This window comes from Homarus americanus, unplaced genomic scaffold, assembly GCF_018991925.1.
Source record: "Homarus americanus isolate GMGI-L3 unplaced genomic scaffold, GMGI_Hamer_2.0 scaffold32583, whole genome shotgun sequence".
In the NCBI taxonomy this organism is placed as follows: Eukaryota; Metazoa; Arthropoda; class Malacostraca; order Decapoda; family Nephropidae; genus Homarus; species Homarus americanus.
In genome coordinates this window covers 12,455,950-12,600,128 of record NW_024713129.1, presented here as the reverse complement: position 1 = coordinate 12,600,128, position 144,179 = coordinate 12,455,950, and the positions used below count along the sequence as shown (strand labels likewise).

The window sequence follows — 144,179 nt, the reverse complement described above, 5'->3', positions numbered from 1 at the left end:
TTAGGAGGGGAGAGTAAGAGAGAGGAAACAGGAGGCGTACGAGTTGACAGGATTGCATCGAGGGTTCAGGGAGGAAATGGATCCATTGATCACCTGGACACAGTTGGTGGACTTTACCGCTCTTCCGTCTGACACACAACACCCATCACGTTTAGAACTTTCTCAAGGTCATCTCTTGGGGTCAGGACATTTATCTAAATGTTGGCTGCTCATAAGTAGCCATTTACGTCCTCAAATTGTACCTCTTCTATGAACGCTTTAAGCTTTACGTCTTAAGCTGGTTCTCCCTCCTTGGGCACCTTAAGCTTTACGTCTTAAGCTGGTTCTCCCTCCTTGGTCACCTTAAGCGTTACGTCTTAAGCTAGTTCTCCCTCCTTGGGCACCTTAAGCTTTACGTTTTAAGCTGGTTCTCCCTCGGGCACCTTAAGCGTTACATCTTAAGCTGGTTCTCCCTCCTTGGGCACCTTAAGCTTTACGTCTTAAGCTGGTTCTCTCTCCTTGGGCACCTTAAGCTTTACGTTTTAAGCTGGTTCTCCCTCGGGCACCTTAAGCGTTACATCTTAAGCTGGTTCTCCCTCCTTGGGCACCTTAAGCTTTACGTCTTAGGCTGGTTCTCTCTCCTTGGGCACCTTAAGCCTTACGTCTTAAGCTGGTTCTCCCTCCTCGGCCTCGTCCAACTCCTTCTTGATTGCATTTCCTTGATACGCTCCTTAAGAGTCCAATTTAGTCGATGTTTTGCCACACTTTTCCTCCCTCGAGCTTGTGATGGTTTTCCTGCCAGGAAATTCCTTCATGTGATCATTGGTCGTCGTGGGCCTCGCCTGCAGCCCAAGCTACACTTCCTCACCGCTTCATCTTCACCTCGTCATCTTCTGTATGATTCATCCACCAAAACTACTCTGCTCACTCAGTTGTTGGAAGAAGAACAACTTTGTTTATAACTTTGTCTCTGGTGAGTCGCTGCTCCCTCTAACAACATTACCCCACGTGTCTTTCGTCTGTGTTTACCTGAGTCTATATATGTCTTGGTCAGGATGTTTGTGTCCAACTAGAGTGAAGGATAGAGTCCCCCTCCCTGTTAACTTGTTCTTGTTCACTCTGCAATTCATGAACAAAGAAGAACAGTTTGTGGTACTCTTGCCTTTCATTGGACCAACATCCTATTTACTAAGAAGGAGAGGTAACCCATTAACTCTACACAAGTAGGAAAACACATGTACAGTACACCAGACTTGACACGCTTCTATAGCTTATACATGATAACACAATATAGCAGTTGGGAAAAGGAAATGACTTTTCTTATATCTTATAAAGTAATCTACAATAATTTCCTTTTATCCTCTTAAAATATATAACGTTTCAATATTCAGGTAGATTATTTTTCACCCATGGCATTACTATTAAGAAAGAAAAAAGTTTATTGTAAATTGCAAGAATATTTTTCTGGGTCCCTCAAAAAAAGCGATTGACGTCAGAGTAGCTTTGTGGGTGTAAACAACTGAACACACACACACACACACCAAACACACACACACACACACACACACACACACACACACACACACACACACACACACACACACACACACACACACACACACAACACACACACACACACCATTTTAATCAGTATGGAGTGGATGAAAGGACACAGCTGGTGAGAGGAGAAGGAGGGAAGAGGAGGGAAGAGGGACTAAGGGTTAAGAATACTAGTAGAGGAAGGGAAGGAAGTTGAGGGGTGTGGGGAATATATATACACAAGCACCCGAGAGGCCACCAGCACCTCCACACCTGAGCAGGGCTAGCAGGACCTCCACACCCTGAGAGAAGGCCCAGGACCTCCACAGCTGAGAGAGGCCACCAGGACCTCCACACCTGAGAGGCCACCAGCACCTCCACACCTGAGCGAGGCTAGCAGGACCTCCACACCTGAGAGAGGCCACCAGGACCTCCACACCTGAGAGGAGCCACCAGGACCTCCACAGCTGAGAGAGGCCACCACGTCTCTTGTGTAATTATCATTCATATGCTAAAGTAAAATCCTTAACTACTGAGGTTCTTTTTTATTCACAGAAGTTGATGTCAGTCATGGACTTATTGATGTGGTTTTAAATCTCCTGAAGTTATATGACAGGTTCTGAGGCGTGGAGAAAAAGACAGACAGACAGACAGACAGACTGACACAATCACATATCTGAGTACAGAACGAATATAAGGCATTACTCTTATCACTCTTATTATACTGTTATCAATTGTACATTTATAATTTATATCTGTAATTTATAAACCTGTACGTGTCATACAATTGTTAAAACTGTGTTTGAGTCCTGTATTACCATTGCTGCCTGTACAACTTAAAGGGGAACACTGATATTAATATTTGGGAGCGCAATAACAGTAATAAATATAATATATGAATCACCCACAAAGCCACAGTTAATTAGTAAGAGTTAGGGAGGTAATGACTCATTCAACTAAGGGATAAACACGAGGACACTTGATGCTCTATATTTCAATCTGGTCCTCAGCTTCCACAATTATCCTGAAATTGACCGAAAATAAGTTTCAGGGAACGAATAAAAATAATTCTCTTTCGTTATTTTCTTGTTTTGAGTTTTTTTTTCATTAAAGAGGAGAAAAAGAACGAACTTGACTAGTAAGAAAAATGACCCAGCTCATTACACTTTGGATGGAGGTCATTAAGTAAGATAAATTACTAATTCTCTTCGTTCAATTGACTCACAGCAGCGTTCTCACTAATGTTTCTATTTCATTAACTTGTGGCTGAGGTGAGCCCCCGTCTCTCTCTCTCTCTCTCTCTCTCTCTCTCTCTCTCACGCATTTCGTAATTACTGGTAATAAATTGCCTCAGGTTGCTGGGTGTGTTGTCTACAGAAAATATTACCTCGGTTGTTGACGTAAACATAGACTTAGACAAGCACTTGAATGCATATTACAGGTGCGCAGTAGAATCATACGTTCAGAAAAAAAACGAGCCAATATACAAAGAAAAATATAATAATTTATCATTTTATCTGTTGGAGTCTATCAGTTTATCGTAATGTTGTTTGGTTGTCTGTCTGACACACAACCAAACATCGGTTGCCAACTTGGAAAAAGTTTAGAATAGATAAATGAAGACTTCTTATGACGGTCTAAGTCCACTGTCAGACAAAGTTCTAGATTGCTGCGTCCACATGAGGTGAAGGGCGAGACACTCCTGCTGCTCACAAAATGTTGTCTGACTCAGGTCCATCCTAATAAAGGTTGCCTGATCCTCCAACACCTGGCTGACTCACCTGTTCCTCCAACACCTGGCTGACTCACCTGCTCCTCCAACACCTGCTCCTCCACCTCACAGCCTTAGGACTCATCTCTTGGGGAGGGGATTACAGGTCTTACCTACACAAAGTTCCGGGGATTTTCTTTACCAACCAGCTTAGTCTTGTTCAACTGTTGTTTTAACAATAAAAGTTTTGCTCTAACAGCTAGTTCCTGTGTGCACACATCTCAGCGTCTATTACTTAATCTCCGTTTGCTTCCTGAATCATATTTTGAGAAATTGTTGAAAAGGTTTGACATAAGCTGATGGAGTTTGTCTGACCACCAGTTGTGTGACTACCATGACCACCAGTTGTGTGTCTACCATGACCACCAGTTGTGTGTCTCGACCACCAGTTGTGTGTCTACCATGACCACCAGTTGTGTGTCTACCATGACCACCAGTTGTGCGTCTACCATGACCACCAGTTGTTGTCTACCATGACACCAGTTGTGTTCTACATGACCACCAGTTGTGTGTCTACCATGACCACCAGTTGTGTCTACCGTGACCACCAGTTGTGTGTCTACCATGACCACCAGTTGTGTGTCTACCACGACCACCAGTTGTGTGTCTACCATGACCACCAGTTGTGCGTCTACCGCGACCACCAGTGTGTGTCTACATGACCATCAGTTGTGTCTACCATGACCAGGTTGTGTGACTACCATGACCACCAGTTGTGTGTCTACCATGACCACCAGTTGTGTGTCTACCATGACCACCAGTTGTGTGCAGCCTGCAGTTGTGCGTCTACCATGACCACCAGTTGTGTGTCTACCATGACCATCAGTTGTGTGTCTACCATGACCACCAGTTGTGTCTCTACCATGACCACGTTGTGCGTCTACCTGACCATCGTTGTGTCTACCATGACCACCAGTTGTGTGTCTATCATGACCACCAGTTGTGTCTCTACCATGACCACCAGTTGTCTCTACCATGACCACCAGTTGTGCGTTACCACTGACCACCAGTTGTGTCTCTGCATGACCACAGTTGTGCGTCTACCATGACCACCAGTTGTGTGTCTACCATGACCACCAGTTGTGTGTCTACCATGACCACCAGTTGTGTGTCTACCATGACCACCAGTTGTGCGTCTACCATGACCACCAGTTGTCTCTACCATGACCACCAGTTGTGCTACCATGACCATCAGTTGTGTGTCTACCATGACCACCAGTTGTGTCTCTATCATGAACAGTTGTGTCTCTACCATGACCACCAGTTGTGTGTCTACCATGACCACCAGTTGTGTGACTACCATGACCACCAGTTGTGTGTCTACCATGACACCAGTTGTGTCTCTACCACGACCACCAGTTGTGTCTACCGCGACCACCAGTTGTGTGTCTACCATGACCACCAGTTATGTGTCTACCATGACCACCAGTTGTGTGACTACCATGACCACCAGTTTGTGTCTACCATGACCACCAGTTGTGTGTCTACCATGACCACCAGTTGTGTGTGTCTACCATGACCACCAGTTGTGTCTCTACCATGACCACCAGTTGTGTCTACCATGACCACCAGTTGTGTGTCTACCATGACCACCAGTTGTGTGTCTACCATGACCACCAGTTGTGTGTCTACATGACCACCAGTTGTGTGTCTATCATGACCACCAGTTGTGTGTCTACCATGACCATCAGTTGTGTGCTACCAGCCACCAGTTGTGTGACTATGACCACCAGTTGTGTGTCTACCATGACCACCAGTTGTGTGTCTACCATGACCACCAGTTGTGTGTCTACCATGACCAACAGTTGTGTCTCTACCATGACCACCAGTTGTGTGTCTACCATGACCACCAGTTGTGTGTCTACCATGACCACCAGTTGTGTGTCTACCATGACCACCAGTTGTGTGTCTACCATGACCACCAGTTGTGTGTCTGCTGACCACCAGTTGTGTGTCTACCATGACCACCAGTTGTGTCTCTACCATGACCACCAGTTGTGTGTCTACCATGACCACCAGTTGTGTGTCTACCATGACCACCAGTTGTGTGTCTACCATGACCACTAGTTGTGTGACTACCATGACCACCAGTTGTGTCTCTACCATGACCACCAGTTGTATGTCACCATGACCATCAGTTGTGTGTCTACCATGACCACCAGTTGTGTGTCTACCATGACCACCAGTTGTGAGCTACCACTGACCACAGTTGTGTCTACCATGACCACCAGTTGTGTGTCTACCATGACCACCAGTTGTGTCTCTACCATGACCACCAGTTGTGTGTCTACCATGACCACCAGTTGTGTGTCTACCATGACCACCAGTTGTGTGTCCCATGACCACCAGTTGTGTGTCTACCATGACCACCAGTTGTGTGTCTACCATGACCACCAGTTGTTGTGTCTACCATGACCACCTAGTTGTGTGACTACCATGACCACCAGTTGTGTGTCTACCATGACCACCAGTTATGTGTCTACCATGACCACCAGTTGTGTCTCTACCATGACCACCAGTTGTGTGTCTACCATGACCACCAGTTGTGTGTCTACCATGACCACCAGTTGTGTGTCTACCACGACCACTAGTTGTGTGACTACCATGACCACCAGTTGTGTCTCTACCATGACCACCAGTTGTGTGTCTACCATGACCACCAGTTGTTGTCTACCATGACCACCAGTTGTGTGTCTACCATGACCACTAGTTGTGTGACTACCATGACCACCAGTTGTGTCTACCATGACACCAGTTGTGTGTCTACCATGACCACCAGTTGTGTGTCTACCATGACCACCAGTTATGTGTCTACCATGACCACCAGTTGTGTCTCTACCATGACCACCAGTTGTGTGTCTACCATGGCCACCAGTTGTGTGTCTACCATGACCACCAGTTGTGTGTCTACCATGACCACCAGTTGTGTGTCTACCATGACCACCAGTTGTGTGTCTACCATGACCACCAGTTGTGTGTCTACCATGACCACCAGTTGTGTGTCTACCATGACCACTAGTGTGTGACTACCATGACCACCAGTTGTGTGTCTACCATGACCACCAGTTATGTGTCTACCATGACCACCAGTTGTGTCTCTACCATGACCACCAGTTGTGTGTCTACCATGACCACCAGTTGTGTGTCTACGACCACCAGTTGTGTGTCTACCATGACCACTAGTTGTGACTACCATGACCACCAGTTGTGTCTCTACCATGACACCAGTTGTGTGTCTACCATGACCACCAGTTGTGTCTACCATGACCACCAGTTGTGTCTCTACCATGACCACCAGTTGTGTGTCTACCATGACCACCAGTTGTGTGTCTACCATGACCACCAGTTGTGTGTCTACCATGACCACCAGTTGTGTGTCTACCATGACCACTAGTTGTGTGACTACCATGACCACCAGTTGTGTTCTCTACCATGACCACCAGTTGTGTGTCTACCATGACCACCAGTTGTGACTACCATGACCACCAGTTGTGTCTCTACCATGACCACCAGTTGTGTGTCTACCATGACCACCAGTTGTGTGACTACCATGACCACCAACACTCACCACTCAACAGATCATATCCAATAAACTAAAACAGAGAAAAAAATATAAATGGTGTTGAAAAATAATTCAAGCTGGACAATGTTGCCAACTAATACGAATTTATCTTTTCTTCTGAATAAATTTGAATAATATTGGACAGAACACAAATACAATGTGTTTAAATTCAAGGGATAAAACTCCGCTACTATGAGAATAAGGTTAAAAAATTTTACTCTCAAGGAAACTTATATAGCACGTGGGTTCATTAGGCCGAGGGGATGTGATTTTAGGAGATCTAAATACTCCTACTATGATATTATATAGGATCTAAACTTTATTAATGGATTCTAATTAAGATTATCTGGTTATTTAATTCAAGAGTTTCCTCAAGTTGATTACTGAGAGACGTGCAACGGTTTGGAGGAAGGAAGGAGGGAGGGAGGAAGGTGGGAGGGAGGGGGAGGAGGACCGTGTGGGGAGAGAAGAGAGAGAGATTGCTGCTCTTCTAAGGTTTTATTCGATATCTTGTGAGTATGATTTTCACCTTCCATATCCGTGTGGGTGTTTGGTGGTGGGTGGGTGGTGGGTGGGTGGTTGGATCAATGGGTGGGGTGTTGTGGGTGGGTAGGTGGGGTGGTTGGAGGACTTAGGCGGGGTAGGTGGAGTAGGTGGGGTGGGTAGAGTGGGTGGGGTGGAGTGGGTGGGGTAGGTGGAGTGGATGGGGTGGGTGGAGTGGGTGGGGTAGGTGAGTGGATGGGGTGGGTGGGTGGGTGGGGTGGTGGAGTGGATGGGTGTGGGTGGAGTGGGTGGGTGGGTGGAGTGGATGGGGTGGGTGGGTGGGTGGGGTAGGTGGAGTGGGTGGGGTGGGTGGAGTGGGTGGGGTGGGTGGAGTGGGTGGGGTGGGTAATGGCTACAGCGCCGTCAAGGTAAGATAAGTGTGATAAGAAACTAAATTACAGAAAATTATCAAACAAAATATTTACTGAGACTAGACCGACTTATAAATCAACTGAGGAAGTTAAGTTTAATTTTAGAATTCTAACTAGAGCTTACCTCCATTCTTACTACTGTACACATTGATCTTTATTCAATTTTAAACTGAGAATAAAGGATTTGTTTTTTTACGTTTGTCGTGTAATAATTGTTCTCGTGAGGTTATTTTCCTACTAAACCTTCATCTTAGTTGGATGTTTACTTGATATAATAATAACAACAACAACAATAAACATCAGTGAAAACAATAACACCTGTGGGACTTGGGGCAGCCATTGTGGGCCTGGTAGTCTCTCCAGTCCGTCCTTCCCTCCGCCTGAAAGTGACCAACATTCTGTGAGTTGTTTATCTGAGTGTTCTCGTTAATGTTTTTGTTTGTATTTTGTATTTTTATTAGTAGGCCTATTCAATTTGCATTTGTATTTCTTAATTTTTTTATGACAGGTTGAATGATATATATTACGACGAACAATGATAAAAATAAAGATTCATTTATTAGCTCTCCGGGAAACAGGAGTTGTCACTCATATGATCCTTCCAAGCCAGTCAGGGACGTGTGATCCTGGAGCTGCTGATGGTGGCGCTTGTGTTATAACTTTCCTGGTCGACCGGGAACTTATCTGACGACGTCATAAACAGCGGGAGAAGATCAAAGCCTCATTACCATTCCTTCAGACCCGAGAAACTATTCCTATGGCAATTTTGTGGCAGCGTCAGGTAGGTCCTCTCATCACGCGAACTGTCGTGGTTCTTACTTTACGAACATGAAATTAAGTAAAAAATGCCCAAAATAAAGGAATTTTAGCGCGGATTTTTAGTTCTGACATCAAAATAAAAGTTAGTGATTTAATAAGTTATAAAGTAGAGATGTTACACAAGGTTGTGCCATATTACAAAAATTACAACAAAACCTTATTTTATTATATTTAGTGAAAAGATTTAGTGACCAAGTGAATAATTAATATTATAATTATTACTATTTTTTAGAAATAATCATATTACCTAAAAGATAACAGCTCATCTTAACACACTTCACGTAAAACTACATTTTTTTGGTATGCTAAACTATTCTTCCATGATATATGAAAATTTAACTAAATTTCCAAACTGAATTATCATCTTAATAGTTTATACATTCTTTAAATAACTGTATAATTATAGGATAAAGGATAAATTATTTTAATAAATCATGAGAGTGTAAGATGTCTAGGAATAAGTTACAGTGCGGACTCTGCCATGTTTATGTGATAGGTGACGTTGTACTGTACACTTCCCCAACCAACATTGTTCTTTTGAGTGTGATGGTTGACGTCACCTTCAAGAGTGTATATAATGTTCACCACAATGCTGTTTCTCAACACATAACTCTGCACCAATGACATAAGAACCTTGTTTACATTAGCCCCACAAAACGAGTGGCTGCCAGCACAAGTCGGACATGATTGGTTGGTGGTCGGGCTAGCTAGCATGCGAGCCTTACCGCACCACCTTTTTGGTCGACACATAATAGAGAACACTTCTGCTCATACCACCGTCCATTATTTACATACTTAGTTAAATTTATCACTGTAATTTCTCTGTGAATCCCGTGAACTTTTAACATATTTCAAGGTGAAGTTATGGCGTGGATATGACTCGGTTAAAAAATGTATTTATGAGTAAATAAAAGATTCCTGAGTTGAGTATAATAACACATCTAACTGGCATCATCCTTGTATACTTATGGTTCATGTTAGTTAACGCTTGTTATCAGTTATTATTAGAAGATATATATTCATGATATTCTGTACAGTCACTGAAAAAATTATCCATACAAAATTGTGTTGAAAAAATATGACACAAGGGACTAAAGATTTTGACAACCTTACCGAGACAACAGGAGTCACCATGTTCATTCTGAAATTCATGGATCACCCCAAGTGCAGATAGTTTTTTGGGATTGACTGTACTTGAGTGTTCATGGTATAACTAACTGCTGTTGTGTCGTGTTCATAAGGTTAACGATATAAAGAGTTTCACATTACCATCAGAAAGTCTAAGAAACTGGTGTATGTATTAAGTCATGTGTAGTATACATCACATACTTACGCCACAATAATACAGTTATTACTCTTGTGGGAGAATTGCTTGAACGAGTCTTATTACCAAGAAGTTGTAGGCTAATAAATGTTGGTTCTTTTGGATCCAAGAGTGATTAGTGGCTTTTAGTGTTTAATGGAGACAATATGTATATGCATGATGAAAGCTTTGACATAAACCTGTTAAAGTTACAATGCAGATTTCACCCCTACCTAGATAATGAACTTAGAGGGAAAGGGAGACACCGGGTGTAAATTCTCTACATCTCTCAATGAAATAATCAATATTTTAAGCTTCAGTTCCGACACTGCCAAAGTGCTCCTAATAGAACACAATAAAAGCCATTTAAAACTTCCGCCTGAACCATTAGGACGTGTTTATGGTGTGACGCTGGTGAAGTGACATTGTGGGGAGCGTCTCTGTGACACCCTTCCTTTTCCCACACTCCCGCTAATGTCATTCCCCACACCAATTTTAGGCTAAGTTGTCTTGCTCTTGTCCTTAGCGTCAAGAAACATGTACAGTACTTCACTAACACCTGTCTGTAAGCAAGTACTTGTCCGTACCCCTATTCCCCAAGATACCGGAGAGGGTATTAAAATCATATATAAGTCCATCAGTGAGGTCGTCCATCAGTGAGGTCGTCCATCAGTGGGGTCGTCCATCAGTGAGGTCGTCCATCAGTGAGGTCGTCCATCAGTGGGGTCGTCCATCAGTGGGGTCGTCCACAGTGGGGTCGTCCACAGTGAGGTCGTCCATCAGTGGGGTCGTCCATCAGTGGGGTCGTCCACAGTGGGGTCGTCCACAGTGAGGTCGTCCATCAGTGGGGTCGTCCATCAGTGTTACGACTACACCAGGCGTTGTTTGGCTCTTGTTTACTCGCTCAGGTTCCATGATGCTGATCCGAGACCTAGACAAGTTGTGGGATACTTAGGTAAGGGTCTAAGGTAAGGGTTAAGGGAAGGGTCTAAGGTAAGGGGGTCTAAAGGTAAGAAGGGGTCTAAGGTAAGGGTCTAAGGTAAGGGTCTAAGGTAAGGTCTCAGGAAGGGGGTCTAGGTAAGGTGTCTAAGGTAAGGGTCTCAGGTAAGGTAAAGGTCTCAGGTAAGGGTCTACTACTAAGGTAAGTGGAAGGTCTAAGGTAAGGGTCTAAGGTAAGGGTTAAGGAAGGTCTAAGGTAGGTCTAAGGTAAGGGTTAAGGAAGGGTCTAAGGTAAGGGTCTCAGGTAAGGCTAAGGTAAGGGTCTAAGGTAAGGGTAAGGTAAGGGTCTAAGGGTCTAAGGTAAGGGTCTAAGGGTCTCAAGTAAGGTAAGGTCTAGGTAGGGTCTGGTATCTAGGCTCAGGTAAGGGTCTCAGGTAGGGTCTCAGGTAAGGGTCTCAGGTAAGGGTCTCCTGGTCTAAAGGGTCTAGGTAAGGTCTAAGGTCTAAGGTCTAAGGTAAGGGTCTAAGGTCTAAAGGGTCTAAGGTAAGGGTCTAAGGTAAGGTCTAGGTAAGGGTAAGGGTAAGGGTAAGGGTCTAAGGTAAGGGGTCTAAGGTAAGGGTCTAAGGTAAGGGTCTCAGGTAAGGGTCTCAGGTAAGGGTCTCAGGTAAGGGTCTCAGGTAAGGGTCTAAGGTAAGGGTCTCAGGTATGGGTCCATGTAAGGGTCTAAGGATGGGTCAGGTAAGGCCCAAGGTAAGGGTCTCAGGTAAGGCCTAAGGTAAGGGTCTAAGGTAAGGCCCAAGGTAAGGGTTCTAAGGTAAGGGTCTAAGGTAAGGGCTCAAAAGTGGTCTCAAGTAAGGGTCTCAGGTAAGGGTCTAAGGTAAGGGTCTAAGGTAAGGGTCTCAGGTAAGGGTCTCAGGTAAGGGTCTCAGGTAAGGGTCTCAGGTAAGGGTCTAAGGTAAGGGTCTCAGGTAAGGTCAGTTTTCTACCAGTCTTTTCTTCAGTGTTACTGTATTGTATATTCTGACTTATTTGAGAGGGTCTTAGAAGATGGTGACTGACCCAGTTCTGGTGTGTGTGTGTGTGTGTGTGTGTGTGTGTGTGTGTGTGTGTGTGTGTGTGTGTGTGTGTGTGTGTGTGTGTGATAAATGCCTGCAGCATCCAATGGAGGTTCTTGAAACAAAAAAATAGTCCCGCTCGGCATCCGTGAACTCTGAGGTGAAGAGGGTGAGGGAGAATGAGGGAGAGGTAGGAGGTAAGGGAGGATGAACAATGACGAAGGAGAGTGAGGGAGGGTGAAGGAGGAAGGAAGTGCAGGTTGATGGAGAGGCTGGAAAGAGAATAAGGGAGATGGGAATGGAGAATGGAGGAGAAGGTAGAGGGAGGGTGGAATGACGGTGATGTAGAGAGTGAGAGAAGGTGAGGGAGAGTGAGGGAGGGTGAAGAGGAGGGTGGAGCGAGGGTGAGGGAGGGTGAGGGAGAGTGAAAGAGGGTGGAGGGAGGGTGAGGGAGAGTGAGGGAGGGTGAGGGAGAGGGTGGAGGCAGTGTTGTTGTCAGAGGAGGTCAAGGTGGAGTGAGTCTTTTGTTGGCACCTCGGGGTTGGTCTCCAGGGGAAATCTTTTCTAAGAAGGTGATTACGTCCTGGTGTGTGTGTGTGTGTGTGTGTGTGTGTGTGTGTGTGTGTGTGTGTGTGTGTGTGTGTGTGTGTCTGGTGGCAATGGCGACTAGGACACCCTCTCATCCTGTCATTATACAACACTGAAATATAGATGACCCTTAAAAGGTGACTGTGTGAGGGGAGCTGCAACATTGATTCCCTGTAGGACGGAGCACGACGCCACCAGGGGCGAGGTACTGCACTGTGCCCTCATCTGACACACCTTAGTTGTGGGCTCTTGAGGCAGTAAGCTGATTAATGTTTTAGTAATCTCTCTCTCTCAGTACTAAGCTTCGAGATTAGTATTTTCATTACCATGGCGAAACTATTTTTACTTCTGATGATTCGTCAAAGAAAGCGACGAGAGAATTAATAAAATCGAGAGTGAATTTCCGGTTATATCAGACATCAAAATGATAATTAAGAGCACTGGAAATAGAGTAGTGGATGAATAGAACAAGTTACCAAACATCATCATTAACTCTAACACGCTGGATAGCTTCAAACATAGGATGGATGGATATATGTGCGATAGGGGTTGGGTGTAAACGGGACTGTCCAGTATGGGCCAATAGACCCGTTACAGTTTCCTCCATTCTTATGATTTACGTTCTTATGTTGACTGGTAGGGGGCGGATTCAGTGCCTCCTGGGGTGTTGGGAGAGAGGAGGAGGCTAGCCTGGATCACTATCAGTATTCTGTACCCTCTACTCTGAGTCATGACCTGATAATCCCATTCGCCACCAATACTTATCTAGAGTTATGTGTTAAAAATGATCACTGATATGAATCCCGTTCACTGAGGCGTGTCTACACCATCAGCTGCTAGACTACTTGTTAGCCCAGTTGGAGGCCAGACGATATTTGATCAGCTAGAAGGCAGACCAGTTATTGATCAGCTTTACCCAGATCAGATAAGTGATCAGCTGGAGTCTAGACCAGATAAACCATGTTATAAAACTTGCATCTCCAGCAGTTAAGTGTTTAAACCGACCAATATACTGATAGAAAATAGCCTGGAATTCTCTGCTACTGATAAGAGAGATAAGGCAGATAATGAGGTCCACCCATCATGATAAGAGAAACTCCTTAAACACAAGACGCTAGTTCTCCTCTCATAAGGAAGAACACACCTTCTCACACTCTTCTCCCACACTCTTCTCCCACACTCTTCTCACACACATACTCACTTTTCTCCCACACTCTTCCCACACACTCTTCTCCCACACTCGTCTTTTACTCCTCTCTCTCTCTCTCTCTCTCTCTCTCTCTCTCTCTCTCTCTCTCTCTCCACCCTTCATAAATCTTCCTCGTAATATTTCACTGTTAATTTCCTCTCACTTTCTTACCGAGGCGTCTCATCTCCCCTTTCTTTAGCCTCAATGAAGAATTATCGAATAACTCTTGTAACTCGTATATCTCTTCTTGTGTTTCTTTATCTCTTTGTCTGTTTACCTCAACAGTAGTCTGTTTGGGTGTCTGTCTCTGTCTGCCCGTCTGTCTATATATCTATCTGTCTCTCTTTCGGTCTCAATGTGCCCATTATTCCACCCGTCTCTATCTCTCTGGTGACAAAATGCCACGAACCTGATAAGACTTCAACAAATTTCTATGTGAAAATAAAATTCTTAGGAATACTTATGACTTTTCTTCCAAGCAAATTTTGTTACTACTACTACTACTACTACTACTACTACTACTACTACTACTACTACATTGTTGTGCCAATCAGAACAGCCTTTATACCTTATCTTAGTGTTTCCTGTACCACCTGTTGTGTTGCTGGTATACTGTGTGGGGTGAAGGGAGGGGTGAGGGTGTAGGGTGAGGCGGGGTGATGATGGGAGGAGCAAAGGTGAGGGTGTAGGGTGAGGCGGGGTGATGATGGGAGGAGCAAAGGTGAGGGTGTAGGGTGAGGCGGGGTGATGATGGGAGGAGCAAAGGTGAGGGGTGTAGGGGTGAGGCGGGGTGATGATGGAGAGCAAAGTGTAGGGTGAGGCGGGTGATGATGGAGGAGCAAAGGTGAGGGTGTAGGTGAGGCGGGGTGATGATGGGAGGAGCAAAGGTGAGGGGTGTAGGGTGAGGCGGGGTGATGATGGGAGGAGCAAAGGTGAGGGTGTAGGGTGAGGCGGGGTGATGATGGGAGGAGCAAAGGTGAGGGTGTAGGGTGAGAGAACAGTCAATGAATCCCAAACGGACAAGAGAGAGAGAGAGAGAGAGAGAGAGAGAGAGAGAGAGAGAGAGAGAGAGAGCATTCATATGTGAGCTAAAACTCAGGCCTGTCAAACAAACCAAAACCTGAGACTTTAATATTATCTTGAGTTAGTAGTAAGGTGAGGTGGTATAAACACTACAGCTGGGCTCCAACATCAACGAGCACATTAAGAGTCAGTGGCAGGAGCCGCTGGCCCGGGTGTAACAATGGCAACATTTAGGTGCGGGCGGCGGGTGCCAGGGCGCGGGTTAAGGACTCTGGTCGTCTCATTTCTCCTGATAAACCAACACCATTTAACGTAATGTTAGCCGAGGGCAACATTGTGGCCATCAACATGCAGTGGACCACTTGTGGGCCGCTCCACCCTAGGTCTGGTCGACGCCTTTTGTATGTATGTTTTGTCCTGCTTCTTGTACTCTACTTTGTGTTCTGTGTGTGGCGAAAATTGTGCTTTTGAAACTTGCCTAGTTACTTGGATACAGATTATGGATTTAAGGGAAAAGATTCAGCAGCTGATAATAGTGTGTAAAATGTATCCAGTGTTTGTTTGGTACAATGGCGGTCGTCTAGCAGGAGAAACAACCACCAGAGGTCCCTCACCAGCAGGAGTATATCGCTCTGTTACTCTCATACCAACCTTAAATCTTCGTCCACAAACAAACGCTTGAGTTACTGCGATGAATCAATCCTCCAGATTAACACATCAGGTCACAGTAATCCCGTTTAACACTTACGATAACCTAAGTCTGCCTTATGTTACGTGTATCTAATGTCGTTATGTTAATTCTCCGTCATCTACACCGTCAGTTGTGTTGTTGAACGTCCAAGACCTTGACAGAGAGGAGCGCTACTAGGTGCAGGTAGAATAGGTCACGTTCAGGGAGTGAGAAGGAAGGTCAAAGGTTGGGTCAGTCTTGGACCTGCTCAGTGACATAAAATGGTCATCATGTTTGGAACTTGAAATAAAGAGGTCATGATATAACAACTCAGACTCACAGTTGACCCTGTGGGAATAATTAACATCTCAAGTCACGAATTTCACAGAGAAAATAACCTTTACAGTGTTGAAGGGAGGCGTCATATGGCTGAAGGTGTTACCTGATTTAGTCTCTGTTTTTAGTGTTAATAGTTTAGTCTGTTCTCTGTTTATTGCTCTGAACACACACACACACACACACACACACACACACACACACACACACACAGACACACAGACACACACACACACACACACACACACACACACACACACACACACACACACACACACACGCACACCGAGCACGCGTGTGTAAGTAATTCCAACAAAGGAATATTTGTGCATGGGAACTGCTTTCATGCATAACACAGCCATTTAATATTTTCGTGCACAGGTTAGATCAAAGTGAAGCTAAACTAATTTCAGATAAAATTGAAAATTACTTATAAAAAAAGACGCCTAAACCCGTTAATTACATTACCTCGCATATTACGCTTTTTGTGATTTATTGTGTGTGTGTGTGTGTGTGTGTGTGTGTGTGTGTGTGTGTGTGTGTGTGTTCATGCTTATAAGTTTAGTCTGTGAATTAAATACCAATGGTTGGAAATATCTTACAGGGAGGTTTTAATGTATTGAGATGATTGAGTTTAGGTTAGGTTAGGTTAGGTTAGGTTAGGTTAGGTTAGGTTAGATTAGGTTAGTATATAAAACTTAACAAAATATTCTGCTAATTATACACTAGTTCCTACTGGGGGTACTGTGGCTGAGTGGCTATAAAACTCGACTCCTTTCCTAAGAGTTTGCTGGTTTGATCCCCCGGGTACACCCAATCCATTGTGCTGTAATGGGATACATAAATTTACAGCTGAGGAAGGAAAAGCAGTCGAGTGTAGTTCTGGTCACGCTGCCTTCTTGAGTACCAAGAGTTGAGTATAGACTCTGTTATGTCTACCCTATCTCATAGTCTCGAGCATGCTTATGGAACACCAGTCTAGCCAGGACAGTTTAACCTAACCTAACCTAACCTAATCTAACCTAACCTAGCCAGGACAGTTTAACCTAACCTAACCTCACCACCACACTACCACACCACCACACTGCCACACCACCACACTACCTGACCACCACACTACCTCACCACCACACTACCACACCACACCACCACCACACTACCACACCACCACCACACTACCTCACCACCACACTACCTCACCACCACACTACCTCACCACCACACTACCACACCACCACACTACCACACCACCACACTACCACACCACCACACTACCACACTACCTGGGCGAAAAGAAGTTTGGATGGGTAGATAGATGAGGGAAATGCGGATATGGGTAAAGGTATGGGTAGGTGTGGGTAAAGGTATGGGTAGGTGTGGGTAAAATCAAGTATATACATTTATATTCCTTACATCAATATAATAACCACTCATGTTTTTCCTATAATCCTTTACAATATATTACACTACAACACAATCCTATATCTTGCTATATTTCCCATGTCCAACTATCTCGTGAAGACATCCCATGATAGGAAAAAAAAATATAAAATAATAATAATAATGTAATGGTGTCGGTTGAGGTGAGTCACATCAATCTTGGGGTAAAAAAGTTAAGTAGACTTTAAGTTTAAGACCTGACTCTATAATCGACCTGAGTTTGGATTTTGGGAGAGAGAGAGAGAGAGAGAGAGAGAGAGAGAGAGAGGAAATAGTTGTTGACGTGAGAACTATGTTGACCATTAAACTATTCATCAACTTGTATCATAAATCACATCCATAAATTAAGCAGAAAAAGGAGATAAATGTCCACGATACTTCATGTTGTGTCCGGCGCTCTGTTACACTCCCGAGACAAGGTGGTCACTGCTCTCTCTCTCTCTCTCTCTCTCTCTCTCTCTCTCTCTCTCTCTCTCTGGTAATGTTAACTAAGACATATATAAACACATTAGTCACCTACAAAAGGAAACTAACATTTGTCATGTCCTAACATCTAAGAGTCGTCTCTCGCTGATGCTTCATAAATAAACATCTTTTATACGAACTTCTTTTCTTCTTTTTCTTTGTGTAGTGAAGAAATACAACAGCAACAACAACAGAAACAGCATTTTTATCACTTGAAAATCTTGACCACGGAATTATTTTTGTTGTGTGTGTGTGTGTGTGTGTGTGTGTGTGTGTGTGTGTGTGTGTGTGTGTGTGTGTGTGTGTGTGTGTGTGTGTGTGTGTGTGTGTGTGTGTGTGTGTGTGTGTGTGTGTGTGTGTGTGTGTGTGTGTGTGTGTGTGTGTGCATTGTTCCAGGCAGTGATCTTTAAAACACTATTTCTTCGCTTCTGTCAACCCGGAATCTCAATAATAATATAATGAACATGCCAAGCTGCGTGCCAGAGCATATCTGATAAAATGCTACGAACATTTTTCCATTTACTAACCGACAACAATATCATATGTAGAAACTTTCCGGCGAGTGATGTTCCAGGAAATAAGTGTGTTTTTCAAGGCAACTTTCCAGAGACGCTTACGAGAGATATTTCAGGTATCTCTTCAAGGTGTGATACAGAACGTGTTATTAGAATACTTCACCCTCTGATGTAGCAGACTCTGGCGGAGACGATTATACAGAAGACTTCATGTAACTAATTAAAATACATCCCCGTAAAAAAAGAAAAAAAAAGAAAAAATTCTAGGCGCATTGCACACTCGAAAATATTACTTAGGATGTAGGTGGATGCTCTTAGTACTGTATATGGGAGAGTTAGGAGGGTTAACAGGAGAGTCTGGTGTTGTATCTTGCTTCCCAAAAAGTAATAATATGTCACTAAAACCTTTTCTCTTGTGTAAATGAATAAATAATCTTTAAGTTCATGAATAAGTGCATTGTGAGGATATTTATTTCAGGAATATCAGGCAAGATGATATCCCGTTTTAAGTGGGCGGTGTTGTGGTGTTTGTGTGTACTTTACAGTGTGCATAAGCTCACTATTGTAACTCCAGGCCACTTAGAAGCCACAATAGACTGGCGGCCTCGAAATTCCTAATTGGCAACTTGGCTGGGCGCATTCCACCCCTCTCCCCCACGGCTCCACCTCCTGAAACATACAAAACAAGCAATTAATCGGTGGTCAGTTAAGGTGTTAAGTCAACGCTTACCCATGAACACGTTAACATGGATAAATAACGTAAGAAATTTATTTTATTTATACTTCTAAAATCAATCCATGTTACGAATCGTCTGGTAGCTGGGCTCTACCTGTGTTTTCCTACCTTGTGGGATCCAATGTTGACGTCGTTACTACAGTGTTGGATTTCAGTGTCACTGGATCGAACCCATTTAGTAGTAGTGTGTTCATCGTGTCCACATCTCCAGTGAGAGGTGGTGAAGGTTACTGGGTCAGAGGTACGTGACTTAAGGCAGCTTGGTCTCTAGGTCGTTGGCTCTTAATTCACTGTGTTATACGTTTATTTCACATAAGCCTTCCAACTGTGAACTTACTGATGGATGTTTTAACCAGCATGAGGGATATTTTGAAAAAAAAGTGTGACGTAATTCACTCAGTCATCAATTTTGATCCACTTTTGCTCGGGTTTGAAGATGGAAACAACAAAACGCACCTCTCATGAATTAAGTTTAAAGTAATTGACTTTATTTAGTCAGTAATCTGTCTAAATTATTAAACCACACATTATACCAGACAAGTGTAGAGTCTGTTGGTAGCTCTTGTGTACTCGTGGTCCAACCGACCTGGCTGTTCGTCCTGTGACAACACACACGCAACAGAAAACGGAAATCAGCAAAGCAGACAACCGTGAAGCTCACTTGTGTTTCTGAAAATACAGCTGTTGTAGTCGCCTTTGACGGCCCAAAACGTCTTACATAGTCCATCGGGTCACAGTGCTCGGGTAGGTGTTAAGAATATTTGTGTTGGTGGACCGTCCAAGTCACCAAACTGAGAACAACATTATGCCATCAGGCCAAGTAGGTAATCCCTCCTGGTGACGTCATCCTTGACTACCTCCCCCGCACTTCTACTGCTAGTTAACAGTCTTCCAACCTTGTTCCCTGTAGTGTTACCAACGTGGAGACGGTAACGACTGGTGACAGTGGAAAAATGCAGAGTAAACCCTCACGTAAGGGTGCTGCCATGTGATCAACAAGAGTAAACAACTGCCAAGTGCACGCGGCAGTACCCTACCAAAGTCGGAACCCGGTGCCTCATTTCGTCTTGTCGATCACATGTTGGCGACAGAATGTACACGCGTGTGGCAGAACCCTTAAATGTGGTGCACGATGACAAAGTGCTGTGAAATGTCAGAGGTGTCATGAAGTGTCCTTAAGTGTTTTGAAGTGTTATAAAGTGTCCTAAAATTTCAGTGACTAAAGTGTCTTAAAGTGTCAGTAGCTACATTTTCCTAAATGTCATCGAGTGTCATAACGTGTCAGTGGACTAAAGTGCCGTAAAAATTCAAATAGTTCCATAGTGTCATAAAGTGGCATAATATGTCATAAAGTTTCGAATAACTATAAAGTGTCCAGGCAACATACAGTCGTGTCATTCGGTATCAAAAAGTGTCGTAAGGTGTTGTCAAGGCTCTCAAAGTGCCGTAAAGTGTCATTAATGTCGTAAAGTGATGCAAAGTGTTTTGAAATATCGCAAGGTGTTAAGTGTGTCATGGAGTACAGCAAGGTGTCGTCAAGTGTCATGAGGTGTCATAAAAGTGTCAAGAAGGTACCAGAACTTCTGCGATCACCAGCTCAAGGTAACTACTAATAATACGAGTGTTTTGTAGAGATGATAACGAGGTGTAAATATGATAACGGCGGTGAAGAGGAGGTGATAATGGTGGTGTAGAGGTGATATCGTAGGATGTCAGCAGCAGTGTAGACTGGCCGGTGTCGATAGGGGAAGGAAAGGGTTATGGGGCCAACAACAGGAGGGTGTTAAGATGAGTGCAGTGAGTGAGACAGGTGAGCCAGTTGCTCAATGCGAAGAAGTTTGACCCCAAGTATGGCACTGAGCCTCTGTTTGGGATTTTCTCTATGCTTTATTTCTCGCGTTTGGAGGCAACTGTAAGGGCGGGAGAGGCATGATCTATGGCAGCCCTGACAATGGCGATATACATGAGACGTAGGACCCTGACAGAGGCTCCTTTGAGGCCGTGGGTGAGGGACTGGAGGGTCCTCGTTCGTTGGCGACATTTACAGATGACGTGGGGGGCGACAGAGGTGGTGGCTCTGGTAGTGGCACGCACGGGTAGGCCAAGGTACCTGTAGGTGCTTACTTGATCGATGTCTTGTCCTTGCAGAGACAGCGGTGTCTGACGCCGGAAATGTGAGATGAACTTGGTTTTAGTGTGTGAGATGACTAGCCCGAGTGTTTGACAGGTCCGGGCGAACGTGGAGAGTATAGGTTGTTCATGTTGCACTGTTGTAATTTGGAGAAGATCGTCAGCGTAGCTTATGATGTGTCCGTCTAGGGCGCGCTCAGCAAAGATGTCGTTGAGGCGGCAGATGGAGTTCATGAGAACATTAAAGAGTGTAGGGCTGAGGACACCGCCCTGAGGCGTGCCAAGATCAGGGTCCCTGATCAAAGAGTAGTGGCCCTGAAAGCGTACCCGGGCCTGTCGATGGGAGAGGTAGTCAGCAATCCACGTAAGGAATTTGCCCTTCACACCCATGTGCGTGAAGCTCTCAAGGATCACTTCACTGTTGGCTTCATCAAATGCCCCCTTGACGTCGACGAAGAGAGAGGTTTTGGCTGAGGTGTTCGCCTTGTAGTGAGCGATGCAGTGAGCAGTACTCTTGAGAGGGCGAAGCCCACAGAGTTCGGGGTGCAGATGGGCTTCAACTTTCCAGGGGAGGCGGTGGCGTATCTTGCGTTCCATCATCTTCGAGAAGCAGGAGATGAGGGAGATTGGGCGATATTCGTCTTGTTTGTCAGGTTTAGGGAGAGGGATGGTGGTAGCAATCTTCCATGTATGGATAGGTTTTAGGAACAGAAAGGAAATAATTTTTAAAAATTTATTTATCCGCCCTAACATGTTCGGGAGTAAGCGTTGAATTTACTCCTTGGCTGACCACTAATTTTTTACCCGGTTTGTGCGTTTCGGAGGGAGGTGTAGGGATGAGCCCATTGAAGTTGCCGTTTAGGAATTTTGAGGCAGCGAGTTAGTGTGGCTTGTAAGTGGCAGGGACTGTACAGTATTTACATAAGTCCCACGACAATCTTTGAAACTGATTATTTCTGTAGGTGAAATTATCAAAGGTCAAGGTCACACACTTAAAAAATCATCTCCCAGTGTGAGTTAGTCGACGTTGGAGAGCAGTCAAACTTATGTGAAGACGTTATAATGTAAGAGAACATTAGGTCTCTTTCAAATCTGTATCAAACTGTTTAATTATAAACACATGGGTTCTAGATGGTGAATTTAGCAACCTTGTTGGAGGGAAACAAGACTTAAGACTCTTATTTTGTCTCTAAAAACATCACCGAGGTTGAAGGCAACTTAATTAAGTTGGTGGGGGACGGCAAGTTCCCAGACTGTCACTTGGTCACAATAAAATACAACACCAACATTCTTTTCCTTTACCAGATCCAATTAAAGTTCCCAGATGTGTCCAGTGACATTTACACTTACATATTTTAAGAGAGAGAGAGAGAGAGAGGCTGCATTCGTAAAAAAAAAAAATATATAGACAGTTAATTCCTACCGTCGTTCTACGGTGCTACGGGTTGACCCTTGCCACAAATTCTTGGGACTACTATGATAGGTACTGTATATCAGTAACTCAATAATAACAAAATTAGCTTGAGGGATAATCTATGTTTCCCACTTTATATTTCACTTCAATGTCTTATACAGTGTACCATCCTAGGGACAGTTTTATATGTGTTTAAGTCCTCGGCCGTAAAGAACAAACTGGCGGAGGAACTTTATGACACGCCCAAAACAGGTTAGTGTTTCCCTAATTCAGTAACAGGCAATTTCCCTGGTGTGTGGACCCAGTGTTTACTTTAGTTCTTTATTTGATGTGTTATGAGAGTAAGGGAGGTGGACTTCTACGGCTCATCACACACACACACACACACTCTCTCTCTCTCTCTCTCTCTCTCTCTCTCTCTCTCTCTCTCTCTCTCTCTCTCTCTCTCTCTCTCTCTCTCGAAGGGAGTGGACCGGAGTTACAAGAGTTTAATTTAATATAAAACTTTATGTGGAAGAATGACTTAGCCTGGATGGTGACAATACGGTGATGTTGTATAGTGGTGATGAGAGTGATGGTGTGGTGGTAATAGTGTGTGGTGGTGATGATGGTGTGATGGTGATGGTGGAGATGGTACAGCATGATGGTGATGATGGTGATATGGTGGAGGCAATAATGAAAATGATGATGATGATGATGATGAAGGTGGATAATGATCATGAAGATGTGATAATTTGATGTTCTATTGTGTAATTGAGGATAGTGCCGTGATGGTGCAATGATGGTGACGTGATATAACCCTTGCAACGATTATAGTGCATACCGTAGATCATGTTATAGTGGTGGTGGTGGTGAGGTGATTAGTGTCAGTGATTAGCTAATTGGATTATTAACATTGAATCCCTCTCTTAACAGTATTGATATAATGGCAATGGCAATAATAGTTAGGTTAGGTTAGGTTAGGCTCTTGTGGAAATTTTTCGGTCATGTGCGTCTCTTGAGAAATTAATAAACTTTCATGGCCGGCATCAGTGGATTATACTCGCCCGGACGGCTTCATTATGCTTCAGTAAATAACTAAATAAGTGAATAAATAAACTTAAAAAATGGAAAAGAAAATGAGGCCTTAATTTTTTTTCTCTTTACATTTGTTAATTAAGAATGATGGTGGACACACACACACACATACACACACACACACACACACAACATGAGGTGGCAACTCTCCATCATGAACGAACATGTCTCTGCCCGGCTAGGAACGGGAAACCTTTTACACAGGAAAACTAATTGGAAAAGTACAAAGTGTGTCAGTGAGCGTTTATGTGTGTCCGTAATGGTCTTCCTATGCACTTGGAGTCATGTTGAACTGCTCCATTTTTTTTCCAGGATAACTTTACCCTTTTGTGTTGTGTAGCGAGAATAGTGAATTAAATTGTGTAACTTTGTGTTGACTGCCACGGAGGGACTGTTCGTTAGCGGATGTTTTTTTTTTTTTACTCATTTGGTTAAGTCTTTAAGCGTTTCTCTTCTTCATCAGGTAATATATACAACACTCGTGGCTTCTTTCTGTAGGACGGTAATTTATTTTTACATTTCGTTTGTTTACTCTTTAAGTAAACAAAATCTTGCTTATTTCTTCGAGTATGTTTGTAATTATATCTTGATTTTGTGTGTGTGTGTGTGTGTGTGTGTGTGTGTGTGTGTGTGTGTGTGTGTGTGTGTGTGTGTGTGTGTGTGTGTGTGTGTGTGTGTGTGTGTGTGTGTGTGTGTGTGTGTTTGACTGTGTATATGTGATTGTGGGTGTATATGTATAGGCTTCTTCGTGTATGTATCTTGTATGTGTCTGTATATTTATGACTGTTATTCCTGTTTTATGACTCAACAGCAGGCAACACACCCACCGCCCTGACCTATTGATGGTCAAGAAAAACATAGGCGGTGGTCGAGGGGATTCAGTTCTAGTCTACAATCCTTCAAGTCGTTGGTTCGATGCCGAGGCACTCTTAGTTTACCCACCTGTAAATGGGTACCTAACTTTGCCGGTTTTGGGAAGTGAAGCCAGATTAGTGTACTGCCGGACGCGCTGCTTCCTTGTGTACCTGAAGAGAGAGAGAGAGAGAGAGAGAGAGAGAGAGAGAGAGAGAGAGTTCCAATCCGTTAATGACATAGAAACATTAGTAAGATCGCTGACGTGGAGTTACTGAATAGAGGAAATTAATAATTAATCTTCGCTGATAACCTTCATATAAAACGTAAAGGTGAGATTATTTTTCGTATCATTTTATTATCGAGTAAATTATTGTCAGGTTTTAGGGTAAGAGAATAAGAGAGAATAGATGTATATATATGTTGGACTGCCTCTCACCCCCCCGACCAACAGTTTTATATAACGTGGAAACTTGTCCCTAAATTCATGAAATGGAATAGTGAATTGAATCACGTTTTCAAATTACCTGCCGCCAGAACCTGTTTTTTTTTTTACTTCACCTTTTACGATACACCACAACTTTTTCCTGTTAACTGAGGGAGCAATTGTGATTTTTTTTACGTGTAAACAACATAATGTATTTATGTAAATAAAGATGTGTGTGTGTGTGTGTGTGTGTGTGTGTGTGTGTGTGTGTGTGTGTGTGTGTGTGTGTGTGTGTGTGTGTGTCCTGGCCCATGTTGTAAGTGTCCATACATTTATGAAACACTTGAACCTGTCTATGTGTTAATATTCACAATCATAAAATTATCTCTAAAAAAAAGAAGAGATTTTCACGTAACAGTAAATATAAAGGCTTTATTATCTTTCGTCATATAACAGAAATAAATTAATATATTGTACACTGTATTTTAGTTGAGCTAGAAAAAGGTTTTAAAGTTACAGAAATAATTTGGATTGAGTTGGTAAATGTGTTTATGATGTGAAGAATTATCCCACAGTGTTATGGGCTTTTCATTCATGAATTCATAATTTTATTCAATTTTGCAGTAAGTAAGGTAAATACCCAAGATTAACTAAGCAAATGTTAAAATGTGTGTGTGTGTGTGTGTGTGTGTGTGTGTGTGTGTGTGTGTGTGTGTGTGTGTGTGTGTGTGTGTGCGTGCGCGACATATTTCTGGTACAAATTTACATCTGACCATGAACGGACATCTGACCGGATTAAAACTCACCGGTCAGCTGAGTACAGTGATGTTAACGTTTCCAGGTCGTGTGTCAGTAACCAAGGGTCTACTGGAAGAGTTGAAGACTGAACAAGTACAGTAGGCGTGTAGAGGTAGCGTGTAGGTGAGACAAGGCTACTGACTCCTCCACACAACTCACTACAGCTAACAGTCTTACAGTAATTTCTCCTGTGAATCACAACTCACACTTAGCATATTTGTATTCCCCTAATGCTTAAGCTACCATCAAGTATCCAAACAACACAGAAAGTGTTAGTAAAGTTTAAACAGTGTTGGAGGACAATGGTGGCGGGGGGTGGGAAGGATTGACCCTAGACATCAGCGGCTGAATGGACCCATTTGGTCGGTCAGAGACACACATGGTGGACTTTACCGCCACTTCTGCCTGGCTCATAACACTCCATGGATGTTTATATATCAGAAAACAATTTTGTAAATATATGGAGACGTTAGAAATTTGGTTCTTACTATTTAATAATAAGAATGTAAAGATTTTAGCGAATAAGATAATTTTATAAGATAATTGGGAGAGCTTTGAGCAGTCTATGACTCTTTGAATCTATCAGTCGTAACGTTAGTGAGGAATTTATTCTTTGAGCTGATGGAAGCCTTCATATAACGAACTTGTCTCTCTCTATAATACATTAGGGTTTCACATCAAATGAACACCTCGATATAATAGAATTTCCTCTACACATAGTCCGTTAAATAGAACTTCCACTATAAACTATAATCGGATAAATCTGTAACACTCATCTGAGTTCCCGACCTTAAAGTCTTGGGGAAAAAATCTGGAATACAAAATCAACAGACGGGAAAATCTGACATGGAGAAAGTTTACTTACTCATTAGTCGAGTTAAAAAAAAAGAACTGTTTTTTTAAAGTTTCACTCCTGGCAAGTCGCTCGCCTACAACAAGATTAACTTCGATATATTCCTTTTACTCTCATAACTTTATTTTAATTATATATTTGTCCTAAAAGTTCATAGTGTGACTAAAGTAGTAAATAGATACATAAAATGGTAGAGTATATGTCCATTAACAGACAACTCAACTAACGGAAGGCCTATTAACAGACAGCCCCGTTAACAGACAGCCCCGTTAACAGACAACCCCGTTAACAGACAACCCCGTTAACAATATACTGTAGATACAGGGTGGACAATAACAACAACAGTGACGTGGCTGTACAGGTAATATGTGTTAATTAGTTTCAGAGCAGAATGAAGACGCGGAAAGTGGTGAATACATTACGGTAATTGTGGTGACTTGACACAGGGCAAGTTTCCGCGTGCGTCACTTTTTCCTCTGGGTTAAGTTTTAATTACCAAAGATAATTGAGTTAGGTGGAAGAAGCCGTTACCAGCGCAGCGGTAAAATAATATTTACAGTCCACAGCAAGGTTATAGTTTTCTGAAGGTTGGAGATGATTTTGTATTTCTAAAGTCTGGAATAAAACCTAACCTAACCAAACCTCACCTAACCTAACCAAACCTCACCTAACCTAACCTAACCTAACCTAACCTAACCTAACCTAACCTAACCAAACCTCACCTAACCTGGATATTGACTGATGATCTCTGACAGAAAATTGTCACCAACACTTGTTTTATCATCATCCTCTGCTGCTGCTTGAGATCGACCTTATACTGATGGAGGTCTACCATTTTCTATAGAATGTGTGGTCTTTGGCTGTGATTATCAGTGATTATGTACAGTGTGTGTGTGTGTGTGTGTGTATGTGTGTGTGTGTGTGTGACTGCATTCACCACAGAGACAAGAACAACACGAGTGGTTACCGTCATACTCCCTCTGCCTCAACTGTGAAAGATGCGAAGTGTGTGGAGGGGGTCCTGACACAGCACTGACGCGACACAGTACTGTGATGTATTGCTGTGAGAGGCTGCAACACAGCATTGAGTGAATCAGGTCATCAGCGGGACACGGGCGGAGGTGTCAGGTGTGACGTGCACCATTAAGGCTCCTGATGGCTCTCTCACACCACTATTGTGGTGCAGTCTCAGTGTGGAGTCTCAGGACGAGGGACGCACGTCAGCATCTGCCAGTGTTGCTCTTCAGTATTCCCGAGTTCAGTATAACAACACACCCGAGTCAAGTAACTTATTACCGCTCATTAATGTAGTTAAGGAGTCACCACATATAACGACGTTACATAAATACTCGTAAAATACATGACTTCAGTCATCACTTGGACACTGAGCTTCTTATTTATGCGTCGTAATGATGGAACAAGACGAAAGTATTGTATGATTCCATAATTAACCGAAGGAAATAACAACGATTATGTATTTCACGCATGATGCCATGAAGTAAATTAATGATTACCGGTACAAAAGAAAACTAATGTATGTATGTACGTATGTATTAACAGGGAGTAAATCATCATACATTATCTAAACAGTATACATGTTGGTTTGAAGAGACTCCCAGCTGCCACACATTTTCGGAGGAAGATATTTTTAATATACTTTTTTATCGTTTTTTTTTCAAACTGCTTTGTGAGAAGAGAGAGACCTAGTGTTTTCATTGAGGTTATGCTAAAACAAGAGAGAAAGTTGTGACTGTTGGATATAGATGGATGATAGACATAGTTCACTGGTTCACTGTTTCATTGGTTCACTGGTTCACTGGTTCATTGGTTTACTGATTCACTGATTATCTGGTCGACTGGTTTACTGTCTCACTGGTTCATTGGTTCACTGGTTTACTGATTAACTGGCCAATCGGTTTACTGTTTCACTGGTTCATTGGTTCACTGGTTTATTGGTTCGCTGAAAAAAAAGATCGAGTTCTCTGGTTAATTCTTAGGCGGTAAGAAAGATTCACGGTTTCCGTATAAGAGAGAACGGTGTTTCGTTTTCTCACCGAGGCAGGACAGATGTTAGAGATATTTTTCTTCACAGTACGATAGTGATAATACCCAGAAATTTGTAAATATACTGAAAATATTCATTCTCCTTTTTTATTGCATTATATGAGTTGGTTTTATTGTTTATTAGAGATTATGTTAAGATTCAGTGAAGTAATCGATACATACCATGAATCACTGCAGAGAACAGGCCAAAAATCGACCATTCACTTGGAAAAAATATGTGATTCTTTCTTGGAGTTGATGGTTTTTATTAGATAATCACTTTAGTAAACAAGAGACGATTCTCTATTTACTATGTTATAACAGGAATCAATACTTTACTGTTGGTAATAAAGGAATCTTATAAGGTACAGTCAGCCACAAATGTTCTGTCGCCTCTCCTCCTGATATCCAAGATTGAGAATCATGAATCCCAAGTATTTACGGACAGAATAATGCATCAGTGTCTATTGCCTTGGGTTCACGAGTCTGAATCTTGAGGCTTGTGGAACAGGAGGAGAAGCGACAAGACTTTTATGGGTGACTGTACATTACAAGAGACAGTGAAGTATATGATGACTCAAGAGAGCAGCAGTGTAGCCACAATAAGTAAACAGAACATCAATTAATCAATCCTAAATGACGACCAGGGAAATTTACTACAAACTCTGACAGTGCGTAACATTTATCCTCAGGGGGATGTGAGCGCATATAGAGCAGCGCATTAAACTCCACAATAACACGAGCATCAAATTTACTACCATAATAAATTCTGAGAAAACAAAGTACAGCGAATATACTTTAAGTACTAATAACCAAATCCACTAAAATGAGAGAGAGAGAGAGAGAGAGAGAGAGAGAGAGAGAGAGAGAGAGAGAGAGAGAGAGAGAGGCGAATGGTAGACGCCAGTAGAAATATTTAATGTACAAGTCACAGCCCGGGGGATATGATGTGTTAGGAGGATAATGATAGAGGAGTATAAGAATGGTGTGGCTCTTCTGGATGATAATAATGGTGTGGCTCTTCTGGATGATAATAATAGTGTAGCTCTTCTGGATGATAATAATGGTGTGGCTCTTCTGGATGATAATAATGGTGTGGCTCTTCTGGATGATAATAATGGTGTGGCTCTTCTGGATGATAATAATGGTGTGGCTCTTCTGGATGATAATAATGGTGTGGCTCTTCTGGATGATAATAATGGTGTGGCTCTTCTGGATGATAATAATGATGTCTTGTTTCGACCAACACAACACACAAACATTTCCTTTCTTTAACCCTTTGACGACTATGATTTAACCCTTTGACAACGATGATTTAACCCTTTGACGACTATGATTTAACCCTTTGTCGACGCTGTTGTAACCCTTTGACGACACCGATTTAACCCTTTGAGGACGATAATCTAATCCTTCAGGTCTCCAAGGGTTAATCACAATTTACTTTCACTGTTCCTCGCCTTCACTAGTGTTAGTTAAGGATATATTCTCGTATGAAGGCTTATCTCTTGTTGCTGTTATTTCCATTGAATATATTAGTGGGTCTTGCAAGTCCAGTCTGTCCATAACTTCCCCTATTTCTCTTCCCTCATAGAGTCTGTCAATCTCCAGCGAGTTCTTTTCATTCCAAAACCAAATTCAATTGTCTTATACCGTAACCAAATCTCTCTCTCTCTCTCTCTCTCTCTCTCTGTTACACATTTTAACTACATTCAGCAATCCTCTTTCTGTCAGTCTGTCTATCTGTCTGTCTGAACTAATAAAGAACCTGGCAATATACTGAACCCAGAAATCTAGGGACATTGTTATTACCCAGCTTGACAATATACTGTACAGGGTATATATATGGATGGAACAAAACATTAAGAGGCGTAACCATAATATAATGTTTTTTTTTATTATTTAAGATTGTTATATACTTTGTTATTGTCTCTTTAGTTATTAGAAGATTAGATCATCGTAATCCTCTGAGAAATGTCATCTTAACACCACGTCACTTGGGAGTTTTTCTCATCAGTGCGTAACCTAATTTCACAGCGGGTGTTCCTGAGAGAGCTTTAATTACCGGGATGTGGACCTGTTTCCTTCATATAATGAGAATTTTCCCCAGCTAAGATGTTTACTAAAAGGATGTTGACAGTCACCTCGCGTTACTCCTCAAGTAATTTTGGGGTTTTCTCTGTCAAAAGTCATAATAGACAGTTACTAAATATGTCTTATGTGTTGACAGTCACGCGGTTACCTTTCTAAATATTTTCTTCTTTGTCAAGATCTGAGAATTATAAGAAAGCGTTACACACGGAGTTAGTAGAGCCATGGGCGAACAACGTTATGTTATTTATCAATACAACAGAGACAAACAAAATAACACATGATAAGCAAGGACAACTTTAAGAAACTGTTAACAAAGAGATTGAAAACATTTTATGTTCTGTACTTCCATCAGTAGTTCAGGGTCGTCACCATGAACACTTAAATAAATGAAAAAAATATATATATGTTTTTGTAGACGGTAAAATTTTGTAACAATAAATGTAAGGATACGTGTGTGTGTGTGTGTGTGTGTGTGTGTGTGTGTGTGTGTGTGTGTGTGTGTGTGTGTGTGTGTGTGTGTGTGTGTGTGTGTGCGTTCTTGAGGGTCATACTTGGACACACAAAGTTTGGTCAGAATGAGTCAAAGGTCAACGATAAGGTCATGTAAGACGTGACTCTCGACCGACCAGGTCACATTATCACTGATAAGGAAGGTCTTAGTTACAGATCACAGGTCAGGTGCCCTTTACCTGTTAACTCTCACCTTAGAACACTCTGAGCAGAACCTGTATATTTATTTTTGCTTTAATTATTGTTATCTTACCCAAGTGTTGCCATAAGGAGGGCTTTCATTATTTGGCCAACTTAACACTCCCGTCACCACTCTTCACAACCTGTATATACCTGTATTATAATTCATATATAGAAATACTTGACTGAAAGATCATTGTACTTATAGCAGAAATTATGTGGCCGTGTACATCCATATACTGTTCAGTGAAACCCTCATTTAACGGACTTCGATGTAACGGACAAACCTCTCACATATAGTCCGTTAAGTAGAGGTGTCACTGTAACGTACTGTATCCCCTACTGAGGTTTTACAGACTTAGTTTTTGTAATTTAGTTTACCCAAAAAACAAACACTTCACATGTTTAGTGGTCTTCTTGAGGCTACGTTTATGAGGATAATGATCAAAGTTTTTAAGACGCAATACTTAAAAGTTTAACCTTATTAAAATGACCTGAAGTCCTGGTGTTGTTGGTGCTCTCTCTCTCTCTCTCTCCCCCTCTCTCTCTCTCTCTCCTACAATATCAAAAAGTAATTAAATTCTCACATTTTCTCCTCCATTGGTTCTGTCGGGTCAATATTAATCTTACCAGAACAACAGAAATTTAGAACATGTAATTTGAAAATATGTTATGTGGGAAGTAGGTAATATATCCCCTCTACTCCCCCTCCACCTCCTCTCACCCTCTCCTCCTCTCCAATATTGTCGCGTGTGGATCAATACACAGTTTTAACCTCCATATGCTGTATTCTCCTCCCAGAGCATCAGTCTTTATCCCTGGCTTTAACTTGTCCACGATCTATTAACACCTGGCTTGTCATCTGGGTTTTTAGACTTGAGTACTTTATATTATCTTGCCGTCTCTCTCTTTCTCTCTCTCTTTCTCTCTCTTTCTCTCTCTCTCTCTCTCTCTCTCTCTTTGCTTGCTTCGTTCCATGTTTTTATTTATCTGCTTCACCTTCCTCTCTCTTCTTCCCATATTTCCGGTTTTCCTTCTCTCTGTGCCTCCACCTTCATACCTCTCTCCTCTTTCCACACCCCTTTTCTTCTCTCTCTCTCTTTGTTTCCATCTTTTCTTCTGCTTCCTATTCTATTTTATTTATATTTTCCCTGTGTCTTGTCTTCTTTTTTATTCTTCCTGCTTCCTTCTTCATCTTTTTAATTCTCCCTGTGTCTTACCTTCTTCCTCCTCCTCCTCCTCCTCCTCCTCCCCCTGCCCCTCCTCCTCCTCCTCCCTCCCTCCTCCTCCTCCTCCTCCTCCTCCTCCTCCTCCTCCTCCTCCTCCTCTCCTCTCCTCCTCCTCTCCTCCCCTCCTCCTCCTCCTCCTCCTCCCCTCCTCCTCCCCCCTCCTCCCTCCCTCCCCTCCCTCCCCTCCCCCCCTCCTCCCCCCCCTCCTCCTCCCCTCCCTCCCTTCCCCTCCCTCCCCTCCTCCCCTCCCCTCCCTCCCCCCCTCCCCTCCTCCCTCCCCCTCCTCCTCCCTCTCCTCCCTCTCCCTCCTCCCTCCTCCCTCTCCTCCCCCTCCCTCTCCTCCTCCCCTCCCTCCCTCCCCTCCCTCCCCCCCTCCCTCCTCCCTCCCCTCCCCTCCTCCTCCCCTCCCTCCCTCCCCTCTCCCCCTCCCTCCTCCCCTTCCCTCCCTCCTCCCTGCCTCCCTCCTCCCTCCCCACTCCTCCTCCCCTCCCCCTCCTCCCCCTCCTCCTCCCCCTCCCCTCCTCCCCTCCCCCTCCCCTCCTCCCCCCTCCCTCCTCCCTCCCCCTCCCTCCTCCTCCCCCTCCTCCCCTCCCCTCCTCCTCCTCCTCCTCCTCCACATAGTGAGGATGGGTCAGGCTGCCAGAACTATTGACCAACTTGATCCCGGTAACAATTAACTGTTGACAGGAAGACTTAACTCCAGTCATGTCTTAAAGTGACTTAGGAAGATGATGAAGCGTTTAACTGTAATACAAGAGACAGTAGTAGTAGTTAAGGCCTTCCCTTGACACGTATAGGAACACAAAGCTTCAGGAACACTTGGAAATATGTAACAGCAACTAACAAACCTAACCTAACCTAACAACCTAACCTAACCTAACAACCTAACCTAACCTAGCCAAACCTAACCTAACCAAACCTAACCAAACCTAACCATCCTCCGCGGTGTATAAACCTTAAGAACAGCAATAAAGAGGGACAAACTGAAGGAGGGGAAAAAGAAGATGAAATAGAAACAAGAAAGGACCGATAAAACAAGGAGACAGAGAGAGAGAAAGAGAGAGGAAAGGAAGAAGACTGTGGCAGGAGTGGGGGAGAAAAAGAGGATTAATGTTAGGGGAAGGGAAGAGAAGAGAGAGAAATGGTTAAAGTGAATAGTGGAGAGAGAGAGAGAGAGGGGGGAGAGGGAGAGAGAGGGAGAGAGAGAGAGAGAGAGGGAGAGAGAGGTAATGAGGATCAAAAAGGTAGAGTAGTGTTATAAGATGTACTGTACACTAGAGGAGACCAGGTAGTATTACTGTAAACACTTAATGAGTTACCTGGATTACTGTACCCACCTAACCTAACCTAACAACACACAACCTAACCTAACCAAACCTAACTTCAACCTACCTAACCTAACCCAACTAATCTAACCTAACCTAACCTAACCTAACCTAACTTAAGAAAGAAGAAATAACTTTTAACGCTGTTCTTATGGTGGCAATAATGCAGGAGACTTGAGTGCTTCCTGTCACAAGAAGCTCACAACCTCAAACTTCTTGACGAGACATAAGTTGAGTATTGTCAATATAAAAATACTGATATTATGATGCTTCAGTGTAAGTCATAAGGATAGGAGTAATAATGATTGTTTTTGTAGTATTCCCGATAGAGAGAGAGTTTTATCATCCACGTGAGTAAGTTTGGTATATAAACTCTTAAAGAATATTTGTGTTGACTAATGTGTTCTAGAACCTAGTGTTATGCCCTTCTAACTCCCACTGATTGTACACATGACGCAGACCATCATTGATATGTCCTTTTTACCCGAATATATTTCAATATAGTTTTCATCATTTACAGAAAGTTTTACATCTAAGTTTTAATTAAAAGAAAACAGAAAAAAAAGATCTAACGTTATGTTCTAATGGTATAGCTTATATGACTTTATAATAGGGAGAAATCAGAAGCCAGTAAACATATTTCTGAGAACAAAAGAATGGAGGAAACTGTAACGGGGTTATTATTATTATTATTATTATTATTATTATTATTATTATTATTATTATTATTATTATTATTATTATTATTATTGTTATTATTGTTATTATTATTATTATTATTATTATTATTATTATTATTATTATTATTATTATTATTATTATTATTATTATTATTATTATTATTATTATTATTATTATTATTATTATTATTATTATTATTATTATTATTATTATTATTATTATTATTATTATTATTGTTATTATTATTATTGTTATTATCATTATTATTATTATTATTATTATTATTATTATTATTATTATTATTATTATTATTATTATTGTTATTATTGTTATTATTGTTATTATTATTATTATTATTATTATTATTATTATTATTATTATTATTATTATTATTATTATTATTATTATTATTATTATTATTGGACTAATTATTAACAATTAAGTGGAAAATCTAATGATAATATGAAACACACAAATTTAGAGTTCTTATAATGAATATTTTGTGTCGCGTTACGGTTACGTACGAGTATCCTGGTAGTCGATTAGCTTCTGGTACTGACGAAGTAACAATATTACTTTACTGTATATAATGTTAACTTAATTTGGAGGTTATTTGTCACTCACCATAACCTCTGTCCTTCACCACACTCATTCCAAGAATAATGGATGAGTGTGGTGAAGCAGCTGTCGGACGCAACCACAAGACGCAGAATCAAATATTTGTTGAGGAAATGAGAGTTGATGAAGCTGACCTTCTACACTAGTGATGTGGCCACCACCCTGCAGCCTCTCTCTGGTGATGTGGCCACCACCCTGCACCCTCTCCCTGGTGATGTGGCCCACCATCCTGCAGCCTCTCTGGTGATGTGGCCACCACCCTGCAGCCTCTCTCTGGTGATGGCCACCACCCTGCAGCCTCTCTGGTGATGTGGCCACCACCTGCAACCTCTCTCTGGTGATGTGGCCACCACCCTGCACCCCTCTCCCTGGTGATGTGGCCACCACCTGCACCCTCTCTCTGGTGATGTGGCACCACCTGCAGCCTCTCTCTGGTGATGTGGCCACCACCTGCAACCTCTCCCTGGTGATGTGGCCACCACCTGCAGCCTCTCTCTCTGGTGATGTGGCCACCACCCTGCAGCCTCTCTCTGGTGATGTGGCCACCACCCCCAGCCTCTCTCTGGTGATGTGGCCACCACCCTGCGCCTCTCTCTCTGGTGATGTGGCCACCACCCTGCACCTCTCCTGGTGATGTGGCCACCACCTGCCTCCCTCCTGATGTGGCCACCACCCTGCACCCTCTCCCTGGTGATGTGGCCACCACCCTGCACCCTCTCCCTGGTGATGGCCACCCCTGCAGCCTCTCTCTGGTGATGTGGCCACCACCCTGCAGCCTCTCTCTGGTGATGTGGCCACCACCTGCAGCCTCTCTCTGGTGATGGCGCCACCATCCTGCAGCCTCTCTGGTGATGTGGCCACCACCTGCAGCCTCTCTCTGGTGATGTGGCCACCACCCTGCAGCCTCTCTCTGGTGATGTGGCCACCACCCTGCAGCCTCTCTCTCTGGGTGATGTGGCCACCACCCCGCAGCCTCTCTCTGGTGATGTGGCCACCACCAAGCCTCTCTCTCTGGTGATGTGGCCACCACCCTGCAGCCTCTCTCTGGTGATGTGGCCCACACCCTGCAGCCTCTCTCTGGTGATGTGGCCACCACCCTGCAGCCTCTCTCTGGTGATGTGCCCACCACCTGCAGCCTCTCTCTGGTGATGTGGCCACCACCACCCTCTCTGGTGATGTGGCCACCCTGCAGCCTCTCTCTTGGTGATCACCACCAACCTCTCTCTGGTGATGTGGCACCATCCTGCAGCCTCTCTCTGGTGATGTGGACCACCCTGCAGCCTCTCTCGTGATGTGGCCACCACCTGCAGCCTCTCTCTGGTGATGTGGCCACCACCCTGCAGCCTCCTCTGGTGATGTGGCCACCACCTGCAGCCTCTCTCTGGTGATGTGGCCACCCCTGCAGCCTCTCTCTGGTGATGTGGCCACCACCCTGCAGCCTCTCTCTGGTGTGTAGCACACCCTGCAGCCTCTCTCTGGTGATGTGGCCACCACCTGCAGCCTCTCCTGGTGATGTGGCCACCACCCTGCAGCCTCTCTCTCTGGTGATGTGGCCACCACCCTGCAGCCTCTCTCTGGTGATGTGGCCACCACCCTGCAGCCTCTCTCTGGTGATGTGGCCACCACCTGCAGCCTCTCTCTGGTGATGTGGCACCACCCTGCAGCCTCTCTCTGGTGATGTGGCCACCACCCTGCAGCCTCTCTCTGGTGATGTGGCCACCACCCTCAGCTCTCTCTGTTGGCCACCACCTGCAACCTCTCTCTGGTGATGTGGCCACCCTGCAGCCTCTCTCTGGTGATGTGGCCACCACCCTGCACCCTCTCTGGTGATGTGGCCACCACCCTGCAGCCTCTCTCTGGTGATGTGGCCACCACCCTGCAGCCTCTCTCTGGTGATGTGGCCACCACCACTGTATAGTCTCTGTTTATGTCAGTATCGCCATCAGAGACACTGGCGTTTGTTACACTGCTTCTCTCACCTCAGCTGCCTTATTAACATAGCGGTTAGACTAAGCTTGACGGTAAGATAATTCCAGTTATAGTGTAAATTGTGACGAGAGGCCAAAAATGTGTCCAAATCAACCCTGCCAATATATTTCTTTTAAGTCGTTCGAGGGAGTTAAGATGTGATGTTTTTCTATCTCTTATGTTCAATGTTTTCGTAAATCCTGAAATCACTAAATTGAAGTTGGGGAAATCATGTCACAAGTCAGTTTTTTCTTAAAGGGACGACGCTTGGCTTTGATCTGCGTTCTTTCAATGTTTTATGTATTATTCAGAATGTTTTGTTGTTTGAAGACGTGATTCTGACATCTGGTTTAGAGATTGTGGGTGGAGGTTGGGTGATGGTCGGGTGGAGATCGGGTGGAGGTCGGGTGGAGGTCGGGTGGAGATAGGGTGAAGGTCGGGTGGAGGTCGGGTGACAGTCGGGTAGGGTGTTTGGGAATGGCGTCATGGTAACTCTTCGGCTGTTGGTATATTGAAAAAAAAGAAGACAAAACGCGTCCATTCTTGTCGATATTCCATCAGCTGCTGAATAGAATATATTACACGGCGATAATTCTAAGATGGCGAAGAAGGCGCTTGATAAAATGATGAACATAATAATAATTTATCCAGTATTGAACGAAAAAGACGAAGAAACTGATATAAAACACAGATAAAGAACATGTTGACACTAAAACACGAAAGATTAATATGCGAACATATCTTGTTAGTTTGCCATGTCTTACCAACATACTCCCAGACATATCTTGTTAGTTTGCCATGTCTTACCAACATACTCCCAGACATATCTTGTTAGTTTGCCATGTCTTAACAACATACTCCCAGACATATCTTGTTAGTTTGTCATGTCTTAACAACATACTCCCAGACATATCTTGTTAGTTTGCCATGTCTTACCAACATACTCCCAGACATATACAGTATATAATATATCAGTAAAGTTAAAGGCGTAAAATGTTGTATCAAGTTAATGGTTGTTGAAGATGAGAACGTGAGGGGATCTGCTGACAGCATCAGAGAAGTAAAAGTGAATGTTTTGCTCTCGGCATCGTGAAAGTGAGTGTCAGCTTTCTCCACGAAAATGTTTTAAGCTTTCCCAAGTAGCTGACACCATCTAAAACGTGAACCAAAACGAACTAAATTTTCTTATTTTTTTAAGGAACCTCATCACTATAGGACAGATTCCCAAACCTAACCTAACCATATCAATATTTTGTTGTTAGTTGATGATGTTATTAGACTATCTCCAGTTATGGATACTGTATTGTGAGAGTGTTTGACTTTATAGCACACACACACACACACACACACACACACACACACACACACACACACAGAGTAGTCCGAGTCCTTCATATTTAAAAAAAAATATTGTCAGTTTTCATTACTAAATTCTTCTTGTGATCCCGCCCTGAAAATTATGAACATATATTCATGTAATTAAATAAAAAAATAAAAGTTACTGGTAATAGAATAAAATATATTAGGGGTTTTAGAGTAAGAGAGTAAGTTAAGACGTGGATGAACTTTGGTGTACAAGAGGCGACTCACGTCTCTGTAGTTCCTGAAGAGCTTCCTCCACTTTTATTAGTTCATTTATTCAACTGTCTTGGACCATTAAAACTTTCCAACTTTTCTATTCACTTGTAAAATTACTTTAGGAAGAGAAAATGACTTGTGATGGTTTCATTGTAAAATATAAACGGTTTTAGACGGAAATGTCATACGTGTGTATTGATAAATGCATTTTATATCTTGCATAGTTTATATACAACACACATCAGTAACCTATAATGAAATATACAGTATTCGAATGATATAATGATAGAACTAAAATACATTGTACCTGTTATATAACCATGTGCTGAAAGCCATTTATAAAAGAAGTGATATAAGCGACGGGCAAGAAGGGAGGAGTCGATATGAACTCTGTTTTTACTTCAACTTTACACCCAAACAACATGAAAAACACGACAATTCTTTCGTGTCCAGCTGAGAATAAGACTAACAGAGTAGAAGGTTGCCGGGGTGTGAGGTGTGTTGCCAGTATTATTGACTCCACTACACCCGCTCGTCCTTGTCCCGTGGTTATTATTTCCAGGAACAGACACAAAAAAGAGTCAGGTTTGTGATGTAGCCACTTTGTTGTTTCCACTTTATAACCCAACCCAACCCAACCCAACCCAACCCAACCCAACCCAACCCAACCCAACCTAACCCAACCCAACCTATCCCAACCTCATAATATCATTGAATTATGAGAAGTGTTTAAGAATTATTAGATTTTTTTAATTATCTCTGTATTTACTGAACGTGTACCTGCATTGCTGTTTATTAATCAACAAGGAAGGTAAAACTCGAGAAATAATGCAGGACCAGGTGGTACACTGCTGGCCACGGTCGCTGGGGTTACTTAATGTGTCAAAACGGTGTGTAAACTAGAGCCAAGTTAAAGAAAGAGAGAGTGGCCGACAGAGGAAAGGGGGAGAATGAGAGGGACACTTAGATAGAAATGTAAACAGACAAACGAGTGAAGAAATATAAAAGAGAGGGAGAGAGAGAGAGGGAGAGAGGGAGATACAGAGAAAGACAAACACACAGAGAGGGTCGGTGTAACTCCTACTGACAAAGTTTACCAAGTTTCTATAACAAATAATTCAGCTCAGTAGGGAGTGAACAACAGCCAGGTACAGACACCAGTAGCAGGAAGATGAACTACTTACTGGCAGGTCATGATAAAACTCGGTACAAAGAGTCATTAAAACATTATGGACGAGGCTTCTCCATCCCTGTTGCTGAGACCAACATCGTCTTATGTAAAGCTGTGTTGTGGGAGAAATTATTGAACTACTAAACTAAGCGACTTCAAATTGTATATAAACACTCATTTTTATTTTGTATTTTTAACCATTAAGGTGTAAATATATGCTTATAGTTTATGATAATATCTTGCTTATATGAAAAAAGACTTGATGCGTTTGAAAAATAAAAAGAAACCCGTAAATACGACTTTCCTCTTTCATCGTCCTTACCAGAAAAGATACACAGGAAAGAGACATGCAAATAAGCTTCATCTTCAAGTGCTGTTCACTTTCTCATGAAGACAATTTTCTTCATGCCTGAACCCATGCATATTACCCTCGAGGAAGATGTATGAATAAATATTCTGACTTTTTTTGCGTATTTTTTTCATCGTACATGTTCTAATTTACAATTCTCTTTAATATGTTGACATCTTGAGCTTAACAAAACTAAATACAGTCGCCTGCATTTATACCTGGTACAGTGGCTGGTACATTTTGTCAGATGTGGCCACTCTGTGTTTATTTACATCGTATTAAAACTCCCGGAATGGCACTAAAGAACCTCGCAATAGTAAGCAGAGTAAGGATGCTAGATAAAAATTTCTGGACAGAGTGGCCACATCTCACAAAATGCGCCAGCCACTGTACCAGGTATAAATGCAGGCGACTCTACCCATTGAGGATTTAACTCAGAACTTATTTTGAGAGAGAAAGTCATTCGTTTATTATTCTCCACATATCCATGCTCGAGGCCTCATACTCACCGTATTTTGGGCTCAAATGATGTTCTCTAAAACCTGAAAACATAGCAAGAGTAATATTTAGCCATGGCTGGGAAGCGGATGGGGACCGTCACGGCTCTGATGACAGATTACTGTAATCTTCTTTATGTCTGCAGTTTTATTATTCACGACTTGATATATACACCAGGAAGGAACCAGGGAAGGACTGATAATGTGGCAAGGACAGAGAAAGAGAGTGTAGAGGGAAATAAAACAGGACACAAATTAATTGAAGAGAAAAGAGAAAAGTCAATGACAAATAACTGGAGACGGGAAAAAAATTACGATGAAAAGATAGAAGAATAAATGAAAGGAAAAGAGGAAATAAGAATGAGAAACGTGATAAATGAAGCAAAAGAAGAAATAAACATAGAGAGATACGAAATAAGAAGAGAGGGAATGTAAGCATTAAGAAGAAACAGAACAATAATAACAAAGAAATAAAAAAAGGAAATAAAATAACCAGGAAAATCTTGGTGACGAAAATATTCTTAAATATAAAACATGAAAGTGTAAGGAAGAGTCAAGCGGGAGAAAGAAATTTAAGACAGATTATTCCCAAGAAAAAGATGAAGAGGAGTTGGACAAAAATTCTCACCCGAGAATGTGAGATCAAAAATGAAACTGGAATTATTTAACTTTAATACAAAGGAACATATGTTATGACGAAGGTAAAAATGGACGTTGAAGAAACTGATGGAAGTTATACCAGGAAACTAAGACTGTGAAGCAGGAGAAAAATTACGAGAAATATGCACCTGAGGAAGTTGAGGGGAAATAGAAGAACCTGTGATGACAACAAAAAGAGAACGGGGAGAAGGTGAAGTAAATAAACAGAAGAGACAAGTGCTGGGAGTGTCGAGGAGACAATCTCTCTCTCTCTCTTTCACTCTCTCTCTCAATCTCTCTCTCTCTCTCTTTCACACACTCTCTCTCTCTCTCTCTCTCTCTCTCTCTCTCTCTTTCACTCTCTAATAGAAAGAAAAATACAGTTCAAAGACAAGAAAAATAATTGGAAAGAAAAAGCCATTATTTAGATCAGGAGGAAAGTGGACAAAACTGACAACAAGAAATTAACGATGATGGAGAAGACTTTAGCGAGAGAGAGAGAGAGAGAGAGAGAGAGAGAGAGAATGTTTCCGATAGAAAAATGGGAAAAGGAAAGAGAAAGAGTTAACCAGATGAGGAAGGAGATGGAAGAGGCAGGGAAGTGGAGGAGGAGGATGATGAATAATACAATAGACGGCAGGAGGAAAACAGCTGTATGAGAGGGTCGGACCTGACTGTTGTACCTGTGTCTGAGGGTCGGACCTGACTGTTGTACCTGTCTCTGAGGGTTGGACCTGACTGTTGTACCTGTGTCTGAGGGCTGGACCTGACTGTAGTACCTGTGTCTGAGGGCTGGACCTGACTGCTGTACCTGTGTCTGAGGGCTGAAACCGACTGTTGTACCTGTGTCTGAGGGTCGGACCTGACTGTTGTACCTGTGTCTGAGGGTTGGACCTGACTGTTGTACCTGTGTCTGAGGGTTGGATCTGACTGTTGTACCTGTGTCTGAGGGCTGGACCTGACTGTTGTACCTGTGTCTGAGGGTTGGACCTGACTGTTGTACCTGTGTCTGAGGGTTGGACCTGACTGTTATACCTGTGTCTGAGGGTTGGACCTGACTGTTGTACCTGTGTCTGAGGGTTGGATCTGACTGTTGTACCTGTGTCTGAGGGCTGGACCTGACTGTTGTACCTGTGTCTGAGGGTTGGACCTGACTGTTGTACCTGTGTCTGAGGGTTGGACCTGACTGTTATACCTCCGTTAAGCTCTCAAAAGCTCGAGCGTTGATTATCCTCCATAATAGAGATGTCTGACTGACTTACGACACATGACAACAATGGCGGAGAAAGTGGCGTCAACATAACACTAAGACTACTACAGCTGGAGGCAGTCTCTTATCCTCACTTAAGGGAAGAGATTTTGAGGCAGTTGAGTACAAGAACACCGGCCCATCGCTTCCTCCCGTACACAAAGGAAGACTCTTTCCTTAGACCACAGACAATATTAACATGGATGACTGAAGATGTGACACGTATGAATTTTTCTCCAAGTTGTAAGTAATTCTGATGCTGTTGTAAGTTGCTGCACTGATTCTTGGCATCTGTAGTTTCCTGTTATGATTCTGCTGTAAATTGCTGCACTGGTTCTCTGTGTCTCTAGTTTGCTGCACTTCTCCAACAGTTTCACTCAGTCGGTTCTGAAAATCAAACATAAAGTAAATATTAATTTTATTCAATAATATTAACATAACTCACGAGGCGTAACAACAGTAAACATTGTAATATCAACATTAATATTAACACGAATAAAAATATTTAGATTTATGTTCAGGAACAAAATAATATTTGCCAACAGATAGTATACAAAATATACACAGTTCGCCAGAGTTATACAAATACTTAATGAAGCTTTATGTATATTTATATCATGATAGAAAGAGCAAATGGCCAGATAAAAGTACACAATTAAACAGGATATAATTTTCTACCTAACACCATTTTTCACTAAAGTCAGATGATCACTCGAAGTTGATTAATAGCAAGAACTTATATTGTTAGATGTGAGTGAGTGTATCCCAAGTGTTCATCCCCCTAAAAGAAGTCATTAAATTTTCTTTAACCTTTCCTAAAATTTATTCCGTAATCATAATTATTTACACAGAAAAATATAGGATTATTCTCTCTCTCTCTCTCTCTCTCTCTCTCTCTCTCTCTCTCTCTCTCTCTCTCTCTCCCTCTCTCTCTCTCTCTCTGCGCCCCACTTTAAAATCTTTATGCACCTGCTGGCAGCGACTACTTAATTAACCAACTAATAACTTCAGGTAAAATTCTTGGTCAAAGGTGAAGGTGATCAGACGGCCACCAAGGACGACGCCTCTGTTACCTTCTCGTCCTGTAGTTGTTGCCTTTTGTCGCTCTATAGGTTGTGGTCCATCATAACACTGTATCAGCATTTACATTATGTTTACCTTTTATTATGGTTATATTCTTATCATATTCTTATTATTATATTCTGATTTGGGGAAAGGGAGATGGTGAGGGTGAGGAGGGAAAGGGAGGAAAAGAGGGATGGTATGGGGGAGAGGGAGGGTGAGTAGGAGGGGGAGGGTGAGGAGAAGGGGAGAGGGAGGGTGAGGAGGGGTAAGAGGAAGTGGATGAAAAGGAGAGAGGAGTGATAGGATTAATTCTTAAGAGGTTTGGAAATATTTCATTAATATATTAACATACTGTAGATGAACATAAAGAAATTTTTATCACGAAAGATAATGAGAATATGAGAATGTGAGAGAGTAAAAGAGAGATAATGAGATAATGTGAGAGGGTAACAAATATAAGAGTTGTTATACTGTACACAAACAATAATAAAACAATATCAGGTCTTATTGATCAAGCATCACACATCAGCCACCATACACAGTCAAATGTTAGGAGTCATCACCACACACACACACACTTGTAGTAAACATTCTCTCTCTCTCTCTCTCTCTCTCTCTCTCTCTCTCTCTCTCTCTCTCTCTAGTCTATAGTGTTTGTGGTGTTCTCTCCTAACAAGTCACCAACACACTCTAATGTCTACATACATCCTATGGTTTATATTTCTCGTACACACAACAATGATAACAAGAGCCATACGCCCTTAGTACAGTGGCTGTGTGTGTGTGTGTGTGTGTGTGTGTGTGTGTGTGTGTGTGTGTGTGTTGCTCACTCCCTCCCCCCCTCACTGTGATCACTCATCCAGTCTCTTAACAGTCACCCAGTCTCTTTTACCTGACAACACCACCAAGTATTTTCTGACAGTCTTTATAACTGTACCACAAAACTCGACTGTACACTGCCTCCCAGTCTTATATTCTCCACCAGTTATATTTTTACCCTGGTGTTCCGCTGCTGGTGAGTCAAATAACAGCAGTAAAAAATAAGAACACATTACAACTGCATGAGGAAGCCTCGCTAGGACGCCCCTCACTCGCCAGCACCACACAGGCAACATTGAGTTAAAATGGTCGACAACTGTGCAGGAAAAGGTAAAAGCTTTCAGTAGTAAAATGTTTCCTAAAACTCCACTACTTTAATTGAATGTTGTTTTATGTTTTAGGAAATAAATATTACACTTTATTTATTATAAAATATATGTTATAATACTTAAACCGGTGTTAAAGTTTGTTAAGAAGTAATGTTATTATTTCTATCATGAACATTGTACATAAATATGGTGGATATTGAAATACAGGAGTTGTGTGATGCATGACACACATCACACACCGGCGTGATGGACACACCGAGTCAGCGTCATACACACAAACGTTACCATGATTTATACTGACAACTTGACATTATCACCAGGTGTATAACATATCCCGTCCACTAGTGTAAAACATTTTGTTGTGGTGACACACATCACGTCCCACAACTAACACACAGCGTTTATCAAGTCCCCTTCATCTCTCTCTCAAGACCAGTAAGACTTCCTCATAATATTGTACTGTACCATCCACCTTTATTACTGTACCTCATAACACTCACTACCATCCACCTTTATTACTGTACCTCATAACACTCACTACCATCCACCTTTATTACTGTACCTCATAACACTCACTACCATCCACCTTTATTACTGTACCTCATAACACTCACTACCATCCACCTTTATTACTGTACCTCATAACACTCACTACCATCCACCTGTATTACTGTACCTCATAACACTCACTACCATCCACCTTTATTACTGTACCTCATAACACTCACTACCATCCACCTTTATTACTGTGCCTCATAACACTCACTGCCATCACCTTTATTACTGTGCCTCATAGCACTCACTACCATCACCTTTATTACTGTGCCTCCATAACCTCCTACCATCACCTTTATTTACTGTACCTCCATAACTTACTCACTACCCATCCACCTTTATTACTGTACCTCACCAACACTCACTACCATCCCGCCTTTATTACTGTACCTCCTGCTTACTCACTACCATCCACCTTTATTACTGCTTGCCTCCTGCTCACTACCATCACCTTTATTACTGTACCTCATAACACTCACTACCATCCACCTTTATTACTGTACCTCATAACACTCACTACCATCCACCTTTATTACTGTACCTCATAACACTCACTACCATCCACCTTTATTACTGTACCTCATAACACTCACTACCATCCATCTTTATTACTGTACATCATAACACTCACTACCATCCACCTTTATTACAGTATTTACAGGTACACATATATCAACATTACTACTGATAAAAGTTCTCACATATTCACGTAACTTGAGCGTAAAACATTTGCAGGTTTTCACTCCCCAAGTGCCCAGAGATGGCGCGAAAAATATAGCCAAATTGGCGTGAAATAATAGCAAGATGAGGAAATAACGCCAGTCAGCGATAACTTCCCGTCAGTTTACTTAGAATATAAGAGAGAAACATATGTCTGGTAACAGAAGTATTTTATTGCTCCAACTTGTAATTAATTGCTTTTCGAATGGTAAAAAATACCCCTTTCGCTTTGTTTTATGTTCACAAATTTTATACAGTAATTTTCAATATATTATATATTTATGTTTCTTTTTCACACTATTATAATTCCAATGAAATTTATTGAGTAATATATCTACTAGAGAAATATTCTTCACCAATTATCACTTCAGGGATAATATTGTGTAAGAGTATTCCTCCCAACATCATCTTTCTAGGACTACACGACCCAGTGAACATAGTGAGGAGGATAACAATAACTGTCCCGAGGTTTATGTGATGAAATTGTATCTATTAATTCCAGCAGTAGAATAATATTAAAGGGGAAGTGTATTGAGCGAGCAGTGTAGGGTGGACGAGGGTGTGTGTTAAGACCTGAGTGTTCTACTGTGTACACTATACTACTACTACTACTACTACCACACACACACACCCACACCCACACACACACACACACACACACACACACACACGCACACACACCCACACACACAAGGCTTCTGGCAGTATAAACGTTTTTCCTTATCTTTTTTCTCTCCAGGTGTTTGTTCAAGACCTTTTATGAGTCGTGTGTTTAGAAGAGATACCTCGAGGGGCCCAGAGACTCGGGTACGAAAGAGAGAGAGAAAGAGAGAAAAGCGATGAGGAGAGATAGAGAAGGAGAAGAAGGAATAGGGTGATAAAAAGAGAATAATTGGCCATATTTTAACACCTCGAGGCCATATTAGAACACCTCGAGGCCATATTAGAACACCTCGAGGGCCAGTCGAGGCCATATAAGACCACCTCGAGGCCATATTAGACGACCTCGAGGCCATATTAGACCACCTCAAGGCCATATTAGAACATCTCGAGGCTATATTACAAGAAGTTAAAGCCATATTAGATCACCTCGAGGCTATATTAGACCACCTCAAGGCCATATTAGAACATCTCGAGGCTATATTACAACACGTTGAAGCCATATTAGATCACCTCGAGGCTATATTAGTATATTAGACCACCTCAAGGCCATATTACAACGCCTTCAGGCCGTATTGGTGTTTGCAGTACACTTTCTTACAGTAAAACACTCTGGGAGCCATAATGGTGTCCACAGTAGCAATAGTTCGAAAAAATATTCAACTTTAACGAAAATTTACGGATGTTTTTCCCGGGATAATGGCAGCGTTATTTTCCATTACCTTCGTTCAGGAGTCGCGGGAGGAAATTTACGACCCGCTCATTGGTGCATGCTGGAGTAATGATGCGAGCTGATTGGTGGAGGTGGTGACAGTGGTGTCTGGTGAGTGGTGGAGATGGTGATGGTGTGTAGTGATTGGTGGAGATGGTACATGTATCTGGTGTATGGTGGAGATGGTGATAGTGAGTGGTGATTGGTGCAGATGGTGGTGATGTGTGTTGATTGGTGAAGATGGTGGTAATGTGACAGTCCACACCTGATAGGTCACCTGTCTATTAGTCTCTGTTAATTGGGTAATAATGACATTTTTTCCATCATCATTAATATTAATTGTATGAAATTACTGGCAGAATAATTATCTAAAAGTCATAGAATAATATTTATTAGTTCACGTGATAATATATATAGGTAATATATTTTGTCTGTCAGTCTATATATGTAGTGTTTTAATAATAGTTTTTATTTAAGGGAAACATTTTAGTTCATATATAATGTTTATGAATAACATTACAGGTGATGTAGCAGTGTTAGTCAACATACCATGACACACGTCTTGGCCTCATTGCTGTAAGGGTTAGTGATATTATATAACTTTAAACTTTACGTCAGAGATAAATATTGTTCCTTAAACCCAGATGAAGATAAAGTCATTTGAGAGAACAATACTAATATTAGTATAGGTACAATATGTCATTTTCTTAGCCTCTGTATTAAATATTTCCTCAATACTTCCAGAGTTTATGTCAGGCATAGAATACCAAAACTTGTTTCGGAAAATATTGCCAATTTCTTGCAATTACACGTGGCGCCAATTACAGAGTACGAAATTGTAGATAATTATAGGAGGAAAAGAAATTAATTGTGGTTTTCCTCCACGTGAACACAAAATGTTAACTAGACCAAATGAAACATCAAGTTCAATATGACACAACTCACTCTAGGGAATATTTAGGACTAGACTATTATAATATGTAACATTTTCTTGGTCTCAACACCCAGTAATGGTGCCCCTTGTGAGGTAAATACTGGAGACGAGATCTGTGAGCGGCTCCTTGGAGACCCACACCCTGTATTGTCAGGTCCACCATTGTTATTATATACAGTTATTGTTGTGTTCTCTGAGGTATTGTAGTTAGACACAGTCAGTTATCTGAGGTACTATAGTTAGACACAGTCAGATATCTGAGGTACTATAGTTAGACACAGTCAGATATCTGAGGTACCATAGTTAGACACAGTCAGTTATCTGAGGTACCATAGTTAGACACAGTCAGTTATCTGAGGTACTATAGTTAGACACAGTCAGATATCTGAGGTACTATAGTTAGACACAGTCAGATATCTGAGGTACCATAGTTAGACAAAGTCAGTTATCTGAGGTACTATAGTTAGACACAGTCAGTTATCTGAGGTACTATAGTTAGACACAGTCAGATATCTGAGGTACTTTAGTTAGACACAGTCAGTTATCTGAGGTACCATAGTTAGACACAGTCAGATATCTGAGGTACTATAGTTAGACACAGTTATCTGAGGTACCGTAGTTAGTTATAGGGAAATTTGTAAGGGAGAGACTCCCCAGTTCATTGTTGAGAGAATGTTGCAGAGTGACTGGGGTTTATTGCAGCGAGTTGACCACAGTACGGTGCTGTTATTGAGCTGGAAAGAATTCCCTCTACAGAGATATAAACATTTTTATAGTTAGTCACTATAGTGAGTAACTGTGGACATTGGTACAGACACTATGGGACAACGTCTACTGTGTCTTATTTTAGTACTGAAATATTACAGTTTATCTCACTAAACCAAGAAATTTTGTCTTATAATGCAACCTAACCTAACCTAACTTAACTTAACCTTACCTAAACTAACCTAACCTAACCTAACCTAACCTAACCTAACCTAACCTAACTTAACTTAACCTTATTTGATCCTACAATATAAAATCTCTTGATGGAAGCCAATTAAGTTACGGACAAAGACACTAATGTTTTATATCACAATAAAAATCCATTTATATCAGTTCCGAATTTTTAGCTGGAAAAAATTTAGTAAATAAGGCATAACGAGAAGAAATAATAACTAATTAGCAAGAAGATGACAAATAATAGCAACAAGATCAATTGAAACTTTATGCAAACTGAAATAAATGAAAGAAAGGCAGATGGGGGAGAAAAATAGAACAAATCGGATATAAAAGTTTTCGTTAACTGAGGGGGATGGCGGACATTGCAGAATATGTAAGCAGGGATAAGGGAGAGGGAGAGGAGGGGAGGACGAGCGTTCATAGCCTAGGGTGCTGGAGTACAAGGGTTCAAGACCCGGGGTGTTGGAGTACAAGGGTTCAAGACCTAGGGTGCTGGAGTAAAAGGGTTCAAGACCCGGGGTGTTGGAGTACAAGGGTTCAAGACCTAGGGTGCTGGAGTACAAGGGTTCAAGACCTCGGGTGTTGGAGTACAAGGGTTCAAGACCTGGGTGTTGGAGTACAGGGGTTCAAGACCTAGGGTGCTGGAGTACAAGGGTTCAAGACCTCGGGTGTTGGAGTACAAGGGTTCAAGACCTGGGGTGTTGGAGTACAAGGGTTCAAGACCTGGGTGTTGGAGTACAGGGGTTCAAGACCTGGGGTGCTGGGTACAAGGGTTCAAGACCGGGGTGTTGGAGTACAAGGTTCAAGACCCTGGGGTGCTGGAGTACAAGGGTTCAAGACCTCAGGTGTTGGAGTACAGGTTCAAGACCTGGGTGTTGGAGTACAGGGAGTTCAGAACCTAGGGGTGTTGGAGAACAAGGGTTCAAGACCTCGGGTGTTGGAGTACAAGGGTTCAAGACCTGGGTGTTGGAGTACAGGGGTTCAAGACCTAGGGTGTTGGAGAACAAGGGTTCAAGGCCTCGGGTGTTGGAGTACAAGGGTTCAAGACCTGGGGTGTTGGAGTACAAGGGTTCAAGACCTCGGGTGTTGGAGTACAAGGGTTCAAGACCTGGGGTGTTGGAGTACAAGGGTTCAAGACTTCGGGTGTTGGAGTACAAGGGTTCAAGACCTCTGGTGTTGGAGTACAAGGGTTGAAGGCCTCGGGTGTTGGAGTACAAGGGTTCAAGAGAGAAAAATAGTGAGAGATGGACTATACCAAGGTTCCTTTAGCGTGTATTATAAGACAACAGTTTGGACAAGAGTCAACACCAGCAAGTGTTTTCCAGCAGTTAGTTCACATGACTGACCTTCTCGGAGCACCAGTCATGTCTAAATCTCCCTCACTCATTCTAACCTTCTCGGAGCACCAGTCATGTCTAAATCTCCCTCACTCATACTGACTTTCTCGGAGCACCAGTCATGTCTAAATCTCCCTCACTCATACTGACCTTCTCGGAGCACCAGTCATGTCTAAATCTCCCTCACTCATACTGACCTTCTCGGAGCACCAGTCATGTCTAAATCTCCCTCACTCATACTGACCTTCTCGGAGCACCAGTCATGTCTAAATCTGCCTCACTCATTCTGACCTTCTCGGAGCACCAGTCATGTCTAAATCTCCCTCACTCATACTGACCTTCTCGGAGCACCAGTCATGTCTAAATCTCCCTCACTCACTGACCTTCTCGGAGCACCAGTCATGTCTAAATCTCCCTCACTCATACTGACTTTCTCGGAGCACCAGTCATGTCTAAATCTCCCTCACTCATTCTGACCTTCTCGGAGCACCAGTCATGTCTAAATCTCCCTCACTCATACTGACTTTCTCGGAGCTCCAGTCATGTCTAAATCTCCCTCACTCATACTGACCTTCTCGGAGCACCAGTCATGTCTAAATCTCCCTCACTCATACTGACCTTCTCGGAGCACCAGTCATGCTGACTCACCAGTCATGTCTAAATCTGCCTCACTCATTCTGACCTTTCGAGCACCAGTCATGTCTAAATCTCCTCACTCAACTGACCCTCGAGCACCAGTCATGTCTAAATCTCCCCACTCATACTGACTTTGTATACACACAGGTACACAAACACACACCTCAACACACAGGTACACAAACCCAGCTTCAACACTCAGGTACACAAACACAGCTTCAACACTCAGGTACACAAACACAGCTTCAACACTCAGGTACACAAACACAGCTTCAACACACAGGTACACAAACACAGCTTCAACACACAGGTACACAAACACAGCTTCAACACACAGGTACACAAACCCAGCTTCAACACACAGGTACACAAACACAGCTTCAACACACAGGTACACAAACACAGCTTCAACACACAGGTACACAAACACAGCTTCAACACACAGGTACACAAACACAGCTTCAACACACAGGTACACAAACACAGCTTCAACACACAGGTACACAAACACAGCTTCAACACAGGTATTCAAACACCGCTTCAACACAGGTATTCAAACACCGCTTCAACACACAGGTACACAAACACCGCTTCAACACCTCAGTTATAATGTTTGGAGTTTAGTTGCCCCTCAAGTGAGAGTCGTGATCACACGCGCGTCGCCTCGCTCTCACAGTGTTTACCTTGTGACGTCATCTGAGTCTAGCCACTCCAGACCCGGCAGCTCATCATCCGCCTCGGTCCAGATTCTCAGCTTCATACGTTATGTTTTTCTCCTAAACTTTGATAACTGAACGAACCTTGCTACTGTAGACTCCCAGTCACAAGACAAAGATCATCTCGGTCGTGTCTGAGGACTGAGACCAGACAGACAGTGAGACATAAACATACACGTCACTGTATCCGACTCAACATTTCACGCAGGTGTAGCAGGTGTGAGACGGCTGAGGTGTGAGGCACAAAGATGATATACTGAGGCTACTGACAGGTGAGGTGACACACACACACACACACACACACACACGAGGCTTCAAGATAAAAGTTATTGGTATCTGTCTAAAAAAAACCCGGTGATAACAACACAAATATCTTATCATAAACGATATAGTTTTCTCTTACTTCATAATATTCGTCCTTCATTATACACAATAAAACACAAACTGATTTATTTTTTTATCTTGATGTTTCTGTCGTAAAATAAAAACAAATATTATTCCAGTTATTAAATATTAAAAAGACTCTGTACAATGGATGTAATATTTTCCTGTGTACTTTAGGCTGCCGACATAAAAGAAAAGTTTAATATCACTAGAGGAGGATTTTTAGCCTTTACCTCGCACATGAAGCCATTATTATAATGGACTCACTCGCTTGGGCAATTTTTTTTTTATACAAGATGAAAAAAGTAGATATAAAATAAATAATGTGTGAGACGAGGAAATCCTACCCAGTGATTATAGTTTATTTTGAGTCGACCAGGAGGCAACACACACCCTATGTTGGATGATCTACCACGTGTTGGATGATCTACCACGTGTTGGATGATCACCTGATTGTCTCTTGTCGTCAAGTAAATAAAAACATCAATATTACGTATTAACCTAAGCTAACCTAACCTATTCCAAAAAGTTTGCTATATTGGCTAAAACACTCTATTATTTTCTTAATTTATACTCATATTAGTTTATTTTACTTTACAACGCAATATTTATATAATTTCTCTTGACCCAAAGGTGAGGAACTTGTTGGAAATTGAGACGTAAATTGAAATAACTGTCAGCAACTGTGAGACTTGACTGTGTTTAGGACTTGATTTTCCTCCTGGTGACAGAACCTAAACTACTGAGGTAGTGTAGACTCTATACACTGTTAGTGAGGTAAAGTGAGGTAGAAGAGACCCGATAAACTGTTAGTGAGGTAGAAGAGAATCGATAAACTGTTAATTACAAAGTCGTTTCAGAATTAACCATTAAGATAATATATAATGATGACTTTCTGACGACAAACACCGTCGAACACAAGCACAACAAGAACACAAACACAACAAGAACACAAACACAACAAGAACGAAAGAATAATTGCCTAAGTAGGAGAACTCGCAGACCAAATCTTAAGATAAACTGAATGAAAACTTGTAATGGTTCTTCAGTGTTGTTTTTATCAAAGTAAACAACAAAAGTAGTTGTGGGAACTAAGACTACTAAATCACATTTCAGGAAACTGCCACATCACTCACTGTCGAAACTTGAGCAGTTAATGTCTACAGAGAAGGACTCGGGCATATATTGAGATGTTACACTAGATTTACGGTTATTCTCAAAACCACAATGCCTGTAGACTGACGCACACAAAATTCTAAAAGATTCTAAGGAATTACAAATCTGGTTCTCAAAGCAGAGATTGAAGCTTCACAAACAGATTATTCTTGTTTCTAGTCAATATTGCTACCAGGTCATTCATCCACAGGGTTAGTGAAGCTTCTGATTTTCATCCCAAGTTAATTAACAAGCTTACTCTCTCCTCACAGGGGACAGATTACCTTAAAGCGAAAACAAACACCTATTACGATCCAGGAGAATTACCTGCTGACGTCACCTGGGAAGTTACTAATTTACCTGCTGGACTTGACACCCTGAGGAACACCTACGAGTATCTACGTCTCTCTCTCTCTCTCTCTCTCTCTACCACCACTTGGCCGGGTCCTGTGGTCAGCTGCTCGTGGGCCAACAAGCTGTGACGGGGTAATCCTCTTTACTCTCCAGCCATTTGTCACAAAAATTGTTCTGCCCCAGACTAGTTGAACCCATCGTCCGCTCTGCCTTATATTGGTCCTGGTTGACTGTAAGGCGGAGCAACTGTGGGGAGAATATGATGGGAATTAGTGGTGGTTTATAGCGATCACTGTTGGAGGATGTCTGTGTGGCCGTGTTGGAGGTGTGGTGTGTGGCAAGGTTGGAGGTGTGGTGTGTGTGTGGCAGTGTTGGAGGTGTGTGTGTGGAGGTGTGTGTGTGTCAGTGTTGGAGGTGTGGGGTGTGTGTGGCAGTGTTGGAGGTGTGGTGTGTGGCAGTGTTGGAGGTGTGGTGTGTGGCAGTGTTGGAGGTGTGTGTGTGTGTGTGTGTGGCAGTGTTGGTACTGTGGTGTGCGGAAGTGTTTGAGGTGTGGTGTGTGGCAGTGTTGGAGGTGTGGTGATGTGGCAGCTTTGGAAGTGTGGTGGTGTGGTAGTGTTGTAGGTGTGGTGTGTGGTAGTGTTGGAGGTGTGGTGGTGTGGTAGTGTTGTAGGTGTGGTGTGTGGTAGTGTTGGAGGTGTGGTGGTGTGGTAGTGTTGTAGGTGTGGTGTGTGGTAGTGTTGGAGGTGTGGTAGTGTTGGAGCTGTGGTGGTATGTGGCAGTGTTGGTGCTGTAGTGTGTTGCAGTGTTGGAAATGTGTGAGGTGTCCCTTCCTACCTGACCTTCATGAGTCAATAAAGATGTTAGCATCTGTGTGTCACCCAGTAGAGGAACTTTATTATTTCCTTACCTTTATTGATAAGTTTATAATATCTTAACCCATTTTAACGTTATCCTTGTAATATATATATGTAAAAGTTTCATCAAGGTCTAGCATCAAGGGTTGTACTTGAGGGATATCCTGCTCTCTTGCCAGACATTCAATCATAATAACTTGGTATGATAAAGAAACTCAACTTTCTAAATTGTTTATTTATCCAAAACATTATTGAGACACAGGTCTGTGAAACTGTTTACTAGTGATGTACGGAGAGAAAAAACTTAGTCAATAAAACAAACATTCACATACACTTATACACACACCAGCAGCTTGGACAAAAAGAACACACATCTTTGGTGTTTGTTTCATACGGTACACGGTGTAGCTTTATGGTACAATGATGACCACGGTACACAGTGTAGTTTCATGGTACAATGATGGCCACGGTACACGGTGTAGCCTTATGGTACAATGATGGCCACGGTACACGGTGTAGCTTTATGGTACAATGATGGCCACGGTACACGGTGTAGCTTTATGGTACAATGTTAGCCACGGTACACGGTGTAGCTTTATGGTACAATGTTGGCCACGGTACACAGTGTAGCTTTATGGTACAATGTTGGCCACGGTACACAGTGTAGCTTTATGGTACAATGTTGGCCATGGTACACGGTGTAGCTTTATGGTACAATGTTTTATGGTACACTTTTTGGCCACGGTACACGGTGTAGCCTTATAGTACAATGATGACCACGGTACACGGTGTAGCTTTGTGGTACAATGTTGGCCATGGTACACGGTGTAGCTTTATGGTACAATGTTAGCCATGGTACACGGTGTAGCTTTATGGTACAATGTTGGCCACAGTACTTATGGTACAATGTTGGCCATGGTACACGGTGTAGCTTTATGATACAATGTTGGCCATGGTACACGGTGTAGCTTTATAGTACAATGTTGGCCACGGTACCCGGTGTAGCTTCATGGTACAATGTTGGCCATGGTACACGGTGTAGCTTTATGGTACAATGTTGGCCATGGTACACGGTGTAGCTTTATGGTACAATGATGGCCACAAGGAACTGGAGGATTGTCGCCAAACTTAAGTCGGTATATGATTTTTCCTGCGTAAAAATTATGTACAACATCTACAAAAGACACATATGTACAGCAAGTCTTAGTTGTGATGACATAAACTGTGCAGCATTATGGTGATGTACAGCATTATGGTGATGTACAGCATTATGGTGATGTACAGCAGACTGGTGATGTACAGCAGACTGGTGATGTACAGCAGACTGGTGAAGTACAGCAGCCTAGTGATGTACACCAGCCTGGTGATGTACAACAGCCTGGTGATGTACAGCGTCACCGTTCATGTACAGCAGACTGGTGAAGTACAGCAGACTGGTGATGTACTTCAGACTGACGATGTACAGCAGAATGATGATGTACAATTCAAATATGAAATATATTGGCGTAGAGCACGAAGCAGTTGGTAACCCTGAAGGTTAAGTGAGTGTGTGCTGTTTACCTTAAGCACTGTAAAGTTCTCTCTGTTTACCTCAAGCACAATAAAGTTCTCTCTGTTCACCTCATGTGTCAAAGTTCTCTCTGTTAACCTCAAGCACAATAAAGTTCTCTCTGTTCACCTCATGTGTCAAAGTTCTCTCTGTTAACCTCAGGCACTGTAAAGTTCTCTCTGTTTACCTCAAGCACAATAAAGTTCTCTCTGTTCACCTCATGTGTCAAAGTTCTCTCTGTTAACCTCAGGCACTGTAAAGTTCTCTCTGTTTACCTCAAGCACAATAAAATTCTCTATGTAAATTCTGCTGCGTCTTATACACACACAAAAGAAAATACTGTTAGTATAATTTACCCATAAACTATCAGACCATCTTACAAACTCTCCAGAGAACATTATCAACATTATGTAACCTTGATAATTACTTGTCCTACCTGATATTATTAACCAGACATAAGGTAAATAAATCCAGGTAATATTATTATTGTAGGTGATAAGCTAACATAGTTTACCTGGTGTCTGGTGTAAAACATTTAAGGGTTTTCCTCAGGTATATTTTTTAATATAATATGATAATATAAGTCAAGGGAGACAAGATTTAATGACCAACAAGAGCAACATTGGATCATAATACTAATGAAGAAATTATAAATAACGTAACACAACATCAGAAAGGTGTACTTGTATGATGTTATAGTTTATTATTTGGTAAATGAAAAAATACACAACAAAACACAACACAACACAACACAACCATGATCCATACAGGGTGTTGTTCCAAACTGCTTCATATTTCATTGTTGTATTTTGTAATCTAAAAATGTCACGGTTTACTATTTTTTGGTAGACTGTACAATACTGTAGTTTGGTAAGGACTAGGAGCCCGTTTATGTACATCATCTTGGTGATGTACAGCTGTGTGGTGATGTACAGCTGTGTGGTGATGCACAGCTGTGTGGTAATGGTTAACATCCTGGTGAACTACAGCTGTGTAGTGATGATGTACAGTTACCTGGTGATGTACAGTGGTCTGCTAAAGTACACAATATGTGCATCATACAGAAGCTTAATTTTGAAGTGTTTTGATGGCCATTATGCGGTGACCTTGAGACTATGATGTACACTGATCAAAAGGATGTTATAGAATGTACACAGGAACTTGGTGATGTACAGTAGCTCGGTGAATGATATACAGCAATTTGGTGATGTACAATAGCCTGGTGGATGATGTACAATAGTCTGGTGGATGAAGTACAGTAGCATGATGGATGATGTACAGTAGCATGGGATGATGTACAGTAGCCTGGTGGATGATGTAGAGTAGCATGATGGATGATGTACAGTAGCCTGGTGGATGATGTAGAGTAGCATGATGGATGATGTACAGTAGCATGATGGATGATGTACAGTAACCTGGTGGATGATGTACAGTAGCTTGGTGGATGAAGTACAGTAGCATGATGCATGATGTACAATAGTCTGGTGGATGATGTAGAGTAGCATGATGGATGATGCACAGTAGCATGATGGATGATGTACAGTAGCTTGGTGGGTGAAGTACAGTAGCATGATGCATGATGTACAATAGTCTGGTGGATGAAGTACAGTAGCATGATGGATGATGCACAGTAGCATGATGGATGATGTACAGTAGCCTGGTGGATGATGTACAGTAACCTGGTGGATGATGTACAGTAACCTGGTGGATGATGTACAGTAGCCTAGGATGATGTACAGTAGCATGTAACGTTAGCTTGGTGGGGACTGCACATTAATCTGGTAATGTACAACAGGATGTTAGTACAATTACCTGGTGATTAATGCACACTAACCATGTACTGTGCATCTAAACAGTTGAAGAGGATTTTTAGGTGATGTACAGTTGTCTTGAAGTACAGTTATCTTGGTGTACAGTTGTCTTGGTGTACACTTGTCTTGAAGTACAGTTATCTTGGTGTACAGTTGTCTTGGTGTACAGTTATCTTGGTGAACAGTTGTCTTGGTGTACAGTTATCTTGGTGTACAGTTATCTTGGTGTACAGTTGTCTTGGTGAACAGTTGTCTTGATGAACAGTTATCTTGGTGTACAGTTGTCTTGATGTACAGTTGTCTTGGTGAAAAGTTGTCTTGGTGAACAGTTGTCTTGGTGAACAGTTATCTTGGTGAACAGTTGTCTTGATGTACAGTTGTCTTGATGAACAGTTATCTTGGTGTACAGTTGTCTTGGTGAACAGTTGTCTTGGTGTACAGTTGTCTTCATTCAGTGTCTGTAAAAGAAGGAATATGAATGAGATTTTGTTTACATATACAGGGACAAACAACGAACCACATCCCCGTCCAGTTCACGATGATGTTGTGTGAGCTGATCTGTCCCTTTCTTCTCTTACCCTTTCACTCTCTCTACCTTATCTCTCACCCTCTCTACGCCATCTCTCACCCTCTCTACCTCACTTCTCACCCTCTCTGTACACTCACCTCCGCCTTACCAAAACACTCCCCAAACACCGCCATTGTTCACTATTCTCACATACATTTACGCAGTCCGTCATTCCTCCATCCAAAATTCTTATAAAATATCATTGTGTTAAGTATTCTAATCTGTTTCTTGTGTTCGTTTCTTTATGTCGGGTCGTTCTCGCTTCCTCCAGAGCCTTAGTAAGATATCATCACTTGAGAACTTTTTCCATATTTTATTGTATCTTTTGTAATGTATGTTTTTTTTTTGTAGTATCTTTTCGCTGTCCAGTTTACGTCACGGACACATCAGCTGAGTTTCTTGTTGTTAGTCTATCCGAGTTATATTCTCTCTCTCTCTCTCTCTCTCTCTCTCTCTCTCTTCCATGTTGGCTACTGAGGTTAGGAACATGATACTATATTACATACACTTATTTACTCGAAGTCATTCAGATGTTAATTTTATATATATATATTTTTGTATTTTTTGTTGATTAATGGCTGAACAATTTGTATTAATTTGTTTTTTCAATGTCTCCAATATGCTAATATGACCAAGTCCTCCACGTAACATCTTTCTCATTCATCCTTTACTCACATTCATGATCACATATCTCTCACTTGGTCATTCTTCCTACCCTGTCACCCACACCTTCTCCCTCACATCACAATGAAATATTACATCAGGTAGTCATCCCATTTTCTCCTTTGCATTCATAATTGTGTTTTATCATTCCCACATTATTCTCCCTTGTCTAAAGTTACAGTCACAGCTTTCCATAACTTATTCTCTACGTCTGTTTTATAAGGAGAGTTTCCGAGGCATTAAGGACATATTGTCAGTCAGTACATCACATTGTTTGGTGTCGCCGCTCTGGAAGTGAAAATGGTTTCCCTGTCACACTCGACTCACCACACGCGACTCACCACACGCGACTCACCACACGCGTCACACTACATTTTAATCCTTGTTTACACTTTGATGTTTTGTTTTACTCAGAAATATATCGAAATATTTCCTGCTAGAGTATAATCTTGTTGCCAAATTATCTGGTCTGTCTGTTTGTCTGTCTCCCTGTTTACTGAGCCAGTGATTCGTTTAGATTAATATGCATCATAAATTTTAGCTGCATCATTACCTACGGCTGATTTATGATGCGTTTACATGATGTGCCAGCTTAGTTATATACAGTTGCGTACGGTGGCAGTCAGTTCCCTCACCTAACCTAACCTAACCTAACCTAACCTAACCTTACCTAACCTAAAGTTTTTTAACAGTGTAGGTATAAGTTTCTTTTAATTTAACGCAGTTGTTGACGTTCTCTGTCTGCTGAGGCATCACCAGGAGCCAGTGTCAACAAGGACTGTCATCAGAGAAAACATGGCCGTAGGTCCTGAGTTACACCAGAAGCCAATTACTTAGCCTCCTCGACCCCCAACTCTCACCTAACCTAACTTAATCTAACCGTAATACGGAATGTTGGTGTCATGTATCCAGCCATAAACAGTTGAGGTACAGTAGCGTAGAAATAGCGGTTGTTCACTTGGTGTCGTGTAATACAGCGTGTTTGTGTGTGTGTGTCAGTTCTCCTTTAACCAGACCAACACTCTGGTTCACCTCCGTTATCTGCAGGTGGCAATGCCATTTAAAGCCTTAATGGATGCTCTCGGTAGACTGACTGACCACATGATGACTACAATAACATCACTCAATACACTCCATCAGGTAATACGATGACCTGACTTAACTTAACCTAACCTAACCTAACCTAACCTAACCTAACCTAACAGTGTTTGATGTGACTGTAGCACACACACACACACACACACACACACACACACACACACACACACACACGAAGTTCAAGCAATAGCACCTATGCTCTTGCCGGTGAGGGATCCGAAATTAAAGGCAAATATTTGTTCATTAGTATTTAGCAAATACCTCAAGAGCTCGTCGTAACAAAAATACAGACGAGAATTATTATTTTTTTTAACTCCGAGGTAAAAATTCTTCTGAAAGTCGAGAGAAAAAAATAACAAGAAAAAGATTACGATAATTTAGTTCTTACCTCTTATTAGCGTCGTGGTTCATGAGTCGTAGCAGGTGTGTGGCGCGTGTGTGAGGGTCGTAGTTGGGTCGGCTGTCGGATCTGAGGTTGTGTGTGAATCGGTGGTTGGATAAGGATCATTTGATGGGTATGGTTCAGATGAAGGATGTTGTGAATCTGTGGCGGCATACGGAGGAAGGGGAGGGGTCTGGGTGTCACAGCACGAAGAGGAGGTGGCGGCGGCGGCGGCACTTCTTGTCCATTGATCACACCGACGACGACCGCCACCATCGGTACTCTTCTTCAGGATGGATTTTAATGGTTCCTTGAGTGTCCTTGTTGATGTTTTGCCGCTGGGGCTTCCTCTAGCTGGGCTCTGTTGACTGGGAGACTCCACTTCTACCGCGGCTTGACACGTGGATGTATCCGTATAGCCACCTCTCTGTATCTGTGGTGTAGAACTATCTGCATATCTAGCAGAAGGAGGCATGGAAGTATCCACATATCCACCTGAGGCGAAGGCAGAATCTACAGTTCCGTCACTCGATATCTGGGGATTGGAAGCCTCATTGAACCCAGCAGGTGACAAGGGAGGGAGAGAACCCTCCGGATATCCACCAGATGAAACCTCCGCCATGGAAGATTCTGCGAAGTTTCCTGGTATAGGTTGAACCGCAGAAGGGGGCAGGAAGGCTGCTTGAAGACTGCAGGAACAACACGGATCACCAGGAGGAAACACTGCCGCCGAGGAACCCAGTGACTCTCCAACATTAGGAGTACAACAATCCAACCTGCCAGATGATAAACACATTAACACACCACAGTACAATGATGTTTTATTTTTTTTGGTGTTGTCATCGAAAAGTTATCTAGTTCAAGACTTAAAAAAGCTCCTTAAATTTCAATTGAATGCATTGTTTACCAGGTAGCTTACTTAATAATAATAATAATAATAATAATTAACGGTTTATTGAAAGAGCTTGGCAGCCAGAAGGCTGAAAATATACAGTTACATATTTGGGGAATGGGTTTCGAATTACAAATAATATACAAGTAACATAAGTGATACAAATAAGATATATAATAACTAGATGGGGAAAAGCTCAAACTACAGTGCATTTCAACATAGTGACAGTGCAAGAAGTAGTATTTACTGGGAGTGAATACACTGGTTTATTACAAGTTATTGATAATTTTTACAATGGTTGGGACTGGGCTGTTCTTATAGCGATCAGTTCGTGCACGTATAGGCTGGATGCGGTTGTGTGTGTGTGTGTGTGTGTATTATGTATACATACTATGTGTATGAATTATATTTACGTTTCACTTACAAAAGTTGCACGTATAGTTATGACTTCAAGCTCCCACCACCAGTGTTTTACATAATGTTTAACACTTAACCAACAGTATCAGAAACACTTGTGAAAGAATTTACTGAAACCATAATTTTTTTTAACTCTCAGAAATCAATTTATTGATATATGACGTCACAAAATGGATGACCAGAACCCCCCCCCCCCAACCACCGTCCCTTATGAGGGTCACTCTACCTGGGGATAGATCCAGCCCTCTTGTGGGCCTCGTAGGACTGCTTCATGTGTATCAGCTGTTCCTGCAGGCAACGGTACTCCTTCAAGAACTTCTCCAGCTGCGCTGCGTGGTACTCGAAGTGGCAGGGGTCAGCTACATGATGTTGGCTACACACGTTGCTGGCTGCAGGTGCTCCGTCGCCCCTACAAGATTAATGATGGTCTTACAATATTTTCACTTGTTATTCCCCATTTCCCTATTTCTAAAAAAATCATTTTCTGAGTTCCTATTTTGCTTCACGAGATTTTGTTAGGTTAGGTTAGGTTAGGTTAAATTAGGTGAAAGTTCTGGGACGTTCAGTGTCAAAAAAGAAAATTGGTAATTTAGTGGAGAGTAGCGAGGCGTCCGGGAAAGTTAATGTTAGGAAGAAAACTCGCTTTACTGAGACACCCAATTATTGTGCAGTTTATCACGAGAGAAACACTTCCATTCTCTCTATATTTATCTCTCTATCTCTCTGTCTTTCTCTCTCACTTTACTTATCTTTCTCCTCACTTGTTTCTCTTCCATTCGTTTTTCTCTTTTTTGGCGTCTGATCATTCTGTCCATGTTATACTGTCTATCTGTCTGTCTGTCTGTCATAATCCATCCTGGGAATGAACGTGCGAAGACCCACCAACACCAATACATCACGAATGGGATTGGTTGTCTCAACAGCCAATCAAGAAATGGTCTGGGTGACGTAATAAGCAACATCCTTTGACAGCAACTGGTCATTAAATAGCCTGGATAATGGCGCGTGGTGACTGGCCGATACTAATCAAGTCGTTGGTGACGTCAGAAATCGGTGACGTCAATGGGGTAACTCGTCAAAACATTTGATCTTGGAAGAAAAATAAATAAGAAGTTAGGATATTTTACATTCAGGAGACAGACAGACAGACAGACAGACAGACAAAAGATGGTAAATATAACTCATCTCTTCAGCCTGAGATCAGTGACGGTGAAGTGACATGACAGGGTAACAAAAGCAACATTCATTTCGCATATGTCACTTGTACGTTTTGTCACGTCACATCCGTCAGTACTGCTGTCACTGAAAACCCTTTGTAACAACATCGTGACGTGAAGCTTGCTAATAATAATGTTCCAATGTCACTTTGTCATTGTGGTGTGTGGCTGACTGTAGTAACAAGTATTGGTCTAGCGTTACATAACACATCGAGTACTGACAGTTCAGAGCATTTCAGTGGCCAGTTTATTGTTTATAGTTTGAGTATTACTATAGATCTATGTGAACGGCCTAATAATAAATAACTATATATCTAAAATATTCAAAAGTTTAGTATTCTGTGTTCAAGCGACGGACATACCTGTACGTACACCGGAAATGGCTGGAATACCTCACAGGAATACGGAAAAGGTGTGAGAATCTTCAATATACTAATACAGCACACCTTGGCTCAGCGATATGCCCCAGGAAAGAAAAACAGGATGACGTTTATGTTAATTTCATGATTCTCTCTCTCTCTCCCTCTGCTCTTTACGCTGCCGCTATTTTTACATGTTAATTGAAGTGGGAAGATAAGCCACTTTTTTATCCCCCAAACAAACATAGCATGACTTAGGCTCTGTCGCTCTGGGTAGTAGCTTTAGTGTAATGGCTGCAACAGGACAAATGTCTTCGTTGATAGAATTGTTCTTGTCTTTATTATTCCTTTCTTCTTCTTCTACTAAAGTTCGTTCACCTCTCTCTCTGAACCACGAACCCCAAGATTCAGACTCGTGAACCCGAAGCAGTAGACTGATATATTATTCTGTTTATAAATGCTTTGAATTCATGAGTCTGAAATTCTCTGTTCATTGTTCAGGAGGAGAGGCAGACGGACTTTATAGTAACTGACTGTACAATAATATTTGATCGTCCTCCTCGTGATATAATAGTCTCAACCCCTTGTGATTCTTTCTTGAGACTGAAGGTTGAGCAACGCACCTTTATAGAGTGATTAAATTACCCTACATGAAAAAAAAAATGGAGTCTAATTATCTCTCACTGGGGAATAATCTACCTTAATCGAGAACTTAGGTGTATTGTACTCTAGAGATTAATTATAATGCAAACCTACAAGTTCTCGCTTAGTCTTCCAGTATATCCCTCAGGCTTAACACACACACACACGGGGTCGGTGGTAGTAGGTTCCCTCCCAACATTGTTTACCTGTGTGTGATGGTGAACTTTTACCATATTTGTGACTTGCTGCAGTACCTGTGTGTGACGACCTGCCGCAGCGCTTGTGGGTGTTGGGTGTCCAGCGGTGCTCCGGGCAGGCACTGATGTCCACTCACCGGCAAATGGGCATTGGCATAGGCATTGGACGCCGCCTGACTGAGGGCGAGGTTGAGGGCACTGGATGACCTACTGTGAGGGAAGAGGAGAGACGAGATGAACAGTGGCAGTCGGGGATACATCGCTTTGATAAAGTACAAATGTAACTGGAGGATGTTTGTGTGCTGTTTAAGACCTTGTACTCACACACACACACACACACACACACACACACACACACACACACACACACACACACACACACACACACACACACACACACACAGCACACACACTCACACACACACACACGCACACACTCACACACACACACACACACACACACACACACACACACTCACACAACGCACTTCATAGCACACAATACCATGTAAAAATATATACTCCATTGTTTATGAACGTGTAATGGTAGATGTAGAGAGTTAACTAAACGTTCCTAATTCAAGTCGCTGCTGCAGTGGGCCATAGTCACACGGGGGGGGAGACTGGCGGCGTGACATGCACTAAAATTCCTCACCCATCGTAATTTTCCCGGACTTTATCGTTCTCTCTCTCTCTCTCAGTCAGGTCATCTCTTTACCCACCCCCAATGAGTCGTGGAGAGAAATAAGGTGGCCATTATTACTGATAAAATTTCAACAGCAAACTTGATTGATTTTGTGTGGGTCCTCTTGGCTTTCGTAAAGATGCCCCATGAAGCTATTTATTTGAACCTCTTGAGTACGAGATCTTAACCCTTTGAGTACGGTATCTTAACCCCTTGAGTACGATATGTTAACCCCTTGAGTACAAGATCTTAACCCCTTGAGTACGGTCGTCTTCAAAGGGTTAAATCTCTTTCTAAATGTAAATATTCATGTAAGCACACCACCGAACATCAACCTTTACATCACAACTACAAAGAGACGTCATAAATATTAGGTTAATATATTTGACTCAATTCTCGAACTGCAATGGACAAATTATTCATAGATAGTACGAGTGTTGGTGAGGACAGTGCATAAAGTGTGTGTTTATGTCTGTGTAGTGAAGTGTAAGGTTAGGTTATGCCTGTGTAGTGAAGTGTAAGGTGTGTTTATGCCTGTGTAGTGAAGTGTAAGGTGTGTTTATGCCTGTGTAGTGAAGTGTAAGGTGTGTTTATGCCTGTGTAGTGAAGTGTAAGGTGTGTTTATGCCTGTGTAGTGAAGTGTAAGGTGTGTTTATGCCTGTGTAGTGAGGTGTAAGGTGTGTTTATGCCTGTGTAGTGAAGTGTTAGGTTAGGTTATGCCTGGATAAACATACACACACTTAGTAAAGTATAAGGCGGGCGTGTGTGTGTGTGTGTATGTGTGTGTGTGTGTGTGTGTGTGTGTGTGTGTGTGTGTGTGCGTGCGTGTGTGTGTGTTAGTGACAAGTTAAGGCTCACCACATAGAGGAAGTTTCATACCGGCAGAACAGAACAATTGGTCATAGTATCACCAGGAGTAGCAACAATGGAGCTCCGAGCGAAGTGGGAGGCTATTTGACAATACTCGTACCACTCTCCAGGGGAATCAAGTCTCACTGTCCTAGATATGTTCTTGTCGGTTCGCTCATGTTAGAGGAAATACTGATTTATTTTATCTTTTAATGTTATTGTATACGGAAAAAAAAACTCCATTTAACGGATTCCTGACTAAATTCGCTAAAGCATCAGGTAAGACTTATTTGATACCGGTAAGTTATAAAGAAATAGCTAAACCTACATTGAGAATTTTGAGCACTAATGTTGTGTGTATAGATTTTAAGTTTTTAAATTTAGCTGTTAACTTCACTTCCTTCCTTAAGTCAATGTGTTACTAACGGAGCCTCAACATCCAGATAATTATTGTATTTAATAATAAACATCTTTATGATAATCGTCTTGAAAATATATCTACGGGAATATGTACTCATTTACAGTTAATTACTATAGTTGGTTCACCTCTCCTCCTGAACCACGAACCTCGAGAGATTCAGACTTGTGAACCCGAAGTAGTAGACTGATATATAATTCTGCCCATAAATGCTTCGGATTCATGAGTCTGAATCTCCGGGTTCGTGGTTCAGAGGGAAGAGACGAACGGACTATACACGTAGTAGCTAAATGTATCTTTTATGTATACAGCTGTTGATATGATACGTGAAAGAAACACCTGGATTATCCTTCCTCTAAGCTAAAACCAGATTACACTAAACCAGAAGGAAGAAAAGAGACTAAGCTGAGGTTAGGACTAGCGCTGGGGTTAGCTTAGACATACTGCACGGAGCCCAGACCTACATATTAATCAAGGTTTTATGTTAAAGTTATCATATTTCATTCAACAGCGAGTCTAAGGCAACATCTATTCTCCCTATGATTCCATCCTCTACCCGTACTACAAGCCACTGACACAACACAAACACACACGCATATAATGGAGGCAAATTTCGTCAGCAGTAGTTATGATAATCAAGTCATTGTGCAGTAGAGGAGGTACGTCAGGTATAGCTAATTGCCCGGAGTGGGAGTTAATACACTTACTTGCACTCGACGTGTTCGTGGGAGTTGAGTATAGCGTGAGCCAGGGGGTGGACATTCTCTTCCTCCTCCACCACCACCTCCTGCACCACTCCAGCTGCTGTCCTACACCCTGCGTCACTGTACGTCCGCCTGTAGGGAAGGTAGCATAGTGCCCTGTGGTAATATATATCTCACTTATTTAAACTATCAATGATAAGTATTTCAGGAGAGTTTTAGATTGAAGGAACGCTAACATCTGGGTGTATTAGTTATTACCTTTCCCTGTTAGAAGTACCTGAACACATGTGAGTGTTTGGGATTGCTTAGGAAGAACAAATATTTATATCCAAGTTTTTATCTAAATTTCACACGACTTAATCATATAAATTACGTTGTGGATAAATTTATTTTTTGGTTTTAGAAGAATTAACGCCCATATATCATCTCAATTTTTTATATATGGACGCCTTTGAGCTGCAGTGTAGAAGGCAAGATTATAAAAAACGTATAAAAAATATTTAAAATTGTCTTTAAAAATAGTATGTGGTTAATAGGACACGAAGTATATTAATGCTTAAACTAAAATCACAAAATATTACACAACCTTGACAAAAATGTTTCTTACATAGACAAAACTGAAGACATAAATCGATATATTTCAGAATAAACACCAAACATATTTCTATTAAACCTTCAATTCTGTTATAACGTTTAAATATATATGAACTAAGTCTCAACAAACAACTTTATTTATGAAGGTTTACAATAAAAAAGTAATTTAAGTTTTAATTAGTTGTTTTATTGTTGAATTTTCCCCTAAGAACATTTACATTATAGTTTAGTCCGTTAGATCAAAGTCCGTTATATGGAGGCTTTTGCTGCACACGCGATGCATAAAATATCGTAATCTTAAATTATTGTGAATGATATTTATGACCCACGAACAGGCGATCTCTGCATAGTGTTAAGAGCTGATAAATGTATTGACAATCTCTGGGTTCTTCAGCGCCCCCAAGCAACGAGGTGGTAGTGGTGGTAGTAGTGGTAGTAGAAGTAGTAGTGGTGGTGGTAGTAGTGGTAGTAGTAGTAGTAGTAGTGGTAGTAGTGGTGGTGGTTGTGGTAGTAGGGTGCTGGTGGTAGTGGTAGTGGTGGTGGTAGTGGTGGTAGTAGTGGTAGTAGTGGTGGTGGTTGTGGTAGTAGGGTGCTGGTGGTAGTGGTAGTGGTGGTGGTAGTGGTGGTAGTATTGGTGATAGTAGTGGTAGTTTTGGTAGTAGAAGGGTGCTGGTGGTGGTGGTGATAGTGATGGTGATAGTATTGGTGATAGTGGTGGTGGTAGTAGTAGTAGTAGTAGTTTTTCATTACGGGGAAAAGAATATTGTTCCTCTTCTATCTTCTCGACACAAAACAAGAACGTGTGTTATTTTCTGCATATTTGTTATCAAGATGAACTGTATTGTAAATGTATTTTTCTTGGATAACAATGCAAACACGTTCTTGTCTTAACCCCTTGAGTACGATGTCTTAACAACCTTGAGTACGATGTCTTAATCCCTTGAGTACGATGTTTAAGCCCCTTGAGTACGATGTTTAAGCCCCTTGAGTACGAAAGTCTTAACCCCTTGAGTACGATGTCTTAATCCCTTGAGTACGATGTCTTAACCTTGAGTACCATATCTTAACCGCTTGAGTACGATATTTTAAGGATCATCTTTCTATATCGACCACGGATATAGAGACTAAGTGTGGGATATCAAGTCAAACTGTCCTCTTAATGAACTAAGGTATAGAACACTCATTTAAGCTCGTGTTAAAACTAAAAAAAAAATATCGAAAATATTCAAAGATCACGTCGTAACTTAAAGCGATAACTTATATTACAAGTACGGGAAATAATAAATGAAAAATGGAACGTCGGGAATTGTGATCTTGGGTGGGAAGAGAGTATGGTGTGGTGGTGTGGGGAAGAGGCTAACAAGATATGACCCTGAATGAGGTGTAGCACGTAGTTGTGAATAGTTACACTAGAGTCAAGGTCGGCGGCAACACTTAAGTCTGGGTACTTATGGATCTCTACCAAAAGATGAGATTTTGCGAAGAATAAAATAAATAAAATAAAAACACACAAAGAAGGTTGAAGAAGAATGATTGATATGTATACTTTATGTAGATATATGAATACTTATATATATATTTATGCAGATAACAACAATGAAATTTATACACAGACATTCAAAGCGATTTTGTACATTTATGTGTTCCAGAGAATTTGTGTTTGTTCCTTTGAAGATGTAAATGGGCAGAAACGCTTACAACGATTGTATTTCACTTTCATCGTCATATTCATCACAGTAACCGGTAAATATAAAACAAATCATACAAATAAATCATCACAGAACGGTAAAGACGGTCAACATTATCATAAAACTGACCTCAGATGTTTATAAAGGCGAAGGAAGATGATCAGGTAAACATAAGACAATGGAAGAAGAAGGTGTTTGATGACGGTCCTGATACTACTGTGTTATTGAGGATCCTGGGAGCGAGAAGAGCTAACCCCATGGCATCTATTTCCAGCGTGTGTGTGTGTGTGTGTGTGTGTGTGTGTGTGTGTGTGCTGGTGGGCGGGAATGAACATGTGATAGAGAACCAAGCTGACGGGTTGGGGGAAGGAAGTGCGACAAGGGAGAGGTAAGACTACGAATGGAGTGTTTGAGGTGGTGTGAGAACTCGGCAGAGATTGGCAGTGGGTTGATTGCATGGTGAATAGACCCAGGAGAAAGGAGAGGGGGAGTTAGGACGGGGCAGTAGGTGGGCGGCAGACAGAACTGCAAGCTTTGTCGTGTAAAGCTAGACAAGGATGAGTGGGTGTCTGAACAAGTAGCTGGGCGAACGATTGCTTGCATGAGTAAGTGCTCTTGTGACGGCGTGGATGAGTGAGCGTGTTGGCGTGTGTACGAATTGCTGTGTGTGTATATATGTGAGTGAACGAGTTATTGTATGAACCTGTCTGTTTTTATGTATGTGCATTGTGTATGTATGTGTGTGTGTGTGTGTGTGTGTGTGTGTGTGTGTGTGTGTGTGTGTGAACAGGTGAGCTACAAAACAATAGTTAAGGAAGTAGTGTTTTTTATCCCACCGTATGCTAGTGGATAAACTGCCTGACCACCAACTGTAGTGTTTCTGGTTCGAGACCCCGCACCCAGAGGTGACTATTGCTTACACTGATTTACCTGTGTACATTACACGTTTTGATATATATATGACAATTCAGTATTTTTCAGTAACCAATAACAATTGTTTGCACATAAGATAAACGTGTAGCAAAAATGTGTTAATGTCGACAGTGAAAATGTGGTTCGGTTACGACAGCTCTGAAGTGAAATTTATTTCCAGAAATCAAATTGCCTCTGAACTGTTGACCAGCAGCAGCTGACAACCATTGTCAACAGACATCCCATAAACCACGGGATCCAATAATCCTTTTAACTACTACCTACTATTTTTTGTTTCATCTTTTCGAGTTAAAACAGTTTGGGCGGTTGGTTTGATGACTCGGTGTCTCGAAAACGTCTCATTCTATACACACAAAAAGGGGAAGAAGTGAGTCGAGGAATAAAGCTTCTGTCAACACCTGTCTGGATAAGATGACAAAAGTCGTGCCTCGGCTCCTGCTAGCGGCGGGGAATTTAATATCACTTGTAAGTGTTTTGAACCAGAGGCTCGAGGCTTCACGATGACGCTATTTCTTTCTCAGTATTTTTTAATGAAAACATCTTTCAAAGTTCTGATGAGTTTGAGACAACAAGACTTTCCTCGAAGTCTGCTCAAAATGTGCATATCTTTTTTTTTCCTCTGGATGATGGAGCTATTTTGGTAACGTAACACGTGTGATGGCCAGACTTGGGCTGTCAGGCTCAAGTTCCTGGGAGGTCACTAAAGAGATTTGTTGCCTTACACTAACGGGATGAGTCATGTTTTAGGTTAGGTCAGGTTAGGTTAGGTTAGGTTAGGAATTGCAATCATAGTGAATGATAACGTCGATATGTGAAGCTGGAGGGCAGACAGGAGGTATAACAAACAATTAATATATAATTATATGTCGATTTTTCATAACAGGTAGACGATGAACTGGCAATAACTAAAGGTGATATACTCAATGCTCGGCAACAGAGTCTCTTAACTGTGGCCTTGCTGGAGGAAAGGGCCTTAGTGTTAATGATTATTATAACTATATACTAAATCTCACATCGATCCATAAGGTTCTTTTTCCTAACTTACGGATGAAATGACTAACACTATACTCCCTCCACTGAAAACACTAGGGGGAATAAAACAGACAAAATCCATTCTTCTGAAAAGGTTTATATTTGGTAAGGGCGAGAGGAATGGACCTGAAAATTGGACATCTGTGGAAGATAGAATTTGGGAGAAAGATCCCTGGAGAGGTGGTGATGACGTAGGTTGGAGATGGTGGAGGAACATCTTGGGTGAAACGTATCTGAATAAATTGTTTACCGATGGCTAGGGATATTGGTCAGACTATAGAGCCGCAACAGGTAAGTGGGAGTCGAGGGAATATATGAACCCCAGCGGTGTAAATGATTATTGAAGGGAAGGTTTAGTGGCCGGGAGGAAGACAGGGGGAATATTACCAGAGAGAGAATATGTAAAGTGCAGGAGTATTTATCCATAAAGGAGAGCGGACGGAAGGAATATTTTTTCTGCATGGTAATGGTGACCGAGGAGGTGATGTGACGGAGGAATATTTATGGTATAGTAAAAGTCACATAAGGGAGAGGAAAGAGTGGCGATATTGACTGTGTGGAGCACGGGGTGGCGACCACGATAGAGGGCGTGTGTATAGCACGGGGTGGCGACCACGATTGAGGGTGTGTGTACAGCACGGGGTGGGGACCATGTGTGTGTGTGTGTGTGGAAGGTTTAGGCCACTGGACGAGAAGACAAGGCAATACCACCAACACCCAGGTTGATTATTTCTCAGGTTAATGAACTGACGGTGAGTGTGCACAAACATACACACAGGTAACTCAGTCGCAATATACTACATGATACTGAAAGGATTCTGGTACATTTTACCATGCAAATTAACACACACACTGATACTGAAGCGACTCATTCTAGAAATTGACTTGAAAGGTTTTGTTGTTTTTACTGAGCACTTATTCTGTTTACTACACACGTAAATGAAGAGATGGTGGATATGAATTAAGTCGGAGGAGAGTAACTGAGTATGTAATGCTTCTGATATACATTTACTACGGGAATAAAACCGTAATACTGAAGAAACTTTGCCAATAAGTTAACTATGAGATCCGTACATTGTAACACTGTCCACCGTCAACAGTTGGGTGTTGGGTGGTGCTCACACCCTCAGAGGGTAAACAATGTACTGATAGAGTTCATCAATGAGTTTCCACATTATTTTTAAGAGGAGATAATTCACTAGTATAGGGAACCTGATGAAAGATGGTAAATTACTTATAAAGTCTAGATTTAAATTTATTTGTGCATTTGTTAAAAATTAAAGAAACAGTTCGTAAAGTGTACTGTTAGAGTTGAACAGATAAGTAAGTTCCACTTTCGGGTAAGAATTTTTGATGCAGGTGAAGTTTACATGACAGTAGTGGATACTTACGGTCTGCTGCATGACGCTGCTGCGAGAGTCTGCAATTCTTGTCCACCTTCTGACAGCTGCATGTGCTGTTGTAGCTGCACTCCCAGCTGTGGATGTGGCAGGTCCAGCAGATCTGGGTACTGTTTACCACTACCCAAGGACACCTGAGACACTGATCGACTACAAACTCTGTGAAGAAATATGTCCTTGTGGCACACCATATCCTTCCAGTGTGTTATCTCAAGGGGGTTGTGCCGTATGCCACAAACTTCATGTTTGGGATTCTCAACGAAGGAGACAGTGGCGGACGCCATGGCCTGTGCACCAGCACATTCAGGCAGTTCTTGTCTCTGCTTAACGTTTACATCAAGAACGTTGCCAGGAGGAAATTCTCCCGGAGGGCCTCTGTGTCTGAGGTCCCAGGAAGGATCAGGTTGCTGTCTGCAGGGCGACGACTCCTCCAAGTCGCTGGTTGGCACCACGTGGTAACCGGCTAGTTTGTGCTGCGCGTCGCAGTCTGAGCTCCTCGACGACTGGGCAGTCTCGACACTGTCTTCGTCTTGACGCTGCTCACGATTCACTCGTAACTTGCAGTACACTATACTACACACAAGAAGTAACACAAAAATAAGAATAGAGATCCCCCCCAACAGACCCTCCTTTATATAACTAACATCGATGTTGGCCACTCTTACTTCGGCCACTTCATGTGACACCTGTAAAGTGAAGTTTGTCTCCCTGAACCCCGCCCTGTTCTCCGCCACACAACGGTACGTGCCTTGGTCCTCGGACACAACATCTGTAATAGTCAGGTTTGACACGTAGGACATATTATTAGCAGTCATCAGCTCCACCACCAAGTACCTCTGTAGCTCACTATCATTGTATAACGGAACGTCACCTATGAACCACGTGACAGTAGTTTCTACTTCAGTTTCCACACGACACAGTAATGAAACATTTTCCCCATGGGCCGCCAGCACCCTAGGAGCGACCGCTGTGACCTGCGGGGCACAAATGAACTCGTCGTTGTCCAGGAGCTGCCAGTCGTGCCCTATCAGCCATTTCGGCTGTGAACACGAGGGCGGTACAGATGCGGCCATTCTGCGGTCGTGAAACCACTGGCGGAGTGACTTTAAGCGGCAGTCACAGTGCCAGGGGTTGCCATCTACTCGAATCACGCGCAGGAGAAGTAAAGGCTCAAGTTCACTAGCATTTAGGAACGTAAACTTGTTATCGAATAAGTTCAATATTTCTAGTTCCGTTAGATTCCGTATCGCTCCCCTCTCGATGGTGTGTAGTTTGTTGTGACTCACGTCTAGCTGGACTATGTGCGGGGTGCGTGTGAAGGCTGAGGCAGGGATGGTAGTGAGGGCGTTGTGAGCGATGCGCAGCTCCCGGAGGCCTAACATGTCCATCAGGGCCGCTGAAGGCACCGCTCGGAGCTGGTTGTTGCTGAGATCAAGCTCCATTATGTTCTCGACACCGTTGAATGCTCCTTTCTCCAGAAGTATGAGGTTGCAGTGGTTTAACATCACCTTCTGAAGGCTCCGGAGACCCGTGTAGAGGAAGGAGTCTCGGGGGAGGATCCTCAGGTTGTTGTGGCTAAGATCCAGTACTTGGGTGGATGGTTCTATCCCTCGAGGAATGTCGATGAACTGCGCGTCCCGACAAGCCACCATCTGTTTACCGTCTCGCCAGAAACACTCACACACTTTGGGACACCCGCCCCACACACCAAGCCCCACCCACGTCCACACCCACACACACGTCCACACAAATGCCGTGCGCGTCCTGGGCTGATACAGTGATGTGAGTCGACCTTGCGATGTGCACATGATCTGTCGGATGCGGGGGCGTCCGTGGTGGCGTGGGCGTGGACAGCGTCATGCCGCCCGCATCGCTCCTCACCTCACCACCATCACCGCCCATCCGCCTCACAACACTCAGCAAGACGCAGGCGTGGTGCAGCTGGGTGTAACTGAGCCCCACACAAGTAGTCTACTACTCACTGTGCATTCCTCCTGGGTGTAGTGTTGCCACAACCTCAGGAACACCACCGACCTCAAGCAGACAGTGTTGCCCCTCGGCGAGCATTCTTGTTTGAGGAACGGTGTCACCAGATTAATGTAAGCGGCTGTGGTGGCGTCTTCCCTCTAATTTGATGCTCAAGGTAGTCTGGAGAGAGAAGAGAAGCTATTAATGTATACATTCATTAAGGCTTTTTTACTATAGGATATTGGCGAACATAATTCTTCTTATGGTCGGTAACTAATGAAAAGTGAAAGACAAACTATCACCGGGAACTTGACGTTTAAAAATTTCACAAGTTAAATAAATACAAGACATAATATTATATTTTACTTGTGGTAATGTTACCCTATGTACACTGAATACTGTATATACATAAAGAGAGACAGTTAATAATCAAAGCTCTAATTGAGAACAAAACAGTCAAGGCTGTTTTGGTTTCCGAGTCAGATTAGGGCTGAGAAAATCGCTCGACTGTTTACAACTCTACATCATAACATAACCGCGGAAAATGAGGCAGATCCACAGATTTTACCGTAATTAATCCACTGTAATATCTTGATTAGTTCCTGTGTGTCCAGGTAATTATATACAAACTATATTAAATCACTATAAATATTGACATTATGATAAAATTTCTTGAAAAACAAAAGCAAAAAAATTATGGAAGTAATTAAAAACGGAAAATCTAATATGCTTCATAAATAGGAAAAAAACCCGGAAGAATATCACGAGAGACAACTAAAAAATGAAAAGTGGTAAGAAGAAAAAAAAAATTGCCAGCCCAAAGTTGCCGCAAAAGAAAGTCGATAGCGAGAAGGTTACAGCGGTCTCCGGCAACCCAGGCCCGGGCGTGTCACTGGCAAGGCTAAACATCAATATTAATGAACGACACTAAAACACCTTCTCTTTGACTCTGTCTCATCAACACAAACCTCAAGTTACGGTTATTGTTAAATTACTTAAACAAATGATGCTTATCTTTCACCCGAGAGCTTTAATTAGCAGCGATCAATAACCAATGTTAATACACGTAAAGTCGATTAATAACTGCACTCTGGCGGCCTCCATCTCCTCGCCTTTATATATCTGCTTCCAATTTGAACTTTTCTCCTTCCTTGATTACATCGGAGTTTTTTCCTAAGCCGTAATAGTCGCGTCCATATTTCATGACGCTCGGGCTCAGCTTTTTCCAATACCATCTCCGATTTCATAGGCTCTTACTACTGCCGACTGTGTGCTGGCTTCTGTGTCACGTCCTCCGCTACAACAGGTATGCGTCTCTTTCCCTCTTTTTCTCTCACTCTCTCTCTCCATCTGTCTTTCTCTCTTGCACATTTTCTTTTCCCACGGTGCTATCCTTGCCGTTCCTCCAGCTGCATCCAATACGCCAACACTAAATCATATTTCGCTCCCCTCTCGAGCGACATTCTCCTGGAAAATGGCTCGCCCTTATCCTTACTTATATATATATATATATATATATATATATATATATATATATATATATATATATATATATATATATATATATATATATATGTGTGTGCATGTGTGTGTGTGTGCATGTGTGTGTGTGTGAGTGTGTGTGTGTGTGTGTGTGTGTGTGTGTGTGTGTGTGTCACTGGCTTACCCGCAGTGAGAACAATCAATGTCCTGGTGCGTCTGGAGGCGTTCGCAAGGTTCCCAAACCTGCGTTCCTACCATTCCGTGTTGCGTTCAATGAGCTGGTAATGAAGATTCTTCCAGAGATGCTCAGAAGACCTGCACAGGCACACAACCCAAGGTTGTGGGAAGCACCAGCACAATGGGATGTATTCACTGCCCAAACAGCCAGACCAGCGGACTCAAAGGAACACAAACAAGCCTCTTGGACAAGCCCATCGTGCAGAAGATTGCTTTTGATATGCTTGAGAGAACAGCATCCGCGTGTGCTGCAGTGATCTTGCTTGCAATTTGTGAGCTCTTCTCATATGGGGACTTCTTACTGACCATCCCGAACTTTACCTCACGCACTCACATACATCAACAGAAACATTGTGTTAATATAGCTCGTTCCTTCTCAGCCTTTGTCCGTACTGCAATTAAGCGCATCTGCGGAAGCTGAGTGGCAGATCAGCAGAGTCTCCACAACAACAAATGTTTCTCCTCACATGGCATGATATACATGATAAAGAACATCATTATATGACTCCTGACCACTGTTACCTCACTGACCCACGATCCTGAGACACGACTTACCTGGCAAGCGCCCAGACAGGGTCACAATGTCGCTCTGAAAATATTGGCACATATTCTCCCACCCTACCAGCAACTATCTTTGCCATCTGAGACTGATATTGATCTTAGCCTCTTGGATAATTTTGGCTCCAAACTCGCTGGAGCCGCGAGAGACTCCAAATACCCAGCTTCTTCCGGCGGCTCAACCCGGATATACATACATACATCGCCTCCTTCTGTTCAGGAACTCGAAGTGTGTCATTCCTTGTACTGCTTTTAAAAATGTTGATATAATATTTTCATTACAATATACAAATTTAAAAACAATACCAGCGCTGATTGGAGATAAGAATATTCATATAAAGTAAAGGCGTATTATCTGTTCTCATAGGAAACTGACTCATCCAACCTCAGGCGAAAAAATCTTCAATCCACTAGATGTTATGGCACCTTTTGGCAGCTAATCAATACACCAACTCAGTTTAATTTCATAGGTACATCCCAAGACTCACAATCGCCATGCGTCCAGATGAATGCTCTTCACTACCTACAGCACAAGCTAAGAAACCCTTCCTTTACTTGTTATATCATAGAATTTATTTAGGCTATCAGACCTGACTGTGTTGATTCAGGTGCCAATATGCACGAACAATAGACTGAGGATATTGTTTTGGCCAATGTACTTGTGGTAGTTTAGATGGCCTCAGATTATTACACGTAACGAGGCGGGCGTCGACGACATCAGACACCACGACCGATTAATAACAGTGTAAATTTTAAAATCCCTTTATGAAACTCTTATACCAGGATATTTTCATGAATTAGTGTATAGATTACTCCAGTTATTTTAACCTAAACTTTAATATATTCTTCTTCCTAGTCTCTATAAATGAGAATAGCTACACAGTTTGTTTATAATGACAAATGTATTTTTTGTATTATTTTGTTACTTTAGTTGATAAATATGTGAAAATTATGTTGTGTAATAGAATAAAGGATGATGAATGTTTAGTATGTAAGGATGGACGTAAAACTAATTAGGTGCTTAAAAATCTCACTTAAATAGTCATTACTGAAGGGGAGTATTTGTCTTAGCCAAACATAATTGACAAGAGAAGAGAGGGGGGCTCTTTGTAAGGACACACACACACACACACACACACACACACACACACACACACACACACATGCCCACCTGGAAGTTGTTTGCCCCAATAACAACAATGAACCCGAGAGGAGGTTGGCTCGGCTTTAGTTTTCATTATTCATCAGGTAAATGCACCACAATTTTTACCCAAAGAGTTCTGCAAAAATGCTCGCCTGCCATTTACGTCTCGTTGGGAGGAAAAGTATATACTAATAAAATTGAATCATCTCTATGTTTACCTTCTAGTTAAGGGAGGGAGAATGAAGCATTAACGTGATGTAAACTGTCTCCTTTTTTTAAGTAATTACCCCTTTTGTATCCCGTTTATTAAAGGTGTTCATAAGTCTTGGTCTTATGAGAATGGGATACGTTCCTTCCCCTCCCCCCCCTTCTCTCTCTCTCTCTCTCTCTCTCTCTCTCTCTGGCACAGTGAGATACAGGGGAGGTACAGTGAGGTACAGTGAGTGACAGCGAGGTACAGTGAAGTATAGGTAAGGTACAGTGAGGTACAGGTGAAGGTACAGTGAGGTAGAGGTTGAGGTACAGTGAGGTACAGGTAAGGTACAGCGAGGTACAGGTGAAGGTACAGTGAGGTACAGTGAGTGACAGCGAGGTACAGTGAAGTATAGGTAAGGTACAGTGAGGTACAGGTGAAGGTACAGTGAGGTAGAGGTTGAGGTACAGTGAGGTACAGGTAAGGTACAGCGAGGTACGGGTGAGGTATAGGTAAGGTATAGTGAGGTACAGGTGAAGGTACAGTGAGGTACAGGTGAGGTACAGTGAGGTACAGGTAAGATACAGCGAGATACAGGTGAGGTACAGTAACAGCTTCATTTATCGGAAGTTTCGATCTAGCGGGTGAAAAGCGTCCATGGCTGAGTGGTATCAATGTTGGTGTCATTTATCCCAGGTTCAGGGTTAGATACCCACTGGTAACGACTCGCCACCACCACCAGGAAAGCTGCAGCCATCGTTTATCTATAATTTGAACGACCACGCCAGGGCTAAGTGTATATGAGTGTGTTTGTCTGTTCCGTATGAGTGGATGTGGGGGTATACATGCTCCTGCTGCCGTACGTGTGTGTGTGTGAGTGTGTGTGTGTGTGCACAACAGGAAGAGCTGTTTACTAAACATAAACCTGTAATGAGTTTTATGTATTAAGGTAATCCACATAACTCACCTCACGTAGTGTTTACGGGTCAGTCGTTATTGACGTCATAACGGTAGTAGACTCGAGGGTACAACATGTGCCGTGTTTTATGTCTTATGATATAAAAGTGTGATATTTCATCTTGTCTTCAAGTTTTATAGATAACAACAACAACAGGTAGTGAAAACAATAAACATTTACTGCTACCATTTTAACTGACAGCTGCAAGATTCAGTTATCTGTATGTTGCTATTACACAACGTCCTATTGTTTCGTTATTTTTGGTTTGTTCTTTTATTGTAAAAGAATCGATTCAAAACTTTCCAATATTTGAAAACTAAAAATTCCCAGAGTTCACGTAGCAGTGTTATGATTATGTGTAAGTTGGTTTCTCTTTTATGCCCAGGAGCAAACACAGCCAAGGCCAACATTAAGTGGACTTCTACTTTGTATACGAGACAGAAATACTCGTTTTGGCAACTGTAATTTCTGACGTTGCCATTAATGTTTTGTCGGCAGCTATTTTCTTTTTTCCTCGTGGCCAGGGTATTGGCGACCCTCGTATCTAAGCGGCTTAATGTTCACGAATGGCGAGCGTTAGCAGTTGATGGTAAGAACCTCTAAAGTACCTTGTAGTTCACCTAGTGTGTGTGTGTGTCGCCAACCTACTGTACATCAGGCCAATAGTTCAGGTTTTAGAGGCTAGTTACCTTAACATCTCTCACCAGTTGTTAAAATACAGATTAAAATGACCTGAAGAACGTTTGTACAGTCACCATTAAAACTATCTATACAAAATTGCGTTGAAAAAATATGACAACGGACGAAGGATTTTGACAACCTTAGCGCGGCAACAAGACACACCCCCTCCCCTCAAGTAGAGAAAGAGTGATTTAGTGACTGTACCGAAGTCTATGCGGAACTAAGAGACAGTGATGGATAAATGACTTGAGGAACAACAGCACCAGACTACAACTTCTATACATCCTTTGTGCCCCATATTCATTAAACCAAGTTAAGTGAGACAATTTTCTCTCTGGGAAAAAAAAAAAAAAAAAATCGTACACTTCAAGTAAAATACAAATTGTTTTAAGAGAGAAATAGTGTACAATTGGTTGGCCTTTATAGCAAACCTCAGTTAGGCGATTTCTGTCAAACATTCTTTCCCTCACAAGAAATAAGGGAACCCAAACTTTGTAATGAAGATACTCGTACCATAAAGTAAAGTCAGTCATAGCACTTTCTTGTGCATGACTTGGAAGCTGACACCACGAGAAAAGTTGCAGTGTTTCCGCGTAAGAGGCAACCTACCCCGTGAAGGATTGGTCCATTTGCAAAAACATTGTCTTGAAGTTTGGGAAGTGAGGGTGAAGCGTCAACAACAACAAAAACAATCTTTATACTACCCAAACAAGGAAGAGACCAACATAAAAACAACAATGAAAGATTAGTGCAAACGAAAAAAAATGCCAAGAGTTGTACAGAGAGAACAATAACAAAAAACAGCACAAAGGCAGACGCTAAACAAAGACAAAAGTTTCAGATACTTCAAAAACAAAACAATGACAGACACTTTACAAACAAAACAAACACAGACACCACACAAACAAAACAAACACAGACACCACACAAACAAAACACACATAGACACCACACAAACAAAACACAGACCAATGCAAACAAACAAACAAAAAAGTCAAGGAGTATCCATCTTAGAATGATCCCGCAAGTTTTCTGCATCAAACCTCTTTGATTTAGAGGAAAAAATTTAAGTCATCGATAAAACCAAAGGAAACAGAGGAGGAAATTGCGCGTCAGGAGAGTCTACACAGTGCTGAAAAGACGGGCGGGAGAGGCTGGACGTGACAAGGGGATTGAGGAGTGGGCTGTGAGAAGAGGGTGATGGAAAAACTGCCAGGGAGAGAGGACGAGTGGAACTAGGTGGTGAAGCAGAAGACAAAAGCTACAGATGTGTGTGGGTGTGTGGGTATGTGTGTGTGGGTGTGTGTGTATGTGTGTGTGTGTGGGTGTGTGAGTGTGTGTGTGTGTAGGGGTGTGTGAGTGTGTGTGTGTGGGGGTGTGTGAGTGTGTGTGTGTAGGGGTGTGTGAGTGTGTGTGTGTGTGGGTGTGTGAGTGTGTGTGTGTGTGGGTGTGTGAGTGTGTGTGTGTGAGTGTGAGAATAATTTTATATAGTTTGTTTATTATGTTGGTGGTAGGTCTGCCCAGTGGACGTCTTCGAAAACGCTGATTTGAAAAATAAGTTTTCTTCTGTCACTTATTAACGACAGATGACGATTTAATATAGTTCTGTTTTAACTCAGTATATGTTCTGTTTTTGTTTTATGAAGTTAATAAACTGAGTTAAACAAAATAACGACAAAATTCTCCTTCTTTTCCACAGTTGACTCACAGTTTGGGACGCTGACGAGAACAGAGTTTGGAAGTGCTGGTTCAGAGGTTCATGACCAGCGGTGATGTGTGTTCCGTACAATGAACTCATTCATGTGGGGTAATAGTCTATATAACGGGAAGGGTAAAGTTTTCTTGTGAACTAAGAAATTTCAGTTGAAAAGCAAAAAGTAATTACATGGGTTCTAGATCAAAGAATTGTGTATTTCGTGAATTGAAAGAGAGAGAGATACAATGGAGGTGGTCTCACAGTCATGAGACGAGTTCATTCAGTCCCATGAAGCTCCAACACATTGCTTTGAGACGTTTTATGAATCAGTGTACTGAACCGCTGCGGTCTGTATTATCGCCGCTGTTGTCGAGGTAGGAAGTGTCGTAATGAAGTGTTATAAAGTGCTACAGTAAAGTGGAAAGTGTCATCGTTGGTGAGGGAATATAAATTCAAGAGGTAAGTGGTGGTTGTATTTGTTGAGGTTAATATTATGTACAGTGAGGCTGTGTAGTTGTTGTGGCAAGGAGCCGCCGGAGTTGACTCACCCCATAACAGCTAACACTATATAACATTACCTTAATCCCCTTCACTAAAAACTCTTACCAATAACGCCACCAAATAAACACAAATAACATTTCACGAGGACCTTCTTGGCGGAATACATAGACATATTGTTATAGTTAAATGGGGAATGAAGAAATTTGCTGCCTGTGTGTTTACAAAATGGCGTCTCGATTTGCCCCAAGGTGTTCAGGAAAATATTTGTTATACCTTAATCATCTATTTCCGAGTAGTTACATATTGAAGACAACTTCTGTCTTACGTCAAGAACACGTAAATTAGTTGTAGGAATGGCAGCATTCTTGTTCTGTTTTTCACTATAAATAATGAACTTAGAAACCCAACCCAACCCGAGCCGAGCTATATTACATAATTACTATAAGTATTGTCGTTGGTAAACGCGTGTATGTAAAGAAACAACAGTAAGGGGGAGGAGACAGTTAGCACCAGAATTAAATTATGGATTTGAACCAAAATTTCTGGAGGTACTATTTGTGTGATACTGAACACGATAAGGGAAGCGAAAATATATAGAGCCTATTAGAACGTAACCTGACCTCACCTACCTAGCCTCACCTAGCAACGATTGAGAAGTGGATGGACACATAATATAATAATTTTTACTGAAAAATAAAGTATAAAGTACGACACTTGCAACTCCTGTGACTAATCATTGGTGTGTCTCGACCATGGGGAGAAGTAGTCTTCGACGCATACAGTATAGAGTTAGATATTGTTAGTTTACGTGTGAAACTCGTGGTTAATATTACATAAGAACAATGGGCTCACATAGAGTATATTAAAGTCTTATAACCTACAGTATAATGATGACTTAAAGCTGACGGGGGGCAGGACTATTAGTGGTAATAAGACAACATATTTGGCATCACTCGTTGTTTGAGAAAATGTTGTATCAAAATATTCCCAATTAAACAAATAATAGTTATAGAACTGGAATATTGTCAGTGTAGGTCTGTGAGTGGGTTACTCTTTGGGGTTTTGACCATTATGACTTCTTGTGCTTCACTGTATCAAGTTATTTATTGTATATCAAGCAGTTGTACTCATCCTTGTTGAGGGATGAAGGTATCTACCATCTCCTGTGTTACTGATTATAGAGTTTTGGTTTTAAACGTCAATTACACTGTGCCAGTAAGTTTTAAAACACCTTTATGTATATTTTACCAGGAATATTGACCAATTTTAGCCTTTAATTACATTTGTTTTTAATCTCCAGAAAAAAGCCTAAAGTTGCTCCAAAAATGCCTGACATATTGTTTCAACACATGAGGTCATGACATAGATTTTGTTCAAATTTCATGTAAAGGTAATTTTTTACATGTTGATGAAGGATTTGGATTAAATTTAAAATGTTGAGTAATTGGTGTTCATGAAACATTTATATATAAATAGTGACGAAAGAAGAATTGTGGCCTCAATCAAAAATGTTTTGTTTCAGGCAGGTTGGTCCCTGGCCCAAGACGTGACAGGTGACCCCAAGGCTTCCTCTACCACCAGGGCAAGGTGAGCACTACTTCTGCTGCTGTTATTATGACACGATGGTCGCGTATTTATATTATTTTTTATTAATTTTAGATGTTAACTAAAATCTTTGTTAGTATCATGGTTATTCTTGTTAATTGAAGAGAACAATAACAGGTAAAGGTTAAGGAGAGGTTCGCCACTTTATTTTTGTCTGTTGTAATGAGTAGATACTTATCTAATAGATGAGATAAAATATAGGGATGTGAAATATACACAGTCTTCCTTCAGAACTTATGATCATTCCATCAAAACTCCCCCAGTAAGGCTGAAGGTCTTAACCACTAATGATAACAGATAACACGAGCCAACTTAACCAAACGTAATGATCTTACACATCTTACATAACTTGTGATTTGGTTAGGTTTGGTTGGTGTCTGTCGCCAATTGCTGTAGCCCCACAAACTGTTGCCATTTTGTAAGAAAACAAAGAAAGGTATTACTGTAGGTTCATAGATATTATTTTTTCCTCGACCGACCTATCAAATACTTTTACTTTAAAACAAACTGATCATTCCCGTATATAATGCGGTATAAGCGGCGACTTTCTCCTTAACCCATACAAACAAATTTATAGAAGTAAAGCAGAATGGAAGGTTAATCTGATTGTTTATTCCAGGTAGGTGAAAGTTAACAGCTCTTCGAGGGACCGTATCACACCACAACACATCACACTTCAGGTATGTGTAAGTTAGTTTTATATAATTTTTATCGAATATCGTTTTTTTTCTCTCGTGATTCTTGCCTTTTCGCCAACCGTGTATGTTCGTTATCTTTCGTGTTGAAGATCGGGATTATATTTACTATACAAAGTCTCTCGGGAATTTCTTTTTGAGCAGGTGATTTTCTAGATACTACTAATTTGCATACATATCACTAACTCAATCAACTTCCGTAACTTTGAATTCTTTTAAGTCATTATTATAGGATATTTTAACCTGTACAAGCATACCAACCCCCAAGTCTTCCGCCATTTGGTACACCTGACTACACTACGATGACGTAGTAACAACAAACGACGGTCGGGTACCACCATGGCCCATCTTGAAAAATCAAAATTTTTTACTCCATTGTATTATGACCGCCGGGATACCACAGTACACCGCGGCTGATCTTGCAATTGGTCCATAGTAAGGGACAGTCACGTGTTAGGTTAAGAGATTCAATTTGCAGTGATATTTCCTGGGCTGGTAAATTTAGCAAGTATGAGCGGGCTATTGCTGGACTATCTTTAAAAAAAAAAAAGCATTTTTGTCGGAAATTTGTATTTTTCGAATTTTTCTGGCTTTTCGTTTTCAGGTTTTGTTCTGTGGTTCCTTTGCTGCTTCTCTTGTCTTGTTGAGTTAGGTTTGGCTTACACGCCGGGAGGCTAGGTTAAGTTAGCCATATTTACTGATATTTAAACATGGTTAGGTTAGGTTCTTGATCATCCTTTCCTTTGACAAAAAAATTATTTCCTCCACCACTTTTACGATGTTCTTGATAAACTGAAGAACTTTTATCTTTTAAAAAGTTTCCTTACTCGGTTTCATAACCCTTACACCTGTTGTTAAATATTACACAATGATTCAAGTTATCTATAATAGTAAGGTTAGGTTCTGCATGTGTTCATTTACATAAGTGAGTTTCCAGGGATGCGTATGTGTGAATACTGTCCATGTATACTCCTATATGTCCTCACAGCTGATAACACGTTTTCAGTAGCCTCTAACAGTATCACAAGACCTAAAATGTGAAAGCAGATGGAGGTTTGCTTACCTTATCTCTCCCACACTTCCTGGCCACGGTGAAAACAGATTCTCATTAAGGAAAATATAATGTGATATCCACTTCATACACACTATCAGCGGGCATTAGCTGCATTTATAAGTGCATCCGCGCAAATGCGTTTCACGAAATTTGTACCCTAATCTCTTTCCCATGATCTAATCTTTAAGTATGCAAATGAACTGGTATAAAGTGCAAATGAGCTGGTTTTCAATGGTGATGAAAACAAAATGACTAGATAGGTAAAAAAATGATAAATTGAAACCAGAATTTAACTGATATGATAATGCTTGTGGCAGAATGGCTGAGAAGGCGAGGGGAAGATAGTTGCCTATAAGATAAATTAGACGAAGAGTACTGTACAATAAGCAGGGAGTCCATTACCCGATTCTGTAAAAGATTCTTACGTTAATTTCCCACCTACTGTACTCGGGGAAATTAAAAACACATTTTACTTGGTTATGTAATAGTATCTCATTGCTTCTTCAGCCGAATAATTTGCGACTCCACTCGAGATTCTTGGTTTTGGTTGGTAGTGTGTATGTGGTCGGTGCTATCGTTTTCTCAACCGTATCTGGGTGGTTGGTTGGCGGGATTACCTGTGTTAATGGTGGCTTACGGCTGCCTCCTCTGTTGCCGTACTTGCTCCTGCCTTACTTGCTGCTGTTGGCGTTCTTATCGGTGCTGGTGATCGTGTTGATGCTATGGTTATCATTTGTGGATATGATTAACCCTGTAGTGTAAGGTTTGTGCTGTGATCACTGTTGGTGGTGATTTTGAATGATGATGATGATGCTGTGATGATGATGCTGACACTGAGGTGCTGATGATGGTGAAGATGATGCTGATGGAGATGCTGACGCTGTGGTGATGATGCTGCCGCTGTGGTGATGATGCTGACGCTGTGGTGATGATGGTGATGATGCTGACGCTGTGGTGATGATGCTGGTGGAGATGCTGACGCTGTGGTGATGATGCTGCCGCTGTGGTGATGATGGTGATGATGCTGACGCTGTGGTGATGATGCTGGTGGAGATGCTGACGCTGTGGTGATGATGCTGGTGGAGATGCTGACGCTGTGGTGATGATACTGACGCTGTGGTGATGATGCTGACGCTGTGGTGATGATGCTGACGCTGTGGTGATGATGCTGACGCTGTGGTGATGATGCTGACGCTGTGGTGGAGATGCTGACGCTGTGGTGGAGATGCTGACGCTGTGATGATGCCGGTGTAGTTAGTATTGGTAATGGTGGTGTGAATTGCCAATGATGATGGGTCATATTGGTGCCAAACTTATCGCTAATGGTGATGGTGTTAGTGGTGTTGCAAGAGTATCAGGTGGTGTTGGTGACGCTAATGTTGTTTGTGGTGCTAATGGTGTTGATGGTGGTGGTGATGATGTTCGTGGTGATAGTGGTAATAGTGATAGGGATAATATTCATAATGTTGGGATAGTGATAGTGGTAGCGATGGTGGTGGTTATGGTGAGGACGATGATGGTGTTAGTAATCATATTGATGTTGATAGCAGCTTTAATATATCTGTTGGTAACGGCATGTTTACTGTTACTACTACTACTACCGTTATCACTGTTTAAATGTGGTGGCTGCTGTCACCCTTACGATACTGATAATATTTTACTTTATATTTCTTTTACTTGTTATTGCTGCGTCTATTTTTCGTTAATACTACTTCCCAATGCTGTTATTTACTCTGTTAATGTTACCGATTCTCTTGCTGGAAATGTTGCTGTTGTTGTCAGAGTTGCTGTTACACTTCTGCTATCATTGGTGCTGCTCTAGTGGTTATTGCTGTTATGTATGTGACGTTAATACTACAACGAATATCACTACCAGGAGTGTGTGTGTGTGTGTGTGTGTGTGTGTGTGTGTGTGTGTCTTTATCACCACTGTTCACGCTGCTGCACTTGCTGTTATTGAGGCTGCCACAACAGCTGTTTTTGTCGCTGTTGTGCTGTTCTCCGGTACCCAAGAATAACATGACATTTCTCTTCTTGAACTCTGCTGCAAATACTTCCTACACTATAGTTTTTGTTTTCTAAAGGTATTATCTCAATCACGACCCTTTCAACCTATTGGGAGGTAGTGTGTAACGCTGTGTAGCTAAAACTTTACTCTTGACAGTTTACCAATACGTTTTCTTCTTTTATATGTGTGTGGTGGGATCAGGGTTGGAGTTCTTAATGGATAATGCAAGTAAAAAAAACAAGTTTGTACGAGTTTGTGAGAGGATCATTGTTTAAGCTTTACCTAAACATATTGAGATAAATGTTTGAAATATGTTATTGGGTAATTTTGTGTAGGGTTTGAGTAATATGATTGATTTGTATACGTGGAGGGGATTCTAGTTTTGGTTTTAACGAGGATAATGCGAATGAAAGGTTAGGTTAGGTTTGGTTTATAATACGTGATTGAAACGTTATCCATGTAAAGAAAGTTGTCAATACGTGGTGATTGGCATGGTTAATGGGCCTAGTAAGGTGCTTAGACATTAGTCGGAGTTTAAAAGAACTTGGATAACTAGGAAACACAACGTTTTCGAGTTAACCAGTTGAGAATCATCACTGAGGCGTTAACCATAAGAAAAAAAATGTATTCAGTGTCCTGCATGAAACGTTAACCATATTTTTGTTTTATTTTTACGTTTTTGATGAAATTGAAGTATTATTTGACGTTAGCCAAAGAAGAATATTTTTCTGATATTCAACATGCATGAAGTATTAATTAGACTGTGGTATTATATTTGATCGCTAACCATGGAAAAAAAATGTGTTGATGTTGTGGGTGGGTGAAAAATAATACAATAAAAGTACTTTGTATTATATCTGGGACGTTAGCTTCAGAAACAGCAACAAAGTAAGGAGGATCGTGGCGAGGTTTTAAACGAAATAAAAAAAATCGTAATATGGGATGTGTGCCACTAAGCTCTTTGGCTCGGGCTGTGTTGCCAACTTAGTCTGGTGTTGGTGGCAAGGCTCAGAACCTGTCTCCTGCGGGGTTTTTGATGTTGCTGCCGTTGGTAACACTACAGCAGAGAGAGAGAAAGAGAGAGAGATAAACCTTACATCCTGAACTTTATTTAGAGTGTAAATCCTATAATGTTAGTGTTCTATAAACTATCAGATAATCCGTCTTTTAGATTTGCATAGTGAAATGCTTTTATCTCTCCATTTGCATCTTTTATTTAACCTTTCAGTTTAGATATACGGATATCTACATAAGCATTAGTCAGCACTATGAATGCCTTTTAGCACTGATTCATTAACCAACGTAGAGCATTTTTATAGTCTACATCCCCGACTATGACAACACGAGCTGTTCATTGTCATCAGTATAATCATTTTTGAACCCACTTAGCATAGTACAGGATGTCTACTAGCTCCTACGGTCCTGTAAAAAATCCTACCCAAAAAAATATTAAAAAACCAAGGCCAATCCTAATCCCAGTTCAGAACTTCTGTATATTTGTATCAAACTAAAAAGTAATGTTGTCGGATCCACTGTGGTGATTGTTAGTGTATTACCTACCTTCCTGGGAGTGTCTTGATCACCTAATAATAATAATAATAATAACCACAACAACAGAGGATATTATCAGGTGCCGAGAATACATTATAAAGTTTCTGAATATATCCGGCCAATAAATTAAGGGACAAAAAAAAAAATAAAAAATAAACAAATATTTTTATATATTGAAACGATTGCCTAGTCATTTAATAATTCCTAAAATATGGACCAAATTCTGTAGTTCCCATATTTCATAAAATTTAGATTCTTCGGAAAATTCTACTTCAACATCTGAACTTAGTAGACACCTGAACTTAATAGCACTATGAAGATATATAAAGTGATATGCATATATAGTATTATTATAGAACACAATGACAGCTGGTTATTATTAAAGAAACTTGGTAATTTAACATACAGGAGGAAACAAACTGATGATGTTATAGATAATTGAGGAACTGTGATGATAATGAATGATTTATTATTACATGTTGGGATGCTGAGGTTGTCTAGTTATGTTCTCAGTTGGCTGTTTCCATCTCGGGTCCTCTCTCTCTTCTCAGCTGAATGGTGACGTAATCTTAGCTAATTGATGACGTCATCTCACCTGATTAATCACCTTCTCTCGACACGTTATGTCCTTTGAACTGATTAATTCTCGACTGATGGATTATGTCAGTGAAGTGCCCCACCATAGTTCATTGATTACGTCATCTCAGTTGATTACATTATCTCAATTGATTACGTATGTCAAATCACCTGGTTAATTACGCCTTCTCAGCTTGTTAGTTCTCTCAGCTGACCGATGACGTTGACTTGACTGATGGCTCGCATGGGTTAACTAATTATGTCATATCAACTGACTAATTACATCATCTTAAGCTAATTGCATCCATTCAGGTGAGTTGGTCCTCTTCACCTGAGTTGATCGTCTTGGTTGGCTGATTAACTTTCTCAGGTGATCGACTCCTCTCAGGTTACGAAGGTGTGTCTCTCTCTCCTTTCTTTCTTGCTTTCTTTCATTCACTCTATATATCTCTCTTTCTCTCCTTCTCTCTCTCTCTGAAACTGTTCATTGCAAACATGGCACGGTTTATAATACAATATATGTTGCAATTGCACGCCACCACCACCACCACCAGCAGCTAGTATCCATTTGTGAATATCATGCAGTGTCCTTGTTGGTACAGTGGATTATGGTGTACCAGGTATTGTGTTTCAGGTGACAAGGAGAGACTGGGAACATTTTGCTACAGCTCAACACCACAAACACACCATCATCTGGGTCCATTGTCGTCCCCTGGAAGTTGCACAACATTGTACTTTCTGTTGATAATAAGAATTTCCCATGTAACAAATCATGAGTTTCTACGTTGATGCTCTTGGCGTTATGTGAGTTAGTCTGGAAGATAAGATAATGTATATGAATTGTTATTTAAGATATATACATTTTCTCACTTTTTGTATATACATTAAGATCAAAAGTGATATGTAACCCTAAAATTTATAAGTAACGGTGTTAAATAATGCATACACACTATTACATTAGTATCCTTGGTATTATGTGGAATATCGTTGTCTTGTAATCCTGTATGAGTGTATGAGTATTACCGTATTTCACTGTATACGCTATCGTCTCGGGTCATTCATACACGACATCAACTTTTACAGTATACCATTGTGTATTATTGGGGTCTTCGGATATATACACACATTTGTATTTCTTCAGTTATAGGACTTGAGTTATTCAGTCAATCAGATTTTCATGTATGTATAACAACTCAAATGAATAACTATTTCTGGCCTAATTTGTTTTTCATATCTTCATTACAAAACTATGTGCTTCACCACCGTCGTCACTATCATTGTCACCATTATCACCACCATCAATGTCACCATCACCATTATCACCACCATCAATGTCACCATCACCATTATCACCATCATTATCACCATTATCACCATCATCATCTTCGACGCTGGGATTAAGGTCTTGCTGAGTAAGCGGGGAATACGAGCCTAATACTGATCTCTTGCGCGCTAATTTCTGTCCTCATCACCGCCTTTCATGAGCAGTCCACCCACACCCCTCCACCCACACCCCTCCACCCACACCCTCCTCCACCCACACCCTCCTCCACCCACACCCTCCCCACCCACACCCTCCGCCACCCACCCCTCCGCCACCCACACCTCCACCACCCACCCCTCCTCCACCCACGCCCTCCTCCACCACCCTCCCTCCACCCACCCCCCCCTCCACCCCGCCACCCCACCCCTCCCTCCCCACCCCACCCCCCACACCCCCTCCCCACCCCCTCCACCCACACCCCTCCACCCCACCCCTCCTCCCACCCCTCCACCCACGCCCTCCTTCACCCCACCCTCCTCCCACCACACCTCCACCTACCCTCCTCCACCCCCTCCCCTCCCCCACCCCTCCTCCCACCCACACCCCCTTTTCCACCCCACCCCTCCACCCACACACCCCTCCTCCCCCCACACCCCTCTTCCCACCCACCCTCTTCCACCCACCTCTTCCCCACCTCCCACCGTCCACCCCACACCCCTCCCACCCCACACCCCTCCACACCCCCTCCCTCCTCCTCCACCCACCCCCTCCACCCCACCCACCCACACCCCTCCCACCCACACACCCTCCTCCCACCCACACCCCTCCTCCACCCACCCCTCCTCCACCCACACCCTCCTCCACCCACCCTCCTCCCACCCACCCCTCCACCTTCCCACCGCCCACCCACCCCCTCCCACCCACCCCCCCTCCACCCACCCCCCTCCCACCCACACCCCTCCTCCCACCCACCTCCCACCCACCACCCACCCCATCCCACCCCCACACCTCTTCCCACCCACACCCTCTTCCACACACCCCCCACCCCACCCACCCACCCTCACACCTCCACACCACCCCTCCACCCCCCCCCATCCCCCCTCCCCCCCCTCCCACCCTCCCACCCCACCCTCCTCCACCTCCATCCCTCCACCCACCCTCCCCTCCACCCACCCCTCCTCCCACCCCACCTCCCCCCACCCCTCCTCCCACCCCACCACCCCCCACCCCCCCCCTCCCCCCCCCCTCCTCCCACCCACACCCTCCTCCATCCCCACCCTCCTCTCCTCCCACCCCCCTCCCACCCCACCCCCTCCACCCACCCCCTCCCCCACCCCCACCCCCCTCCCACCCCCACCCCCCTCCACCCCACCCCCCTCCACCCACCTCCTCACCCCACCCTCCTCCACCCACACCCTCCCCACCCTCTCCACCCACCACCCTCCTCCTCCCACCCATCCCCTCCCCCACGCCCCTCCACCCCCCCCCTCCACCTACACCCCTCCACCCACACCCTCCTCCATCCACACCCTCCTCCATCCACACCCTCCTCCACCCACACCCCTCCACCCACATTATCCCTCTCCCTCTCTCTCATCCTTTAATTTTCTATTTGCTTCTCACTTCTTTCTGTTCTGTTCTTCTTTCTTCATTTATCTTCTTATCTCCACAATTCCTTCTTCTTTCTTCACTCCCTCTGTTTCCCCTTATCCTTGTCTTATTCAGTATGACTTTCATCAAAACTTTCTCTTCTCCTTTCTCTCTCTACCCTACTCACCATCCCCTCTTCCACCTTTTTTATTCCATTTCCCTCTTCTACATTTCACTTTCCCCCGTTATTTTCGTTTTCTTCCTCTCCCTTTCTCTCCGCGTCTCTTATGTCGTCTCCTCTCTCTTTACTTTCTCTTTCGCCTCCTTTTCTTCACCCCTTCCCTCTCGCTCTACACCCATTCCCTCTCCTCCTACACTCATTCCCTCTCCTTCTACACTCCTTCCTTCTCTTCCTCTCTCCTCTCTTTTCCCTCTCACATTAGACCGTAACTCGTGTGTGTGTGTGTGTCCCCCGCCTCACAAATTTCATCTCTCACTTTTCTTTCATTTATCACCGTTTTGCCCCTTCCTCGTTTTTCACCCTACCCCTATCCATCATTATTCTTCCCACCGTGTTTACTGCTTTTTCCCTCTTCTTCCTCATTTATTACTTTCTCTTCTTTGTTTTCTTTCTTTCTTATTTTCTTGATTTTTTTGTCTTGTAGTTTTCTTCTTCTCTTCCCTCTCTAATTACTTTCTTTTCTTGTTTTGTTATTTTCTATTGTTACTTTACTATTTTTCTCTTTATTACTTTCTCTTCTTGCATCACTGCTTTCTCTTCTTGCATCACTGCTTTCTCTTCTTGCATCACTGCTTTCTCTTCTTGCATCACTACTTTCTCTTCTTGCATCACTACTTTCTCTTCTTGCATCACTACTTTCTCTTCTTGCATCACTACTTTCTATTCTTACGTTATTTGGCCATTCTTCCTTCTATCATTCCGTCTTTTCCCACCTTTCTCCTCCTGTTTTTTCCTCTTCATTATCAATTATGTTTTCCCCTCCTCATTTATTATCTTCTTTCCTCCTAAGATTATCTGTAATTATAGATAATCCTTCTATAATCTCCCTCTCTACTCTCACTCCCTTTATCTTTATACTCACTCCCTGTATTCTCCCTTCTTTCCTCCACCTCTTCACTTTTCCTCTCTACCTCCCTCCTTGCGTTCCTCCTCTCTCTCTCTCTGCATTCCTTCCTTCATTCCTTCCTTCCTCCATTTCTATTCTCCCCGAACTCGCTCTTCTTTCCTTCCATCTCCCCCCTCCCCTCTCCTTACCACTCATCCACTCACCCTCTTGCAGTCATTCCCCCCACACACACACTGCCACAGTTTCAGCAATCAACGATCAGAGGAAAAGTGGCCGGCAATTTGATTTATTCATCGTTTATTCACAGTGTGGGATGGGTCATCATACCCCCAGATTGTAAGGAAGATGGAGGTAGTCTTTTATTATGTGGGTTGGGTTGGGTTGGGTTGAGTTGGGTTGGGTTGGGTTGGGTTGGGTTGGGTTGGGTTGGGTTGGGTGCATAGAATATCAATCAAGTGAGCAAACTGACGAGTTACCCCAAAAGATGAATTCGCTGCTTGTTACACGTAACTATTATATATATTGAATTAACCCCAATATTTTGAAGACTCGGTTAGGTTTGCAAATTGGTGATGAATAATAAATTTTAAATTATGGAGAGAAAATTTTCTTCAGGTTAAAGCTTTTTTTTTTGTAACATCTATCGATATTTTCGGTTACTTCTTCCTTATCGTTCGTTCTTTGTTTCCCATCTTCATAAAACCTTCGATTTACTGGTCTGTCATCTCGCTTTTCTGTGTCATCTCTTCCATTCGAGTGATCTTCCCTCTCTTCAGTTATTTTGTGTGTCATTTTACATGTCTTTGGTCATGTTCTCTATCTGGTTCATATCTCCTGTCAATATGTCACTTGTTCGGATCATGTCACCTATCTGGGTCATGTCACTTGTCTAGATCACGTTACCTGCCCGTCTCACCTGGCTGGTGGCCCTCACCCCACCACTTCACAGTCTCACAGTAAATGACAACTCTGGTCATAGAAGTGCTTTCCAGATCAGTCACAAGCGTTGGCCTTTAAAACTTCAACTGTTGAGCTGTGCATTTAATTACTAAAGTCCGTTCACCTCTCCATCTGAACAACGAACCCCTGAGAGATTCAGACTCGTGAACCGGAAGCAGTAGACTGATACATATATGCTATTCATAAATGCTTCAGATTCATGAGTCTGAATCCCAGGGTTCGTGGTTCAGGGAGGAGAGACAAATGCTCGTTTAGTAGTTAAGTGCACATCTTTGTTTATAAACACTTATGGTTCAAATTGATGAGAGACATTTCCCATCAGTCTTAACCTCCTTGTTTGTCTCTCACACACGCCGATGGTCCAATAAAGTATACTAATTAACAGATAAACAGTATTAAGATTAACGGGTATAAACAGTGGTGAGGAGGGTTCGGCGATACGGAAGAGGGATCGAAAGAAAAAAAAAGTCATATAATTGGGTGAATCGTGTGGCCCTATCAGCGAAGCCTGGCAATGGTTGATATAAATCGAAGGGACACTGAAATTCACTGCCCTTATGCAAATGTAGTGCAGGGGGAGAACAGGTGGACGTGCGAAAATGCAAATTACCTGATTGCAAACATGGTAGATATGCTAATAAATTAACCAGGTGTGTGACGTAAAACAATAATGGAAAAGCTTCAAATCAAAAGTAATATATTCTGTATAGCGGACATATTAAATCTCATTAAGGGACCGTTGTGGTTTAGTGATTTTTTTCGCGAGACGGAGCCCCCCCACCCCCCACTAACTGTGTGTGTGTGTGTGTGTGTGTGTGTGTGTGTAATCGCATATGCCCGTGTTATCAGTAAAGGAAGTTATACATAAATACATTCTGAAACACCCCCCGCACACAAACACACAAACTGACACACACACACACACACACACACACACACACACAATATTCGAAATCAAATAATGTTTTCTGGTTTTTTTTTTGACGTGAAATTCAAATTATTCTACCCATTTCGTGACGCAGTTTTACCACGAGAAAGAATTTTTGTCCCCGACTGTACTGTACACTTTAAAGAGATAATCCCAACATTGACGGAGGTACTTTAGTCTGGCCATGGATGAGTTACTTTAATCTGGCCATGAAGGAGTTACTTTAATCTGGCCATGAATGAGTTACTTTAGTCTGACCATGGAGGAGTTACTTTAATCTGGCCATGAATGAATTACTTTAGTCTGACCATGGAGGAGTTACTTTAGTCTGGCCTTGGATGAGTTACTTGATTAATTCTTGACTACGATGCTGCCGGAACACTGCTGCTGCTTCGTTCGCCTGTATAAATCACTCAGCCGTGGTAGTGATATATAAACCCGTATATATATAAATAAAAGTAACAAAACGTATCAGCCTGTGCGGTAGTCCTGCCTGCGGGTCGGATAAATTTGATTACTGTATCTCAAAGGATCGTGTGATGCATTTGTAGCATTTAGGGGATCCAGCTGTGCTCTACAAATATAATGTATGATTTGTACATTTTTTTACTCTATATATAATAGGTATATCCCAAATTATATACTGTATATTGGTAATTAGTTCATTATATCTTTATTAAAACTACAAGAGAAAAATAGTTAAAGAGAATAAAGGTAAATACTAATACAAATACGTATTCACACACACACACACACACACACACACGAGTGATTCCTTAAGAGCAACATTATGAAAAGTAGGAAGTTCATCCCAAAATATGTAAATGGCTGAGGTGTGGGGTTGAGGAGATGGAACGGCATGGGGTGGTGGGAGGGTGGGTGGGGAAGTGGGGACGACGAGTGGCTTTGGGGAAGTGGTGTGGGAAGTGGGAGGCGAGTGGTGGTGGTTGGGTGAGGGGCTATGGTGGAGTGAACTGTGGGGTGGGGAAGTGGGGGCGACGAGTGTGGTTGGTGGTGGGGGCTTGTGTTAGGTGAGGTTGGTGAAGGGCGACAGTGGTGGAGGTGGGGGTGGGTGGCTAGTGTGTAGGTTGGTGGGGAAGTGGGGACGAGGTGGGTGGGTGGGAAGTGGGGCGGCTTGTAGGTGGGTTGGTGAGGGAAGTGAAGTGGTTTGTGGGGAAGTGAGAGCGATGGGTGGGTGGAACATGGGGTGGCGTTGGAGTGAGTACGGAGAGAATGGACGTGGTGGGTGGGTGTTCCCTTTATGTACTCTGGTGGTAGCGTCACCGCCCACTCCCAGCCTTGGCTTTGTTTACTGAATTGGTTATCATCATGTGGGAGGTGGAGGTTCTTTGACGGCTGTGTAGGATGTGTCTGTCTGTCTGTTTGTCTGTGTCTGTCTGCCGAGAAAAATACAGAGTGACAGATATAAAAAAAAATAAAGAATACTACTGAAAATCAAAAGGTGTTTCGATTTAAAACTTCCAAAATTTTGTCTTTTCTCTCTCCTTCCTCCCTCTCTCCCAAAAGTCTGGAATTAGAAAGTATAAAAGTAAACAGAACATGCAGTCAACTGTCTGCTGGCCGGGAGCCTCTGTTTACAATATTATAATGTGTGGTGCACCAACAGTCAACACACGGCCGTAACACTTGTAAAAATATGACCGAGAGAGAACTACAGCTTTTTTTTATTATTTTTTGGAACTTATACAAAGGTTTTTTTTCCCCCTAACTTCCCGACCAAATAATTTTCCTCATTATTCACACTTGGATGCCAGGAAAAGTTTGACCAGAAACTTTGAAATAATAAATGAGTTTTGTCTTAACTTATAATAAATAGCTTTAATATTTCCCCTTGTGTTCTAGACATGCAAGTCGTAGGGGTATACAGTATACCTAACCTAACCTAGAATGGCAGGCCGTAGGGGTACAGTGAAACCTCCATATAACGGACTTTGATCTATATAATCCGTTAGATGGAGGATTTCACATCTATCTCGATATAACGGAAACTCCTCCCCATTTAGTCCCTTAAATAGAGCTCTCACTAACGGGAACACCATAGCTGTCCCCTGAATAAACCAACTGTATAACGTACTCTCAAGGAGTACTTCAAGATAACCTGGACAACTTGCCAATATCCCAGACTAAGCATCCCCCCCCCACCCCCCTACAACACCGTCCGCAAATCGATTAACATCCATCAAGTTTCCAATTACTGCTGACTAGACAGAATCACAAAGTCAAAAGATACATGCTAATAATTTCACTCTTGCCTGGTGTATCGAACTCGTGACCTTTCACTTGCGAGACGAGTGTACTGACCATTATGCCATAGTATCACTGTTTGATACGTTCACCACAGGTATAATTGTGTTATATTATACTTCCTGAATTGCGTATCATTGCATATAATTGATCTCGAATACAAAATATGGATATAATATACAGTATAATTACTCCCATCAAAAACAAAAATTATACAACTTTTATTTATGTTTCCTATAATTATCTCTATATAAGTGAGTAATATCCTTCCAATCTATACAAATAATCCCGACCAATCAGAAACAAGATAATATTAAAAAAAAAAATATCATTGGTTTATATATATATATTTCTGATACCCTGATGAATATTTCTATAAAGGAGTGAACGTGGAGGCGCCAGCTGGGTTATAGAGAATGCTGATTGCTGGGGTCATAGAAATTGTGTGTCGTTTGGCTCCCTATAGCAGTGAGAGGGAGTGTGGCTGGAGGTGCAGGTAGACCAGGTTAATTAGTGAGTGTTGAAGGGGAGAAATATGTAATATCTCTGTGTGGATGGATATTAATAGTGATAATAATGATAATAATAATAATAACGATAATAATAATAATAATAATAATAATAATAATAATAATAATAATAATAATAATAATAATAATAATAATAATAATAATAATGATTTTCTCTACGTTAATATTTTTAGACAATTTACCGAATTCATTTATAATTAATTTGTCCTTTTTTTCATATTTCATTAAAAAATATATTGAGGAATTATGGTTCACTTAACACTGTTGAAGACAAAATAAAAACGATGATTATTTTAAAAGATAAAAAAAAAGAAAAAGAAAATGTAAAAAAAATCTCTTAATATAAAAATGTAAAACTTGATCGAGTTCATTAAGACGAAAAAAATCGTAAATAAGAGACTTGAGTTTTGAAATAATGAAGGATGAATTATAAGGCTCCAATAGCTCGTGAATTAAGTGGTATATAATGATTTTTGTGTAATATAATGAGTAGGTATTTCTCTCTCTCTCTCTCTATCTCCTCCTCTCTTTGTCTCTGCGTTTCTCTTTGTCTGTCTCTCCCTCTCTTTATATATATATATATATCTCTCTCTCTTTCTGTCTCTTTCTGTTTCTTCTCTCTCTCCTCCCCTTCTCTCTTTCTCTCTGTATCTCTTCGTTCTCCCTCTTCTCTCTTTCGGTTTCTTCTTCTCCTCTCCCCCCTCTCTTTCTCTATCTCTTCTGTTCCCCCCGTCTCTCTCTCTCCATATATATATTCAAGCCGATAGAATTAAGGTATAGATGTCAGAGAGAATGTTGAAAGTCAGTCAAAATAGCTAAGGCTTTGAGGTGAAGGAAAGGGGGAGTGAAAAGGAAAGATAAAAAAAAATGTTGTTGAATTCGCATGCGTAGGTGAGGGGGTGGTGGTGGTGGTAATGGCGGCGGTGGTAGCCTGGACTTCCCTCTCTGATATATGCAGGTGAAACGCGAGTCGATGTCAGCAGATGTAGCTAGTAGAGCGAGGCTAAGCTGAAAGGAATTTTTGAGCGTTAAATGTGGGGTTTAGAGAGAGAGACGACACGACACGACACGACACGACACGACACGACACGACACAGGGCAGAAGATAGGGTAGATAGTTAGGATGAGTCTCTTTGGATTAAGGAAAGCGATGAACTAAGTGCGTAAAGGTGGATAAGAGGAAGAAGGAAAGGAAGCAAAGGATAACGACACTAAAAAAAGAGGCATGCAGGAGAGTTTGATTAATAAAGAGGGAAGGAGGAAACACTAAATTAGGAGGTGGAAGAGCTCGATAAATCAAGGACGTAGAGAGATATAGGATAAACGTAGAAACAGATCCCCCAAACGAAAGGATGGAGGGAGTGAGAATGAACTTTGCTTGAGTGCGTCTTGTATAGTAGACGATCACACTCACTCACTCACTCACTTAGCTGTGTTGAGGAGACCCATCGCCTCACAGAAGAGAAACTAAGATCGTTTACAGAAACTTGGGATTATTTTTCTCAACCTGAGGAGATATTGTCTTCCCCTCACCCCTTCCCCCACCTCTACCCCTTCCCCTCACCTTCCCCTCCCCTCTCCTTTACCCACCCTCTCCCCTCCCCCCATCCCCACCCTCCTCCCTGCTCTTTCCACCAAGCATTTTACACATATACAAAGTGTGTGTGTGTGTGTGTATACCTGTATGTATGTCTGTGTCTGTCGGTATAAGAATGTTTGTATGCCTGATTGCGAGTGAAATTTTTAAGAACTGTAGACCAAGTCTGAATAAATAGCGTCATTGCCATAGTATACAAAATATATTGAACTATGACGAAAGCTGATGTTCGTTATAGAAATAATATATCACAGTATAGATCTATTAAACACCTTTTTATATATCACATCTAACAGTGATATATGTATATATTTTAATTTACCATAATGTTGTTAGGTTAGGTTAGGTTAGGTTAGGTTAGGTTAGGTTAGTTTAGTTTAGTTTAGTTTGTTAGGTTAGGTTATGAGAAGTCAAACATTCAATACACGTAAGGAACTATTTCCTTTTATCAATCATGGGACCAATAATGTAAGAGCTCGTACAGCAAGTGGGAAAATATTCATTGATGTTAGCTTTCGCGAATAGCTTCCAGTCAGCGTGTTAACAAGCGATTACTGAAAGCTACAAGTGTAATTACAGACTGGGTGTTACTTTTTCCTCTCGAGTTCAGTCATTGGATTTGAGTTGAGGGAATGTTTACCTGGAGATCAATTAGTGGGATCCCAAATGTCATTGTGAGGCGGTTGAGCTCATATAGTGTGACAGTGACGCAGAGGAAGTGTGTGAATGTGCTTAGGGTTAGGTTAGGTTAGGATTGAGGCAGGTTAGGTTAGGATTGAGGCAGGTTAGGTTAGGATTGAGGCAGGTTAGGTTAGGATTGAGGCAGGTTAGGTTAGGATTGAGGCAGGTTAGGTTAGGATTGAGGCAGGTTAGGTTAGGTTTGAGGCAGGTTAGGTTAGGATTGAGGCAGGTTAGGTTAGGATTGAGGCAGGTTAGGTTAGGATTGAGGCAGGTTAGGTTAGGATTGAGGCAGGTTAGGTTAGGATTGAGGCAGGTTAGGTTAGGTTAGTATTGGGACAGACACAATCAGATATTAATGTTGAAATCAAATTTGGATTATCTTTAATTTATAAATATCTTAAGATCTGGGAACAATAAGAGAAGATTTTACTCATATACAGGAAACACCGGGAGTTTATATTGGGTTAAATTTGATATAGAAACTTGTAGGATTTTACTTAGTTTTAAAATATGAGTTTCATTTTCTGCGTCAAATTGTCAAATCCTGCGAAGCCATTATTTTACCCAATCAATCAGTCAGTCAGTGAATGAATGAATGAATGAATGAGGCAGTCAATCAATCAATCAATTTAATGAATGAATGAGTCAATCAATCAATCAATCAATCAATCAATCAATCAATCTATCTATCTATCTATCTACACACGCACAAAATAGTTAATAAATAATAACATATATTCAGCAAATAAATAACGTCTTCCCGAACGATGAGACTGTTATGTTATTGCTCATAATTACCGACGTGATAGTACCCATTACAAACAGGTTATTCTTATCGTAATTACTATCAGGTAATTTGAACACCTGTGGATAACGAATACATCTTCAGAAGAGAAAATCAAATGTGTATTGATTAAAAGACTATTAAAAAAAATCATTTAATTTCTTACCTGTTAATTACCGTAGTTTTTGCCTTACAGTAGATGATTCAGTACACTGTTCTGATACGTAATGTTGGAAAGAAATGTAGTTACCTGCGTGTGTGTGTTTCTGAATATATCAGCTGTTTCTATCACACAGGAAATTTATAATATATATTTTAGAATTTTTTTCACACAGTATAAACCTGATTTGTCTTCAGAGCATAAAAAAAAGTAGCTTATTTCGTTCACTTTTGTTTTATTTTTCTTAATTTTTTTCCCAAGATATCAGTTTTAGTAATGTAATTATTGTTAAAAGTTGATAAGGTAATAGTATTTATTTTCACTTTATTTTATTGGGTGGCTCTATGCACTTAACACTACGAGTCTGTTATCTTCGACGATTACTGTGACCTTTTGAACCTTATTCGTAAATAGTAATCTTATCTTCTGATCACTTAATACATGGGATTTCTGGACGCGAGTGATTTTCTGGTATACAATAGTCGATATTATCAACGTGTTTGTCCACTTTCTTCAAACTTTTTCTTTTTCATGTAGATTTATCAATTTTATCTATTCATTAGTTTCATCCAATTGGCAGATATAGACTAGAATTGGTTGGTGTGTGTTCCAAGTTATAAAACCCGAGAATATTTTGCGGGTATCAAGTTTACATTCAAACACTTGTCCATAAGATAGTGCCAAGCCTTTGTTCCGTTTATTGTTGAAAGATGACAAAACAAAAATTCCCTTGAAAAACCACTGGGATCGATGCACCACCTGTTTTGTTTCGTGAAAATCTATCAATGAATAATTTGATCTCGTGGGCCTAAGGGTTTTTGGTTCCTGTAGCGAAGCATGGTGACCTTATGAACAGCTGGAGGTGAAATAACACACAACTTATCATCCCAATTCACCCTCTGATCATGAAATCATGATCAGGTAGTATTTAACCTGCAGAAGTAGCAGTAGGGGGGGTAGAGATGCGGTGTATGTGTGTGGTGGGAGGTGCGGAGGAGAGACGCGTGCTGTTGGGTGAAGGGACCGCGACACTGAGCGTTTCACGTCGCCCCGAACACTGGGTCCTCTCGCTCGCTCACACCTCGGCATTCCCACACTCACCTGCGCGCTCACCACCACTACACAAGCGCGTTAAATTCGCTCCCTCGCACTCTTTTTTTTTTCCCTATTTTTTGCTCTTTTTCTTGTTTTGATCACTTGTTTTGCTCCCAACACCCTTCCATTTGTTGACACAACCTTACCCTCTCTCGTATGTCAGTCTAATAGGTTTGCATTCTCAACACCACCGCTCCTTTAATTCGCTTCAATCTTTCGTTGTGTTGTCTAAACCTATTTCCTGCAATTGTCAATATTTTTCATCCACACTTAACTTCATACTTGTATAACACAAACTCCTCTACTGAACCTTATTTCTTATTTTTTTAGATCACCGCATTTACTGATTTAATTTTCATGATGTTTTTATTCTCAGCAAATAATTGTAATCTTAAGTTTAATCACCTGGAAAATACCTGGTTTTTCAATTAGTGGCTGAAAAACCTGGAAAATACCTGGATTTTGGTTATGTGTATAGGAAAAGTATCAAGACTTTTGCAAAATTAGTAATCTTGTTAAACCTCATCCAGACGAAAAGGTTTAATAATATTTTAAGTACGACAATAAATTAATGTTCTCAATAAGTTTACGGTTTGTTATATTACATAAACCGGAACTGTCATTTGTAAGCCATCACGTTTTTTAAGTAGTAATGTTGTTAAGCTTCTTCCTTCATCCGGCATTGTTAGGGGATAAAAAATATGTAATTCATACCATTATTAAGTTTAATCTCCTCTCAACTCATCATATGTATGTAGCTGTCTGTCTGTCTGTCTGTCTGAAAACGTATTTAAGAAAACCATCTCAAGCATCTGACGTCACAGGGTACCTTGGGTGGTGGTGGTGGTGGCGAAAGAGTCCAGATATACAGTAAAGTCATAAGGGCCACGAGATCCTAAGTCAAGGTGGAGGTAAACGACAAACATCACAGGAATTAAAACAGTGTAGAAATATTAGATAATTAAATGAAAGATCAGGTGTTAATACAGGTAATTGATATAACCTGATAACTTGTCAGTACAAACAAAATGTAAAGTAGAAGAATATTACATAAAAATTGTGTGTACATTTTTATGGAACTTATAAAAAAGAACATTGAGTGTTAAATAAGAGAGGAAATTAATATGTTATGTTAAAAAAAATGTTAGATATTATAGATTCACGTTAAGCTCTGTATTGTCATGACCAACCATTCTTTATTTCATTCCTCCCCCCCCAAAAAAATGCCTTCATGCGCTCCAATGGATGGTTTTAATTCGCCAGAAGTGAACGTTAACTTGTGAAAAAATAAAATTTTTTAATATCATTTACATCCTGTTATTCGTTCGTTAAAGGACGTTACTTTTTTCATTTCAAGTCAATTAAAATCATCATATTTCAGTCCCCTTACTTTTGCTAAATTCTCTTTCTGTCTTTCTTTCTTTTTTCTCCTATCCGTTCACAGTATTAGGTTAGGTTAGGTTAGGTTAGGTTAGGTTAGGATAGATTAGGTTAGGTTAAGATATGTCAAGATAGGATAAGATAGATAAGGTGAGGATAGGTTAGGGATCAATACTTAACTTCCTGTTGGAATATTAACTCACTCACTCTGCCTAACTTCGTCTGTTTATTGAACCAGTCCTCGTGCAGTCATTCAACACCTGAGCTACAGTATTTACAATTTACTTATTCATTCGTAAAGGAATTTAACTTCTGCCATTCCAGATATTACCTATATAAAGTTGTTAGCGTTCAAGCAAACTATATACTGTATATATAACGTGTGGGGGCATATACACTGGTCTTATAATTAAACCTAAATTCTGCGAACTATTATTTTTAAACGATGTATTTTATCAGTTAATAAGCCCATTGTATTCTTACATAATAGAATGCCATTTTCACAGCACCAAGTTAGTTTACCAGTATATAAGAGACGTGTCATTTTTATAAGATAACATCCATGTAAGTTTATACATTTTCCATAAATTAGTCCATATTTATTGCATCCTTGAATATATATATTTTTTGTATCAGGAATAATTATATCCAAGAAACAACACACACACACATTAGGGTCGTTGAGTATCAAGTTTATAAATCAGTTTGTAGTCACCAAAGGCTTTACCGGGGATTGACGTGGTAATAATAACAACAATGACAAGCCAATGTTGAAGGTAAGTAAATTCGGTTATCACTAAAGGGATTACAGCAGGACAGGCGGCAGAGTTTAGAATATCCAATTTAATCGAATTATCTAACCAATTTCAACTTGTAACCTCCTTGTTGACTCCCATCATGAAGCAGTGTTGTGTTAACCTCCCGAGCAACGCATTAGGATTTTTTTCATTTTATTTTTTATTTTTAGTTTTAGTTTTATCGAAATATTCGTGTCTTGGTACTTCAACATTAAGACAAAGTAACCTAACCTAACCTGAGCAACACATTTTGGTTTCTTTTCATTTTATATTTTAAGATTTTACTGAAATAGTCGTCGTCTGCTGCCTCGGTAATCCAACATAAGACAAAAATGTTTTATATATTTTACTTCATGTGGGCTACGTTGTCGTGTACTTGTAGACGACAGAAACTTATCATTAGTGTTGCAACAAGAAAGATGTCCTGCGGGTTTTTTTTTAGCACTCAGCCAAGTTTAGGTACAAGTGAAGACACGAAAAGTGTTTTTATAATTAAAGCCCAAAGGTTTCAAGTTTGTTATTAATTACATCTTCCCACGTCGAGGAATTGGTGAAATATGTAACAAGTTTCTGCAAATTAAATTGAAAAAATAAAAACTCCTTAAAATGGCTGACATTTCTGGGTGACTAATGACGTCACAAGAGGCACTGGCACTAATGACTAAAATGCTGATTTTAGTCAATCATTTGGTTTACATGATGCTGCAGCCTCAACTGTGGCAATACAGCCTTGTTGTACCACGAAGCATTTATGAACAGAATAATGTATCGGTCTGCTGCTTCCGATTCACGAGATCTGAATCCCTGGAGGTTCGTGGTTCAGGAGGAGAGGTGAACGGACTTCAGTAGTCTATTGTAAATTAAAAGCAGCTGTAGTAGTAGTAGTGGTGGTGGTAGTAATAGTAGTAGTAATAGTAGTAGTAGTAGCGCACCGTCACCAGTACTGGATCAAGCGGTGCAGTACACTATAGCAGTCAAAGACATAGAAATTCAGGGGACGAAAGTAGAGTCGAAATTCTTTGACACAGATCTTAACAGCATTTTAATCCGGGAGTCAGCGAGTAACATCAGTTCAACACTCCATGTTAACTTAATAAGCTAAAATGATTTCCTCCGGTGTTAATAATCTCTTCTAAGTCTTCCTCGCCTCGTATCGACAAGATCCTCAATGTCAAATATTTGAAATATCAGTGAAAGTTTATTTATTTCTTACACACTCCCTCACGTTCAGTCACCTTTGTTTATCCTTCAACACACCCATCACAGTTGGTCGTCCGGCAGTCTGTAAAATTGTTTTTTATCAATTTTGACTTTTTAAAACTAATAATTCAACTTTTTCCTGAGATCGTTCAAAAATTCCCCTCGGATCATCTTCCTCCAATATGTGTCAGGTATAGTGTCCGTCATCCAAGATGGCTGTCGTTAAAAAGCAAAAAAAAAAAAAAACAATAAACTTTATTCTTTGTTCAAGACTTGTGCTTCAGTTTTGCAGAGATTTGACAGGACTATATATCTTGGATGATCGCCGTCAGCGCTACAGTATGTCTGATGCCACTGGTTATGACCCCGGCTGACTATTTCTTGGGACTTGTTTTTATTGTTAGCCTTTTCCCTCCACTACCATCTGGTGGCTAATTGGGGGAAAACTTTTTTAATTCAAATTTTAAACGAATTTTACACTTGACATTTTACTTTAATTTATTTGTTCATCTTTATATTATTTTACTCATTTTATAAACAGATGACAAAATGAAGTAACACAGTTGACCTTAAGTTTACTTTAAAAACAAAATTCATAGGTTTCACTTATCCAGTTCAAGGTTAGGTTAGGTTATGTAAGCATAGGTTAGGTTAGGTTAGAAGAGCTGAAGGTTACGTGAGTTCAAGGTGCAATAAGTAGAGAGACTCCAAACTTTGAATGAAACTTAACACACTCCATCAGCTTCCACCCCAACAAGTAAACAGAATTAGATTACACATTATTTCTCTCTCGGACTTAACCATCTTCAAAAGATCCAAGTGTAATGTGGAGGGAAAAGTTTGTATAGAACTTAACTCAGCGTTACAATGTTGGCTTTTGGAACACATATTACCTGTGTGGGGGTGTGTTTGTGTGGGGGTGAGGTGTGTTTGTTTGTGTGTGTGTGGGGAGTGTGTTTGTGTGTGTGGGGGTGTGTGCTTGCTTGTGTGTGTGGGGTGTGTTTGTGTGTGTGGGGTGTGTTTTGTGTAAGGGGTGTGTTTGTGTGGGGTGTGTTTGTGTGGGTGTGTTGTGTGTGTGTGTGGGGTGTGTTTGTGTGGGGTGAGGTGTGTTTGTGTGTGGGTGGGGTGTGTTTGTGCGTGTGGGGGTGTGTTTGTGTGGGGGTGGGGTGTGTTTGTGTGTGGGTGGGGTGTGTTTGTGTGTGTGGGGTGTGTTTGTGTGGGGTGGGGTGTGTTTGTGTGGGGTGAGGTGTGTTTGTGCGTGTGGGGGTGTGTTTGTGTGTGTGGGGTGTGTTTGTGTGTGGGTGGGGTGTGTTTATGTGTGTGGGGGTGTGTTTGTGTGTGGGGGTGTGTGTTTGTGTGTGGGTGGGGTGTGTTTGTGTGTGGGTGAGGTGAGTTGGTGTGTGTGTGTGGGGGTGTGTTTGTGTGTGGGTGAGGTGAGTTTGTGTGTGTGTGGGGTGTGTTTATGTGTGGGGGTGTGTTTGTGCGTGTGGGGGTGTGTTTGTGTGTGGGTGGTGTGTTTATGTGTGTGGGGTGTGTTTGTGTGTGGGGTGTGTTTGTGTGTGGGTGAGATGTGTTTGTGTGTGGGTGAGGGTGAGTTGGGTGTGTGTGGGTGGGGTGTGTTTGTGTGTGGGTGAGGTGAGTTAGATTGTGTGTGTGGGGTGTGTTTGTGTGTGGGTGAGGTGAGTTTGTGTGTGTGGGGTGTGTTTGTGTGGGGGTGAGGGTGTGTTTGTGTGTGGGTGAGGTGTGTTTGTGTGTGGGTGAGGTGAGTTGGTGTGTGTGTGTGGGGGTGTGTTTGTGTGTGTGGGTGAGGTGAGTTTGTGTGTGGGGGTGTGTTTGTGTGGGGTGAGGTGTGTTTGTGCGTGTGGGGGTGTGTTTGTGTGGGTGTGGGGGTGTGTGTTTGTGTGTGGGGGTGTGTTTGTGTGTGGGTGAGGTGTGTTTGTGTGTGTGGGGGTGTGTTTGTGTGTGGGTGGGGGTGTGTTTGTGTGTGGGGGCGCTTATGTGTATACTTTTGTGTGTGTGTGTGTATATATGTGTGTGTGTTTGTATGTTTTTTTAAGTTAAGACTAATTGACACTTCCTCATGATATTACAAGTGAATTGACTCGTGTCTTTTTCATTTCAAGTTCAACAAATTATTCTTAAAAGAGGATAATTGTGTCCTTTTTTGCTAAACCTCAATTATTTCACCCATGTATGAACAACTGTATATTACAAGGAATAACTAATAACTCGTATAACTGATTAAGCTAAAAGTTATTGTCACATATGAATTGAAGTTAAGATAAAAAAATTGGTTGAAAATTATACTGAAGTTCACATGTAAATAGGACTTGCATAACCTTACTGTATAATAGGGATCTGTCACCTGGTAGATATTTACCTGTATAAATTAAATGTAAGTCAATATATTTGAACATTTACAAAACAAAAAAAATCCTTTACATTTTCCTGAACAATCTTCGAATTTCTTTGCCGAATCTTAAGAAAAATTCACTTTTTTTTTTGAGTCATTACTTTAATAAGATTTCCTCCCAAGGGCACAGAAAAACCCATACTTTCTCGCGTTTTACGGTAATGGGAATTTAAGAACGCGGGAATTTCCAGCCGGTGGGTATGTATCGGGCGATAAAACTTTATTTTCCGGCAGATGGTTCAAATGAGACACACATGACCAGCTGACTGTGAGAGCTAAGTTGGCAGTTCAGTTTACTAGCTATTTCCTACTGTGAAATAGAAATCGGTATGGCTTAATCATTGACGCAATTATTTACGTATATAGACATAAGTAATGCTCAGGTGCATACATACACACACACACACACACATACACACACATACACACTCATACACACACATATATACGTTCCTAAGCTGAAATTCTACTTTGAAAAAAAAAATATATATAGTATTTATGTATGCATAATATTATTGCAAGTCGATTCCTAGTCCCACAAAATCCTTTATCAACATATGTTTACCCAAAGCATTCAAGCTTGTGGTAAGGACTGACTAGGATGGTGCCTCAGGAAAATACAAAAAGTTTGGGTAACAACCTCGACTCCATTCATCCCCCAGAGCCTGAGGCAACATTCCCTAACTACATATCTCGTTATTCATCTGAGTAGGTAACTTATACCATGTAGTCTAACACAACACAGGCTGGCGCGTTTTTGTAAGATGTGGCAACTCTGTGGAGGAATGTTATATCTAGCATCCTTACTCAGGCTACTATTACGAGGTTCCTTAGGGGCCATCCGAAGAGTTTTTAACACGACGTAAACAAACACAGAGCTGCCACATCTCACAAAAACACATCCGCCACTGTACCAGGTATTAGTGCAGCCGACTGGACATATTTTAGCAAAACATATTACAGGGTAATGGATCGACAAACCAATACACAGGAAAGGTATACCAAGACCTCGGGAAAGTTAATACTGCGTCATATTGGCAGCTGAGTGTCTGTACAATCTCGTTTTTTTTTCTATTTTGATGACAAACTTTGGGATATTGCTCCTTGGTGCTGGGTTTGTGGAGACTCCCGATATTCCTCTCTTGGGAACACAGAGCCACACACTCAGATGCTCACAATAACAGGGGAGTAGGGAGGGATGGAGACAAAGTGCTGAAGTAAAAAAGTCCATTCAGGAAAGTTTTCACGAGTAGAACAGCTGTGTGGGGACTTCTATTGATAGTTAGTTCTGGGTTGTGAGGCCAGATCTCCCAAGAAAGTGGCGTTAATGATAATGAACTGGCAGTGTATTGGTTCATTTATTTCATTAACCCTTTAACGACACTGATTTAACCCTTTAATGGCGATGATTTAACCCTTTAATGGCGATGATTTAACCCTTTGATGGCGATGACTTAACCCTTTAATGGCGATAACTTAACCCTTTAATGGCGATGATTTAACCCTTTAATGGCGATGATTTAACACTTTAATGGCGATGATTTAACCCTTTGATGGCGATGATTTAACCCTTTAATGGCGATGACTTAACCCTTTAATGGCGATGATTTAACCCTTTGACAACAATGATTTAACCATTTAGGACGAAGAGTTAATGAATGAAAGATATAGACCTTGAGAGAAAAAGAAATATATACAGGACACTACCATGATATAACACACTAAATAAATAAATCCCTTAAACTTCACAGGACTTACAAGGACATTAAGGTTTCAAAATATAACCCGCTGAAGACTTACCTGTGTTGATGGGTTGTCCACGTTTGTTCTGCATTTGAAATTTGCGATGGTGGTGGTGTTAGTGGTGGTGGTGTGGTGATGGTGCAGAGTTCAGGAGCCTTCTGGCCACTGTTTACATAAGCTCTCAATATTCCATCTTCGTTATATGTTATATACATGCTGAATTAGTGTAAACTTGTCTGTTTATATGGGGTGTATGAGCATCTGCACGCCATTAAGTGATTGTGAATGGTAATATCACCTCGTCTGTATCTGTCTGTGTCGCTCCATTATTAAAGGCGCGTACCGTTATGTTCCGTCACCTAGCTCCCAAAAGTTTACAATTCAGACAATATATTTGGTTAGTTCACAAGTCCTTCATCATTAACACCTGATGAAATTCCTTAATGAAAACATGGCGGCTGTAATGATCAGCTGAGGAAGAAGAGAGAGCTTCTCCTCGTCTTCAGGGGCCTCAGGAGACAGATAGATTGGCTGGTGAGGCTGCAACTTCACCCAACTTCCACAGTCTTTTCCTGCTGACAAATTTTTCCAAGAACACACACACACACACTTTCACCCACACACACCCACACACACACACACCTATACCCACACCCACACACACTCGCTACAAACTTTGTTTTTTTTTAATCCCTTAATAATCGCAACAACTTGTTCCCAAATTAATTCAACTATTATATTCAAAATTATTTATTCTCACTTTTTAACGCTGCCACCACCACCCAACCCTGGGCTCATTACCTCATCTGATCACAAATATTTTTCGTTTTTAATAGTTCGTCACTGAAACACTACTGCAACACAACACCAAGTATTGATATGTGTTGTCCAGAATACATTGGTGAAATAAACTATGATTGTCACATCAAAGGACAGTAATGGCTGTTATCATTTGTAGTTTACCCAAATACTGTAAAATTTTTCAGCTCTCTAAATATATTCGTGATATTTGTTAAAAGATATATATATATATATATTAGTCACCAAAACCGGTCTTAGTTTTGTACAACGAGCATTATAATAACACTGGCTGAGGCGCAAAGACATATTGGATAACTTAACCCTTTGAGGGCGATAACTTAACCCTTTGATAACGATAACTCAACCATTTGATGACGTCAACTTAACCCTTTGATGACGATAACTTAACCCTTTGATGACGATAACTTAACCCTTTGATGACGATAACTTAACCCTTTGATGACGATAACTTAACCCTTTGATGACGATAACTTAACCCTTTGATGACGATAACTTAACCCTTTGATGACGATTATTTAACTCTTTCTTGACGATTATTTAACTTTGAGGCCGATAACTTAACCCTTTGACAACGATAACTCAACCATTTGATGACGTCAACTTAACCCTTTGAGGAGGATAACTTAACCCTTTGATGATGATAACTTAACCCTTTGAGGAGGATAACTTAACCCTTTGAGGAGGATAACTTAACCCTTTGATGACGATTATTTAACTCTTTCTTGACGATTATTTAACTTTGAGGCCGATAACTTAACCCTTTGATAACGATAACTCAACCATTTGATGACGTCAACTTAACCCTTTGAGGAGGATAACTTAACCCTTTGATGACGATTATTTAACTCTTTGAGGAGGATAACTTAACCCTTTGATGACTATAACTTAACCCTTTGATGACGATAACTTAACCCTTTGGTGACGATAACTTAACCCTTTGATTACGATAACTTAACCCTTTGATGACGATAACTTAACCCTTTGATGACGATAACTTAACCCTTTGATGACGATAACTTAACCCTTTGAGGACGATAATATAATCCACCAGGACTCAAGGGGCTCAACACACTCCCCTCACACCAATACAATCTTCCTATCGACTATCTTCTCCTCACTACTCATTATGAACGCGGTTTCCTATGATCTACATTTCTCTGCCATTCATCAATACCAGCCAGCAGCAGCAACGGCAGCAGCATCACTCATCATCATGCAGATCCACGCGAATCTGGTTAAGCTATCGGGCTCCGGTGTGATGGATGTGAAGTTGAAGGCGCCATTTGGGGGGGCCTTTAGTCTCTGATGATCGCAGCTCATAGTCACGTCGAGCTGTTGCCAGGGAGACGAGTGATAGTGACGGCGTCTGTGTGTGTGTGCCTTAATGTTGGGTGGCACCGCAGCGCCTCTCAGGTGGGGTAAGGGGGAGGAGCAACGTAGGGGGAAATAAAAGTAACAAAAAAACAAACGAGAGAAGAGAAGGTTGTTGTCATTAGAGGGGCTGTTAGGTAGTTAAACCACTCATTAGTAAGGTTTATAGATGCATTAAGGTAATTACTAAGTCTTGTTATCAGTTGACAGGATATTAAGAGAACTTTTAAGCGGTGGTAACTGTGTCCAATACTCGCCTCTGATTACTCCTGGTGTCTTGGATGATAACCTAACCTATAGCACACAGGCCGTTACCATTACACCACAAACCATCATCACCACCATCATCAACCCCCCCCATCACCACCCTGCCACCATCAATTTCCATCACCACCTCACACACCATCACCCCCCCCACCCCATCACCACCCCACACACCATCACCCCCCATCACCACCTCACACACCATCACCCCCCATCACTCACCCCACACACCATCACCCCCCCATCACCACCCCACACACCATCACCCCATCACCACACCACACATCAACCCCATCACCACCAACAACACACCACCACACACCATCACCCCCACCCATCACTCACCTCACACACACCACCCCCCCACCCATCAACACCTCTACACACCACCCCCCACCCATCACCACCACACACCATCACCCCCATCACCACCCCACACACCACCACCCCCCATCACCACCCCACACACCATCACCCCATCACCACCCCACACACCATCACCCCCATCACCACCTCACACATCATCACCCCCCATCACCACCTCACACATCATCACCCCCATCACCACCCCACACACCATCACCCCCATCACCACCATCATCAACCCCCCATCACCACCACTCATCAACCCCATCACCACCAACAACACACCACCCTCACACACCATCACCCCCCCACCCCATCACTACCTTACACACCACATCACCACCCCCCCCCATCACCACCTCACACACACCATCAGCTTCAAACCGACGACGTAATAACGGGCTGGTCTCTCCTCGCCTACAGGGAAATACACCAAGTTGTAAAGTTTGATAAAGTGACAAAAATCCCGCTGGTAATATTAGAAGGGAGAAAAAAATACTTGTTGCTTATATAATTCATGTCCTGCCCCCAAAATACTAGTTGCTTATATAATTCATGTCCTGTCCCCAAAATACTAGTTGCTTATATAATTCATGTCCTGTCCCCAAAATACTAGTTGCTTATATAATTCATGTCCTGTCCCAAAATACTAGTTGCTTATATAATTCATGTCCTGTTCCAAATACTAGTTGCTTATATAATTCATGTCCTGTCCCCAAAATACTAGTTGCTTATATAATTTCATGTCCTGTCCCCAAAATAGTTGCTTATATAATTCATGTCTGTCCCAAATACTAGTTGCTTATATAATTCATGTCCTGTCCCAAAATACTAGTTGCTATATAATTCATGTCCTGTCCCAAAATACTAGTTGCTTATATAATTCATGTCCTGTCCCCAAAATACTAGTTGCTTATAATTCATGTCTGTCCCAAAATACTATTTTTATATAATTCATGTCTGTCCCAAAATACTAGTTGCTTATATAATTCTGTCTGTCCCCAAAAATACTAGTTGTATATAATTCATGTCCTGTCCCAAAAATACTAGTTGCTTATATAATTCATGTCCTGCCCCCAAAATACTAGTTGCTTATATAATTCATGTCCTGCCCCAAAATACTAGTTGCTTATATAATTCATGTCCTGTCCCAAAATACTAGTTGCTTATATAATTCATGTCCTGTCCCAAAATACTAGTTACTTATATAATTCATGTCCTCCCCAAAATACTAGTTGCTTATATAAATTCATGTCCTGCCCCCAAAATACTAGTTGCTTATATAATTCATGTCCTGCCCCAAAATACTAGTTGCTTATATAATTCATGTCCTGTCCCCAAAATACTAGTTGCTTATATAATTCATGTCCTGTCCCCAAAATACTAGTTGCTTATATAATTCATGTCCTGCCCCAAAATACTAGTTGCTTATATAATTCATGTCTGTCCCAAATACTAGTTGCTTATATAATTCATGTCCTGTCCCCAAAATACTAGTTACTTATATAATTCATGTCCTGCCCCCAAAATACTAGTTGCTTATATAATTCATGTCCTGCCCCCAAAATACTAGTTGCTTATATAATTCATGTCCTGCCCCCAAAATACTAGTTGTATATAATTCATGTCCTGTCCCCAAAATACTAGTTGCTTATATAATTCATGTCTGTCCCCAAAATACTAGTTGCTTATATAATTCATGTCCTGCCCCAAAATACTAGTTCTTATATAATTCATGTCCTGTCCCAAAATACTAGTTGCTTATATAATTCATGTCCTGTCCCAAATACTAGTTACTTATATAATTCATGTCCTGCCCCCAAAATACTAGTTGCTTATATAATTCATGTCCTGCCCCAAAATACTAGTTGCTTATATAATTCATGTCCTGTCCCAAAATACTAGTTACTTATATAATTCATGTCCCTGCCCCCAAAATACTAGTTGCTTATATAATTCATGTCCTGCCCCCAAAATACTAGTTGCTTATATAATTCATGTCCTGTCCCAAAATACTAGTTACTTATATAATTCATGTCCTGCCCCAAAATACTAGTTGCTTATATAATTGTCCTGCCCCCAAAATACTATTTTATATAATTCATGTCCCTAAAATACTAGTTCATATAATTCATGTCTGTCCCCAAAATACTAGTTGTATAATTCATGTCCTGTCCCCAAAATACTAGTTGTATATAATTCATGTCCTGCCCCCAAAATACTAGTTGTATATAATTCATGTCCTGTCCCAAAATACTAGTTGCTTATATAATTCATGTCTGTCCCAAAATACTAGTTACTTATATAATTCATGTCCTGCCCCCAAAATACTAGTTGCTTATATAATTCATGTCCTGCCTCAAAATACTAGTTGCTTATATAATTCATGTCCTGCCCCCAAATACTAGTTGCTTATATAATTCATGTCCTGTCCCCAAAATACTAGTTGCTTATATAATTCATGTCCTGCCCCAAAATACTAGTTGCTTATATAATTCATGTCCTGCCCCCAAATACTAGTTGCTTATATAATTCATGTCCTGTCCCAAAATACTAGTTGCTTATATAATTCATGTCCTGCCCCAAATACTAGTTGCTTATATAATTCATGTCCTGCCCCAAAATACTAGTTGTATATAATTCATGTCCTGCCCCCAAAATACTAGTTGCTTATATAATTCATGTCCTGTCCCCAAAATACTAGTTGCTTATATAATTCATGTCCTGTCCCCAAAATACTAGTTGCTTATATAATTCATGTCCTGCCCCAAAATACTAGTTGTATATAATTCATGTCCTGTCCCAAAATACTAGTTGTATATAATTCATGTCCTGTCCCCAAAATACTAGTTGCTTATATAATTCATGTCCTCCCCAAAATACTAGTTGTATATAATTCATGTCTGCCCCAAAATACTAGTTGTATATAATTCATGTCCTGCCCCAAAATACTAGTTGTTTGTAAATACTGTTGTATATTTGTTCCCCAAAATACTAGTTGCTTATATAATTCATGTCCTGCCCCCAAAATACTAGTTGCTTATATAATTCATGTCCTGTCCCCAAAATACTAGTTGCTTATATAATTCATGTCCTGCCCCAAAATACTAGTTGTATATAATTCATGTCCTGTCCCCAAAATACTAGTTGTATATAATTCTGTCCCCTAAATACTAGTTGCTTATATAATTCATGTCCTGTTCCAAAATACTAGTTGCTTATATAATTCATGTCCTCTTTAAAATACTAGTTGTATATAATTCATGTCCTGCCCCAAAATACTAGTTGCTTATATAATTCATGTCCTGCCCCCAAAATACTAGTTGCTTATATAATTCATGTCCTGCCCCCAAAATACTAGTTGCTTATATAATTCATGTCCTGTCCCAAAATACTAGTTGCTATATAATTCATGTCCTGTCCCCAAAATACTAGTCTGTTATATAATTCATGTCCTGTCCCAAAATACTAGTTGCTTATATAATTCATCTGTCCCAAAATACTAGTTGTATATAATTCATGTCCTGTCCAAAATACTAGTTACTTATATAATTCATGTCCTCCCCCAAAATACTAGTTGCTTATATAATTCATGTCCTGTCCCCAAATACTAGTTGCTTATATAATTCATGTCCTGTCCCCAAAATACTAGTTGCTTATATATTCATGTCCTGTCCCCAAAATACTAGTTGTATATAATTCATGTCCTGTCCCAAAATACTAGTTACTTATATAATTCATGTCCTGTCCCAAAATACTAGTTGCTTATATAATTCATGTCCTGTCCCAAAAATACTAGTTGTATATAATTCATGTCCTGCCCCAAAATACTAGTCGCTTATAATTCATGTCCTGTCCCAAAATACTAGTTGTATATAATTCATGTCCTGTCCAAATACTAGTTGGTTATATAATTCATGTCCTGTCCCCAAAATACTAGTTGCTTATATAATTCATGTCCTGTCCCCAAAATACTAGTTGCTTATATAATTCATGTCCTGTCCCCAAAAATATATGAACTATTTTGAGCCGAGGAAGTTATTTACGTGTTGTCTAAAAGTGTATTCCAGGTTTTATAAATATATTCAAGTAAAGGAAAGTGACTAAACAAGATAAGAGTTGTGTTAGTGGTTAATGCGAGGTGTGGGCTGGGTGGGAGATTTACAACATGGGGTGGGATTTACAACATGGGATGGGATTTACAACATGGGATGGAATTTACAACATGGGATGGGATTTACAACATGGGGTGAGATTTACAACATGGGGTGAGATTTACAACATGGGGTGAGATTTACAACATGAGGTGAGATTTACAACATGGGATGGGATTTACAACATGGGGTGAGATTTACAACATGGGATGAGATTTACAACATGGGGTGGGATTTACAACATGGGATGGGATTTACAACATGGGGTGAGATTTACAACATGGGGTGAGATTTACAACATGGGGTGAGATTTACAACATGGGGTGAGATTTACAACATGGGGTGAGATTTACAACATGGGGTGAGATTTACAACATGGAATGGGATTTACAACATGGGATGGGATTTACAACATGGGATGGGATTTACAACATGGCATGGGATTTACAACATGGGTGGGATTTACAACATGGGATGGGATTTACAACATGGGATGGGATTTACAACATGGGGGTGAGATTTACAACATAGGGGTGAGTTTTACAACATGGGGTGAGAGAAGGGGGGAGGGTGTGTGTGTGTGTCTCAGCAGTAGGAAGGAGGAACAGAATTGGACAGGTAATGGGTTTTGGATGAGAATTATTAGACTGAGAATGATCACCCACGGATATTCTGTGTGTGTGTGTGTCCGTGTGTGTGTGTCCGTGTGTGTGTGTGTGTGTGAGTGTGTGTGTGTGTGTGTGTTAGGTATAGAGTTAGATGTGCTGGGTATGCGTTTACACGGATGGTTGACGTGAGAACTGAGTATGTCTTGAGTGTAATTCCCCGGAGAGGGTTGAATATTCAGAGAGGAATATTTTAGCTATGTGCTGTATGCATAAATCAACAACCTCGATTTATGTGAGCCGATAACTTGGATTTCATTTGATATAATATTTTATTGATTAACTATTTACTATGTTAAAGCTCAATGGTCATAAATTAGTAGATGGTGTAAGTGTGGAAGATATTCGGTTCTATGTTTTGTGTAGACATGTGATATAACATACATATATACATAAGTTGCTAATATTCATTTGTAAAATTAGTATTCTTGTTAAAACTTTCAAGACGAAAAAGTTTAATAATATTTTAAATAAGACAATAAATTAATGTTCTCAATAAGTTTACAGTTTGTTATATTACATAAACCGGAACTGTCATTTGTAAGCCATTACGTTTTTTGAGTAGTAATGTTATTAAGCTTCTTCGATCATCCGGCATTGTTAGGGGACAAGAATAATATACAGTATATATAGCCATCAAAAACAGAGAGAGAAGCTGCGGCTGTCATGCGGGGTGAGGGAGAGTGCTCTTATATTTCGCACAGTTTATGACAGCTAAATTCTGCCCAACATTCTTATTTCTCCTTGTTTACACACCAGTGGTTCCCTGCAGGCCAGCCAGCAACACAACATATAACTGTACAACGTAAGGGACTTCCAACATACGTATTCTGCGTTCATTCCTCAATAAAGAGTTTTTGGTCTGGCAACAGTGACGGGATCGAGTTTCATTTCCTACTTCCCTGTTGTATTACGGTTCAGCGCAAGTTATTGGATGTGTGTGTGTGTGTCTGTCGGGACATATATGTGTGTGTGCAGTACATGTCCTTGTATTGGTGCATGTTATTGTATGTGAGTGGGTGTATGTATGTTGTGTGGGTACATGTGTGACGTGTAGGTGTATTGTGCGGGTGTATGTGTGACGTGTAGGTGTATTGTGCGGGTGTATGTGTGACGTGTAGGTGTATTGTGCGGGTGTATGTGTTTCCCGCTGGTAAAGGTCAGGTTCTAAGTGTGTGTTTGTACGATGACATATTTTTATTTGTGTGTCTGTGTATGTCTGTGTTTATGCCTGTTTGTGTGGTAGCATGTCTTAACTACACAAGTCAGAATGAAGCTGCGTTTTGTGTGGTGTGAGAAGAAGTATTGATGTTTAGTCCAATGTAAGTCATTAATCTGTTAACACACCACTAAAACATTTCACTAAAGGGTTATACAGGAATTCATTCAAGGCCATACAGCGATACGGGAACCATTCGAGCTTATATAGCGGTACTAACTTAAGGCGATATGGGAGGTTTGGATGTTCTTTCATATATAGTTTAGTGAGTCTTCCTATATAGAGGACAGTAAAGGAGAGATGTAATAAGTATCAGTATATTTATATCCTTCCTGGAATATATGTTCAGTGATTATAAACATATACCTTCCTCCAGAACTCTAAGCCTTACCTTACCACAAAGGTTGAATTTGTCTATATATAATTTATTTAGTGTTTATTAAGAACAGGACTGTATTACCATCAAGGTTGTTTGAAAATATATTTTATTTATTTATTTTATTTTTTTACTCCCTTCCCTAACTTCGAAACCGCGTGTTTGTGTTTACATTCCGGACACGGCAGGTGTAGCCGGAAACTGACAGATACACAGCCACCAAATTTAGTTCCAGAGTGTGAGAATTGCGCAAACTTGCCTCAGCGCAACGTAGCATACTGAAACCTCATTCTTGTTTCCTATCTTCCTTTTTTATCTTTTTCATACCCTTCCTTTTCACCTTTCTCGTTCTATACACTATGCCAGGTAACGAGGTACCCTGAACGATGGGTTGGGGAGGGAAAGGTAACCCCCAATCTCTATAGTCCACGAGCCTAAGAACTGTTACAGAACCTCACTCCAAAAGATAGACTTAATAAATACTTTTACCCCGCAGGTCTCCGTGACTGTGAGGTACAGCTGAGGAGTAAACTTGATTTCCTCAGTCGTGAAAAGTTGTTCAAGATTCAAGTCAGATATGGAATGAAAAATTGCTGATGAAGTGATGCTCTTTCGACGCTCACAGCTGAGTTGAATCTGATCGAGGTTGTGGTGTTGTAAGTTTAGATGAGGCTGTGGAAATATTGAGCATAATATTTACCTTGAATATAACAGTTGAAGTTCTCTGAAATATGCTGTGGTATTGTAGGTCTGGTCTGGTCTGGTCTGGTCTGGTCTGGTCTGGTCTTTATACCCATTTCTGCCAGCTTAGGTCTAACGCTTCAAATTAGTTGCCACACTCGATCCACTATCTCGTACACCAGTCGAAGATAGAATGGCCAATGGTGGCCATCCTGGAGAACGGTGACTGTCGTAGAGATAAACGAACTTGTCTCTCATGCTGGATTTTGACGTCCTCTCTCTCTCTCCCTCTCTCTCTCCCTCCCTCTCTCTCCCCCCATCTGTCCGTCTCTCTCTCTCTGTGTGTTTTTGTGTGTCTCATCGCCCCTAACGGTTTAAATCAGTCTCCTCAAAAAGGGTTAAACCATCATCCTCAAAAAGGGTTAAACCATCATCCTCCAAAAGGGTTAAACCATCATCCTCCAAAAGGGTTAAACCACCATCCTCCAAAAGGGTTAAACCATCATCCTCCAAAAGGGTTAAATCACCATCCTCCAAAAGGGTTAAACCATCATCCTCCAAAAGGGTTAAATCACCATCCTCCAAAAGGGTTAAACCATCATCCTCCAAAAGGGTTAAATCACCATCCTCCAAAAGGGTTAAACCATCATCCTCCAAAAGGGTTAAACCATCATCCTCCAAAAGGGTTAAACCATCATCCTCCGTGCATAACCATCATCCTCCAAAAGGGTTAAACCATCATCCTCCAAAAGGGTTAAATCACCATCCTCCAAAAGGGTTAAACCATCATCCTCCAAAAGGGTTAAACCATCATCCTCCAAAAGGGTTAAACCATCATCCTCCAAAAGGGTTAAGTTACGAAGTTCTAAGAATTCAGACGAGGTGCAGGGATACGTAATGGGTCGGCGCTGAGAGTTATTAGTCTGAGAAATATCAGTGAGGAATATTTCGTGCATCTAAACACTCAGTGAATGTGTATAATTGAATGTATTTGTGCGTAACTTATTGGATACATTCACGCCTAAATTGAGCTTTACGAATTTACCCCCCCACAGGCAGTTGCTATCGCGAGTCCATTACTGAATATTCATGAGTGTTTATGTTTATTTATGTTTGATCACGTCTGTGTTATTAGTGTGTATAAATTTTCTGGCTTAACGGAATGTTTTTTTTTTTTATTATTGTTGTTGGTAATATAATTCCTATGTGAAACCTGTGTTATTTGATTATCTCATTAAAATAATTTATGTAGATCTGTCAATTTTTTTTTTGTATATAATTTATTTTGTTTTGTCTGTGTGATATATATTATGACTGGTTTATTGATTGATATTTGGTATTTGATGATTTTTTTTTTCAAACATCATTTCTGGACAGTATTATCTAGATTCATTATCTGTCTGTGTCTTACTTTTCTTAAATAAAACTTTCTGAAAAATTAAATCTCTTCGTTGAGGTTCGATTTCACACAATAACCAATTCCAAAATTCGCTTAATCATGCCCTTGAGAGTAGAAGTGTGTGTGTGGAGAAGATGGGAGACTGAACACACGGATTAATCTCTCGTCTAATCTTCCGACTCTGGGTGATCGAACTCCGTCTCATTTATATACAGTAGAGTCGAGGTGTAACTTATCGTGATGTTGATACGGGATACCATGCGGGTGTCTTGCCATGATATCTTAAATGTTTATATTGCTTTTCATTTGGTTATATTTCCGCATACAGTGAAATCTCGATATAATGTGTATCTCTCGCATATTCCGTTAGATGGAGGTTTTATATCTAACTGACCCTCTATATAACGGATTTTCATGTTTATATAGTTCGTCAGACGGAGGTTTTGCATCTGGGCCTCAATATAACGGACTTTGCTATGCAAATAATCCATTAAAGGGTTATTATATTGGTAAGAAATATTAATATGTTTTAAGCTGGTTATCAGAGTAGAGAATTGTTGTACAGTCAACTACGAAAGTCCGTTTGTCTCTTCCCCTGAACCACGAACCCCGCGAGAGATTCAAACTCGTGAACCCGAACCATTTATAGACAGAATAATGTATCCGTCTACTGGTTCGGGTTCATGAGTCTGAATCTCTCGCGGGGTTCGTGGTTCAGGGGAGTGTGGGAACTGTACTGTGTGTTCACGACCTATCTTAGGCTCGACTTAACGTTACCGACTGACTTTTGCCTGGAGGTAGTTTCCAAAAGTTTTATACAAGAGTCCGGGAAAAAGTTTAGTTTTAGGGGAGTTTTGTTCGATTAAGTGAACTCACCAAGGGAACCGTAATGTGTGCTAAGCCTAAATCTCTACTCCTTACCCCCCCACCACTCCCCCCCCCCTAATTACTCCCTCCCACTCCCTCCTGAACAACAGTATAATAATAACAACATTTACACATATAAACATCAACAAACATGGCTTTAAATACATCACTTTTCACCGCAATAAAAAGTGTGAGTTTGTGAAAATGATAAAATTTAGCTGAACAAATAATAAAAAATTGTATAAGAGAAAAATAATAGTATGCAATAAGAGAAAAATAATAGTATGCAATAAGAGAAAAATAATAGTATGGAATAAGAGAAAAAGCGTTGTATAAAATGAAATCTGGATACAAGTCGCGATTATCCTAAACTGAGAGTCAAGCCCCCAGATATACCGTAGCTTCGATATGGCGGCCCCTCCTCTTCTCTATCCCTTCCCCCTTCTCCTCTATCCCTTCCCCCTCTCCTCTATCCCTTCCCCCTCTCCTCTATCCCTTCCCCCCTCTATCCCTCCCCCATCCCTCCCCATCATCCCTCCCTCCCTCTATCCCTCCCCCCTCCCTCTATCCCTCCCCCTCTATCCTCCCCCTCTCCTCTATCCCTTCCCCCTCCCTAAGTATCCCTTCCCCCTCCTCTATCCCTTCCCCCCCTCTATCCCTCTCCCCATCCCCCTCTCCTCTATCCTCCCCCTCTCCACTATCCCTCCACCTTATCCCTTCCCCCCTCCACCATCCCTTCCCTCCACTATCCCTCCTCCATCCCCACCTCCACTATCCCTTCCCCTCCACTCATCCCTTCCCTCTCCTCTATCCCTTCCCCCTCCCTCATCCCTTTCCCCCTCCTCCATCCCTCCCCATCCTCCCCTCCCCATCCCTCTCCTCCCCATCCCCTCCCCATCCCTCTCTCCCCATCCCTCTCCCATCCCCTCCCCCCTCCTCTATCCCTCCTCTATCCCTCCCTCCCCCATCCCTCCCCCTCCCTCATCCCCTTCCCCCCTCCTCTATCCCTTCCCCCCCTCTCCCCATCCCCCTCCTCCATCCCCCTCTATCCCTTCCTCCCTCTATCCCTTCCCCCCTCTACTATCCCTTCCCCTCTCCTCTATCCCTTCCCCCCTTCCACCCCCGTCCACATTCCTGATCAGAGTAAGGGGATATCAGACCAGTGTAATAATGTAAGGCAACGAGAGGGTAGGGTAGAGGGAGCGTAGTCTAGAATAGCCTAAACTGGTTGGAATAGCCTAGCGTAGTCTGAGTGTCAACCATGATAACTTAGTATGAACCAATTATAGGAGCTAGGGAGTCATACTACACACTGGTGACAGCTCTCTATAATTACCTCCGTGCACCTTCATTATATCCTTTGTACAGAAACTCGGCTGAATGTTTTAAAATGTTAGGCTTCGGATAATAACATATACAAAAATTAACATACGGATGAACTCTAAAACGACATTTCATTACTATTCTGGAACATCCATTTTTTTTTAAATTTCAGTAAAAAAAAAATAAAAAAAATAAATAATCTCCTCATTTATAGAACACAGGGATTCGAAGCTGAATGCTGAAGTATCTTTTAAATGACTATCAAATTGTTCTCTTATGTTGTCTGGGTATAAGAGTGATTTTGTCGTGCATCATAGCAATTAATATTTTTTAAAACAAGTTTGGTCAATTAATATCGGCTCAAACTGGGAGTGGATGGACGATGAAGTTAAGGCTGTGGGAGGAGAGTATTACGGTGTTATTATTAGTATTAGTATTAGTATTAGTATTAGTATTAGTATTAGTATTATTTATTTATTTATTTATTTATTTATTTATTTATTTATTTATTTATTTATTTATTTATTTATTTATTTATTTATTTATTTATTTATTTATTTATTTATTTATTTATTTATTTATTTATTTATTTATTTATTTATTTATTTATTTATTTATTTATTTATTTATTTATTTATTTATTTATTTATTTATTTATTGTGATGAAGCAGATAATGACTCCTACAACAACACCTTCTTCTGAGACAAAACACATCAAATCTTCTCGCAACTGATCCAATCCCAAGCTCAGATTTAGCTCACTATAACCAAAGCTCTATATATGTCCCTAACTCCCTGCTGCAGCCATTGGAATCATTACTCAAAATACCCATAAAATTATTTTGATTTATTCCCCCCCCCAAAAAAAACTCCTAGAAGAATCAGATATTGCCTGTTGAAGGGAGTTTGAACATGGGAGTGTTTTTCCATTTTCGAATCAGAATGGTTAGGTTAGGTTGGGTTGGCTTGGGTTAGGTTAGGTGAAATTATGAAATGTACAAGGCATCATCTCCCCCTGCCTGTGGTACTGCTGTTGTATACCAGTGATGGAAGCTCATTAATTCTGCAGCTCGCGTCGACCCTAATTACAATATCAAGAGAATCTCACTCAAGGTGGGTGTGAATATGTAGAGAAGAACAAGGGAGCCTACATTACCTACCACCTACTCTCTCTGTTCTCTCTCTCTCTCTCTCTCTCTCTCTCTCTCTCTCATCCCCATCCAGATCAGACAATAACATAGGAATACTCTATTATCAATCTCTCAATGTTTCATACAATAAAACACATACATTAATTCAATATTACATTCCTCCCTTACTAGATAATACAACTCCTGTAACCTTTAGATCACGACTCAGTAACACAAACATGAGGGCCTTTACGTCAAATTTTCTATCGTATATAAAATGGGACTTGACATGTTACTCTTTTTTCACTTCATGTTAAACTAGACGTAAATGGGAGCACATTAATGTTTGTAGAGGCAGCTATTTGTTTGTTTGTTGTTGTTATTATCATTGTTACTGTTATTATTATTATTATTATTATTATTATTATTGCTGTTATTATTATTATTATTATTATTATTATTATTATTATTGCTGTTATTATTATTGTTACTATTATTATTGTTGTTGTTTTTGTTATTATTCCTTTGACCATTAATTTACCTGAGAAAACGCGGATTATTTAACTATGTATATTCATAATAACATTAGCATCTTGAGACCATTGCTTCCCTCACTTAACCTCCGTGACGTTACTAAATGCATTATGACCCGGACGGGCCATTATTTACACTCCCTTAATGGTCCGTGACAATCGTGACCTTAGCGAAGTGGTATGGTAAAGGTCAAGGTCAAAACATGATTTATATCTTCAACATCTACGGTGCTCTGGTCCACTGTAACCTAACCTATCCTAATGTAACGATATGTAACCTTACCTTAACCAAACCTAATTTATCCTAACGTAACCTAACTTAAACTAATCTAACATAATTCAACCAAACATAACCTAATCTGTTGTGCCCTGTTGTTTATGAGTGCTGGGACTGAGATGTATAGAAGTAAAAACATATTAACTTCAGATTTATGAAACAAAATATAAATAAAAAATTTATATTCATAAAATAATATTATGAAACATATCCCACGAGGTACTCAGACGAGACAGAGAGAGACACTCATGCTAGACAGACACTCACACTAGACAGACACTCACACTAGACAGACACTCACACTAGGCACAGATACTCACACGACACACACAGACACACACTCAACCATTAGCCTTCATCAACTAAAGTAAACTCGATCGTCAGGGAGATACACACAAAAATAAGCCGTGTGTTTGTGGTGGTGAGGGTAATTGAATATTGACTTTCTTTCTGTCCCTATCTGTGCGCTGGTCGTTCTGCTGTCCGCCAACAACAGTCTATTAATGCAGTTGCTGGTATTTGGTGCCATAATGTAAAAAGTCTATGGTAAATATTCAGAATTCCGCAAGTGTAACAGTCAACTACTCAAACCCGTTCGCTTCTCCATCTGAATCACGAACCCGACAGAGATTCAGACTGGTGAATCCGAAGCAGTAGAGTGATACATTTATTCTGTCTTGCTTCGTATTCGTGAGTCTGAATCTCTTGGGGGGTTCGTGGTTTCAGGAGGGGAGGTAAACGGCTTTTAAGTAGCTGACTGTACATATGTATTTGGGTAATGCGAATATATGTATACACAAGTGAATAATTACTGATATGTATTTAACATATTAATACATAATACAGTTACAGTATGAATGGGGGACAACTACACTTCTACATATTCTCTGAAACTGAATACATACGAAAGTGTGTACATGCAGGAATTATGGTGACTGGCCGTGGGTACACACAATTCAAATCACTCCGTGAGATAACGGGGACTGGATCAAAATATGCATCCATTATTGTAAGTGGATTAGTAGCCTCATGAATATTCACACACGAGCACGGCTAGAAAATAACAATCAAGGGGTATACTCGCAGGATATATTCGCAGGATATACTCGCAGGATATATAGTCAGCGATATTTGCCCTCAGTTAATGTATATATACTTATTCATTGTGTATATACCTTAAGGTGATTCTCAGGTGTTAGACGTTACCTGTACTAATTGGATTTTTTTGTGAGTTGTCATCTGAATGTTGTTGTTATATATGGAACTATATAGAACACCTGTAATGGTACACACACACACACACCACAACACACACAACACACCACACACACCACACACACCACACCACACACCACACACACACACACACCACACACCACACACACACACACACACCACACACCACACACACACACACACACACACCACAACACACACAACACACCACACACACCACACACACACACCACACCACACACACACACACACACACACACACACACACACACACACACACACACACACACCACACCACACACCACACCACACACAAGCTACTGAAAATCCCTTTCTGAATTATCACACAGAATATAATAATTAACATATCCCATTTCTGAAACGTATACCTGTACTTAATAACCAGGTGGGTCAACGCTATACACGTATCCCCTACACTTGACTGAGGTTTCCATTTCGGGCCTACTATAACGGCAGCAGGTCGGGTTCTCGTGTTTAGAGGCGGAACACGGTGGCGGCGGCCGGAAATTGACAATTACAGAGCAGGGAAGTTCAGTTTGGAGTGAGAGTTGTGTAAACCTACCATAGAGGGGGGGGGGATAGGGGGTTCTCTCTCTCCTCTATATGCCTCTCTCTCTCTTTCTGTGCCCCTCTCTATGCGTCTCTCTCTTTCTATGCCCCCCCTCTCTCTCTCTCTCTCTCTCTCTCTCTCTCTCTCTCTCTCTCAACAAGGGGATTATGATAATAGTACACTGTAAAAGCAAGAGTCAATATGTTATTTATTTAGTAAAACTGCTACGAATTTCCTACCGACAAAATTAAAACAGAAAGTTTCGGTTTTTCAATGTTGAAAATACCTTGATATCATCGTCGATTAATTTCAGGTTTTTGATGGGAAAGAAAAGTGGGATGGATATATGTAGCGATCAGTGACTCTCCCGCTGTGAGTTAAAGGAGAGTTAGGCATTAGGACGCCTCAGAGGGGAGGTTACTGCCCCCTCAAAAATGTTACCTTAAGAGATTCATCGAAATGATTATATGCACAAAATAATAATTAACACAGATTTGGATTTCATAATATACTGCTGTCCATAAATAATTGGTTAATAGTTACAAGAACAACTACTACTACTACTACTACTACTACTACTAATAATAATAATGATGATGTGAGATGATGATGATGATGATGATGATGATGATAACAAACTACCTGGCAGTCATTAGTATTAGTGGTCAAATAAATAAATCATTAGCAAATATATTTCAGGATATCAACGAGAAATTACTGTATATTGGATAATGAATTTATAAATGAAGAAAAAAAACTTGGATTACTTTATGGGCTTAACTCAAGGTTCGGTAACGTTCAATAGAGTTCGATAACGTTGTAAAGGATTGTGAAACTCGGTGACCCAGTATGTCTGTTGCTCATTTTATCTTAAAGTTTTAATAAGAAAAACCTTTGAGGACGATGGTTTAACCCTTTGAGGACGATGGTTTAACCCTTTGAGAACGATGGTTTAACCCTTTGAGGACGATGGTTTAACCCTTTGAGGACGATGGTTTAACCCTTTGAGGACGATGGTTTAACCCTTTGAGGACGATGGTTTAACCCTTTGAGGACGATGGTTTAACCCTTTGAGAACGATGGTTTAAGTGGCAGAAAATAGGCAACACAAACTCTATCCTCAGCCAGGCTCCAGTTAACGGAAAAATTTGCTAACAAGAAAACCTTTCGCTATAACAGAAAAAAAGGAAAATCTTCCCCAATGAATAATGGAATACATTATAGGTGTGAAATGTATGTCCGGAGGGAACGGTATTGACACACGCCAACGAGAGCCCAGCTGCTCCTATCTCCGAATGACTCTTTATGATATATAGCCAAACATATTTCCAATAGCCAGATACAGATACATAAATAAACGCTAATTTATACTGGTTGATCATTTACGGGAATTAATAGCCGGAGAAAACTTTATTTGTGTAACATAAAGATTCATACCTTGGATGTGTTGCCATTTTTGTCTTGATATATCGAAGAAATTCCTCTTATTTATCGATCACAAATTGTACTGTAAGTGTCTCTCTCTCTCTCTCTCTCTCTCTTGTTAGTTTGTTTGCTGATTCTTTCATCTCGTGTTAGTTAGTGATTCTCTTATACCATGACCACGAACATACACACACTAAACGGGGATTTACACTACAATTTGTTGATAGGAAGTTGTCCATAACGTGTATTGAACCTGAACTATACCGGGTGAAGGCTATTTGTTTTCGTTCTCTCTCTCTCTCTCTCTCTCTCTCTCTCTTTCCCTATTCCTCATTCTCTCTTTCTCTTTGTTTTTTTCTCTCTCTCTCTCCGCCTGCTCCATTAGTATTGTATGAGTGGATTGGAGAGACACAAGCTCTTAAAGCCTGTTTTATTTCCCCATAAAACAAAAATATTAAAACTAAAACGCTGATATTACGTTTCTCTCTCAGTGGCGAGGTAATTCTTTCACACACTCTCTCACTGGTGAGGTAATTCTCTCACCTCTCTCAGTGGCGAAGCAATTCCCTCACTCTCTTTTTAAGAAAATCTGAGTTAATATACACACATCGAACTACAGTGAAAACCTCTAGTTGACGGACTACATGGAGAGGAAAATCCGTTATATCCCGAGTCCGTTAGATGTGAAACCCGCATATAACGAATTTCTTAAAGATGAAAATACATTATATCGAGGGTCCGTTATATATGAAAACCGCCATATATTAGTATTACTGTATATTATTTGTATAATATGTTTCTAGGGGAAGCGGTGGCAGAGTGGATGGAACGTTCAATTCCTGTCCTACGGGTGACTGGTTTCTGCCACACTGTTGAACACCATTGTCAAGAGGGTTTATATGACCACCTACAGTATATATAGTTTATTTTGTTTACACTATACAAAGGCTTAGTCTAGAGTATGTTGTAGCCACCCTGCTGTTAATGGCTGTTAATGGCTGTTAATGGAACAGTCAAAGACATAAGTTCACTCCCTGTGGTGAAGCATGAGTCACAGGAACGAGTCTCCGAAAGGACTTACCCTGACCGTCGTTGTGTTGCGGGTGTGTTGTGGGTTATCTCATTTGGGGTCGATGCTGCTTCAGTTTGGGAGGAAACGAATCTTTGACCCTCATCTGTACAGGACGGAGTAGAAAAAGTGTCTGGGAATCAGTCAACTTGAACTCTAAAGCTCCAAGTATTTTATTGTTCATAATCGAATACATTTTTTGGGGAGTATTCATTCAATAATGTGGAAATTTCAAATGGGTTATGAAATATTTGTGTGTACGAGAATTGTTTCCATGAGGCAAATGTCATTTATTAATATTTGATAGGCAGATGTGTTGATATATATTCGTGGATTCATTTGTCAATAGTTGTCATTAATTCTTGATCGGCCGACGGATGCCATATATTTCTCTATATTTCGTGGATATGAGAATTTTTTGGTGGTAAATTTTAATATCGGGTGAAATTGTATTTATTTATGGTATTGTCCGTCATGTTAACATTTTATATATATATAAATAAAGGGAGAAATAATAAGTTGATAAATAATACAGTACTTCTCGGGGTATAGAAAATTACTATATATATTAATTCATCTAAAGGTGAAGACAGACAGACACACAAAACATCTTAGAGCAAAATGTTTTCACTAATTATGATAAAAGTAATTAAAATATCTGTAATTATTCATTTTATATGTAATTGTGAGTAATTTATCTACTGAAGGACTTACATAGTGTCTACTAATGTGATGTAAAAATAGTTGAGGAATATTTATTATACTAATCACTGTAACACAATACTGTACTTCTTAGACACAAACATGCATGTATTTCTGTATATAGATGTGTGTTTGTATGTCAGTGTTAGCGTAAGTATGTGTGTGTGTGTGTGTGTGTGTGTGTGTGTGTGTGTGTGTGTGGCGATGCCGGTGATCATGTACGTTATACAGTATATATGATGCTGACCATATTTTACATGTATGCAAATTAAAAACCGAATATTTAAACGCTGGACAATGGGAATGTGATGTATATGTTATTACCATATATATGAATTATTAACTGACATGACTACCTGTAATACCTGTATGCATAACTAACACAAACACCTGGCCTGGATATGGGCTGTGACCTGACCTGACCTGACCTAACCTAACCTAACCTAACCTAACCTAACCTAACCTAACCTAACCTAACCTAACTTAACCTAACCTAACTTAACCTATTCTCTTTATGCAGATCCCCGCCTCCAGAGTGCCTCCCCCTGAGGCTCCTATTCCCTTGAGGCTCCTATTCCCTTGAGGCTCCTATACCCGTGAGGCTCCTATACCCTTGGGACTCCTATACCCTTGGGGCTCTATATTGGGACTCCTATACCCTTGGGGCCCTATACCCTTGGGGCTCCTATACCCTTGGGGCTCCTATACCCTTGAGGCTCCTATACCTTGAGGTTCCTATACCCTTGAGGCTCCTATACCCTTGAGGCTCCTATTCCCCTTGAGGCTTCTTCCCCCTTGAGGCTTCTTCCCCCTTGAGGCTTCTTCCCTTTGAGGCTCCTATACCGTTGAGGCTCCTATACCCTTGAGGCTCCTATACCCTTGAGGCTCCTATACCCTTGAGGCTCCTATACCCCTGAGGCTCCAATACCCTTGAGGCTCCTAGACCATTGAGGCTCTTATCCCCTTGAGACTCCTCCCCCAAGTGCACCCCCCTCTCCCCACCGACGTCTGCAATAAATTAGCAACGAAACATAATTGCATTTTAGTTGCAACTTATTGATCAAAGGCCTGAACTTAACTCCTAGTCATAACTCTTAGTGACATTCTTCATTTAAAATTAATATTCTAATTTGCATGAATATTGCTACTTAGATATATTACCGAGTGTTAATGTAATATAGTCCTTCCCATGAGTTGAGTGACGTGTTTACTATTTTAGAATCGATTGTTTTATGCAAATTTATTCATGCGATTTACTATATATTATAATTCCCTCATGTTTTTATAATCAGATACTAGTGAATATATATAAAATAAATAATTAAAATAAATAATGTTTGTGTGTGTGTGTGTGTGTGTGTGTGTGTGTGTGTGTGTGTGTGTGTGTGTGTGTGTGTGGACGTACATAAAAGTCATACAAAGATATACACCAAGACTGAAAATAGAATAACATAAGTTGACGGATATTTCCACTGGTCTAGGGGAAAAAAATCGCTTAGTGTATTCCCCGCACCATGAATCTCCCACTACGTTTATCCTTTCAGGGTCTTAGAGTCCGCGGGGTGTTGCTGTATCGAACGAAGGCCTGTGCTCTCTCTCTCTCACGTGAGACTGGGAGCAGGGAGGTGGTAGTGGTAGAATGGGGGGGCGGGGGTTAATTACAGTACAGCCTCGGGAAGTTCAGGCCACAGCAGACCAAAACTTTCTGGAGGATTGAAAGAAATACGGGGAACTCTTTAAACAACTCTCTCTCTCTCTCTCTCTCTCTCTCTCTCTCTCTCTCTCTCGTATACATAAGACACCATTATCATGTAAACATCACAGAAGACTAATCATTACGTACATCCAAGGCGTCATCATCATCAAGTACACATAAGACACCATAATCACATACACACAAGACACCATCACGTACACACAAGACACCATCACGTACACACAAGACACCATCACGTACACACAAGACACCATCACGTACACACAAGACACCATCACGTACACACAAGACACCATCACGTACACACAGAAGAGACTGAAAAATAAACATACTCTCAAAAAAATCCACTAACGTCTATAAGCCTCGACAGAAAAATTAATATAGTGAAACCTTTATTTAACGGACTATGAGAGAAGTCCGTTATATCGAGGGTTCATTAGCTGTGAACCGCCATATAATGAACTATATAGTGATGAAAGTCCGTTATATCGAGGATCCCTTAGATGTGAAACCTCTATATAGCGGATTATATGGAGAGAAAATTCCGTTATATGGAGGTTTCACTATGTACTACTTGTGGCCAAATTCTGCTGCATCACTCTCTTAGATACGACTTATGTTCTCGCTGTAAAGGATTAATTTTTCCCCCCCTTTTGGAGTCTATTCTTGGGACGACTGACGCATACATGCATACATACATACATGCATGCATACATACATACATACATACATGCATGCATACATACATATTTGTGTATGTATGTACCAAGAGAAGAGTTATGAACATATGGTCGGTGAGGTGGATAAAACACACACACACACACACACACCGTCACACGCTAATTGGTTCCGATACCTTGCTGAGTTGTGGTCAATCTGGGGTCTAGGAGAGCTGACCCCCCAGGTGCCTCTCATCATCATTATGCTTCACTAATCTCCTCCCTGCAGCACTGTCATCACCTTGCTAAACCCGATGCACTGTTACACACACACACACACACACACACCCACACACACACACACACACACACACACCCACACCCCGGGCACCTGTGATATATTGTCGTGTGACGGTGTGGATATTCTTTTTACATAATTAAACTAGCTCCTTTCTCTGTCTGTCTGTCTGTCTGTCTGTCTCCATAATATGACCTCGTATATTCAGTATAATACATCTATATAATATGGGAATTACTAACGACAATGAGTAGAGTCCTGAAGTGTAACGCAATATACATTTATATAGTCTTGGTTGTATAATACGCAATTATGATTTGTTTTATATATATTGTATTGATATTAAAATAGTTCCCTGTAAGGCAAGTCTCGATACAGAGTAAACAACCTTAGTTCCATGTAAGGCAAGACTCAATACAGAGTAAACAACCTTAGTTCCATGTAAGGCAAGTCTCAGTAAGGTAAACAACCTTAGTTCCATGTAAGGCAAGACTCAATACAGAGTAAACAACCTTAGTTCCATGTAAGGCAAGTCTTAGTAAAGTAAACAACCTTAGTTCCATGTAAGGCAAGTCTCAGTAAAGTAAACAACCTTAGTTCCATGTAAGGCAAGTCTTAGTAAAGTAAACAACCTTAGTTCCATGTAAGGCAAGTCTCAGTAAAGTAAACAACCTTAGTTCCATGTAAGGCAAGTCTCAGTAAAGTCCCTGTAAGGCAAGTCTCGATACAGAGTAAACAACCTTAGTTCCATGTAAGGCAAGACTCAATACAGAGTAAACAACCTTAGTTCCATGTAAGGCAAGTCTCAGTAAGGTAAACAACCTTAGTTCCATGTAAGGCAAGACTCAATACAGAGTAAACAACCTTAGTTCCATGTAAGGCAAGTCTTAGTAAAGTAAACAACCTTAGTTCCATGTAAGGCAAGACTCAATACAGAGTAAACAACCTTAGTTCCATGTAAGGCAAGTCTTAGTAAAGTAAACAACCTTAGTTCCATGTAAGGCAAGTCTCAGTAAAGTAAACAACCTTAGTTCCATGTAAGGCAAGTCTCAGTAAAGTAAACAACCTTAGTTCCATGTAAGGCAAGACTCATATTCTCCCCAAGCGGTTCCCCTGTGAACTAAAAATAACTTAATACTGAGAATAACTCTATTTCAGTTGGCTGACAAGTTAATAATCTGCCGTGGAATATGTGAGACAAGAGCCTCATGCCGGGGGCTCATCTAACATTGTACGTAATTGGTGGGAGGCTTAATACAGGCGTCATTTTGTTATGTATGTATGACAGAGGGTGTGTGGTGTGTAGGTAGGGAGTGGGGGGGGGAACTGGGCCTCCTCTTCTTAGTAGTATACATAAACATCTATACATGCCTCTGAAGGTAAGGTTGGCGACTGTGTGGGGGTCTGGGTGTGTCTTGGTTTGTGTGTCAGCGAAGGAATGAAAGAGAGAGAGAGAGAGAGAGAGAGAGAGAGAGAGAGAGAGAGAGAGAGAGAGAGAGAGAGAGAGAGAGAGAGAGAGAGAGAGAGAGAGAGAGAGTAGTGTGCAGTGATCTTGATAACGGTATGTGTATCCAAACCCATACGCTGATTGCTATCCAAACCCTCCCCACTGCAGCCCCAAGTAAGTTTAGGTTCCAATATCGATCTCTCTTATGTGGACGACTGACAAACAATAACTAAAGATAAACTCTTCATAACATATATACATACATACATTCATTCATACATCATTACCGACTAAAATAGTATAATTACAAAGCGGATTTATATATATTTAACGGTGTAGAATTTAGCCCATATGAATAGAAATAATATTGGAAGCTTATATACTTCATTATAGATTACAAATAATAATAATATCAGTAATAAACTTTAAACGATTATATTATTAAAACCCTTATGTATATGAATATATTAATGAATACAAAGAAGATTGTTTTCATTCGTAATGTAATTTTCTGAAACACACACAGTTCCATTATCCCAAATTATACAATCCTCTAAATTTGTGTTAATTCCAGTATGTGTCTTATCGTTATGGTGGACCTGTAACACATATTCCACACACACTGTACATCACGTTATATTTAACTACCGTGTGTATTGTGACGCTTAGTGAGGTTTCGTCCACGTCGTGTGTGTGTGTGAACAAGGTCAGTCATCAGTATTACTAGCAGTGAACACGCACATGATGTGACTAAACGAGACCATTTTTTAACCCTTTGAGGATGATGGTTTTAACCCTTTGAGGTCGATGTTTTAACCCTTTGAGGATGGTGGTTTTAACCCTTTGAGAATGGTGGTTTTAACCCTTTGAGGATGATGGTTTTAACCCTTTGAGAATGGTGGTTTTAACCCTTTGAGGATGATGGTTTTAACCCTTTGAGGATGATGGTTTTAACCCTTTGAGGTTGATGGTTTTAACCCTTTGAGGATGATGGTTTTAACCCTTTGAGGTTGATGGTTTTAACGCATTGAGGTCGATGTTTTAACCCTCTGAGGATGATGGTTTTAACCCTCTGAGGATGATGGTTTTAATCCTTTGAGGAGGATGTTTTTAACCCTTTAAGGATGATGATGTAACCCTTTGAGGACGATGCTTTAACCCATAGTAAGGTGAAGTGGAGAAGGAATGAAGAAGTTAAGAGTTGATAATATATAACACACACACCTAATGACGTATTGCTATCACCAATTACCACGCTCTACTTGTTACAGAGATTATTCTATACCTTTACGGGGTTATACAATATGACGGACCGGACCAAGAAACACTCATCACCGCTTCTGTCCCAGTGACGCGTTGTGGATGGTTTCAGAGCCAAGGGTGCAGAATATTTTTTTTTTAGTATGTGCACAAACATTAAATATTCACCTACAGGAAAATAGTTTATAACGAACTGGAGAGACCCGTCTTTCATAGTACAAATCATTGGTGTGTGGTACTTATGTTCATGTGCCTTAACCCTTTGACGATTATGATTTAACCCTTTGAGGATGATTATTTAACCCTTTGACGATTATGATTTAACCCTTTGAGGATGATTATTTAACCCTTTGACGATTATGATTTAACCCTTTGAGGATGATTATTTAACCCTTTGACGATTATGATTTAACCCTTTGAGGACTTTGATTTAACCCTTTGACGATGATTATTTAACCCTTTGACGATTATAATTTAACCCTTTGACGATGATTATTCAACCCTTTGCGACGATGATTTAACCCTGTGACGATTATGACTCGACCCTTTGATGACGATTTAACTCTTCAGGACTCAAAAGGTTAATTTATTCTATAACACATGTACAGTATATCACTTCTGAACTATAATATACTCGAAATATCCTAAAATTATCCTTAAAATTTTTTCCTCCGTTCTACAATACTCTAAATATTTTTAAATCGCTTCTGATACACTGGACTCGATGCTGTAGCCTGATAATAGTCTAGGTTTTACACTAACGGCGAATCCAACTGTTTATGTGAAAATATTGGGTGGTTGGTAGCAGAGAGCCGAGTGCGTGTGTAAACAGTTCACTTGGTTATATCAGTTTTGATCTACGTGAGAAAGGAATCAAAATGTTAATCTATCTCTGCACACACACGCACGTAGTCTCTCTCTCTCTCTCTCATATAACTAGCTATCTACACATCTCCCTGTCGACACTGCCTTCCCATGATGCTTCTCAGTGAACTGTGAACGGTGGTAGTCGAAAGAAAACTGCAACATAAAGATAATGAGTTTTGCAATTGCATTCAGAACGACGAAATAGCGAGCAGACTATAACATTTCTGCCAAATTGTGTGGGAGATCAAGGTAAATTATGTGTGATGGTGTGTGTGTGTGTGATGGTGTGTGTGTGTGTGTGATGGGTGTGTGTGTGTGATGGGTGTGTGTGTGTGATGGGTGTGTGTGTGTGATGGGTGTGTGTGTGTGGTGTGTGTGTGTGTGAGATGGTGTGTGTGTGTGTGATGGTGTGTGTGTGTGTGATGGTGTGTGTGTGTGTGTGTGTGTGTGTGTGTGTGTGTGTGTGTGTGTGTGTGTGAGAGATGGTGTGTGTTGTGTGATGGTGTAAATAATAATACTAATAATAATAAACGGTTTATTAATAGAGTTGCAGCCGGTGGCTGAAAATATACAAACTTATATTTGATTTAGACATAATGATATGCGTTGAATACATTTACAGGGCTGTATAGTACATAAATCAGGAGTTGTTTATTATTTTAACAATAGATGGGATGGTGCTATTCTTATATCTATCGGTGCGGGCTCTTATGGGCTGAATTTTGTTGTAGTGGCGGACTGCGTGAGGTGGGCGGAGGACTGCCGGTGGCAGGAAGTGGCGATGACGATGGTGCAGTAGTCCACTGCCAAACCTTGCTAGTGCTTGGTGGTGGAGGTCACTGAGGGATGGCATTTCCAGGGTGGAGAGAGCGTTGATGTAGCTGGAGTATTCTGTGCCGAGCATAATTCTGCAGGCCCTTTTCTGTACCTTCTCTAGCCGACGTTGTTGGGTGTGTGTGTGTAGGTGATGGTGAGAGAGGGTGTGTGTGTGTAGGTGATGGTGAGAGAGGGTGTGTGTGTGTTGGTGATGGTAACATAATGGGTTAGGTTAGGTTAGGTTTCAGGAACAAATTGTGTCAGGTTTAATGAACGTTAATTCTCTCTAATGCCATAAACATGTTTCATAAATGCTAAATTATTCTTTAATGAGTTGCTGCAAACACGGATGTGTGTATTAATGACAGGATTTGTCCATTAATTTGTAGCTCTGTCCTCCCCTTTTCCCCCACCTCCCTCTCCCACCCCCCTTACCCCACCCCCTTACCCCACCCCCTTACCCCACCCCCTTACCCCACCCCCTTACCCCACCCCCATTTCATTTCATAAAACACGGAAAGGGGTGGATGGGGGAATGGATGGGGTAGGGGGAAGGGGGTGGATGGGAGGTAGGAGAAGGGGTGGAGGGTAGGAAGGGGGGGGGTGGAGGGGGAAATGGATGGGGTAGGGAGAAGGGGGTGGATGGGAGGTAGGAGGGGTGGAGGTGGAGGTGGAGGAAATGGATGGGGTAGGGGGAAGGGGGTGGATGGGAGGTGGGGAGGAAGGGGTGGATGGGAGGTAGGAGAAGGGGTGGAGGGTAGGAAGGGGAGGGGGTGGAGGGGGAAGGTAAGACTAGTTTAGACAAGGACTTAATACATCACCCACACACTCCTCCCTCCAACACTATACCATCACCACCACTCCTCCCTCCAACACTATACCAGAACCATCACCACTTCTCCCGCCAACACTATACTAGCACCACCACTCCTCCCTCCAACACTATACCACCACCACCACTCCTCCCTCCAATACTATACCACCACCACCACTCCTCCCTCCAACACTCAACACACACACCCTCTCACTACCCATTACGCGAGAACTGAACAAGATCTTCCCCTCGCAACCAAATACATATACAGTATATGTAGACCCCAGGCTATACTTCCTACTCTATATCTCACGTCATTTCAACTCATCACTCCCTTCCCTCCCTTCCCCTTTCTCTCCCTCGTCTTTCCCTCCCTTCCTCCCCATACCCTCCCTCCTCCCTTCCCTTCCCTCAGTAATCAATCTGTATTTTCCTCTTCTCTACAAATGTACTTCTCCCCATTTCCTTCCTACTCTCTCCCTTCCTTCTCCCTCTCTCCCTTCCTTCTCCCTCTTCTCTCATCCTCCTTCCTCCTTCTCTCAACCACCACCGCCTGTAGCCTCCTCTCCTTTACCATTTATTTTTCCCTCAGCTCTCCCTCCCTCATCCCTCCCTCCCTCCCTCCCTCACCTCTCCCTGCCTCACCCACCCCTCCTCCCTCACCTCTCCCTCTCATCCCCTCCCTCCCTCACCTCCCTCCTCACCCTCCCTGCCTCCCCTGCTTTACCCCTCCTGCCTTACCCCTCCCTCCCTCAGCCCTCCCTCCCTCAGCCCTCCCTCCCTCACCTCTCCGTCTCTCATCCCTCCCTCCCTCCCTCACCCTCCTCCCCATCAGGTAATCACCCTAGGTTCCTTAGAGGGATTCGCCTTCACTTTACTTTCCCCTGCGTGGTGATGGTGGTGGTAGTGGTGGTAGTGGTGATGGTGGTAGTTGATAGTGGTTGAAGCCATATTGGTGGTGGTTGTTGCCATGGTGGTGTGATGATGAGATGCTAGTGGTTATGATGGTGGTGATGGTGGTGGTTGGTGAGATAGTGGTGGTAATAGTAGAAGTTGCTGATAGTGGTTAAGGTCTTGATGTTAGTGTGTGTGTAGCCATTGTTACCTGTTAGTGTAATTATATACATACACCTGTGTAAGTGTATCTAACGGGTTGACATACAAGACTAAAGTAAATATTTGTGATTAGGATCATGTATTAATGTTCCTATTTATTAATGTACGTAAATGTATAATGTATATAATAACACAAAGCCATAATACATATACATTATTCATACATCTTGTGAAACTCATTTTGTATATTTCACAGTAAAATCATTATAACGTATCATTTTAGCATAATAAATTAATTTTCTCGTGAAGGAAGATAAGATGGTGTGAAGGGAGGGTAAACGAAGGAAGATAAGGAAGGGAATTGAAGGGAGGTACTATACTCTAGCTCCCCTTCATCTCCCCTTCACATTCCTCTTCATCTTCCCCATCACATTCCCTTCACATTCCCTTCATCTTCCCCTCCATCTCCCCCTCCAGCTTCCCCTTCATTACCCCCTTCATTATCCCCTTCATTTCCATCATCTTTTAGTCTGATATTTTTTGGTCCGATTATTCTGGTCTCCTCATTCTCTTGAGTAGTAATTTTAGCGCCAGTGGGTCATCTTGAACCAATCTCTTGCCTCTTCATCATCATCATCATCATCATCTTCCTCTCCTCCTCCTCTCCTCCTTCTTCTTCTTCTTCTTCCTCTCCAATCCTTTCTTTATTCTCCTATTCTCTTCCATTCGTTCCTCTTCTCCCCCACTTTCTTCTTTATTCTTCCTTATTCTCCTCCATGATTCCTTACTCTCCACCACGTCCAATTACTCCCCACACGCCTCTTCATTCTCTCCCTCACGCCTCTCCACCCCACCCCCCTGCCTCTTCACTCTACTCCACGCCTCTCACTCTCATCCTAGCAACTCTCACTCTCCTCCTAGCAACTCTCACTCTCATCCTACTCTCATCTCTCACCAAGCTCCCATTTGTCTATCCTCAGATTATTTTTTTTTCTCAGATTTTCCGTCAGATTATTTCCTCACATTCTCTCCACCCTAGACTTTATTCTTACATTCTTCACTTCAGATTTGCTTCTTCTTCTCCTCTTCCTCTCTCATCTTTCTCTCCTCTCTCATCTGTCCTCTTTTTTATCTCAATTTCTCTCTCATCATTCTTCCTCTTTATCTTTCTCTTTCCCAATCTTCTACAATTATTCTTATTATCTCTTATTTTCCGGGATATTTAGTCTATTTTTCTTCAAGTTTTAATTCATTTGCAGTTTTTTCTTCTTCAATTCTCATTCGTTCTCACCTGCCTTCCTCCCCCTCTCCCTACCTACGTCCTGTCTTCACCCCTTTAGTAAACTCCATTAATCTAAAGTTTACCTGTTAGTAACCTTGTCGATATGTAATAAGCTTCATGTATTAGTGGCTGAGAGGAAATAGCGCTCGTCTCTTGTCCTAAGGCGATGTTGGTTCGAGTCTCTGTTGCCTTCCAGACGAGGTAACGAGATAAGGGTATATACTGTACCTTATTTTGCAGTTGGGGAAATGAAGGTGGATCGAGTACAGTGTTTGTTTATGTTGTATGGTTGTGTCCTGAAGGTTTAGTCGTCTTTCAGAGTGTGTTCCTTCTCCCTCCAATAAGTGTTCCTCCTCGACCCTCTAGCATCACTTCCTCCAAACAGTCCTCCTCCTCCTCGTCGTCTCTCCAGCACCTCCCCCTCAACACACCTAACTCTCGCTCAAATACTTCCTCTGACACCAATAGCTCTACCAACCTCCCTCCTTCTCCTTTTATAGCTCATGAACAGGACAATAGAGTTATTTACCCCAACACTACACACGATACCACCTTCCATACCACCATACCTCCTTCTACACCACGATACCTGCCTTCCCTTCTACACCACACCATAGTCACTCACCTTGCCACTCCCTTCATCAGTACACCACTACACCTACCATCACAACAACACCCCCCCTCCTTCCTTCCTTCTCGTCTCTCAGCCTTCATCAGCAGGACCATCAAGCGCACCTCCTTCCTCCTTCCCCTCCACTAGCCACCCTAATTGCCTTCACGTTGCGCAGATGGCCTCGTCTGAGGAGCCAGCTGAGAGTGATTGCCCTCCTCCCAACATTACTCACCGCCGCACCCTGACCAGCTAATGCCAGGTGGGTGTGGCGCCATCTGTCTCCCTCCCTCACCCCCCTCACTCATTCCGTCACCCCTCACTCATTCCGTCACCCCTCACTTACCCCTCATTCACCCCTCACTCACTTCACCTTTCCTGTCTCCTTCATTTATCATCCTTCTTATATTTCTTCTCATTCCTCCTTTCACCCCTTCTTCTGCCTATGCTATTCTCTCTCTCTCTCTCTCTCCCTCCCTCCCCCTTCCCTTCTCATCCTATCTTACCCCACTTATCTTCCTCCCCTTATCTTCCTCCTCTTTCCTATTTCACTTCTGCTTTTACCACTCCTCTTCCACATTCCTCTCTCACGATTCATCTCTTTTCTCTTTCTCCCTTCATCTCTCTCTCTCTCTCTCTCTATTATTGCATTTTTCCCTCGTCCCCTTCTCCATATTATCGCATCTTACTTTCTCTCCCTACCATCATCATTATTCCTTTCCCTATCTCTCCATCACCTCCCTTTACACACCCCTCTTGTCTCAACCCTACTTCTCCCTTTAATCTCCTCTCCCTTTGTTTCCTCACTTCTACTTCTCTCCCCTCCACTTTCGACCCTCTCTCCTCCACTTCTCTCTCTCTCTCTCTCTCTCTCTCTCTCTCTCTCTCTCTCTCCCGGACATCAAAGGAGCCTTGTGCGCTGTTTCTTCTGTAACCCAATTTGTATTCCTGAAGGCTACTTGCTCAAGAAAAAAAAAACATCAGTAAAGGTTAAGGAGATAAGGTTAGGTTAGGTTAGATTAGATTAGATTAGGTGAGGTGAGGTGAGGTTAGGTTAGGTTAGGTTAGGTTTATTTATATTATCTTAAGGTTAAAAAATATATATATATTGTGGTATCGATATAAGAATTGTATATAATTTATCGAGAAAAAAAATATTAATAACAAAAGAGAGGAAAGGCTTAAGGATATGTGAGGCTCTGAATATTTGTTTTAATTATTTTTTGTGTGTTTATTGAGAATGTTAATCCGCAAGAAACACAGAAAAGCTGTTTATTTTATTTTTATTTTTTTTCTTATATACGGGAGGCAGTTAAACATTGTATTATACATTGTTGATGGAAGTTGTTGTTTTAGTAGGTGGGGGTGGAGATGGATGGAGAGGGGGGTGGGGGTGGGGATGGGAGGATGGAGGGTGGGGATGGAGGGGGGTGGGGAGATGGAGAGGGTGGAGATGGAGAGGTAGGGGTGAATGAGTACTTAAAAAATATAACGAGGTACTTTAATGCGTCTTGTTATTCTTACTATTGTCTGTGTCTGTCTGTCCTTTTCTTCCTCTATCTTCTTCTCTCTTCTCCCTTTCACATTCTCTCTACTGTTTTCTTCTTCTTCTTTAGTTTTCATTTCCGTATCTATCTGTCTCTCTTCTTCGTCTTCTCTTGATTTGTTGTTTCTCTTTTTATTCACCAGCCAATCACTCCCCTTGTCATCCATCTTCTCTCCCTTCATCCTGTTTACTTCCTGAGGGCAGCTTAGTTGTTCATTCCTCCTCCTCCTCCTCTCTCTCCATCTCCTTCTTCTTCCCCCTTCTCTCACATTCTTAATTCTTGTTCCATCTGTTTGTGTGTTTGTCTCTGTATGGGTGTTTGTATGTCTGTCTGTCTGTGTGTTTGTCTGTGTGTTTGTCTCTCTCTCTCTCTCTCTCTCTCTCTCTCTCTCTCTCTCCCCCCACGTCAACGCCACACACACACTAATCACAAAATATGCGACAACAGCCAACGATGTCGAACCACGATTTCCTCATCGTAAAAGGAGGTCAGGAACAACACTTTTGCCCGTGAAATATTTTGTGTCCACGAGAGGAAGGGAGAAAATCCTCTTAGGGGAATATTTTTAGGGGAAAAATATTCAACTAAGAATATTTTAATTAATTTTTTTCTCGTATTTTCTTATTTTTTTTTCGTATTTTTATATTTTTTCTCGTATGTCTGTATGTAGCGAAGTATTTAAGTGAGTCATATATACAGTATAAAGAAGTATTGTAAAAGTGCATTACCGTAGAGAGTTAAAAAGTATTCGGGAGAAAATACATAATATCCCATCAGTGCTGTGTATAGATAGAGGCACATACACAACATACGGAACACATACACAACATACGTAACACATACACAACATACGGAACACATACACAACATACGTAACACATACACAACATACGGAACACATACACAACATACGTAACACATACACAACATACGTAACACATACACAACATAAGGAACACATACACAACATACATTTCATTTAACAATAACATTAGTCAGCCAATCACCTTTAATATATGGAACTAATCAACTGTGTTATATAGCCTCAGGTAATTAATTAATATTGTTTTCATTATAATTAAAGCCTCTGTTTTAGGTTTTAATTGATAATATATAAATTTCTTTCGTGTTATATAAATGAACGAATTTTATATCTAAGTGAAGTTGTCTTTTTTCCTCATG

At 41.4% G+C, this 144,179-nt stretch overlaps 1 protein-coding gene and 1 long non-coding RNA gene across 6 annotated transcripts; both read right to left on the bottom strand.

Moving 5' to 3' along the window:
* Positions 1-41,822: 41,822 nt before the first annotated feature.
* On the bottom strand, positions 41,823-52,028 carry LOC121871161. The gene is made up of 3 exons (XR_006089839.1): positions 51,915-52,028; positions 42,136-42,909; positions 41,823-42,039 (listed from the first exon to the last, which is right to left on the bottom strand). It is a non-coding gene; the product is annotated as an uncharacterized LOC121871161 (long non-coding RNA).
* Positions 52,029-55,736: 3,708 nt separating this feature from the next.
* On the bottom strand, positions 55,737-102,591 carry LOC121867346. Of its 5 annotated transcripts, none has more exons than XR_006089126.1 (8): positions 101,553-102,591; positions 72,784-74,940; positions 67,149-67,277; positions 64,547-64,699; positions 62,301-62,483; positions 60,772-61,541; positions 56,343-58,512; positions 55,737-56,284 (listed from the first exon to the last, which is right to left on the bottom strand). XR_006089126.1 is itself a non-coding variant. In XM_042367272.1 (7 exons), the coding sequence occupies exons 2-6, from the start codon at positions 74,598-74,600 to the stop codon at positions 60,791-60,793; spliced, it is 3,033 nt and encodes a 1,010-aa protein (XP_042223206.1). In that variant the 5' UTR covers positions 74,601-74,940; positions 101,553-102,591; the 3' UTR covers positions 55,737-58,512; positions 60,772-60,790. The 5 variants fall into 5 exon arrangements, 2 of the variants coding, with proteins under 2 accessions (XP_042223206.1, XP_042223211.1); XR_006089136.1 differs by having other exon boundaries at positions 55,737-56,400; positions 56,431-58,512; XR_006089135.1 differs by having other exon boundaries at positions 55,737-56,430; positions 56,519-58,512.
* Between the last annotated feature and the right edge of the window lie 41,588 nt (positions 102,592-144,179).

Bases quoted from the DNA above. Each gene is read 5' to 3' on its own strand.
- LOC121867346 (XM_042367272.1), bottom strand. From the start codon at position 74,600: ATGTGCACATCGCAAGGTCGACTCACATCACTGTATCAGCCCAGGACG. The intron at 67,278-72,783 runs GTAAGTATCCAC...CCTTCCCTACAG, and splicing joins GCAGCGTCATGCAGCAGACC to GCGGACGTACAGTGACGCAG. The intron at 62,484-64,546 runs GTACTGCAGCAA...TTAATCTTGTAG, and splicing joins CGGCAGGTCGTCACACACAG to GGGCGACGGAGCACCTGCAG.